The 138868-nt window shown below is 35.2% G+C and overlaps 1 protein-coding gene across 1 annotated transcript; it reads right to left on the bottom strand.

The window, feature by feature from the left end:
- Positions 1–85397: 85397 nt before the first annotated feature.
- On the bottom strand, positions 85398–129510 carry LOC145683234 (uncharacterized). The gene is made up of 2 exons (XM_081754603.1): positions 129339–129510; positions 85398–87973 (listed from the first exon to the last, which is right to left on the bottom strand). The coding sequence occupies exon 2, from the start codon at positions 87950–87952 to the stop codon at positions 86894–86896; it is 1059 nt and encodes a 352-aa protein (XP_081610729.1). The 5' UTR covers positions 87953–87973; positions 129339–129510; the 3' UTR covers positions 85398–86893.
- Positions 129511–138868: the final 9358 nt, after the last annotated feature.

Here is a 138868-nt window from a genome sequence, read left to right as displayed (position 1 = left end):
AGAAATTTTATAGTCAAGTGAAACAAGTAGAGTCGTTGGCTACTTTGTCATTTTTGTTTCCTTTTCTAAGGGGGAAAAAGAGAAGGAGTGTCAAAATTTTTCTAAAATAGAACTAAACGCTAGAAGGGTTTCAAGGAAGGAAAGAGAATGGGAGTCCTTTAATTTATGAATAATACTTGTCTGGATAGCGAATAAGTATTTTATAGTATATGTGTATTTCTGATATATATCTTGTCTTTTGTAAAGTGTAAAGTGTCTCAAAACTATGGCAACAAAAAAGGTTGTTGTGTCACAGGACGAGTGTGATGTCACGTGCACTCAATGCACATTAAACGAAAAAGAGAAAAGATCTCGCGCCCCGCGGAGACTTATAAGATGTACCGGTTGTGGACTAAAATGGATCCACTTTGCTTGCTCCAATTTGGACGATACTGCTGAAAATGCAGAAAAAGTTCAAACCGGCGAAATAATGAAATATTATGAGGAGTGTGAAAGGGACCGAGGCCAAATATCTCCAGCGGAGATATCTGACCTCGACGATGAGGAAAAGAGTGGAAATCAAAGTGATTCTCGGGATCAGACGGCAAACCCGAAGGAAGGAATGTCATCTGGAGGGTCTGACACGTCTGCATTAATTCGCCAGATGATGGAGATGATGAACGAAAGATTTACTAACATGGAACAAAATAATACAGAAATGAGACGTGAAATAAATGAAAAGTTTGATACCTCGAAACGAGAGACCGACGCTCGATTCGAGGTATTAAACAATAAAATTGACCAGATCTGTTTAGACTTTGCTTCTTCGATGAGCAAATTGAAAGAGCAAACATCTACTGAACTGGAGCAGGTTAGATACCGGGCCCAACAGTCTACTGAGCAGCTCAGAGACGAAACAAATAAAAAATTCAACGAAATAGATATAAGGTTTGAGAGTACAAACAAAAGATTTGGTGACATCGAACAAAAAGTTGAACAGCAGCAGGCTGAAATAAGTAGATTGAATGTTGTAATATCCGACCTATCAATAGAAACTAAACTAGAGTCGGTTGACCAAAAAATTAGTCGAATTCAAACCGAAGTAGACAGTATTAAGGGGAATATTACTAAATTGCAAATCGCCAAGTCTGATATCTCCTATCCTTTTCCTGATGGCGATTCTCCAGGGAAAATTCTCCCAGAAACAAGTAATGTCCTCCCGGGTAAGAGTCGAGTGTTGCCCGATGCACGGGACACAGCAATGTATTGCCCCCCGCATCAGCCAACCTCGAAATCATGGTTGAGTAATTTTGATGTACCGATGCAGTCGAGTGTTGTGACCACAACAGTCACTAGCGTAAATGCTCACTCTACTTTTGGAATGGTACAATCGTACAGCGTGCTGCCAGGAGGGGAAAGGAGATGTGCCGGACCGTCGGTTACTGCCGTGGTGGGTCCTAAGTTTGAACCTTACATGGTCAACACAAATTACAAAACCTCTCTTGGTCATATGGGAGCGTTCAGTTCAGTGACCACTCCGTCGGTGGCAAATCCGGTGACAACCCCAACTGCTCAGGATAACGCGTTGATTCCACTGGATTCTTTTCCTGCCCCGTATAGTATGAGCTCTAAAGTTTCCCTCCGGGATATTGAACGTTTTCCCACTTTCGATGGGAACATTACTAACGGGTTACCTCGAGTTTTCCTGCGGAGACTGCAGCAATATTTAGACATGTATAAACTTACTGATGGGGAACGCCTGCAGATAGTTGAAAAATGTTTGATCGCCGCTTCGGGCGCATGGTTTGCTTCGGTTAAATACCAAATCCGGACGTTTAGTGATTTTTTGATTCTTTTCAAAGAAGAATATTGTAATGAGCACATCGAACGGCTCCAAAAGAGAAACTTACAATCACTCCGGTATGATCGCTCCAAGTATGGGTCCCTCTTGGACTATGCTTGGAAAATTATCGAACTATATTATCAGATAGCTGAACATCCCTCTCAGGCTGAACTTGTAGATATTATAGTTAACGCTCTTCCACCCGATGAGTCCCGGGCCATAGCGTCCCACTTGTGCCAAACGGTGCGAGAAGTCACCTCACGTTTAGCTGCCTTGTGCGGCAAGGAAGTTGGTGGTCCACCAAAACGATACTTCGCCCGACAGGCGAAAATTCTAAAACCGACGAAGACGAAGGTAACGGCAAGTTGCCAGACAGATTTCCTGAGTTATACCCAAGCTGGATCTCGTTATCCTAGTGGGTATGGCTCAGAAAACAACAATAATGGCCGGCGACTATTTAGGAATCGGCCCATGTTCAACAATCGCCGGAGTTATCGTCCCTATGACCGTACCAACATGGAATCGAACCCGGGTAGGGGCGATAACACCAGGAGGAATTTTAACAGGGCGTACGGAAGAAGGGAGAACGGTAATAGTCAGAATAATAGTAACAATAATGTAAATCGACCCCAGAATTCAGTCCCTTCGCAAGTGCGTGGTAACGGTGAGCCAAGAGTAATATTAAATGGAAGGGATAGTCGGGAAACTGCATCCTAATGTCATCTGATATGCTAGTCGGTGGCGAGTGAAGCCTCACGAGTTGTCTCTGTTGATGTATCAGTTAGAACTTCTGTCCGTTCTATTGCTATGTGAACACTACTGGAAAAAAAAAAAAAAAAAAGAAGTATCGGAACTCACAATTTTCGAAATTTAAAGATTTTCAATTGTACAGAAGATAAATGTAGTGAATTACTTGCGCAATACCCCAAGTAGATATAATATACTGTCCTAGAGTGACTGGTAACGTTTGAATGGGATGAATGAGTGTGTTAACTTAACAAGCATCATTAGTTAGTATTCCCAATTAGCAAAATTTTGTTATCCTAACAAAATTTTGTTAATGGGCCGGGGAAAACTGTAATGTACCATTACAGTTGAAAGTAATGGCAATTTTTTTTTACGCACCCTGTACCTAGTAATTTTTTTTTTTCAATTTCGGTTTAGTTACACAATTTATTTACTCTCTTTACTTCGAATTAAATATAATGAACCCAAAGGTTTCGTTAGTAACCATATTCCCACTGTATAATATATTTATTTATATTTTGATTAAGTGTAAATCCCATTTACGGATATATAACTTGAATAGTTACAAGGTTTACCATTCTGACGTCATACCGAAACATAGTTCCGTTATTGGATATAAATTTCCTTAATTTCAGACCAATGTAGAATTTAGTCAGGTACCTAATCTTCCCTCACCCCCTCTCACTAGTCCATAGTCACTTTCAGATCCGGTTATATCTGGATTTGCCAAATTTCTATTTGCTTTGTAATTTCCGCGGCTAAAGTTTTCGTTCTGATTGGAGGAATTCTCCTACCTCTGGTTTTTTCGGCGCAATGTTATGAGAACAATCGAAGACACCTTGCAAGGAGCAGCTTGTGAATTTTGTGCTACATATTTTTCGGGAAGAATTCCAATTTCCAAGGACAACTAAGGTAACATATAATGTAATTCAATAGTTAAAGATTTACAATGGAATAGGAGCCCGAAAAATCCGCAAATTTTGGTAAAGAAGCTGCAATTCAGTGAAATAACAAATTCCAGTTCTGTTTACTAGGAAGCCATGTTTGCTGCCTATCGAGAATAGACAACAGTGAAAGAGTGACTTTAATTTTTTTATTTCAAATTCAAGTAGGGATTAGGGAAATTACGACCTGTTTGGTGCATGTTGTTCGTGTATTAAGTAAATGTGACTTTCTATTATTTATTCAGTAATCGCATGTACGTAGGTTTGATGGTTGTAAAGTGAATAATAATAATGGCAGCTTAAGTTAGCTTAAAAGGGCTCCTATCCCCTTTTCCAAATTGAACCAGTTCTAGCGGGGGAATGGGTTAGTTATTGTTCGTTTTTAGGGCCTTTTCCCCTTTCAGGGGAAGGGTCCCTCCATAAACCTCGTTAAGGTGCCCCCAGGGCATCAATCTTTAGCAATCATTATGTAAACAATTGGTCAGGTCAATTAGACCTAGTGTTTAACTTTCTCATTTTACCCCCTTTAAATTAAATAGAGCCGACTATGTATATATCGACAAGGGAGTACTGTATTTTAAATTTAATGTGTTAGGTTATTTTTGTCAACATGCATGTAACTAAATGGTGCATGTTTAGTTTAGTTAGTTGTCTTTATGTATAGTACTAACAGTGGTGTATGTAGTTAGTAGTTTTGTGTGAGTGTGTGAATTTTCGATTTGGACAGTGTATAAATATGCTATAATTTAGTACCATTTTCCTAACATAAATAAACCAGAGTAAATATTAAATTTCTGATTAATGAGTACAAGTATACATTTCAGTACACGGTAAATTATGCCTCCACTACAGCGCCATAGTGTCAGTTTTCGGTAGTCAATTGTTTGTTGACAGTACGACATCGCATGACTTAGTGAGTTAGATTGTTTGATTTTGGACAGTTATTCTCAAATTACTTCCCGTGGACATGGTTTTCGGTTCGGATGAGTATACCTTCGTATAAAATAGCATGAGATCTTACTGTACTGAAAACTTCAGCTTGCTAGGTCCAGTAGTTAATGAATAATCCGCTGAAATAAAGAACACCTATTTTCTTAATAGAAGTAAAGCCCATATGCTGTTACTGTTTGTTTAAAAATGTAGTATTAAATTCTTTTTTCCCGTGGCTGTCGAAAATTCCATTGTTGCTTCAGTTTTATCAACAAATCAGAAATAGATTAATCATTGATAATTTAACTTTCCGTAAATACATGTATGATTTTTTTTTTTTAAACCTGCAAGGTAAATACAATTTGGTTGCTTCGAAATAAAGAGTACGTGGTTCGATGAATGTGATCGTGTGGTGGTTTGAGCGTGATAGATTGTGATAGTTATATATATATATATATATTTATTACTGCGTAATGTAGATATGTGTATGGCCTGCGTGTAAAATGTACGAAATAGGGTGTTTATAAAATATTACTTCGTGCGAAAATTAGTAGATAATGAATGAATGTAATGATATGTTAATAATATGATATATAATATGAACGAGATGACGACCCCTATATTTAAACGGATAGGCCTAGTGAATTTTATATAGTGAAAATATGAAAATGTTTACGAAGAAAAAAAAAATCTCTCGCGTTTTGACTTCCACACCAGTGCATTCATCCAACCGAGTTTGCTACTTGAATGTAAATTATAGTTGGGAATTGTGTGTTACTTTGCATTTATGTACCTCATAATAACAGCCCCAGATCTTAAGCCTTTCAATAGATAGAGTAGTATCATGTGGGACTTACTTCTAAAGGATGACAGAAATGATAATTAAGAAAACCAACTGCTATATCCTGTGATCATCGACAAGTACAGGTTTTGGTCATTTGTACCTTTAGCATTCATAGCCTCTCCGAGATTTTTTTTTTGTTGCTTACCTTATTTATTTATTGTGCAGTGTTCATATAGCTCAGTTCGGACTATCCGATTAAATTAACTGCTACTAAATATCGCGTACCCGGATGTCGACCCCTAGTCCCTTTAAGTATTTTCATTTCTTTTCTTAGTTTAATTAGACGAGGGAAATTAACGACATCCCAGACTGTGGCGTGTCTGCGCAGGGTAGCTATCGGTGAAGTTTGGCAATAGAAATCACCGATCCAAAATTCAGTTTATTTAATTTTTTTTTATTTTGGCAAATCACTAATTAGGGATATCTTAGCTATTACTCTAGTTTCATTACTGTCCTCGAACCTCCTTAGTTCTTCTGAGGGGTCGAATGTTTTTTTTTTTCCTTACTTAGAGATTTCAAAATTGGGGACGAAGTTACCAGGTCCCTTTTCCCCCCTCTCCTTTTAACCTGCTGGTCTGGGCCGGATACGGGGATCGGATTTCAATCTTACAAACAAACTCTTGTGGGATTGGGATCTGATGGACACAGAACTTGCATCCTTGGCAGCAGGGCGCTCCTTGAGTCTACGTATTTGAGTAGACCACCCCTTTTGGCATTTTAATAATATTTTGGCTAAGGATTTGTGGAGAGTGAAATTCGACTTCTGTCTTTGTAGCGTTAGTTATTTCTCACTTAAGTCTTTGGCGCCCCTATTCTTCGTCTTCTTTCTTTTCTATCTCTATCTCTGTCTTTATTACTTAGAGATTTTTTTTTAAATTTTTCAACCTTGCCCCCCCCCCTCCGGTTTCTTAAACTCATAAAACATACAATATTCATTTCACTTATTTCGATCGTATGTACTAACTGAGACATCGAAGGATGCAATTCGTGGAGGTATTGCAGCACAACTCAGGACCATTTTCGCGATATTCAATCCACCACGGGAGAAATTGACGGGAAGGTACACTATGCTTTCAGATTCCTAGAAACCTTCGTTATTCATTGATCATACAACTTATATCAATTGATTACTGATTTCTGGTTTTTATTTCTATTGATCGGTCATATAGTGTGTATGTATTAATAGTTTGGGCCCACTAGTTTCGAATAACGTTGATTTTTTTTTTATACATATATATATATGTACTTACATAGTTTTAAGAGTTACGTGCCTGCTCTATTTGTTGCATTTTCCACCTTTTATATCAACACATTAAATAACACCAGCTATTTTTTTATATATATATACGCGGATCTTTAGTAAATTGAAAATGATTATTGATTATCGGGTTTATTCATATGAAATACAATGTTGCAACCTTATGAAGGAAAAAGGGTGAATTTTGATAGTCAGGGTTTTTGTTTTGTCTTTGAGCCAAATAAATATGAATATTTATAAAATATGAATACTTGTCGAATATGAACGGTTATGTAGAATTTAAACGTCGACGAAATATTAAAGTGAAGTTTATTGTATGGATTGATATGAATATATATATATGCGAGTATGTATGTAATGGGCTCGATATTTACCCTGATCTCGTTAGGTTGCCATAGATTTTTGACACCCGGTATAAATTAACTATTTGTGATATATAGTATTCCCGCATAAATTGTCATAAATTACTTTTGTTGAGTTGTTATTAATTTCTGTAACTATTAGAGTGGAATATAATGTTAACTACTGCATGTGAATAAAACAAGTAGCGGGTCGTAAGATAAATAAGAATAACCCTAATCCTTACCCAAATTTACTTTGCGAGTGAAATTAGCAACCTACGAAACAGTGCGCCCCTCCAACGACTTTTTCCATCGGTAAACATGAAACAAATCCTTCCCCTGCGATCGGAAACCAAACTATTCAATATTTAGAATCTTTTGACTACAAGATCTATACTAGGAAAAAATTAGTGACCTTAAATTCAACGAACTGAAATCTGTTTAATAAGTTAAAGTGAATACCGGAACATGGAAATAGGTTCCCAATATCTGTGACTGGATTTGATAATTTTTCTTTAATATTAACAAACTTTGAAATTTTAGATCAAGTGCGTCGAGTGACAAAGTGAAGAATATAAACATATATGTGATATGAAGTAGTTAGTTGTCTATAGTTAAAACAAAACCAATTGAATACTCTCATGGACACTAACCACAGTGCGTAAAGAGAGTTAAGAAAAAAAAGGGGAGCTATTATCGACGTAAAAACAAAGACTCATAAAACTGTCGATATGTCTCCTATTGAGACAAAAACTCAATAAGATATTACTAAAGTGTTTTTTTTTTTTTTTTTTTTTTGAATGATTAACCAATTATTTTTTCTCTTTTGCCTGCAACGATATGTATTCATTGCATTGAATTTTAAATATATCTTGACCCTTTAAGTTTTTTTTTCTCTTTCTTCTTTTTTCTTGTTTCGTCTTTGGTTTAATTCTTTTTCATGTAATTCAACTTTTAATATATATATATAAAAGGAGAAATGTGTTATTTGATCTTGTTGCAAGTAGCGAATTTCTGTGCATGTTTATGAAACATTCTTTTCATGTATTAAATTTTCTTGTTATGTCAAACTAAACCTTTTTCTATTGAAATGTAATAAATGTATATAGCAATGTAGTTAGGTTAGTTTAATTTAACTAAATACACCCGAAGTATACATTGTCCTGTATGAATGTGTGTGTGAGTGAAATGTAGGTTTAGTATTAAGTGCATCCATTATCTTGTCATACATGTGTAATTTATTATAATTATTGGTAGTTATCAATTGAACTCATTGAATGTTAATACTAACTTAAGTTGGCTCTATGAAGGAAGAAAAAAGGACTGAAGTAGCCTGAGCGAATGATCATCATGAGAGAACTGTGAAAGTCAAAATCTTCGACACATATGTGATACTCTGATTTTTTTTTTTTTCTTTTTCCCGTGGTCGTTTCTAACATGCCATCAACTTCGTCGTTCATTTTTCAAATATTGAATATTAGTCTAAACTTTCTGGAAATATTGAATAAACGGTAAAATTAAACTTTCTCATCTATCTCCGAGCTAGATTGGGATAATTCGGTAATTGGGGTCAAATGGATCTAGATCGGGGATGTATGGGTTAACATGTGTCTATCTTTGATCACCCTAATACCAGACATTCACCCAATAGCTATTGGAAATGATCCCAATTAGATAATTATTCACTTTCCTTTACCATATTCCTCAAAATATCCAGTAACAATTTCCTCTTTAGCACCTTCTTACTTTACCTCTTTCCTCTTCTATCTTCCTCTTCCTTTCTTCATCTTCTTCTTCTATTTTTTTTTAATAAAACTGAAAGGGGGGTCGTGACTGGGAATTCTATATGTAATATACACGGTCATGTATTTATTTATTTTATTTTATTTTCTTTAGAAGTCCGATAAAAAGTTTTCTCGTTTCGATCGAACCTAGTATGTTTCGAAATTAAGAAATGGAAACTATATTCCAATATAATTAGGCATAAGCTGATAGCTTCATGAACATCCCTACCGGGGATGAAGGGTTCCCACTCACGACTTATTCTGTGCATCACTTTTGTTGCAGATTTTTTTTTTTTTAATCAGTTTTAGATTAAAAGCGGTGACAGGATTCGTTGTTATGGCAACAGTGGTTTCTATGACAACGGCCCCCTTTAACCAGTTTTATGTTAATACTTTGGAAATAACAGATTTGCTCAAGGAAATATTTTACATGCATCTTGTCATGATCTGCTTTCATGCCAAGTTAGGTCCAGTTAAAATAAATTCTGTATATCGCGAGTAATATATGCTGTTGTTGAGATTGATATTTTCAAACAAATGAAATACATGAACAGTGATGCAACCAGCTATTAGCTCGGGAGGACCAGGCCACCTCCGAAATTAGCCTGGCCTATCATATATAGCAGCGCTGCAGACAAACTTTGGTGAAATTTCGAAGAAAAACATTACTGTTTGTCATTTATCCAGTTATCTTTAAACATATGGAAACTTACACACACATACGCACTCACCGCGTATGTGTGTTCTCTTAATCTGCATTGAGGCATGAAACATCATGTGCGAAATATCGTCTTGTTTTAGTTTCCTGCTGTCCTTTTCGAATAACTGCCTCAACTCTCTAGCCAACAACCCTCCACAGGCAAAGATCAATGTTTTCGTGTTTCTCATTTTGTGAATATTTTTCTGAGTTGCTACTAGTTTTGTGCTATAATCCGTCCCTCCATTCTAGATGTGGTCAAGCAAGTGGTAAGCAGTCAGAAACAAAAGTTCTTTGTGTTTGATAAAACTTACTTTGGGAATAACGCTGATATAGCTGTAACGTAGAGATAATTAATTCTTTTTTAATTTACTGAAAACTGTACTCAAATTGTCCTTCCATTCTGAAGTTATTTACGAAACTAATTTCATCAAACGAAAATAACTTTTGTCGCTGACTGTACCCATTTTGTCGCATTGATATTCTTATAAGTAGAGCAACCCACATTATGCTTTATTTTTTGTTTAATTATGCTTTATATTTTTCCAAATTATGCTTTATTATTAATTTCAATCATTGTTTTACATTAATCGTGTATAATGTATAACATTTAATGTGTATTAAATATTCTAAATATTAATCTAAATATTAATATTCTTGATCTATTTATTAATATTTTATGCAACCAGTTTTCTTTCATATTTCCTGAACTTTCTACTTAATGCACCGTAAAAAGATATGCTTTACTCGAGGCATTTTTTTAATCAATTGTGTGCGTCTTAGAGGTGCATATATACAGAAAGGTGTTATAACAAAATACTTTGGATAGATTAATAATTACCTGTACCTAGGGCAGAAAGTGCTAATACATGTGCACTATACTTAATAGAATGTTAATTTGATAATAACAAAAGAAGAATGTTTTTGAGATATGTAAATGATTATTATGGGATAGTTGTTACTATGAAAAATATATTATTATGGATACCTAGTCAGCAAGTTTGTGTGTGCTTGACAGTTTGAAGGAAAATATATTATAAAATATATCAGCTAATAAATCATTTTAGCAACGTTCATCGACGTTATCATTTTAACAGAAAAGGTGAGAATAATGCTATATAATTATTAAAGATAATTTTTACATGCAAATTAATACTACCACTCAATATTTGTATATCTTACTTAGACGGACCAGGTTGACGACTACCCTTGGTGAGTCGTTATAAAAATTTTGGTTTACCTCACCCGGGAATTTTCATAAATTCTATACCCCGAAGTAAAGTAAGGGTGAATTTACTTTTACAATTAATTTAATGAATACAAATTTGACCATATTGAGAAGTGGTAGAATAATCATAAGGAAAATGGACACTGAAATAATGGAGAATGAATCCACTAATAGTGACAACGGTGAACCTAGTGTAACATCAAGAATGACATCGGAAGACCGAATCTTGCTAGTTTTACAGCAGCAATTGAGTCAGATGTCTACCGAATTAAAGCAGACGATGAAGCATAACTCTGAAGAATTAAGTAGACGAATAGAACAGAAGTCTGATGAATCTAACAAGCAATACGAAGAATTAAGTAGACGAATAGAACAGAAGTCTGCTGAATCTAACAAGCAATACGAAGAATTAAAGCAGACGATAGAACAGAAGATGGAACAGAAGTCGGATGAAACGAAACAATTAATTATTCAGACGATGAGCGATATTACCTCGCAATTCGAGGAAAAGTTAAAAGGGATATCGGAGGAACGCCAAGGTAATCACAACCATCTGAGCCAAGGAATCAGTGATATAAAAAGGGATTTAGAAGTAACCGAATCTTCTGTTCAACAACAAAAAATCCAGGTCATCAATAATGCTAACAACATACGAGCAAATACGCAGTCGATAGCTACGTTACAGGAAGAAATTAGAATGCTACAGGTTAAGGACAACACATACCATAATAACATGTGTAGTGATCGCTTGGAGTTTCCCCACTCACCAGAGATGAACTCGCCTTCGCCGGTGTCTGATGATGATATTATATTGGAAGAAATACATCCAAAGAGTACAGATGGGCGAAACATAGATGGTGTAACGACACATCATGTTATGGATAAGAACTATCACCCAATAAGTACACGGAATGATAAAAGGAAGGTAAAATTAAGTGTTAAGATGAGTGAAATTCGAGCTATGAGCAAATTCAGTGGTAAGTGTAACGAGAATGCTACTTCTTTCTTAGAGAAATTTCAGGACGAATGCAATATTATGTGTATAGATAGATCACAATATATGAAATTAATTCCTCATGTATTACTCCCACCTTGTTCATTATGGTTTAAAGCTGTACGTGATCACATCAATACATATGATGAATTCAAAGCGGCACTAATCGCAAATTATGAAAATGACTTTTTGCTTGCGAATAGAGATGCCACCATTAGAAATCAACACTTCAATCCTCGAGTGCATAAATCTATTGTAGAATTTGTTGTAAATACATACAACGAATTAAAGGTCGTTAATCCATTGCAATCGGAATCGAGAATAATCGCATCGATTCGAAATTTGCTTCCATTTAAATTGCAACAGATCTTATTTTCCACACAGTGTATGAGTTTCAACCATTTGTTAATGCTTGTCCAATGCTATGAAACGCAATACCATGCCATGAATCAACAAGCAGGAATGGGTAAAAATAGGAATAATTCAGATCATTTGGTGCCTGTTCGGAATTTAAATATCCGAAGTGTGAATAATACGGAACATAACCTAAGCCGAGTACACTCTAGCAATCAAAATGAGCAAAATAGACAAAGTTATGTAGGGAATCCGCCTAACCCAATTAATCGTAGTAATCCATATGTTAGACCCTATAATCAAAATAGGTTTAAAAATAGACGTAACGGTAGGACAAGAGATGGCACTTCGCATCCGGATCCAGGTATCACATTAATTCCTGTACCGAATAATAATACGGGACATAATAATGATTGTGCAGTACAATGTACTTTATTAAATTCATATGCAAGTACGAACGTAACCTGATTACCGTTAATGAAATTAGGTTAAACATATATCACTTATAGACTCTTGTGAACTTTTATTTTCAATCTTATGAGTTAATGTTGATAATGAAAACGACTCTTATGAATACTTGAAGTGCTTAGATATAGTTTTAGATAGACTGGAAAGTTAATTTTCCAATGATTTTAATTCTCTCTTGTTAATGTAAAGAATTATAATTCGATTCATAAATGATTAAAAGCGAAGGTTATTTATATTAGATTGATTTTGTGTTGAAAATTTAACTGTCAAAGATTATGTTAAGAAGAAGATCTATTCTATAGAATTAATTATTCGACGACTGTTTTTATGAGCTATCCTATATATTATCCAAACAAGATTCTTCTTTATTATGACCTCTTAGTATCACGATGTATACATTAGAATGCAACATCTAACTTATTTGTTATTTAATGCGCCCTGAAAGATTAAACATTTATTTATAACTTCACTGTTTTAATAATAATCAAAACTATTAATCATAGTAATTTGTGTTTCACCCTCGTTAATTATATTAATAGGCGACGATGTTTTTGATAATAATAATATAATGAATGTAATTAAAAGATAAGTATTATTGAAGTGTACGATTTGTTATAAATATATCTATATATATATGAAATGTAATAAAGATATATACGAGGTGTGATCAAAATATGAGGAACACATATAAAGTAAGAGCACTATTGTAAACGGACCAGTGGTTCTTGAAGATAAAAGCCAAGCTCACTCATGACTTTTATATTCAGTCCAATTGTCGGGCGACATTTTATATAACAAAATACTTTGGATAGATTAATAATTACCTATACCTAGGGCAGAAAGTGCTAATACATGTGCACTATACTTAATAGAATGTTAATTTGATAATAACAAAAGAAGAATGTTTTTGAGATATGTAAATGATTATTATGGGATAGTTGTTACTATGAAAAATATATTATTATGGATACCTAGTCAGCAAGTTTGTGTGTGCTTGACAGTTTGAAGGAAAATATATTATAAAATATATCAGCTAATAAATCATTTTAGCAACGTTCATCGACGTTATCATTTTAACAGAAAAGGTGAGAATAATGCTATATAATTATTAAAGATAATTTTTACATGCAAATTAATACTACCACCCAATATTTGTATATCTTACTTAGACGGACCAGGTTGACGACTACCCTTGGTGAGTCGTTATAGTGTCCCGACAAAACGTACCAGCGACAAAACGTACCACTTGAATTTTCGCGACAAAACGTACCACTTTTGACGACCTGTCATAAATGACAACCTGTCATGGATTAATTAAAGCATTTCTGATATTTATTCCACGACAAAACGTACCACTTATATAAATTACAACCTGTCTTGGACTAATTAAAACATTTCGGATATTTAATCCGCGACAAAACGTACCACTTCAAGCATTTTTTTTTTCAGCGTGTTCACAAATTATTCTCCAGATCGAACAAACTTCTCTTAAAGGTTCTGTACGTGACAAACGTAACATTAAACACGTTTATCAGCGAGTAAGAGAACACGAGTCTTCCAAGATACATTAGACCATTGTGGGTGCTTACATATCTAACAAAAGAGAACATAATGTTAAGAAACTACTTCCTCATGAACAGGTAAAACAACGGCAGTATAAGGTTGAGAACAGACAGGTAATGTATCGAGTTGTCAAAGTGCAGAAACTCATTGGTAAAAGAGGGCTCATTTACAGAGGAAATGTAGCAGCCTATAAACTGAAAGACACAGCTATAGATCATGGAAACTTTTTGGGTATTATTCCTTTCTTAAGCAAATTTGATCTTCCGCTTAAAAGTAATTTAGATAAGGTCACCGAGAAGAGTCATATACAAGGAAGTAAGCAGGATAGTGGTCGCATAACTTTTACTAAACACGGTGAATTTTGTTTTGAATGCTATCAACACACTTATCAGAGAAGATATTTCCAAAGAAGTCTCTCAAGCTTCAATATTTTCTGTTTTATTAGACACTACTCAAGATATAGTAGTTTCAGGCCAGTGCTCTGTTGTTTTACGGTATGTTGTTAAAATGGTTGTTAAACAAAGTATTGTTGTCATTGTAAAATGCATATCTACCACAGGCCAGTGTCCTTGCGGTTTACTGCTGGAAATTCTGCAGAAGTTGAACCTTGATATTAAGAAGTATATTGGAAATTCAACCGATGGCTCAAGTAACATGCAAGGACAATATTAGGATTTTTTCAATTCACCTATGATCAGTTACACTGTGATTCAGTTGATTTTGGGTTTAACGGCCTTTTTAGCAGCGAGGCTATATGAGACGGGACATACTGATTTACGGGAAATCGAAAGCACATGAGCTCCCGCCAGGAATCGAACCCAGGTCTCCCACGACAAAGGCGCATACGCTAACCGCTTAACCACTAAGAAACTCAGTTATACGTGTGGTGTTACGCTCATATACTCAATCATGTCATGTGTGATCTGACAAAAAAATGCATGGATTCTGTGTCATTGTTCTGCTGAATGACTGTGCGATATTTATGCGTGAGTCTTATCAGCGAATGGACATTTGGAAGATCAAATGTTAACAAAGGCGTCTTACAGTTATTGCGGAAACAAGATGGTAGAAAACACACTGTTTTTCAGAAAAAGTTTGGTCATTTTTCGAACCCAGAAAGTGCTTTGTATATAGAGTTGACCATAATAATTAAGAAAATTGCTTCTACAGAAAATATCAAACCAAAAGCTAGGTGTAAAGCGAAAGGATATATAAAAGATCTTCTCAAGTTCAAAACAACTCGGACAGCACAAATGTTCCTTAAGATATTTCAAGTGACGACCTCTATGTCAAACTATCTCCAAATAGAGGGTGCTGCTAGTGTAGTCCTATCGGATGGTGCAGACTACTCTGTTCGAAGTGAAAGAGTAGAGAGATGATTTTGAATCCGTTAAGAATGCAGCATTAAGCTTTGCAGAATGGGCCAATAACAAATTTGAAGACTTAGAATGTGATTTCTTTTTTTTTCTCTCTCTCTCTTCTCTCTCTCTCTCTCTCTCTCTCTCTCTCTATTGACCTGTCGACAATTCGCCTTCAGAGGTGGACAAAAATTTTCCTGTGAATATGAATATGAAGCTGCTTCTATCCAATGACCAGGTACTGCATCGAAGCATTCAACACAATATTGGACATGGTAGTTTCGAGTATTTCTTCAAGATTCAAGAAGCAATGTACTTTATGGATTATTTGGACCCTAGACACTTCAACCAAGTAACAGAACTTCCAGACGTGCCTTCCGATAAACTTACATATTTTCTGAAAAACTTCAGTAAAGAAGTTTCCAAGGATAATATAAATGTATTCTCTTGGACTTTTGAAGGACGTGGATATGCTTGAAAGTCAGTCTTGATGACGAGCACAACAGAGAAAAAATGACTGTCCTGATGGTGCAAGTGATTCAAAATTAGGAGAAAATACATTTGTTTACAAGGAAAGCGAATGCAAAACGTGTTACAAAATTGTCCAATGTGCTGCTTTTTAATTTGGCAGAATTGTAAATTTTGCAGTAATACTTATCCAGGTTTCCAGCATACAAATTTTTATTGACTTTGCCCGTAACTCAGGTAACATGTAAAAGAAATTTTTCAAAACTTAAATAAACTGAAATACATTAAAAATAGGCTAACGAGTACCATGTCTCAGGAACATTTGAAAACATTTATGTTGATGTCTATTGAAAAAGATTTATTAAAAAATATTTCGAATGCAAAAGTGATAGATACAGTAGCATCAAAAACTAGTACACTAAAACATCTGCTAATTTTGTAATATAGTATGCGTTCTCCTTGAACTTCATATAATATTTTGAACAATTCAGAATAATATACTGATGAAAGAATATCATGTTTTAATTGTCAATTGTTAATACTATTGACTTACTGTAGAAAGAAAACTGTGCAACTTGATTTGTGACATTGAGATACTGGTGGTGGTGGGAGAAAGCGCCCGCGCCCCTCTAATAATACCTATCCGTCCCTGGTCCAAAGCCTGGATAAAGTGTGATGGAAATCAGCAAATATTAAAATATTGCATATGCAAGATTCTTGCTGGTATTGGTCTGACGAGAATCTTGCAGGTATGGTCTTGGTGTTGCGAGAATCTTGAAGGCATGGCCTTAGTCTTAGCCTTAGTCTTAGTCTTGGTCTTGCATCGGTACTTTTCTCAGCAGCAATCTGTTCAACTTTTAACCTTATTTTGGCCGATATATATATACTTATATACCGTCCTATCAAGTGGTACGTTTTGTCGCCTAACATTATTTGATGGCTGATTGGAAGACTCTTCGCAAGTAGCCCTCCAGGCAAGTGGTACGTTTTGTCGCTTGTCATTATTTAAAGTGTTTTTAGAAAACCCTTCACAAGCATCCCTCAGGGTAAGTGGTACGTTTTGTCGGTGGTTCGTTTTGTCGCTAGTACGTTTTGTCGCGTATTCATACAGAAAGGGAAAGTAAAAGATGGCACCATAAAAATACAGTAAGTGCTCAAGTTCAAGAGGTACACATAACAATTTTATGTGAAGTTCTTGTGCACTTTTTGTACATTTCGAATCATCATTCATAACTGCGCATACTTAGAAGAAAACTATTGTTTATTCATTATTGGCGGGAAGTTTTCTTCTTTTCATTTTTTTTCTTTTCTCCATTTCAAAGCATTACACCGAAAAGTTTACAGAAATAAAAATAAGCTTTTCATTGTTAGATTATTGTTAGGTTCTCAATGATTTTGCATTGTAAATATTGGTTTAAAAAATATTAATAGAATATGTTAAACTTGCAATTAAACAGAATTTTCCAAGAATTATGCTTCATGCTTTTTTTCTAAGATTATGCTTTAAAAATTAGTTTCTTCTGGACCCTTAGACAACCACAACCACATTCAAGGTACCAACCATATGTGTAAAATGCCATTATGCTTTTTATGCTTTTTATGCTTTTGGGTTGCCCTACTTATAAGGCTATAAAAATTTTAATACCGTATTACAAGTTATCCGTTTGCGAGCAGAATTTGTCAAGTCCGTCGTTATAAATTGTAAGGTGTATTTTTTGTACACATCATTCAAAAATTAGTAATGTATCAATAAACATAAAACAGATCAATGTATAAATGAATATTGAATTAAGTCAAAGCATTGTCAAAGGGGAAAAAAACAGTGAAAATTTTAAAAATTAATTTCTTAGAGTAATAAATGTTAGTAAATAGTGTGTAATTATATGCAAAAATAAAGATACACAAAATAATAATTACAGTACCAGTTTTAAAAATTGTAACAAGTTAATAATAGGGAATTTGTGAATTTGAATTTTTATTTTAAAGCTTTTTAGCATGTTAATAATAGATAACTAAATTTCTTGTAGTGAGGAGAATTCCAACTTTCGATTTTGTCCATGTCAGGTGACACATTACGTCGTTTGCAGACTAATGTACAGGTAGTCTTTGGCCCCTCCCGAAATAAAATACAAGTTGAGTGACTGTACATGAATGACTAAAAGGTTACAATTATTATTTAGAAGATTCTGAAGTACAGAATCATCGTCAAATAGAGTGTGGTGAAAATACTTTGGTGTAGGTTAAATAAACAGTTTATTCCAGAATGATAGGTTAATATCTAGCCCAAAATGGAAATAACTTACAGAATGTTAATATGCTTCACACATATAGAGTAAAGTTTTCATAAAATATTTCAGAGACATATATTGTAAATTTATTTTGGGGTTTCAAAAATAGTTGCTTATTATGTTATCTCCCTTGGAGTTTGCATTTCTTAAACCTCTATTCTACCATCAGCATCGGATACATGAAATATATCTTTAAAAACCCAAATGTTACACCTAATAGTTTGTTTAAAAGAACAAGAGTAACATTTTCAATACCCACTTTTACCCCTTTAGTGGTTCCTTGTCGTATAATTCCAACTTATTTGCAACTTTAGGTACAAGTGTAGTATTTCTGCAAAATTACAAAGTACTACCTTTAATAGTTTCAAAGATGTAGTGAAGACTGCCTTGGAAGATTTACCCACGAAGACCTGAAAGTTTAATCATAATCTTACTTCCTTCATTCAACGTTATCATGATTCGCAAAAAGCATTGCATACATCAACAGGCCCGTATATGAAGCAGGGAATACTAAGTTTCCAAGTTTATTAAGAGCAGCGTGGGTGTTGCTGTGTATGCTGAACGAGTTCAAACTGAGGTCAAACGCCGTTTCGGCGGGACGGAACATATGCCAGGGCTTTGGTGAGCTTGTCATGAATACGCGGATAGTACAACGGTGGTTTAACAAGTTTAAGGACGGAGGGAGATTCGAGTTCGATTCCCAGAGATTTCATGCGGTTCGGAATCCACGTTAATCATTAGTTCCACGTCTCATATAGCCTCGCTGCTGAAAGAGACGCTAAACTAAAATCAACTCAACTCAACTCAAGTTCAAGGACGGCGATTAAACACTCGACGACGCACCACATGCCGGAAGACCAACACATGTACAAAATGAAGATCTTCAGAAAGCAATTGAGACGAACAGTGGCCACCAGACATGGAAGGAACTGGGACTAAAGTGAGTGGAGAACCATTCAGCAGCATATTCATCAACTTCGAAAGCTCTACAAGATGGATCGATGGGTGCCACATCGATGATTTGACTACGGGCCAGAAAGCAACGCGAGCAGACACCTATGTTTCTTTGATATCTCGTCTGAGGAAGAAGTCATTTCTGGACAGAGTGTTGGCATGTGATGAGAAGTGGGTCCTGTACGAAGCTCGACGGCGCCGTCATCATTGGCTAGCATGCCATGAACCGGTTACAAAACAGCCAAAATCAGCATTTCACCAGAAGAAGGTCCTCCGGTGTGTTTGGTGGATCTGGCGGAATCGTGCATCTGGAACTGCTAGCAGTCGGTCAGAGCATCAATGCAACTGTGTGCTGTCAGTAGTTGAGTCGTATTGAAGAAAAACTCAAAACTCTGGAGCCAGCACTTCTGAATTGCAAAGGACTCCTCCTGTTACAGAGCAACGCTAAGTCTCACGTGACTAGGATTACCCGGGACACCATTCTACGCTTTGGGCGGGGAATATTATTGGATCCGGCATACTCCCCGGACATTTCACCGTCCGATTATCACCTGTTTCATACCTTGGACAGTCACCTTAGAGGGTGCCAGTTCAAATCCCTTGTAGAGGTGCAAAATTTACTTGATATCCTGTACGCCCACCAAGTTCTACCGCGATGGAATCCATGGCTTTCCAGAACTTTGGCAGAAGGTCGTCGATTCTGATGGGGACTATTTTTGATCTTCCAGGTACGTCATAGGCGACATATCGATATTCGAAGGTGGTGGGTGGAAAAGCGACAGAACTCTCCTGGGTGCCTTTATACATTCGGTAATTAAGTGTTTCTGGGAATTGTACAGTAGCATTCACAAGTGTACGAATTATACGCAAAAGTATAATGTAAACGGATTAAGTGATAATTTAGCGAAGTTTATATAAATTCGTAGCGAAGTAGTTACAACTTGTTTGAAAAGTATTTGAATAGAATTATTATTAATGTAATGTATTCAATAATAATTTAGTATAATAATCCACTTTTAATATTGAATCTGTTATAAAGTTAGAATTCAATAATTAAAGAGAACAAGTGGTATTACTTTACTAATAAAATAAACATGGATCAATGCTATAATTGACATAAGTAATTGTATATATATAGAGTTTATATAGAGATGAAATTTGATTTAATTATAAATATTTCCCATTTGTCTTATCGACAAAGTTTATTTTGAGAATTTGTAACAAACACGCTGCTCATTGTATGAAATATTTTTTTAAAAAATACGAATTTAAATACAAATTCTGAGAGAAAATAATAATAAAATGTCCTGACCTCAAATATGTGAGATTTCCCATCAAACGTTAAGGGCTGAGCCATGATGCTATTAAAAGGAAATATTTAATATCGTATCGTTGATAATTTTTTAATTTTCGTTTTCGTAATGATTGACAATGACATTTGTTGTGATGAAATGTCCAGTTTTTCAACTTGCGTATCGATAAAAAAAAAAAGTGTACTAAGTTCCTTAATTTTGACGTTAGAATCTTTTCCACCATTGACGCAATATACTCGTAAGACTTGGATATGTAGTTTATGAAGGACTCTCATCTATTGAAACGGATTCTAATTAAAAGTATGATTCTTAGAAAATTAAACTTGGGACCAAATACCACTAATGCAAAGGATTCCAGCAACACAGAAAGCTAATTATTTTAAATGTATTTTTTGAGCTATGCTGTTGAAACTTAATAAAATGTTATGTGTAATTGGCGTGTATTCCGGGAATTTATGGGTAGAAAACGTTGGATAATTTCTAATTAATTTATGTATAATAGTATACTTTAAAATTGTAGTCATGCAAGTTTCTAGTGAACAATATTCTGTACGTGGGTTCTAACGTTTCTTCTCTTATTTTCTCACATATTCTAATTCAATGAGTTACATCATAATAATTGTCGTTTATTAATTGCAAGCCATAATCTACATGGATTTAGCTTGGAACTAAAGTTTATTGTAGATTTCATTTAATTTTAAAATTACTTTTTAATTGTATTATATATGAAAATAGTCATGCATTTTTTTTCTACCATACGTCCTTGCACAAATCGAAACCTCTCAACTATTTCTTAGTGTCAAGTTTTTCAGGAGATATATTAGAAAATGAAATGCATAGATTCATAATCCATATTATTTATTAATTTTTAGATGTATGAATTCCAAAGTACTCATCTTCTTTTGGTGAGAACAAAACGCAACTATTAAATTGGTGAACAGCTGAAGCTATAAAAGTGTTAATTATTGAACAGGATATTCAAGTGTAAAAACTACAAGCATCAGAATAAGAATCATATTATATACTAGAAGCCAGCTAAGTAGTGAGAATTCTGTGACACTTTATGCTACGTAAGTATAAAATCATTTCTTACACGTGTATGGTCATTTTTCCTACTCTGTTGCAGTATCTAGCGAAAACTACAAATCAGTTATATAGCTTCGTTTGAAATGTCTGTGTACAAAGGGCGCCCATGTTGTGGTTTCCAAAGGGGGGTCAAGAAAAAGCGACATTTCAAATATAGTTTCAAATTTTGCTGTAAATATTCTAAAAATTCTATTGGATTTTCGATATTTCGAAGTAAAATTTCCTCTAGGGCGAGTGCCCCTCCTTGCCCACCTGATGGGCTCCCTTGTCGGTGTACCTAGAATTAATTCTATTGTTACAGTCACTACAACACATTTAGAAAAGAAATATATAAAATCTAAATCCGCTGAATGCCAAAGCAGTTAAAACTGAGATTTTTATATTTAAATAAGTTCTGAAATTTTGGCATAACTATGACTTGTTTTTATATTGTCAAACTAAACATAACAACACACTGAACAAGGCTCTGTGGTAATATATGTAAAACACAATCACTTTAGAGTTTCAACACAACAATTGTGTCTTCACCATACTTTCAGAAGGAGTGGAAGTGTGATTAAGACACAGTTATTGTATTGAAACTCTTACATGATTGTGTTATATATATATATATATATATATATATATATATATATATATATATATATATATATATATATATATATATATATATATATATTACCACACAGCCTTGCTCGTTGTACTCTTGTATTTAGTTTGACAAATTTTGACATTTGTTAATTGATCATTTCCGTTAAGTTTAAGCAAGGAACAGAACACCATACTCAAGTTCTTTTTCGGGGTAAAAAGTGTGTGATTGATCGTGTTTTCAGTACTTATTACATTAATTTTTGTCATTTATAGTGCTTCACGCTTGAAACCTTTAATCAGGTCATAGGTTCGGTTTTGTATGTAAAGAGCTTATTGGTATTATACAACATTTCCGCTCGTACCTATTAGGTCTATTAAAACAAAACTTGGTAAACTCATTTCTTATCCCCTATAGTACTCGTATTATTCAGGATACATTTGGATTGGGTGCTTTAACCCGGGGCCACTCCAGAGGGGGACATAGTTGATGGAAGGGATTTTTGGAGGGAATTTTCGAGACATTCTCCCAATTTTCCCTATTCAAATAAGTTATGGGCTCCAATAAATAGCACCTCTGAAAGGCTTGTTTTATGCTGAAGAGAATGAACTATAAACCATGACTTTAGAATGAACAGTGTTGATATAATAGGTTTTTCGCTGCGAGTCTACGATTTTCTTTATACTAACAGGATTAATGGGCCTCAGGGGCTTACTCCGTTGTTCTTGGCACCATATATACGGGGTGTCCCAGAAAATGTGTTACACAGCTTGTGGATAGATTCAGATTCCTTGGACCTAACTGATTTACTTTCCTTAATATGATCTGCAAGACTGCAATGTCGTTTTCAAGATATAGTTTTGCCGATGGCGATGTACTATTGACTTACGAAACTGGGTAAGAATAGTGATAATATATTGCAGCAAGGTGCTGTACATGCAATTAATGCATCGAATACATGAAACATCAGTGACATGGAGGTCACAGTGTTGTAAACCGTGAGTAGTATCCGTCAATTTATTGCATGTTTAGTATCCCTTAGTACTGATTAACAAAAAAAAAAAAAAAAAAAAAAATGAAAAAATAACTGTGTTGCCAACTATCAGAAATTAGGATGACATCATGGCTTTATCCTTACTCTGGAGTTTCGAAATATGTTATACTGGTCGCTTTCAACATTAAATATTGAGCTTCAGAAAGTAGCGTCAAAAGATAACAAATGGGGATTAAACCGTTCGAACATAAATAACAAAATACATGTATTCAAGGGTGGCAGCACTGTTAAGAAAATGCATTCATTTGAGAGTTCAAGAAATATTACAATGGAAGTAGACAGTATGTACGTCACTGATATGTGTAGAAATTGAGGAAAACAAATATGAAGAACACGATTTACACGTTGTGTTGAAATTGGGTATGAACATATAGAACACGAAGCAAAACGTTGAGAAAATTATAAATGAATGTCGAGAGGTAGACGAACTGAGAAAGCGAACATCAAAGCTGAGAAAATCTACAATTTTTAGCATTAAATTATTGTTTGTTGAGGTATATTAGAGCCTAGGTACAAAACGTACAATAAAATACGATTAGAATTTTAATCGTGTGCTATTAAAAACTGACATTTATTCTATAGTTTCGGTATTTCCAGTATACGTGCAGTAAACTATGAACTGTATTTTCAAACTTCTTCTCACATCTGCTCAATGAAACTTTTGCTCTTGAGCAGTTTGTGTTTTGACTGCTACGTCGTCGGTCTTGCAAACATTTATTAAAAAGTAAATTCCCGTCCATCTTTTCATGTGTAATCGTTTCTAAAAGCAAACTAGACTCTGCCAATTCGTTCGCTTTATGCACGGCCAAACCAGTCAGTAGTTGTGTCTATCTTAGTAGAACGCCCATTCATCATAGCCAGGTAATGTCATATCGGATGTGAAACATTGGTATTTAATTGTTCTGAGGGCAAACACCGCAGAAAAAGCAACACATTCGATTGAAAGCATGCGCGGGAAATACATTCTATAGAAAATTCCTTGTATATACATTGCACGTCAAGGAAATATGCAATTTTTGATTGCGTATGTATAACTTGTTTTACGCTAATATGGAATGCCATTCCTCAGTTTCTCAAATTCAAATCAGCGCGTGCTGAAATTTATCTTTCTGATGAATCTAGACAACCCCAGCTCTGAAAATACGCATTTTCACCACAGATCCATCTTATCTTTCTCTTTTATTTTGGAGGATCACCTCTTACAGTTTGTCAGTCAAGCTCATTAAAGCCTGTTTATCGGACATAAATGCAGAAAACCAAACTTCAGCCCTAGCCAAGTTTATCATCCTTTGTAAACTTAAGTTCTCACGATGAACCCAGCCTCAATAAGTTTCTCGTAACACTTGCGGATTCACAACACAACCTTAAAAATAAAAATTTGTTTGGAAACTCGAACCGGTGCCTGTTTTGTATTTTTTTTTTTTTTTTTTTTTTTAATTTTCGATTGCATATCTTTGAGGTAGTACCAGGTTTCTTTCACCGTGTCTTCACTTCTCTTACTTTTCCTTACGTTAACCAGTGTGAGTTCAGTTATGACACTGTATCTTCTGTATTATTCGATAAGAGAAAACGCGATTTAAAAGCTGCAAATTCAACCATTTTTAAATATGAGATGGACCATCGTAATTGCCCACTGACAAGAACGAGGTTTGTAGCCAAGCTGATGTTACAGACGGCGAGTCATTTATATCAAATATCCAACTGACTGGTTTTGAATCGGTCAACATTCTAAACTTTCGGTCGCACAATAGTTAATTTAATTTCTTGTTAGGTAGTATCACCTAACTATATGTGTAGAAGCGTCTGTCATAAGAACGACCTATTTTTCTTATCAAAAGGGTGCGAAATTTCTGCAATGTTTATCTCTTGTTTCATAAACTCAAACTCTTGAGCATGCTTATAGGTCCAGAACCACCTGCTGTTATTTGTAGCAATTTGAACAAAATACTGTTTCTATGAAAGCTGAGAAAAGGAATGTTTGATTAAAATTAATTAGTCCTAAACAAGATTTGCTTCTAATTTGAAGTTTGATGGCTCTGCTTCTAATAAAGGAATTATTTTGTCTTCCCTACGCGTTATACCTTGATTACTGATTAGATATTCGAAATATTTTATATGTAATCTTGATGAATGTGCTTTTCTCAAATTTGATTTTCACATTGTGGTTACGGAATTTATTTAAAGAAACTTGATACGGTTAATACATTGCTTCACCATCGCGTCTCTCCTCAAATGTCTATGTCATCCAGATATGCAGACGTAACTTCACAATTGACTAATGGAGTTAAATTAACTTATCAAAAATTATAGAAATGCAGTTAGGGCCAAAAGTGAACCACTTTTGCTTCCTCCGACGCCTTGTTACACACCAAATAATTTTGAGATATTCCCTCTACTTTTAGTTTGAAATAGGTTTGTTTTATAATTTTTGGTAAAAGGTAGAGCAACTTTTCAACGAACTATTTCAATGTTTGCTTAAAGTCGAAACAAAGACCAAACTTTCCTTTTGCTTTCTTAACTACTACCATAGTTTTGGCCCACTTGGAATTTTTCTATGCTCCCTATGTTGCACAACTTGCCTACATGATCTTTGACTTTATTTTGTAAGCAATAAGATAAAGTATAGACCTTCCCGATCAAGGGCACTGTCTCCTGCCAATGCTTTATTAATATTTTTTCTCAAACGCATTCTGACATTGATAATAGATTTGTTTGCTCTAATGATTATTTCCTCTTTACATACGTTTAATTGTGTGTCATCTGCATGGCAATGCTGTTGTGCTTAGATCCACTGCTTCCACTAGAATGTTAATATATTCATTCATTGGCTATCTAACAAGGAATAGGCCATCTTACACTCAATTATTATTAAGGGCAACATATGTTGGCTAAAATGGAATTATACAGTTAACTCCATCTGTTCTTTTACACATACTGTATGAATAAATCGTTTATGTTACTTACAATTCCTATGTACAGTATGTCCGCCAGTAGTTTTGTGGGAAACATTTAGCTGCATGTTCTCTACTCATCGCTGATAATCCACCTCCAGTGTTCCATAAGAATTTAACTAGTTTACCGTTACACATTACTTTTATAATCACTAGTTAGCAAATCTTTATATCCGACGCTATTATTACCTCCAATTCGAGCATAATTTCCTTTAACTGGACTGTGACATTTAATGGAATACACAACGATACCATACTCAATTAATAATGTAGCAAACGTACAGAAATATCTTTAATCGCAAGATTAGATCACAAATTTCTTTTCCTACTGCATTTAGCTATTAACAATCATAAAAATTGTTGTATTATTTTTCTTAAATAATAAATTACGCATGTGCCACATTATAATCATAATACTTCTCCCTAACAAGTGCCATTTGTGTTTAAGAAATTGCCACAATTTATATGCGTTTTGCCTGAGCAAAATTTCGCAATGAAGTTATTTTGCCAATGATGTTCAATAAGAAAAAAACTTTTAAAGAGGGTCTTTTTGCTTTTGTATGTTTCCTTATCATATAAATACCGTACCATTTAAAACAATCTCCTGAATCCCGGGGATAATGGTAGGGAATACATGGGATAAATAAAATTAAATATTCCATATTCTTACCTATCATTCAGAGTGGATTTTTCTTGAAGCTAATGTTACTTAAAATATAGGACGCGAAAGAAGGAAAACTATACATAATTCAACTTTTCAGCTGAAATCGTGGTGGAAATCTGGTTTGCGGTAGATCGTTGATAAATAGTAGAAAGAACAATAAATATTATAGAACTTTACTCCATGAACACTGCAGTTCACAAAATTTTATCTTCACCGAAAGGCTCAATGATAATATTTGTAGCGTATTTCAAATTTCTGTGTTCAAAAGTTTCAGAAATATAGTTAACAGCGATAGATGCTCAATCTCTTTTTCTCCATTAGGAAGTCGAATTTCTCGAATCATTTGTATCTACAGAATTATCGGAAGGAAAAGAAAACTGAATAACTAAAGGTTCAAATTTTTACCAGCAATAATGTTGTTGTTTGGAAAGAATTCCTGTTCCATTCCCTGTTAGATTTCTAACATTATTGTAAAATTCTTTCCTTTGTATAGCTAAGCAGAGCTTGATGGAGTAAATCAGACACCGGAATTGACTCCCACTACCGGTTTTTATTATAAAAATCTTCTAATAAAATACAACAGTATTTACAGAAATATTACAAAAAAACTTTTCCCTAATGTGAGGTAGAGAAAAGGTAGTCCAGCGCCTTTAGGGCAGGATCAGTACAGAGCTCAGAGCAAGCTAAGCAGGATGGAGTAGGAATCCTCAATGCTCCGAAGCAAGCAGTGAGGAGTTTAAAAGTCACAGACCTCGAAGCACGCTAAACGACTGAGGTTGAGATCTCGAGAGAGCTCCGAGCAAGCTAACGCGGGAGAAAGAATAGCCTAGAGATCAGCAGCAAACCAGAGGCTTTTAGGTTGGGTTTCTCCTAGAGCTCCAGGCAAGCTAGAAGAGGGGTGACCAATCGCAGACTGGTGACTGTTCGTTGAATCCTCTTCGTTATATAGGCTATCCCGGCGGCGGTGGCGCTGCTGCTCCTTTGTCGCCATGTGACTGTAGGTTATGCTGTGGTCCGTCGTCTTCTTCTTGCGGCAATCCAACCTGAGGTGTAGTACTCTATCGCAAACATATAGGTTGTTGTTTACTAGCAGAAGCACGTGTAATGTTCATAACCACAAGCACGTGGTATATTACAATGTTATGTCTAATTATAGAAATTCTTATATATGTCCTTCTATTTCGGACGGAAATTCATCTATGCCCGTCCTCCTATCTGTCTGATGATTGTTATCGAATTAAAAAATCAGATATAGACTGCATCCTGATATAATTCAATTTTGCTAGCATGTGCTCCACCTCTGTCAGTACCCTCAACTCCAAACGAGGGTGATCGAAATCAGATATTTCCGGTTTCAATCTTGATTGCCGTACAACAAAAGTGGTAAATCAACGCTAAAATAGTTTTCTCATCTTGATTCAAAATTTCTTTTAATACTTTCTTCTTTCGTCATTATAACTTTACTAAACAAGAAGTGGTTGAATTTAACCATAGCTTCCGGAGTTATTAGTTATTCCCATAAAACAAAACAATATTAGAAATCGCAAATATTTTTTTTGAAATTTGAATTTAATGTCGAAATAATAATTTGGAGTAATATTACGTCCTCATACCAACCGGAACTGGGCGCAAACTGCTGTTTTCAGTTCCACCGTTAGTCGTCATAGAGCGAAAACAGTAAGAAATTGCGAGAATCGTTATTTCTATATTTATTAACTTTTTAGGAAAGTATTCATATGCCCTTACTCTCCACTGAAACCGAAGGTTCTTAAAATTAGTTCTAATGTTTTGTTTGAATAATGATTTCCATAGAACAACACAGTATTATATCGCCAGAAATGTTTTTGTTATATATATATATATATATATATATGTCTGTGTGTGTGGGTGTGTATGTGTAACTTTAGTAACCCTGTCAAGATTGCATTTCAACCACTCTATACCGACTAAAAGTAGTCGAATGTTTAGCAACTTAGAGAGAAAACGATACAGCTAGGTAGTAAATCTTATTTTAATATTTGCTTAGCGGCTCAAGAATAGGCCTATTGATCATACATGAGTTAAAAATGGTTGAATTAAACTGAACATATGAAATCAGGAACAATTAAAGGGAAAAAGTTTTTAAATCTTTGTGTCCGTTCATAGTTCAACTTCCCGTCAATCCAACTTATATTTCGTTCTCTAAAGGAAACAAATCTTTCTCATCACGCTGAGCAGAAGAAATTACGGAAAGTATTTGCATGAATTAATTTAATTACGGAATTGAAGCATGTTGAAAAGTTCGGTATATAAGGGTTTGAGACCCAAACTCCTGTGTGAAAGTCAAATGCCATACAAACCTTCCTGTGTCAGTTCCTCGGGATTGCAAAAGAAATTTAGCTAGTTATAATACTCCTATAGAAATATCAACGAGAAAATAAGGCCTCATATAGAAATAATCATTAGTTTATTTAAATAATACTTTTCTTTACCTTAATTTGTTGTTCAGGTAGTTATTATTTCATTTCCATTATCGTTTTATTTCCATTATCGTTTTATTTCTATTATTCCAACTGATCCTACTTCACAGATTCAACCAGTTTTGCATCACTTATTGTGACCTAAAGAAAATGTCACTTGTGTGAAATACACTGAGTAGATGTAATTTTCAAATGTTCACCGTGAACTCAATTTTATCTGTCTGCATACAAAACCTAGTATGTAACGGAAACCAATTCACACAAAACAAATTCGATGTAGTGTAAGAAATATTCGAACGGTTTGAATAATCAGTATGTTAAGCATCTGTTTGTGTGTGAAAATTCTGAAGGAAATCAAGTTTTCTTGTTTCGTGTTTTACTAGATGCTCCTAACCAAACCTCCAAATTGAAAAATTTCTTAGGAAAACAATTTATGCAAAACGTTATTCTCCAATTAAATTAGGAAACAATTGTATATTAATAATAAATGTAAAATATCATGTGAAAAGAAATTATTAAATATCCTAACTATTCTATTATTACACTTTCGATCGCGAAATATCAGGACTTGATTCTTTGTTGGACCTTATGTGGTTTCGCTCCTATACTGAGTTCTGAGCCCACGTCTCATGTAGATTTGCTAATGAAAATAACGCTAAAGTCAAAACTATTATTTTTGTTACTACTAGTGTTCTTTTTTATTCTTAACATAAAATAATTTCTGAAATTGTACTTTAAGGTACTCTCTTATATAAAAAATAGTGCCGGAAAGGGACTTAAATAAATTCCAAATAATTAATCGCTCGATCATACCTGATACAACAAAAATATGAAACAGTGCGATGTAGAAAATTAAAGAGTAATATAAAATATACGTAAGTTAGAATTTTGATAATATGTGATTGTCCAAAAAGCAATTAACTATAAGGAGGCTAAAATTGAAAAAATAAATGTATTGTCATTTGAAAAATTGCATTATGAAATTAGTTATTCACAATTCTATTGGATAATCTTCTACCATTGTTTCGTGAACATCATAATTCAGTCGCTGTAGAACTTTTGCTGTTTCTGGTAATAAAAAAAAATAATGCGTCACGTAGTTTTTACCTAGATTCAAACTAACTTAACACCATTCAGAGCTTTCTGCAGAGACTGAATATTGGCTCTTTGCTCCATCTTTTTTCTGTGACAACGTGACATCAGATACATTCATCTTTCTTACTATAACTAGACACTCTGTTAATTAGTTATCATAATTGTGGTCTCGTTTTATTGAGCAGATATCCAGCTTTCCGATGATACGTTGTTCCAATAGATGGTACTAGTGGTTATCTATAAAGAAAAGAGTTCCATTACTTTTCCGACATACTCTGTATGTCAATACTATTCATCACTCGTGAGCAACCAATAGTAATAGCTCGAGTTTGTTACATTTCAGGAAGTTTGTAGATATTATTTAATCGAGTAAATGTTTTTGAATCAAATAATGTGGAATCCAAACATCGGATGTTTTAAAGCCATGTCCTTTTACGAATGCTTTTGAATGAATAGGAAGTATTTACAACGGTTTCAGTATGTGATATTTAAAAAAAAAATGTTTCGAAAAACGATTTTATAAGTACCACATCCAATTATGAGGATGGTTTTCAATATACCTAAATACTATAATGCTGTTTACAGCAATTTGGTATTTCAAAGGAGATATATGAGAAATATTTCTAAAAATTCCAGCACATTTTAAAATAATGTAATTGCGGCAATTTCATGCAATCCACCAAGCAAAATATGTTGCTGTAATATAAAAAGAAAAAAAATGAAAGCAAGATTTTTTAAAATACCACGAATACGCCGTTTTAAGCAGTAAAGCAATCTCCCACATCTTGCTCGTGGCTTACGAATAATTTGAGTTATCAAACTACCGTAAAAACATTATAATCTGAACGTCTTTTGAGAACAATCTACATGATTAGATATCATACTCCTCTAAGCACCTTTTCAGGATAAAGTATATCGAAACAATTCAAAATTTCTATTCCTTAAATAACTTTTTTCTTATTTGTTCAGCAAATCTTAGTATAATGATGGTACTATTGGATACCAATGTACGTAGCGTATGCATTGCCTGGTCCGGCCCACTATGTTATTATTGTTTCACAGGCGTCCAAAGTTCAATGTTTGTAATACCTTTAAGTATTAACTCTGCAATACTGAGTGGCGTGGGAGACCCGGGTTCGATTCCCGGCGGGAGCTTATGTGGTTCGGATTCCACGTTAATCAGTAGGTCCACGTCTCATATAGCATCGCTGCTGAACGGGACGCTAAACTAAAATCAACTCAACTCAACTCTGCAATACTGAGTAATAAATGTAGAATCCTAAACTGACTTTTAGCATCTGCGTTTGGCATATGCAATAATCTACGTAGTGCGATTTGAAAACTACAATTTTATGTTGGATTGGCAATGCTGTTCTGCTGAGGTAGGAAGGAGTATACGAAACAAAATCTCTCTAATTGTATTTCCCTGGTATAAAATTTCATCGTTTTTAGTCTATTAGTTGTAAAAATAGAGTGGTGTTTCAAAAATAAATGATCCACTTTACATATACGAGGTGTGTTCGAAAAGTATCGAACCTTTGATTGGCAAAAATTCATTTGTCGATTTGGAAATCCAAAACACTAAAAAGTATTCTCCTTGGTAATGCACACACTTCTCCCAGGGCTCTGGCCATTGTTGGAAACACTTCTGAAACGGTTTTTGGAATGGTAAGCAACCATGCATTCCGTATGATGTCTTCTCTTGACTAAAATCGGGCCTCTTTTAGTGGCATTTAGAGCTTGAGAAATAACCAAGTGTCACATGGAGCCATGTCGGGTGAATGGAGAGCCTAATGACACACATGAATCTTGTGTTTGCAATGAAATCCTGAATCAAATTTCCTGGACACTTTCCTCATGCCCAAATTCTCGGTTGGGTATAGCCAAGCTTTTGGCAACATTTGATGTAAATATCACTGCTCAAGTTTTCTGTTATTTTACAAAACAAACTAAAATCCGACGACTGCTCACTACACGTCTTCACTCGTTGGCCGACTGGCAGCTACTGACGCTTTGTATGGGCGGGAAAAAACTCACGGCTGCGCATGAGTGTCTCCTCTACATCTACACTGAAGGAAGTTTCCTGCGCTTCATTGGTTTACGAAAGAGAAAATAAGGTTTGATAGTTTCTGAACATACCTCATACAGATCGAGCTTTTCTTTTAACTTGACACAGCTATGCAACTTCTAAACAAGTACAGAAATAAAACTCTTACATTTTTATCACGAACTTACTATGAAGAGGGACAAATAGTTCGCCCTATCAACATTTGGACAATATTATTAACCCAATATAAAGTTATATTATTAAAAGAGCACTTCCACATGCCATTACATACTCCAGAGTTCCATGTGAAGCGAGAACAGACGTTACCAGTTTCATTATTCGTTGTTCCAAACTAACAATGAGACACTATCATAACTTTCAAATTTTGGAAGCTCTTACACAACTCACAGCATTACTCTTAATTTGCAACATTAAACAAAATATGTGGTATTGTTGCAGGTTTCATTTAATGTGTAGATTTGGAAATTGTAATAATCAGACATAGTTCTGTTCGAAAAATATAACTTTATACTGGGTTGGAAACATTGTTCCTTTCCTTGATACTGCAGAGAATGTTAACGGTTCACACCACAATATTGATGTTTCCTTTGTAAAATATCACACAGGGAGTCCGCAAATCCATGCAGAAATAGTGCATCTGATAGAGCATGATGAAACATGGAGATCACCAACGTTTAAGGTGCTATGGACGATAGGGAGAGGAGGTTGAGGTCCTGGAACTTGAAAAATCAAAAATAAGATATAACGGACAACTATGTGACTTCAAATTAAATATCTTGAAAATGGGTAGAGCAATCGGAATGAAACATTAGGAACGTAATAATTACAAAATGTAGTAACGAAATGTATAAACACTGTTGCCATCCGTAAAGCAGTATTACCAACTTACAATAAAACGTATTTTCTTGAAATTACACTATTTATTAAGTAATACAAAATGTGTATTGCTTGTGACGTAGTGTCATTTGAAATACTTCAACTTTATCATTGTCAACCAATGATATCGCATTTTGGCTTCAGATATTCATCTTCGTGACAAATAAATTCTTCCAGATCGAAAACCATTAATACTGTTGCTACCTCTGAAGCTGTGTTGCCAACTGATTACAAAAAATATTATTGTAAATAGAACTATATGTATCAGTTAATGTACATTGTAAACGTACTCGCAGGAAAAAACAAACTAGCACAGTCAGGCAGTGACGTGCTGCATACTTTCGGAGGTACATGTGCGGTCCATCGCTAACCTATGTAATGATATCACGACACAGCTCTACAAAGTGATACGCTGAATGCGCGACAGACCGAATCTATCAAGCAGTGATGCCAAGTACAAAACGACAGAGTACGCATCTGTTCTAGTAGACATGAAGATCGATGACTACAGAGTGGTCAACACAATAGCTTTTCTTACAGTGAGTACACCGTATGAAGACAAGCTGGAGACGGTAACACATTGCTTGCTCACTTTATGTGTTATCTTACGATATAATATTGTAAAACTTTGTCTCATATAGGTTGTAGGAAGAGCATTTAATAAATAGAATGTCCGGAATCGATCTCCTACTACCAATTTGATTATAAAATTTCTCTATAAAAGTATTTTCACTAAATACTGTACAAATTAATCTCTCTAGAATCAAAGGTTAGTTATAGGTGGTTTTTGGCCGTAAGGTCGCAGACAGGATCTCCAACAGAGCCCCGAAGCAGGCTAAGTGGCTGAGGTTGGGATTCCCAGTCAGAGCCCCGAGCAGGCTAAGCCAGGAGAAAGGATAGGCGTAGTCCCGAAGCAGTCTAGAGGCCCTGGGGTTAGGTTACTCCTAAAGTCCCGAAGCAGACTAGAGGAGGGTCACCAGAAAACTGGTACTGAATTGCCTTTGTCCATCCAATTTATAGGGTTCCTTGGGTGGAGGTGGCGCTGCTGCTCCGATGTCGTCTTCTGCTTCGTGGGAGGGGCCAGAAGCCGTCGTCTGCATGTGACTGTAGATCCATCTAGTGGGAGATCCTCTTGCCAAACCACGTGGTGGTGTTTGTAAACACTGATGCGTGGGATTGTTTGTTTACAACATCACATAGGATATTACAATATTTTTTCTTGAAAACTTTGAACTAACTTTGAGAAGCCTTAAACAATAAGATCTAGTTGAGGTTGAATATTTAGTGCCCAAATTCGTATCATTCTCTCATGGATAATGGTGTGTTGTCTTATTGCAATGAAATGACCACGCACTTCTTTATTAATTGTTTCTTGTAAGAACTTATTTTGTTTGCAAGGATTTTTTAGCCTCTTCTCAAATTTTCGCAAGACCGTTTTACTTTTAATATTTCTCTTGTATGCCATAATAATCGTGAATTTATATGAAATCATATGTCGATGGACAAGCCTGGGGAACATAACTAGGAGGGATCATCCCCTCTTGGCTGCTTTGTCTGGAGTGTGTATGCATGAGCCAAGTACTCATTAGAGAATGTTGGCGACTAATTTTTAGTGGTGATGGAACATATAAAGAACTACTGCTTTCATTACAATCCATTAAGGGTTGATTTAAATCTCGAGGTGATTCAGTTCCTGATTGTAACGTTGGATCATCGCCAAAATCAGTGTCTATTTCCTAATTATCTCTGCCCTCCTCGTCTACCGTCTATTTCCTCATTATCCGTGCCCTCCTCGTCTACCGTAAGTGTAGTAAACTCTTGAACTACAATCTTTTCTTCAATCAGCTGCTTTTTAATCTGTCCGAACACTATAAGTTTTTCCCTTTTCGGCGTTTTGTCTGACATGCCGACCACTAATAACTTAAGGATCCTAGTTTATCGCATTGTACATGACAACATAATCACTCTCACATGCGTTTACTTATACTCTACATACGTAACACGTTTCCTCGTGTCTTCTCTTTCTTCAGTTGACAATAATCCGCACACACTACTGCTCTCTACACCCTTCCAATATAAACACATCTTCGCAAGCCGTCATACATATGTGAGATTGCAGCACATTATCTTGTCTTCTGTTCTAATGCACAATTGTCTTTCTGTTCTTCAAATATCAACAAGAAAATGTAAAAGCACCAAACATGCATGTAACCATTTGCACTCACGATTACTATCAACTAACAGACTCGGTTCCTTCTCCTGTCCTTCCATGGTACTGCCCTATTCCTACATACACGCTCTTCTTATCTACTAGAGACAACAATACCTCATAAGACCAATTGTTCAGCATGTCTTCCCTTTTTCAAAAGCAATCACCTTGGTTTTGTTCAGTCATAAGCGAAAACCAACATATTGGTTGGTATTCATGTAGCTTTTCGAATTGGAGCACCACTGCTTTGTAGACAAATAGTACTATTGTTACACTATTAATATTACATTTGCGTTCTGTCTATTACGCATTTCATGCACGATTTTCTAGAGCTCTGCCTGCCTAGATATCATTACGTAGGCTGTAAATGGTCAGCACGTGTATATCCAAAAGGATACAGCACTTCACCGCAACATTGTGCTAGTGTGTTCTTTCGTACGAGTACGTTTATAGTTTAAATTAACTGATATACAGGTTGTTTCGGTGATATGTGTGTTATGGACCTCAATACAAGACAAACGTTTATCTGCAATTTTGGCCAGAAACGTGTAATTGGGCCAAGTGCCAAGGATAGGGCCAAGTAAAGGTAATCACAGGAATTGATCGTTAATCTAATTACCATTAATTAGCATTATATCCGTAATTATAAGATTTGAACCATCGTCGCATATCAACATGTTTTTAGTATTGAGATTCCGAACACGTATGTAAGGTTTGTTGGTTGTTTTATTCAGTGTAGCCATCCCATGAATAATTCCACTAATAACTCTTAATTAGCCTCTTGTATTGAGATCCTAAACACGTATGCGAAATTTGTAGGTTTATTCCCGGAACACAATGTATAGTTCTATTTATAGTAAATTTATTGTTATCAATTGGCAACATTGCTTCACGGTTGGCAATATTATTCATGGTTTTCATTTTGGAGAGATTTACTTGTCATGAAGATGAATACCTGAAGTCAAAATGTGATATCGCTCGTTGACACAGTTGTGAGTATATTATAAAGTTGAAGTATTTCAAATGGCTCTACGTCGATTTGTTAATATTTTGTAACCTCTAGTAATGGTGCACAACATGTGTACAGAACAGAGTGCAGTATTGCAAACCATAGAAAATATACAAGATTCAACCGGGAGAATGTCGGTTCTCTCCATTGAACCTAATATAGTAACCACAGTTACTATACAGGGCCCCAGACATTGCTAAAATTGTATTTTTTTACTAGTTCTTTTACATTTTGCATTACTTAATACATAGTGCCATTGGAAGAAAATATATTTTATTGTAAGTTGGCAACACTGTTCTGTAGATGGCAACAATGTTTATTCATTTCGTTACCACTTTTTGTGGTTATTAAGTTTCTAATGCTTTATTTCGAGTGCTTTACCCATTTTCGAGATATTCAATTGCAAGTTACGTATGTCCATTATTTGTTATTTTTGACTTTTCAAGTTTCAGGACTTCGAGCTCCTCTCCCTATTGTTCATAGCACGTTAAGGTGGATCACTACCCGGAAGTCAGTACATATTTTAGCTCATTCCCTTAACTACTGCGCAATGAAAATTTTCATATTATAAATACTGTACTATAAGATAGAGTAATGTTTCAGCTACAGCACAAGACACTGATTCCTTTGGTTGTATCTTCTGACAGTGTTGCCACAGTCCAATCTCTGGAGAGGGCTGAAAAATAGTACCAAATTGAAACAAAAAGGGCTGAATTAATTATTTTATACCAGTGTAATACATGGCTCTATAGTAACACGAAACTAAAAGAGGTGAAGCTTCTAGAACACTCCCCTCTCCAAAGAGTGCAAGTCGAGAAAGTACTGTTTTTTTTTAAAAGAATACTTTTTAAAAACATCCAAATAGGAGGAACCCGAACAAGATGAAACTTTTGTTGCGCATAGGAAGTATAACAGAGGCCGCAAATTAAAATGGAAAACAGTTGTCATCTTCGGTAGGTATTGTAACGAAACCAAACGCGCCTCTATTTCAAAGTGACCAATAAACCAAAACGGTACTATGGCCATATATGAACAAATATAAAACTAGGAACAAATCAATTATCTCCGAGTTCGAGTGTAAACAGTGTTATAAATAATAAAATTATAAAATATAAATTATTGCACTTTATTCTCGCCCATTTCACGACCGAAGGAGGATAATAGACTGTAAGAAGAATATAAGGTAAGTAAACTGACATTTGTAAAAAGATGTACAACCGGTCCAGGGTCCTAGAAGCTTCCTGGAAGACATCAAAAGAAAGAGATGTAGAAAAAGTCTTACTGACACTTTTGAATATGTGACAAGTATTTGTTAAATGGTGCTGAAATCGGTAGAATTGTACCAAATTTTTTACAAAAGGGGCTGAAAATGCCAGCGTGGTACCAACGGGCCGACGAATGACAAAAAGGGCCGAATTTGGTACAATTGTACCAAGTGTGGCATTCTGATATCAGAAAAGGTAGTAAATAAAAGAAAATATTTGATTCGTTTTACAATAAACACACAAGATGGCAGTTGCTGTTAGATTTTACGGTAGAAGTGCTCAGATTTATGCATTGTTTATTTTATGATAACAATCTTATCACGAAATAGATATATTGTTTGACCGTTCTTCGTGTTATGTTTCATATTTTATTTAAATATTAATTTATATTTAAAGAAATAGATTTTGAAACGAAATTTGCGTAGAACGCCATAATGTATTGTTGCCAAATTTATAGGTTTACTGTACAATAGTAGTCACAATAAGGAAATTCCTGGATTCTAGCATTCCAGTTCGAGAAGAGAAATCGCAGTAAGGGTCGAAAACTAAGTTCTCCAATAAGTATCTAAACAGAATTCCAAGATTACTCACTTTATTATCTGGCATCAGTAAACACTCGGCACTATCTGGCAATGCCGCACTATTCAAGCCGCGTTTAACATAGCACCGAGAACACCTAGTGTTCCACCTTAACGTTTGGTGATCTTTATATCTAATCATGCTCTATCACAGCGTTTCCCAACCTTTTTCAACTTGCGGCACACTACGGGTGTAACTTGAATTCTCGTAGCACACTCATAGATATTATTATTAGGTCTATTATTATTATTATTATTATTATTATTATTATTATTATTATTATTATTATTATTATTATTATTATTATTATTATTATTTGTAAATAGAAAATGCCGTCGTATTTTTTTCTGTTATTATTGACCTCCTTGTCACAGAGAATAAAGCTCGATCACTGGTTCCGCCCCCCCCCCCCCCCATCGTAAAGCACTATGCTTATTTTTCATTCAAATTCGAAAAAAGAAAACAATTACAATGAAATATAGGACTCAGGCTTTTAAAAAGGGGCCGCGGTGGCTCAGTGGTACAGCGTTCACCTCTGGTACATGGGATCCCGGGTTCAAACCCTGCTCCCGCCAAGTGAACTTTGTGGTGGACAAACACCAAGTGCGTGGGTTTCCTTGGGGTTGTCCCGTTTCCTCTTACTTTCTTCATTCCACCATTTCATTCATTTCTCATAATCACCGTCTCCTTTAGCCTAACCGGCATAATCGTGGGACGTATAGCTAAAAAAATCATTCAAAATTCATTCAGGCTTTTAAAAATACACTTTCTTTTTCGAAGACTGTATCGAACCTTTCAGTAAGGAAGATCACTAAATAACGAACGACAAACAAATCTCTCGTACTTTAAAACAGATGGCGGTAATTTGTATGAGTGTTTGCTTTGTCGAAAGGATAGAATGAGATTTTAAAATTTCAAGTTACGAAATAACCTGTAACAATAAAGAAGCAATAATGGTCATAACAATGAAAATAAATACTTTTTTTCAACATTAAAAATGCACAGACAAGTAACACAATGTGAAACTTATAATTTATTAACATGGTTAATATACGTCACAATTTTTAAACTTTAATAAAATTCTGTTTTCGAAATAGAATCTATGTTATAGTAATGTATGTACAATAATATATTAAAACTGCTGTATTTTTTTCCATTGTAAATTTTCATAGTAATCTGATACAGTACAACCCCTCCAATCCGAACCCCGGAAATCCGAAAACCCGGCAAATCCGAACATGTTCTCAGGAAAAAATTAACTACAGCTAGAAAATGAAAAAAATAGATTTAATCACACAAATTTAGTTTTTTTTTGTTTTTAAGATTTTAACATTTTTAGACTTAATGCTTATTCAAAACGTTATAAAATACAGTTAAGTTTAGATAAAATAGGAAATAGTTTACGTCTACTTAAGTGTTTCAAAAAAATCCAAAACAATGAAATCATTTTAGGTTAACTGGATTACAATTCACACGAAAAATTACAACACAAGATTAAACAAACACTGATTTTTCACTTGAAGTCAGTTATCTTTAAATGTCGAAGATTAGAAAATAAGTACGTAATATTATTTCCCGGGTAATCCGAACCCCCCGAAATCCGAACAGGCTTCAGCCCCAATTAGTTCGGATTTGAGGGGTTGTACTATATTCAAATACAAATGTTTCCTCTTGTAATTTCATAGCTATAGCCTATAATTAAGAATTTTGTTTTCATTTCCTCGCGGCACACCAGCGCCCAATTCGCGGCACACTGGTTGGGAAACGCTGCTCTATCAAATGTGCTATGTCTGCCATAGATTTATGCGACAACCACTCTGACCTTTCCTGTCAAAACGTTTTATCTATTGGCTTAGAAATAGCTCAGTTGTTACAACTTAAAAACTCAGATTCTATATTTATATTATATATATTAAATATTGCATCGACATGCTAATCTTTGAATAATTAACGTGAAATATGTACTGAATTTTATTATATTTATTACTTTCAGACTATTTCTCGCCTACTGCTCTGGAATATTCCTAGAAACAAAACATGAAATCTATCTTAAATACGTGTATTCTTCTTGTAATATTAAGGCTCATTACTGCATGTCCAGAGAAATGTAGCTGTCTAACAATTCAACTTAGGGAAATTGTAAATTGTTCCAAGAGAAATTTAACAACAATACCAAGTGAAACGATGGATATTTCAACAGAAATTCTGAAAGCGTCCGGAAATAATATAGCACATATATATAATGATGTGCTTAAAAAATTGATTAATTTGGAAGAAATTAATTTGTCAAAGAATGGACTTCAAAAAATCCATGAAGATGCATTTAACAAGTTATATAATTTGATGATGATAGATTTATCGTACAATTCAATTAAAAATATTCATCCAAACACATTTGTAGCAAACACAAAGCTTCGAACAATAATCCTTAGTAACAATCAGTTGCTACAAATATCTGAACCTTTTATTTACTCTCTTTCGGTTTATAAGTTAGCTTTAAGCTACTGTGAAATTACACATCTACCAAGTAGTGCATTCAATGGAATGACCAATCTTAATTACATATACTTGCGAGGAAACAAGATGAATAAACTAAATGTAACAACCTTGAAAGAACTAAATAACTTGAAGACAATAGATTTGTCTAGAAACCCTTGGAATTGCACAGATTGTAATTCATTGCACGAACTTCTTAAGTGGACAACTAGCAGACGAATTGATATGAGAGTACCAAGGTGCGATCAACCACCAGACTTAGTTACAGTTACTGTTGAATCAGCAGAAAAAATTATTTGTACAAATCGTACCGAAGAAAATCATCAAAGTCAAGTTTACAAGAGCACAATTACAATAGAAACTTTTGCTGATGAAATTCAAACTGTTTTTCTAATCGGTGCGTGTATAATTCTTGCTTTATTATTAGCAGTTGCCGTGTTGATTATTACATTAATTGTAAAAATAAACCAATTAAATAAACGTAATGTAGTTCGAATGATCACTGAAGAAACTATGCAATTTCTGAAAACTAATACCGAGAATGAAGTTCGGAAAAGAACAGGAATAACAGGATCAAACTCACATTAGGTAAGATGTTCCTTAGCTTAATGGCTCCTCTTACTTTTTTCATTTTTTAATGGCTTCAAAACTTATCACTATAAAGAGGGTAGATTTAGTACAACATATTTGAAATGTTTATACATCGTAGCTATATTTAACTTGTCTACTTCTTGAATTATGTTTAATGTTCAACCGCTTCCCGTATTTGTAAAATGTTATATGTGGATATATTTAAATTATATTGTAAGTTATGTCTGGATATCAATAAGAGACGTGTAATTGTTGCCAATGCGTAAAACGTGCTTAAATTGCACTTTGATTTATATATCTGGGGATCAATAAAGATACTAAAACACAACGCTAAAAGGTAAGTTTCTGGTTTTTCAATCCTTTTCAAGTTGCTGCAGCAGTAACTTGTAAACCGTTTCTCTCACAAAAAGTGTCATACACTCTTCTTTGTAGCTTAGTTTGAAAATACTCAAATTGTATATGAAAATATCATAATGAATCAGAAACAGGTTTCAAGACTTTTGATATTTTACTTCAAAATTGATGTTATCATATTCTACACATCTTACTTAGTCTACACACTAAATTTGAACTTGCACAAACGAATGTATCAAAAGTTATGGCGGAATCAAAATTTTCCCAAAAAATATAGAGGTTTTCAACATTTCTGACTTTTTAAATTCCAAATTGGTATTCGATTCTACACATCTACCTTAGACTTCACATTAAATTTCAACTTGTACAGATAGAGGGATCCAAAGTTGTGGGGGTCAAAATTTTGCCAAAAATATAGGGAGTTTAGGACTTTTGTTGACTTCCAAGTTGATGTTATTCGATTCTATACGTCTTACCTAGTCTACACACTAAATTTCAACTTGCGTAAAGGAAGCGATCCAAAAGTTACTGGGGGATCAAAATATTGTCAAAAAGATAGGGTTTCTACATGCTACATTATGTAGCGTCTGAAATAGAAAGAGAAACTATGTGATAGATTTTATAGATTATTTAAGCGATACTTTTCTGTATCGCTCATAACGCAAAAGATTATGGCACTTACTCTTTAACTCTATACAGTGGACGCCGAAAGTAATTATGAAAGACTGCATATGTTTAAAGTTTATTGGCAGCTTGAATTTCTTTTAAATGCCGTTGGCATTTGTTATAACAATCAAGTCTTATAATTAAGAAACGCGTTTCGTGACCCACATTATCATGGTTAACTAATGAGTTAACAGCATAGAGACATAAAGCAGTGTCTCGATACACAGCGCTTCGCCTATGAAATACTTGAAGTACTCAAAGTGTTAGGTGCTTTGAGGAACATAGCCAATAACGTAGATGCTCAAAACGATTTAAACTAATTTTTCTGTCAGAGTCAAATAATACAAGACTCCATGAAACGGTAAACATTAAAAAAATATTCTAGCTTCGGAAATTAACTCACTGTTGTCGTTTTCCCATATACAACTTTGCATATGTATTAAAAGCAATTCAAGAAACTAAATTTCAAGCCATTGGTACAGATGATATTTTAATAATCCTATTTAGGAGAATTCTATTACCGACATATTTAATTACTCTCTTTCTACAAATCATCCCACTTCCGAAAAGGAACAACGCTGACAATATTGCAAACTGCCGTCCTAACAGTAGTCTTCCCATCATAATACCTTATATTAACCTATATATATCTTTCTTTATATTCATTTTTTTATATCAAATTTCGCAGAAATATGTACAGCTAAAGGCTGCCGTTAACTGAATACATGGAAGTTCGTCGGGATTGTAATACAGCAAATTATGGGTGCGTTAAAACATCCAATAATACTTTTGATAAAGTGGATACTTTCAAATATCTGTTATCAATATTAACAGATGAAAACCATATGAACGAAGAAGTTAAATGTCAACTAAGAGCAGGGGAGCTCGTGTTATTATTCAGTTCAAAATCTTTTGTTGTCTCAAACACTGTCGAGAAATTTGAAGCTTAAAATATGTAAAACGATTATCATACCTGCTGTTCTGTATTGTTCCGAAACATGGTCGCTTACTTCGTGGGAAAGACGTAGACTGAAAGTATTTGCAAACAAGATCCTGAGACGAATATTCGGACGCAAGAGGAACGGGAATGGGGAATGGAGGAAACTTCATAACGAGAAACTACATAATATATACGGTTTACCGTACATGGTTAAGATAATCGAATCTAGGAGTTTCAGGTGGGCAGGTCATGTAGCCAGGATGGAAGAAAGTAGGAACCAGTGTGACCACTCAGCAAAAATATTTCGTACTAACCTATGCAGAAAAAAGGACTAGATCTGTGGGGAAACGTACTATAAGTTTATATGCTCCCGTTTCACCTTATTTCTGACATTTTACGATATTCATGTCTTGTTAGGTTTCCGGCAGCTCCCCTCCCCTGTGGGTGGGGGAGTGATATCCACATTATTGAAAGAACCCCAACTTTAAATTTGTTACAGTCAAAATTCGATACAAACCGTGTATACCACTTACAATCTCCTAATTTTGACTTTGCACTTTCAAACTAAAAATCCTGGAGAAATCCCTGCTTAATTGGCGTATTAGAACTCAATGTAAAAACACTAAAGTAACAGAAGTATGACAAATATAGAGGATGTCGAGAGAAAACAAGAAATATTATAAAATGGGCTTATTGGGAAAATCGAATTTTAATTCCTTAATAATCCCAGCTGTTTAAACGGATTACCAATTATGTAATATTGTTTACTGTGATCATTTTTTAGTTGGAAGAGGCACCTATGTCCCACTTCCGCTCTTGTAAATAGCACTGTTGAAAAACAGGCAGAAAAAAGTTACCAGAAACAGCGAAATTTTCGTACATTGCCAAACATTCGTGAGATTAATTTTTCTCTTCCAAATGTATTTACGAGCAAAGAAGAGGAGGAGAAAAGTATTAGATTTCTTGGTGAACCTACTAGAACACTAAAATATTATAAAAAGAATATTCTAGTTTAGATCTAGTACGAAAGTACTAGCGGTGGTCAAACTGGTAGGAACGCTTTCAAAAGTCTTAACTGGAAGACTAATCAGAAAACGACCATTAAGAAGACCTAGGCGCAGATGGGAGGACAATATTAAGATCACAGAAAGAGAAATAAAAAGTAGAAACTGGATCCAGTTGACTAAGGATAGAAATCGGTGAAGAGCTTTTGTGAAAGCGGCATTGAACCTCCAGATTCCATAGGCTATAGAGTTAGTTTGTTTAGATAAAGGCTGCCTTTAAGCTTATAATTACATTATAGTGCTTATTTTCTTATTCCCACCCAAGCTCTTCAAAATGTTTCTCGCCCGTTATTCACGTAGAGACTCGAAATTGTTTCGAATCCGGTATGCCATCTTCATTTATTAAATTAACACCTGTATTATCACATAGTATTTTAACCTTTAAAGCTATAAATTTCTTCCTTTTTATTTCCTTTATTATCAATTACATCTGTAGCAATTACAAGTGCCTGCGCATGATAACTACAATGCTACTACATGTTTTCATGTGTTCAGTTTTCTTTTATCCATTCCTCCCTATAGGCAACGCCATATGTTGGGGAATGCCAACACCTGGGGTTTGTAATCAGAATCACTAAACTGTTTACAAACGTAAATGTCATTCGAACTCTTTTTAAAACTCTAGTACTGCCAAAATTGGATTATGCGTCAGTGATCTGGGCAGCTAAATGTAAAACTCAAGAAAATCAGATAGAAGCAATACAAAAAAGATTCCTAATGTTGCATATCCAAATAAGCTGGGTTATTTGGATACCTATGATTGCCAGAGAGAGAGGATCGATCTCAAGACCAGCTGCCTGGGACACCTACGGTTATTACCCTTACCGAGGACATCGTCTCTCCATAGGACATTGTGCAGAATCTCGTCATCATCAGAAAGACATCATTCTTTATAAAAATTGTAGTCTCAAGCATCAGTTGATGCATAATTGTAAAATTCTTTAGAAAACAATAAACTTAGAGCGTCAGCGACTTCTTGCTTTGCCTTTAGTTTCTTGTACTTTCTCATCACTTTTCTGTTTACCTTCCGTCTTGATTTCTTGCTATTTATTTCTGCTATGTTAAGTGGTCCTGTATTTACTTCATGTCATCAAGTTCAATATTCTTGGTTTTCTGCGACATCGTCACAGCGTCGAGGACAGCGTCCTGCCAGTCGATGACCAACTTGGAAGAAGCCGTCGTTAGTGCACTTGCACTAAGCCCACTTTGTGCCGTCATCGAGCTGAATTTGGATTTTCACTAGGAAAATACCACGGAGTGAGGGCAACAACCAGTTGCACTCAAAAGCAATAAAAACTTGTCATTTTGAAAAATGTGGATCAGATCCAGTCAGACGGAGGAGAAGAGAGCGTCGCAGCACAAGTTGAACCTCATTCTGTCGTGGGGATAAGCCTTGACTTATCACTCACAAACAGGACAACTTAACGTTAATATCTTACTTATCTTAGACTCATAACTAGCTCTACTTTCATCCCCATGCTTTATTAGTCGCTCATGTCTCTTAAATTAAAATTGTGTTTGTTTTATTCCAGTTAACCTTATTGTTGGAGAACACATTGGTGTGTTAGATGCTCACAGTGAGCATGAGTAAGGTACAAGTACGGCATTCATCCCGTACTTCAGTATAAAAAGCATACATGCTAATTCGGACTAGACCAATGTTCTGTACTGTTACACTAAGGTACTTATATTATAAGAAAACAGGACAGTCTGCTCTGGTAAATAGAATATCTTACTCTAATTTGTTAAGTGAATTTAATTATATTAAACTTTCTGCTAGATGTATCATTGCACAAGAAATATGTCTACACAAAATAGTAAATGGCATATTTGATAATACTGAATTTTTACAATACATTAAATTTAATATCAGTGACAGAACGTTAAGAACAAGAAATCTGTTGTGGTATAAAACATCCAAAACAAATACATACAATAATTCACCATTGATCAGAATGTGTAAGCTGTATAATAATATAGCACAAAGTGTAGAAGAATTTGACCTTAATCTTAAGCAGCAAGTGTTTACAAAATTAATCAAAAATAAATTTTTACTGAATAATAGTTCAGGATAAAATAAATATAGGTGTAATTATGGACTTTATCTATGTATTGATGTCTTCTTGCTTGCAAGTATATGTGCGTGTACTTATATGTGTATGTATTCATATAAAACCTATATACCTGTAGGGTATGTACTTCAATATGTGTATCTGGAAATATTCAGAAGCATAAACCATAACTGTTGTTTATAGCGATATCTATTATCTAACTTTGTGTATCTGAGAAGAATGTTTCTTGCAATTTTTGTATTTTTGTGTTTTTATGTTTTTTGTATTTTTATTTTCATTTTTTTAATACTATATTTTTTTCTTTTTTAATTTCTATCACTTACTAATCTAGTAATTGTTCCTTTAATGTATGTAATAGATTGTAAGAGCCTTCTGTGAATGGAGATTTTTTCTCTGTTGAAGGTAAATAAATAAATAAATAAATAAATATAATGAAAATCAATAACCAACATATGTTACTGCATAAACACAACATTTAATTGCACTGCCTTTGCAATGCTAACCATATAAATCCCTCACTTCTGATAGTTGCAAAACGATCTGTTGGGATTATCCTGGTTGCAGAGAGTTAAAAACATCCTGCATTAAACTGTTTAATAATTGTGAAATTTTATTTCTTAGCTGTGTAATAGCTGGTGGAAGCATCAAATATCGTCTTGTATTTTTGTCATAGGACAAAAGGCTAGATTCAATGTGATCTCTGCTATATTAAATAAATCGTAGCCTTATGTGTTCTCTGCTGCTAGATGTCGTAGTTTAGGCTATGTATAATTTCTGCTATGTTAAATAGAAGTTGTGAAAATGTGCTTTTTATATTGAAACTCTGTATGTAAAGTATGAAATGCGCTATATGCCATGTTATGTTTATTTACAGTGGTTCATAATTGCGAAACTTAGGTCAAAGAAAAATGGTTCAAAGCCTTTTACAAAATGGGCTATTATGTGGGTTACGTCGAATACAGAAGCTTTCTTCGCATAAACTCTTCAATGTCCTCATTTCAAATGTGGAAACAGGACTTAACTGTGTTTCATTGTTTACAAACTACACCCGGTTGAATATTTGACCTTTGACCTCGAGGTACTTTTTACTGCCCTTGTACGAAACAGCAAACAGAATTTTAAGAAATTGTACAAATTACGAGTTATATTCGGTTAAATGTTTGAACTTTGACTTCGAGGTCACCGCTTTTTCACATAAATTATTTGTTGATCTTATAGCAAAACTGCCAATAGAATTTTGAAATCTTGTACCGGTTGCGAGTTATACGCGATCAATTGTGGTACATTGCAGTCAATATTCCATTGCTGAATGTGAAAACAGAATTTTAATACGTTGTACCGTTTACGAGTTATACATTGTTAAATATTTCACTTTGAGCTGAGCGCTTTTTTCACATAAACTATTGGTTGCCCTTATACCGAAACTGCAAAACAGAATTTCAATATGTTCTACGCTTTACGAGTTGTTCACGGTTAAATGTTTTACCTCTGTCCTCGAGGTCACAACTTCTGTGATATATAGTACTCGATGTTCCATTACTGAATGTGAAAATAGAATTTTAAAATGTTTGCCGTTCACGAGTTATGCATAGTTAAATATTTAACCTTTGACCTCGAGCTCATCGCTTTTCCACATAAACTATTTGTTGCCCTTATACCGAAACTGTAAACAGAATTTTATATATTGCACCGTTTACGAGTTACACAAGGTTAAGTATTTAACCTTTGATCTCGAGGTCACAACTTTTGTGGTATATAGTACATGATATTCCATTGCTAAATGTGAAAACAGAGTTTTAATAGTTGTGCCGTTTACGAGTTATACATGGTTATTTGTCTTTTGACCTCGAGGTACTATTCAATGCCCTTATACCAAATATGTTTCGCCGTTTATGAGCTACACACAGTGTTCATAATCTTTTTTAAGCCTTATCGAGCACAGGTCTACTGTGTGGCTTTAAATAGGGGTTGATTTTTAAAAGTGTTTATAAACTCCCTGCTATGTTAAATAGGGGTTAAAAACTATGCTTATATAGCCTTTTATAAAATTCCCTGTTGGTAACCTAATCTTTGCTATGTTAAATAGGATTTGAAAATGTGTTCGTAGCCTTTCATAAAAAAAGTAATATCTGTTATGGTAAATAGAGGGTTGCAAAAATGTGTTCGTATCCTCAATAGGGGTTGCGAAAATATGGCTCATACTCTAGCCTTAATTCCTGCTTGTAAGTAAGGGTTTGAAAATATGCTCGTATTCTCTTCAGCCTTTTATGTAGGTTAAATAGTCTAGACTCTATAATCTCTGTTATGTTAAAGAAGGGTTGGAATATATGTTCGTAGTCTTTAATAAAAACAAGAAAGAAACAGTAGGGAGAAACAGTAGGGAGAAAAGCCTATACTGAGTGTAATTTCTATGTTAAATAAGAGTTGTGAAGATGTGCTTATATTGAAATTCTGCGTGTAAGGGGTTGAAAGAGTAGTCATAGCGTTTCTTGTGTAAGTTCTACTAGTTAAATAAGGGTTTGAATATGTGTTCGTAGTCTTATGTATTCTCTGCAGCTAGATGCGTTAGCGTAGACTCTGTGTAATTTCTGCTATGTTAAATAGGAGTTATACAGAGATTCTTTATGTAAGGGGTTAAAATGTTCCTGTGTAATTTCTGCTGTATTAAAATACGGGTTTACAATATGCTCGTAGCCTTCCGTGTGTAAGCTCTACTATGCTACATAGGGGTTGAAAATGGGGCCGTATTATTTTATCAGCATATAAAAAAGAGTCGTAAAAGGGAACAACATGTTAGTAAATCTGGTTACAAAAATCGCTAAATCTGACTCCAAAACCAGGCCAAAGTGACCCCCTCTACTAATGTGTAGAATCGAATAACATCAATTTTGAAGCAAAAATATCAAAAGTCCTAAAACCCATCTCTGACTCATGTTATCCCTACAGTGTATGCTGTATATAAGACAGTAATTTGCAAAATGCTGTTACAGAGTGGAAGGCTTTGAATGATTTTCATGCTCACCACATCTTCTAAACTGTTAAATATAGAATATGAAAATCTTCTATAAATGTTTTCTTACGTTCTAGACTGTATATAATACATTGTTCTTCAATGTGTCCGTAAAAGGGGAAAAGGAGTCTCTAACAAGGTGTTTTCTTATCCACTTCTCATAAAACATTAGACGTAGAACCTATAAATTGCAAATGTAAGTATTTTCTATGTAAACTATCTACAGTGAGGAAGCAAGGCGGGTTATAGGTCAAAAACTGGAATTGAAACTTTTCTACGGATTGTACAAAATCTTCAAAACTCTTTGACAGAAGAATTTGAAATTTTACATAAATGTTTTCCTCTAACCTCAGATCGAGGGTTATGTAAAATATTATGAAAAGGAAAGCCTACAGGACGATAGAGGGTGTTAATTCTTCCTTTCACTTCCACCAGATCTTTTGAATTCTCGGTAGTAGACGTTACAATTTCGGACAAATTTGTTCATTAAATCCCAACCTAATGGTAGGATGTACCTTTACGGGTCCTTAAATTGAAATGAACATTCAGAAAAAAGTTGTGTCGTTTATTAGATTTACTTGGAATGTAACTCATTGGTAGTTAAGACACTAAAATTGGACGACACCTGTTTTAAAACAAAAGAAATAAAAATGATAAGTTTTAGAAAAATTGATGAGAGATTGTCGGGAAAGGGACTGGGGAGGAAGGTATTCTGAGATCACAGTACCTGTCAAATATTCATGGTCTCTGTTTGACTCCTCGTTGTCCTCTCCGGTCTTCTCTTTCTGCAAAGGCATGATGGTTCCAATGTATCTGATTTATTCTAAACTAAAGTTGGCTACTTCTCAGATTCGCGATGCAGCTCGTAATACGGGAGCTACGCTGACAGACCGGTTGCAAGATCGAAAGTCTGTTGTTCTGATCACAAACGAAATCTTTCTTTCTAGCCACTGCGCTAGAACCTGCCGAAGACTAAAATAGAAGGCCGTTAAACTATCGGAGGATTAACTGTCCACGACTAATCTCCTATACCACCAATTCAGTCCTGGTTGAACTGGGTTTTTAAAGATCCAATTCGCTCGTGTTGGTGATGAGTTGGGCTTAGTTTCAACAGGTACCGTGACGCCAGAGATAGGTTGGATAATCGGTAAAGGAACTCTCTCGGCTTTATTACATAAAAATACATATTGACATAATTCGCTACATAAGCGTAAACGAATACCTCTTCCATTCTGCAAGAAAATCATAAAAATACGGAAGAAAATATAACCTGAATTCTCAGACAGAGATTAATTCATTACTAAGAACTGTCCTTCCGTGTGTTTTGCAACCAAAACGGTTTAATGTAATTCGGGAAAGCTAATAGTATCACAACATTAATGGCAGTTTCTCATAATGGATAAAGTTTCTCGGTCCTCAATCAATCAATAGGTCGATGGGTGGAAATCAATACCAATCAATCATCAATAAGCATTGATCTTTATACAGTAGTTTTACAAGTAATCCTAGGGGAGGAAAGAAAACGGTTTTGCATTTTATTCCTATTTACCAGATATCCAAAACAGTTAGGAGTACGTATATAATTGAACATCTTTTCTTAAACGATTTTTTCAGACAGCTGATAAAATAGAAATTTCTGAAATTCAAGATTTAAGAGGGCAGAAAGTGGCGATAAACCTATCTTTCGACTACAATGTTGGAATTTTCTAACACGGAGCTATGCGATATTCTACTGAGGCGTACATTGGTTTATTGAAACTTTTTCCATTGTTATTACGAATTTCTTTTAAAGCATTCATCATTCAGACATTAAATTTGTATACAATTAATCTCACAAGAGAATTCTTGTGTGAGACACACGATACACGACATATACGATACAAAAATCTCACAGAAGAGATTTTTTGGCTGAGGAAATACTTAAGATTAATTTTTCATAAATTAGTTTGAGGAATATAAATTTTGAATAACAATTTCCAAGAAACTGAAAAAAAATCAAATTTCGGATATTAAAAAGCAATTTTACAGCATAACTTTGACACAATTTGTGCCTTTAAAACTGTGACAAAATTTACGCTTGTCATATTTCGAAACGACGGAAGTTGACGAAACATTACCTAATTGTTTCGAATGACTTCACTATTTCCGGATGCGAGTAACGCCTTGATTGTTTTGATGTAGTGAAAAATCATTTAAGATTAATTTATGGAACACTTGTGAACATCAATTCATTAAAACCCAACTTGCATTGAGAAGTATTTCAAACCGAATAGGCGTATCACCTTCAAATTTTGTTCAAATGTTTTCCTAGCACTTCAGCCTTTAGATAAGGCAATATTTTGCGAAATTTGGCCCCTAAAATGGGATAAAGCAGTTGAATTGTTGTAGTATGATAGACATCCGAAACTATTAGGCGTAGAACGGTAAAATTTTGTACGTAATAATGTTGCATCCTAACTTATACATAATATACAGTTGGTGAAATATGTCTCGAAAAAAGGAAATAAACGCTTGAATGTGTTTTTTTACCGTTCGCCAGATTTCTGAAACTATTCAGATGAAGTATCTTGCAATTTATGTATACATGTTTGCCTCACAGTCTCAGTTGTAGACACTGTTACGAGAATTTGTTGCAAACACAGTAGGAGAGGAAACGCAAGGGGACAGAAGTGTAAACAATATATAAGGTATTCAATTATAATATAACTTATGTAGTTACGAATAATGCTGTATTATGATATTACAAATTAGAAGTTGTGTGTTTCACTTGTATATGGAACGGAATCAGGAATATTACGGCATATATGATGATAGGGCTTATGGTATAAGTAAAATAAAGGAAACTATAAGAAGTTTGAATGTTGATTGTTCCCATGATTAATAGGCAAGCGGAATTAGATTAATTAAACTAGCTAGATATTGCTTCTGACTGAAACTCAGTATTAGTGGAGTTTAAACTGATTTTGATTGTGTATACTGTATATCGGATTCGTCTTTAATGAGTGGGGGCAAGTATATTCAAGGATCATGAAGGCTAAAGCAACAGCTGATGTTGATTCCAATATGCAAGGACTATGACAACAGGATAGAGCACACAATGCACTACAGCTGAACTTAGAAAAAGTGATATTGTAATCCGTTACTTACTGCAGGATTAATTCATTTGAAAGATATTTCGCAGAACAAGAAGATACAGTCACGTAAATAATACAGATCTAACAGAAAGTCATATATGAATTCAAGTCGGTGTACAAGCTGTCTACTAAGTCATATGCGAAAGGCTTGTCATGCTAAAAAAGAACATACTTCAGGCTTAAAGAACAAGGGTACTTTGCATGTGTTCGCTCGCCGTTTCTCTTATCTGCTGAGTTTCCGCCACAAGAGAGAAATACCACCTCTTTCATTGAACGCTACACTTTATATCAGGGAACGGAACATTCTGAAGAAGCAGAAAACACTGAGAACGTGTACAGAAATCACCATTACCGATGACAATACCAACCCGTCAATCTGGAAATGAAACGACGGCGAAGCCTAATTCAGAATCTCAATTAATTGGTCCAACATCTCCTTACTAAATGAACTAGAAGTAAATATGGAAAAAGTAGCTAGCAATAGTTTCAAAGAATGTAGAACAAGAAAACTGAAAACCAAATTAGAAACAACTTTTAGGTATGACACCAGTGGAGAAAGAGAGTAACAGTCACCTTCAACATTTACATAGAGAAAAGTGGATAACAGATAGTGAAAACAATGTGCTATTAGAAGCACTTTCTAAAATATTTAACACAGATGAAGAAATGAACTATAATGGAAACATAAAACCACGTTTAACAGAAGAAATACCCTTCAAGAGAAAAGTGGAAGAGACAATCGGAAAAGAAAATGAAACAGTTAGAGGAATAAGGATGAATGAAGAAAGTTACTTCAACAAATGAAGTTAGGAGCACTGAAACAAGAAAAAAAGTTAAAGAAAAGTTACAAATTTAAAGAATAGCAGAACCGAAAGAAGAAAATAGAAGTGTGTGTGATGAATGACAAAAAGAATAAAATAGGCAATGGCTTCATCAAAACGAAAAAGATGAACAAGAAAGTTAGAAAGTTCAAAAAGAGGTAAAACGGGGCAGAATGTTGTTGGTAGTAAGTGTTACAAGAATTTGTTGTGAACTCAGTAGGAGAAGAAACTGAAAGAGAGCAGAAGTGTAAACAATATGTATGGTATTCAATTGTAATACAATTCATGTAGTTACGACTAATGCAGTATTATGATATTAAAATTAGAAGTTGTATGTCTCATTTATATATGAAAAATGATCAGGGATATTACTGCATATCTGATGACAAGGCTATGGTATAATTAGACTAAAGGAAACTATAGGGAGTTGAATGTTGATTTTTTTTTCATAGTTAGTAGACAAACAGGATTAGACAAATATTGCTTCTGACAGTATTAGTGAAGTTATTGTATGTCGGTTTCATCTGGATGTCGGAACAGAAACAACAGTATTATGTAAAATAATGCGGCATTGGGGGAAGCTTGAGTTAATAACCCTAGGAACACCAAGGTATTTTTGGGTTACATGGAACACCAACGGGGGGGAGACCTCTGAGGCCCACAGCATAATGATCATTTTTTCTCACGGAAAATGATTTATCTTATCTCATATATACTTGGGATTCTAAGGCCAAGGGCGCCAACTCTGTGGGACCTGGACCCCCCAAAGCTCATGTGAGCCCTTCTAATTGTATTTATGAATATACAATATTTGGCATAATTTGAATGCAATTTGTCTTAAAATCCTCATATATGCATTCTGCATCTGAATGCCCCCAACCAAATTTACAAGGAGAAATCGGCGCCCTTGTCTAAGACATCATATATTTTTATTCTCTATTATTACTAGGTTTCTAAGTGCAGTGTTGCCAACTATATGTCTGTAATTGTTTAAGTTGCCATTTTCTATTTATGTCAGTAACGTTGACCTATTTATTTTACTTGTTTGTGTAGAAAAACTATCAAACAGATCAATAGAGACTTAGTACAGTGTAGTATGTGTACAAAGGCGGCTTCTAAAAGCATTTTGGTGGGATAGAATGGGAAAGAGTGGGGTATACTTCAGTATTCAAATGAATTCAGAATTAATCTTTTATAATTCCATCCTGGTTATCCTTGGAATGACAAAATTCTTTCAAATTTTGTTTCCGCGGAAAGATAGACAATGTAAGGGACGTTCATATTATGTGCAGAATCTCTCAAGGTATTAAGTATAGAATTTTGAAATTGTGTATAAAAGATCTTACACCTTATGCTGCAAATAAGGCCTTTGTTGTTTTTTTCTCTTTAAATTTGGTCGTATGGGGAAAACAGTGACTTGAATATGTTTTTCGCTATTATCCAGATATCAAAAACCATTACTCGTAAAGCCTATTAATTTTGTGTTTAAATTTTTTCCAAGTAAACTACTTAGAATGAAAAAGTAAAGGCAGCTTGCAGGTCAGTAGAGAGCCTTGAATATTTTCTGTGACTTTCATAAAATGTTCGGAACTCTTGGGCACAAGGACTTAATATTTGCCTTGAACTTCAGATTGACAATGATGTGAAGTATTACGAAATGCCACTCCTACAGAAAACAAAGGGGGCGTTAATTGTTTCCATTACTTCTACCAAGCGTTTGAAAGTCTTAGGTGTAGAACTTGAAATTTTAGAGAAAGTTATTAATTAAATCGCAGACCTAAACTTAGATGTAGTTTAAAGAGAAGTTAATTTAAGAGAGGCAGGGAAACCAGCATGGACCGATATTCGCTGTTAAGCAGATATCCGAAACGGTTGGACGTTAACGCTGACAATCATGTTTGATATAACTAACTTTCTTCAGAAATAAAAGTGGCGCATTCTTCGTGAAGGTATTCTAACATACCTTTCTTTTCGAGCCGGTCCTCATGTATGTATTAACTTTTTTTTTTTATCCGTGCATTGTTTCTGTTATTTCGTCCTGCACGTAGAGCTGTATCTGAATCGTAAGATTTATCATTTCCTTGTAATCATTGGAGGTCTACCTATTTCTAATTTTCCTCATCTTTCACCCTTAAGATTAAACCATGTGGATGGAGAATATTTGCTTGTGTATTCTGTTGGTAAGTTATTACAACTCTCAGTTATTAACACTATACATGGTTCCACTTTCAAATTAACAGATGACGGTTTATGTAACGAGTTCTTTGATATAGTTTAATTTCGAAACAATTACATTTTACTAATTCAATTGTTATTATAAATATGTCCGCGGAAAACCGTAATCATATTCTGGTTCGTCTTGGCGATTCTTCCAAATTTGTTTGGAGTTTAACTGCTAAGAATCTCTAGTGATTCCTATTCTCCTAGCTCGTGCTAGGAATCTCATCAAACACTAGTACTAGAACAAAAAATTCATATGATTAGTCAGTATCAGAATTTCTATAATTATATTTGGGGTAGTATTCGCTCAGTAAGTCGCCACTGATCGACTTTTAGTGTGTAGATTCCATTACCAAACAGAAACAGGATTCTGGAAACCAATCCCACAAAGATATCCACTATATCTGGCCATTACCCTATACCGACCCCAAGGCCATTTATCGCATTTGAGCAAAATGTAAGAGACAACGTTAATTTTGAACTTAATTGACCAAGCCTCGTATATGAAATAAAGCTCCTGAAGCCTTATCTAATCTGTTTGGTATGTTTTCGTATATGTGTTAGTGTGCATAACTCCTATCCTTTGAATATATATGGTTAAAAAAATGCGGACCTTAACCACGTGATCACTGCATTTGTGGTGACTGTTTCTTTGTGTCTGATTTTCTGGACTCTCACCTGTCGCCCACTCACTGTTATAGTTAAGAGTTGATTGGACAATGATTCTCTCTATATTTGATTTACGGGACTCTTATCTTCCACACACGCTGGGTTATATCTAAAAAAGCCATAGTTAGCTAAGGGAATCTCCAGTGGTATTTCTACTTGCGTCCACGCACAATCCGTGTTGATCGTTGCTCTGTAGGCCGCCCCTGAACTTAAGTCGGGTGTGCCGTCCTAAGTTAATTCGTGCGTTTGTGTTGTTGGAAGCCGAACTCTTGCAAAGTGCTTAATTTTTTAGAAGTGTATCAAGCGGGTTCCCCAGACGGGTCGAGCATCAAAATTAAGTTAACAATTAAAAATCAAGTTATGATCCCTATACATAAAGGGAACTGGAAATTAAAGAGAGCACAGTTGTCTTTTATTGGCACTGCTACGATTAGCAATACTTTACGTTATGTGACTCCTGTTTCGTAGGCTTGGCGAGTCGTCCATACCTCTCTGTGTTAAGTGATTGTCTGGTATTTGGACTTCCCACGATTGGAACTTTAAAATAGTCACGGTGTGACTGTAAGCAGACCAGCACGAACCAACTCGAATTATCATTTGTGGGACCTTTCCTGAGCCTTGCTATCCAGCAGGGATTCGACGCCAGGACCGCGATTACATTGGATTAATTGACCGGTCGAAGACCAGTGTGGCCCATACGACTCAGGGAATCATACGATTCAGGTTTATTCTAAAATGAAAGTTATTATTCTAATTATTTTCTTCTCTGATAACTCTTGCCGGAGTAGTCTCCACCAGAAGATTCGAATGGGGAACTGTTTTAACTCCGGGATGTTTTACCTCAGGAAGAACCGTCATTGTATTATTTATTCTCCTTCTTCGGCCCTCCTGGGAGAAAGATAATGTGGTAGTATTCCCATTTCCTTTTCACATCTGGTTACGGTGTCCACCTTATGATTCATCCGCTTTTTAGAACAGTTTCCCTCTCCTAAGGACAAGAAGGTGCCCTGACTTCTACCCGCTCATCAGCCCTTCTAGAAGGCCGTTGACACCTGGTAGAGGTTGACTCCTTATCCCGGGAATCAGTAAGTTCTGATCTACGTTGTTCTACGTTTTCTCCCGTGAGATGTAGATTGCGATTCGTTTAGGATAAGACTCGAAGACATTCCTCATACCTCTCCAGTATCATTAATATTTAAGTAGAGATATTTCTAAACGCACAAATGAAGTGGGCAAAATAAAACAAACAAGGAAACTAACAAAGTTGAGTCTGCATTGCTAAACATAAACAATTTAAAGACAAGACACAGGATGGAAGAACACTAAAAAATGTAATAAAAATACGTAATGGAATGTGTTTAATTCTATCGAACGATAACGTTGAATCCAAATGTGCTTTTATTGTTCACTACTCGTTTATATCACTTCAACTATATTGCATATTTCATTAAGTGCTAATACTTTGAGTTTACAATTTGAAGTTTGTAATATAGATTCATTAAGGATCCTCCGATGACAAGGAAATTTAAAATTGGAAATTAACGTGTTCTTGCATTACATTCTGTATAACAGCTAACATATTAGTAAATCTTACTGAAAAGCATATTTTTCTTAATTCCTAACTTATAATTGTTTTACAATATACCTAATCTTAATGCTGTATATATTTTTATTTAACAAATATAACTTCCGTAATTATCCCAGCTCTATACTGGTTTGAACTACTAGGTTCTCGATTCCTCTAACTTTCTAACTTCTGCACTTTCTAACAATTGAATATTTACAGGAACAACAGACATATTTCAATAAATGAACAACTTTTTTTCACTTCACTAGTCTCTAGACATCTTATTACTTTATCTTTCTTCTTCATCAGTATAAAATGTAACGATTCATACTAACATGCCGTGTAGAAAGATATACCCGTTATGACGTTTCTGCGTTTCTTCTGGCTTTCTTCACTTCTATGAATATTTCCCAGTAGTGTAGACATGAAATTGTACTTTCCCGCTACAGTAGTGTAGACATGAACTGCACCTGATAATATAGTTCAACTTACTATATAGGTTTGTTGTATCATGACTTTAACACGAAGGTCTACTCAGCAGTTACTTAGCTACGACGGTACTCCTTCTGATATCCTAATTTTTACTTTATTCCACATGGTTAAATGGTGGGAATTGCGGAACATAATCCACTAATAAGGACCTTATAATGATTGCCAAACTCAGGCTAAATAATGTTTTAGTACTAAGATCTCTTTCAGTGTGCTTCTGTTTAATTCCGTCCTTATTCTAATTTAGAGAATATACTTTAATTATATGTCAGTACACTTTATTAAATTGTGTTGGAATTTTAAATCTTAAGTTCGCTTATAACTGGTAAATGTAGCTCAGATTAGTTTCTGTTACTTTGGTTTAATTTAGTTTGGGTAATTGTAGCTAAGTTTAGATCCGAGTAATAAAGTTTGCCTTACTATGATAGGCGTAGATTTGATAAATATATCCGTTTTGATTCGGTCATTTCGGTTTACATTAGCTTTGTAAAGTGAATATAATGTTATATTAACATTCGTACTGTAGCTTCGATTGGTCAGATTTACCTTAGGTTTCTGTAGGTGTCCCGAATCAAGCAATGCCATGAAGTTACTCAAGTAGGACTTTGTAAATGTATTAAACGTATATTTCTCTCCAGAAATACAGTATTTATAGCTTACATTTATGTATTCATAAGGTTAATTTTCACAATTACTAAGTAACATATGAACTTCAAAACATTATTAAGTTTATATTTTTGTACATATAAACTTGATATTGAATATTATAATTTCAATTGTATTTTCTGCACAAACTTATTAAAGTTAGTAAAATAGGAGTTTATAATACGGATAGAGCAAGTAGTATCATTATTTCATCCACCCTAACGTTACTATGATATTTATTTTAGTTAAGCATTAAAGTGTCTTTTATCCTTCACTGAATAATCTAGCTACGTTTTTCGTTAGTTCTACATCTACATTTTGTGTAATTCTAAATGTTTATTCGTAATTACCTTCCATCTGCGTGATTATGAGTAAAATAGTTAATGAATTCTCTAAAAGTTTTTAGTTGATGTTCTTTCGGATGTAGATTTGTGTCGATAGCAATATAAGCTCATTTGTTGTATTTTCTGTCCATTCTGATTGCTGTTTGTTTTAATTTTGTTGATAATATTTTTTGTTCCTTTTTTTAGATTTTAAGAAGCCCTTGTTGATACAATGCAATATCTAATATACAGCATATATATGATTTATTTCATCATCGCATATCTTTCTCGGAGACTTGTTCTCTGTGAATATAAATTCAACTCTTCAAACAACTGCACATGTGAAAGGTTCTTCACCAATTCACGAGAACTAAGTGTGAGAGGAAAATGCAAACAAAGTTTCCAGAACGCATCACAAAACAGCATGAACACTTTGCTTGTTTTGAACACGCCAATAACCACTCTAGAAAAGAAAAGCTTCTCCACAATAAGTTGTGAGTCACTTCAACTGATGTACTGTAACATAGAAAACGTTAGACCCGATGCATTCAGGGATATGAGTCAATTAGTGCATCTAGACTTGTCTGATAATAATATTGTATGTATACCTGCTTACGTGTTTAGATTTAATACAAAACTGAAAAGTTTAAAACTTGATATGAATCCATTAAATCCATACTGTGGAGAATGCATTTATTCTAATTCCATAACACAATTAAGTATGAGAAAGTGTCAAATTGTAATGATACCACTTGGTTACTTTGATGAGCTTCCAAATTTGGAAACATTGGATTTAACATCTAATAGTTTACATTATGTAGGCTTAAATGTATTCCTTGCTCTTAAGAAACTTCAGGTTTTAAATTTAGAAGACAACCATTGGGAGTGTTCCTACAAACTCATGCCTCTAGTTAAATGGTACTTACGAAAATTTCCTGATATCTCTTCCTATCCTTACTGTGTGTCACATTGTTTTGTTACATGGAATCAAATTTCTCTTTGTGCAGATTATTCCTATGGCGTATCATCTAATACTGATATTGCTAGTGATATCTCTACAACCCAAGCAAACACGTTACTTGCAAAAACAAAATCAACAGGAGTAAGGTATAAAACCCTGAAAACTCAATATTTTATTTCACTTGACACTAAAACATCAACACATCACCCTCATACTTTAGTTACGAATATAAATTTGGCAAAAATCGACAACTTTAGCTTGAAGTCGCAAATTTTCAATTCATATGCTGGTGAAAAGCTAATAAATGAATCCGAAAGTTCAGTGAAAGAAAGGAAATCAGAAAATGTAGATAAATCAAGCTTAAAACATCAAAAGTTGAACTTTGTATTTAATAGTGCATCTACTGCTCAACCTAAAATTCCAATAACAGAAACATCTGGAACAGACAAAGAAGTTATTACAACTGTAACAAATTATGCTTCAACTACTGCGGCTACATTTCCAGCAAATGAACAAGTGATACTTATAGTTATTGGTGCGTCTAGTATTTTGATCTTAATAGGGATAATTGTCTATCTCAGATGTTCAATTCAAAATCGAAAGCAGCGAGACATAGAACTAATCGAACAAGTTACGACCACCCTCCTAAAGAAAGGGACGACAGATAGCTCCGTACCAATGCCTGGTCCTTCTAGAAGCTCAAACATAGAGTACAATTATTCTGAGAATATGCTAGTCCAAAGTTACCTTGATAATCTGAGAGCCCCAAGTTCACAAGAATCATACCTTGTCCCCATTACTTTTAATAGTATCTTGACAACAGGTCCTGGTAATCCTAGGTCACTAGTCTCTGAAGACTCATATCTTTTGCCACGTACTTTTAATACTGTTGTCCAAACGCATTTGGATAGTAACAGGCCCCCAAGTTCCCACGAATCGTATCTAACACCGAAATCTTTCAAAGGTGGCGTTACAGATAATCAACTAACAAAGGAAGCCATTTTTTCTCTTGAGTGTAGTGAAATAGAATTCCAAAGAAACTCCAGGCTGTATTTTAAAGACTATCATGTTTACGAAGAAGTTGAATGAAATAACTTTTTCTTATGAGTGTAGTAAAACAAACATTTCTGGAAAGACAATTATCAAACAAATTTTAACATCAACAGGGTAAATGACGTTCTCAATACACACCATGATATGTAAAATAAACAATGTCATATTTTCAGATATGGTAGTAAAATTTGAATGAAACTATATCTGCGTTACATCCACTCAGCAGTATACTGGGTGAAACTGAATGCTGGTTTTTATAGATGTATCTCATAATTTACACACATATTAACCTAAATTACGAAATAGTCTATCAAAAGAGACACAATCTGTATTACTAACTAGTTTATACCTTGTTCATTTGGGTATACATTCATTTATATTTGGGTATAATATTCATTTGGGTATACACAATTTTATGTAACATTTTGTACCAATTATACTGTAGATCAGCTTTAATGACAGTACTTCAACACATATGTATCTCAGTGATTCCAAAAGCAATATTGTAAAAGGACTCATAATTAACAATTACAAATACCAAAATTTTTACTGAAATAGGGAAGGCTAGAGGGACTGAACGTTCGAAGCCTGTGAAGACGGCGTCCAAGGTGACCCGAAAGTAAAACAAGGAAACGTTTTGAAATATGTTGTATAGTTTGTAACATTGCAAATTGCTAACGTCAAAAGAATCTGAACATAGCAGATTGTGATAATAGCGTAATGTAATTGTTCCATTCATAGTAAACACTTAAATTTTTAAAATTTAGAATGGCTGGAATGGAGTTCATATATATATATCATTGTAATAATGCGAACATCGTTGTGTCAACTAGTAAACTGTGAAGATTGAGTCAGTAGTAATTTTTATTACACTAACGTATGGTGGGGAAAAAATGCACAAAAACTACAATCCATTTGCCACAATGAACACCCTCAATTATACTGTGTTCTTTGATTGGTAACAAGAATGATATCTGAACTTTAATGTACAAACACATTTACGCCATATCTGCTTACCTTGCGACAATTGCGGTCAACTTTCTGCATAGATGACGTGAAACACGATGTATCAATTTCATTCAGGCGTCTGCAGCGAATCCGTCGATTAAGACCTACAGTGGATGTTTGCTGATAATTATCGACATAAATTTGTCTCTCTGCATTTGACCAAACATCCTCAATAGACCGAAGTTGAAAACATTAGGAAGATTTCGATCTTCGAGTATGTAGGGTATACCGTAGTGTGCTATGGCTGCAAGACTTGCTGTAGCGTAGTGACAGCTGGCTAATTTGGCCAAAACACCAAATTGTCTCCACGATGATACGTATTGATAAACTGTTCAACTTTTGGTAGACAGAACTTCACATACCCTTCAGTGTTTAGCGCATGACTGGTGGTGAAAAACTGAGGTTTATAGAGTCAATTTTCAATCATTGCAAGCCATAGCAATATCTTTTGTGGGTATTTGATTTCGCAGCAGAAAAGTGCACTGAATCAGGCACATCACATTTACACTCGTGTCCAAAATTATTGTCGCATATCTATAAATATGTTGTTGTAGGAATATAATTTGATAACGAGTTCGCCCGGTATTTCTTATAATGTTAGTATGTGTATAATCGGCAAAGACGTGTACGTAACAAGTTTCATGTCAAAAGAGCAGTAAATAAAAACAATAAAAAGAAAATAAAACTTTCTTGTCCATTTAGCAGCATTTTGTTTCACTCATTCTAATTTTCGTATTTATAATTCTTTTCCTATGAAATTTATCACAAATATATATTTCCCGATTATACACATAGTATCAGTATTAAAGGTACTCTGCAAAATCATTATCAAATTATATTCTTACAAAAAGACAGTTATAGATATGCGACAATCATTTTGGACATGAGTGTACCTAGATCGTAGTGTGTTTTAGGCTGCCACACTTGATCGTCTATTGTAAAATAGGTCTCATCATCAATGATGCATACTACATCATTTGTAGCACTGAACGTTTCGCTGACCAAAGTTCTTAAATGTTGCTTCTGAACCACATCTCCTGCCGTAACCTTCGGCATGGTTTTCCGTTTACGTCTGGAACACAGCCGCACACAAAAAACTTAACGTTCCGTGCATCGGGCACCAGGGTATGGATTCAATGTATTTTGTTACACAGAATCCAAATTCGAAACCCAAGGAAAATCGATCGTGTCACTTTTTTGTTATGGGAGAGAAACTTGATCGATTTTGGATAGAAAAGATACACGCAATACAGCTATGCAAGAAAAATGTTCTGTTCACTGGACCCCAGGATATAGATTCAATGTATTTTGTTGCACAGAATCCAAATTTCGATACGCTAGGACGATTGACAGTGTCAAGTTTGTTTTATGGGCTAAAACGTGTGTCCTGTCTATTCAAAATTGTTCAAGATTTTCGCACATAAGAAAAAATGACACGATTAATCGTCTCGGGTTTCGAACATACATCGAAAAGTAGTGTAACAACATACATCGAATTCATATACTGGGGGCCGTTGCACAGAACTTTTTTTTTTAATTTTATTTTATTTTGTTTTTGGCTGTGTAATTAATACGTCATTCAGTGTAATAGTAAACAGTACTGACGCAATTATTATTTCACTTTAAAGATATGTATGATTCAGTCAATCTTATACGATATTGTGCAGCTATAGCAGTATTAATTAAAATAAATTAAGAATACACTATAAAGTGAAAAAGATTTAAGGAAAATGATGGTTAACATTCTAGGTCTGGTTTTATAGTATTAAGATCGAAACCTAGGATGCGTAAAACGGAAAATCAGCAATTACAAGAGAGATAACACATGTGATAGTAAATGGCTTGTAAATGGGTAGAAACAAGGACAGCTTCCATCAATACAGCAAAGTATCTGGCTTGAACCAAATGATCTTTGTTGTGTGTATTCATTCCACACGGTAGGCTTGGTAATGTCAATAACTAGAGCTGAATGGTTCTGGTTGGTACAACAGTCAACGGCTACCTAATTAAACTCATATCGTTTATCACGTCCAGGATCTTAATAACTAGTACTTGGTAATAATCCTAATCAAACTTTTTGAATCAATAATTTTGCTTATTATAGAAGTGATAAATGGTGCTTGTAATTCCCATAAAGAATTACAAGCCTTAATGTCCCTATACAAATGTATCTCTTCGCACCACATTTATGGACTCAAAGTTGGGGGAATTCTACTTTCGGCAGATAGAACAAATAACAAAGATAACAAAACGTTTAAAAAAAGTAATAGTTTTTATTCAAGAAATCACATAGTCCAAAGGCATGGTGTAAATATACCTATAAAAAGTTTCCATATTATCTATATAGATACACTGTCAAGAAGCTTTTGATGCGAAAATGGCCTTGTAGATCAGCACCCAGATGGTATACTTTTCCGTTCCTAATTTTACACATCAAATCAGGAAAGCAGACTGTGTCATCCTTGAGACCTCTAAGGTGCAAAAACAGTGATTCTTCCGCACACACTGAAGATTGGAACTCCATATAAAATGCCGGATGAATGAACATTGAGAGTAAGGGAAGGAGAAAGGAAACAAAACATCAAAGAGCTACACAAATAAATGAAAGCAAAAAAGGTAAGACACTAAAGACATATTTAATGACGATTTACAGAAAATTCAATACACTACCTTTAGAAAAAAACTAAATCACTATGTTCCAATATAATGAAAAGATACTACCGCAATGAACGAAAATACAAGGTGTAATCAAAAAGTACGATGAATATAGTTGCACAACGCCACCTTTCAACATGTCATCTATTACACTTACTCAGAACGGAAGCCTGAACCTTTGGGATAGTTACTGTCGAGTTTGAACGAGTTGGGACATGTCACTTGGCTTGCAGAGGCACAACAGTGAGGACGTGTTAAGATTTATCTGTCGCCTAACATTGATTATGTATGAGCAACGCATCAAGATTGAGTTTCATTTTAAGCTGCAAAAAAGTGCCAAGGAAGCTGACGAAATGTTAAAATCAGTGTATGTCGATGAGAAAATAGAAAGAAGTGGTGTGAGCGATTCAAAAGCAGAAGTGAGTCGGTCGAAGCCAAGCAATAATCAGGACGTCCTTCGACGTCAAAAACAGATGAAAACGTGCAAAAAGTGGCACAAATGATTCGTTCAAATACCTAATGACTATTTGGAAGCTTTCCAAAGAACTACACACCTAGTACGGGTCCGTGCAAACATTTTAACCTCCGACTTGTAAACAAGAAGAGTGAGTGTGAAATTCGTTCTCAGACTTATGAACCTGTTTCCTAATATATCGCTTTTGATTCATGAGGTTTTGCCGAAAAAATATTCATGACTGTTCACATCCGTCATACTCTCCGAATACAGAGCCACGCGACTTTTGTCGCTTCTCCAAAATTAAAACCGTGCATAAAGGAAAATGTTTTGACCATTCCTGACATTAAAAGGGCGACGAGAGAACAGCTGAATGCTCTTCCAAAAGAATCCTTCCAAAAATGCTTCCAGTCATGGATTCAACGTTGGAATAAGTGCATTGCTACCTATGGACAATACTTTGAAGGAGATTAAATCCAATTCCATGCAAGCTTATTAGTTTGTTTCTAGTAAAATTATTCACTGTATTTTTGATCGTATCACCTAACAATTGAGTGAATACTTAAATAAATAAATAAATAAATAAAAGATGGATTCTTCGATATAACTTAACAGATAACGCAAATAAATGCACAAATGTTTAAGAAATAATAATATTAACAAAATGTCACGAATACAATGTCACTTCTCCAAGGTATTAAAAATAATATTCATATCGAAAGGAGAGTTCCTCCAAATTTCGAAGTTTCATTATTTAAGCACTATGATAAGAGAATACTTTTTTGATAACTTTCACTAAAATAGCTTTACTTTGATGCAATATGTCGTATCCTTTCTTTAAGGCTTCCCAATCGCCCCCGTACGTGAAGACAAAGAGGTTAGCTGAGGACCGTGAATCATGGAAGCTTCTCAGCTGCGGCAAGTGACCTGCTAATAAAGGCAGAATACCTATGATGATGATGATGTATAATTATAAGAATCTTTATTGTTACGCCGTTGGTGTCTTGCTATGATTTTTAACTAAGCTTTATGGAACTAACAAGGAAAAAATAAATTATATACCTAGGTATGCGAGATAGAGGCTTCAAGACTCTTCTTCAAAACCGAAATATTTACCCAATAACTACCAATAGTTTGGTAGCGATTATTTTCCAGGACCTACAAACTTGCTGGAAACTCATTTTATGTAGTTTCGGATACTTATCACTCTTTGCCATAACATAATATTTGTAATGTGATGAAACAACCTGGGACCAACCAAAACAAACACAAATATTTGCCTGCACACAGTTGCAAAACTTTCTTGCCCCTTTAAATGTCTAGATGTATTACTGGTTTATGGTTTCTTAATAATTCAAGAAAAGCAATTTTAGAATAAATCCCTTTACATTTCCTAGATTTGATATAATTATTTGCTATAATACTTTCAAATCAGGTTTGTGGTTTATAAGGAGAGGGCATTGTTAAGAATTGCAAGTCTATTTCGCGTATCACATCTCCTTTCTTGTGATTAATGCATTTTATGTTTCCCCTAGTTAATTCGTTTGGTATTTTAAATTTATCAGTATCTTTCCTTATTTTCCTTTCCGTTCGGTAGTTCGAGTTTCCGGTGTCATTCGATATTTCATTATTCTGGTGTTTCGCTAATGCTCAATATTTCGATATAATACTTAGTTTTCAGTTTATATTTTTGATATTTTTGTATTCTCTGTCTTGGTTATCGTTTGGTATTCCAGTATATTAGCTTTTACGGTATCCCAAACATAACAAAAGTGAGTACTGAGTCTGAATGCTGAATGTAGATACCTTAGCATCAACCAAATCTATTATACTTAACTAAAATATTGATAATTAGAATTAACTAAATATGTGATAACTTCCCTACTGGGCAGCCGAGAGTTTTATTAAAAGTTAATATTTTTTCAAATAACATTTACTCACTTATTAAAATGAGAATGTATCGAATGCCATGTAGTTACTTTATCTTGTAGTGACAAGATGATAAAATATCACGTGTGAGTGTTTATTTTCTTCTTCTGATATCCGTATATATACATTACAATTCTATATTCTTCTTTAAACAACCGCGCGCGTTGAATCATTCATCTATTTCTTATCATGTCTTAATAAGATATCAGAAACGTTGTTAAACTAGTTAAAATATTTAAATTTAACAACAGAAAACAGGAATCAAGGTATTCTGATATTTTTGGAATCCACTTGAAGTAACTGAGAAGCTTCCACGCTGTACAGTCTTCCTGTAACCTCTTCGTCTTCTCATGCGATTTCTCTTTTTTGATATCGTCCATTAATTGCAGTTTCCCTCACGTTTCTGCCACCATACTCTCTAGCACATCCCTCATGATACAGTTCCTTCTTAGCCAATGTCCCAAACAGTTTCTCTCCCTTTTTTTTTTTAATAGTATCAATTGTTCTTTTCTCCCCCACCATTTCTAACATCCTCTGAATAGTTTCCTGACTAATTACCTTCATTCTTCTCCACACCCACATTTTGAAAGCTTCCAGACGTTTTCCATCATTTTTGCGAAATATTCCATGATTCTAGCTCATACAACTCAATATTCCATATGAAGCATTTTATGACTATCTTAACTCTATTTCCAAGGTCCCACAAAACAGACTTTTTTCCTCCTATCGACTTCTTTCGCCATTACTATACTTGCTTTTATTTCACGTTCACACTTCACATTATCACTAATAATACTACCCAGGTATCGAAAAATAGTCACTGTTCTATTCCCCTCCCCCCTCTTATTTCCTTATTTCCATGATTGACACCGAAATCATGAGTTTTGTCTCTGTAACATTTAGTTTCATCCTATATTCTTCACAGCTTATCCTCAATTTTTCTAACATATAATTATCTTAAGATTCTTCAAGAAGCGTCATATCATCTGCAACCCGTACACATCTTATCATTCTATCTCCTATCGAAATGCCGTCCTGCTTATGTATGCTCTTTTTCACTATTTCTTTTGTATAGATATTAAATAATGTTGCTGAGAGAGCATCCCTGTCGAATGTATCTTCCAATTGCAATCAGGAAATCAAAAGAGAAAATAAAAATCTGGATTTAAACGAACGCATATTTATAAATTATATATAAAAAAAAGAGTAAATTTGCTAAAGAAATACAATTTGATGTAGAACTGAAAAGGTTTCGCTGAGAAAAACGAAAGATAACCATTTCTCCAGTTTAACATGCAAGATGAATCTTTATTGTTTAGAGTGTTTGTCTACTCTCTCTGAAACTAATAGTACCTATCATATATTTTACCCAAACAAGACTTTGTGCTATCTCGCGCTATATTCAGTCCTCTATATTTAGGTTTTGCCATAATCCCAATCACACAATAATAAACAAAAATATCATTTTATACTGTATATGTCTTTGAAGTAGCAATTATTAACATTCAGAAAATGTTTATATTTATTTTAGATAAAAAATTTCATCCATACTTACATTATTATGTATTTGTACAATACTAGCTGAACCTGCGCTCTCTACACAGCACCTCATTCACATATGAGCATGAATCTCCTTGTAATTCCTCACAACATCTGTACATGTCCCTTTACAGATACAAGTGATGGACGTATTGATAAAAATTGGCAAGGGATATCAGAAAGGGGAGATTTTTTTGATTATTTTTTCAATATTTCGCACCGTTTGCAAGATGTGAGTCTACTTGCGATTTGAGTTTTTAACTCATGTATGATCAATATTATCTTTCTTCTTGCATGCAGTATGTAATAAGCAAATACATTACATACACAACTAATTACAATGTCAGTGATATATGGTGTTCATTGGGCAAAATACTCCAAGCAATAAAGATTCCTCTTATATGTTAAACTGGAGAAATGGTTATCATCCGTTTTTGGTCACGAAATGAACGCCGGAGAGATATAGCAACCCCTATACAAACGTGTGATGTTGGAATGTATAACTCGTAGGATATAATAAGCATAAGCACTTTTATAAAATTTCAACACTTCCAGTGTACCCTTAACTAATGCAATAAAGAAATAACAGCCATATATTTTTTTAAAAAATATATTTAATTAGAACTGAAAAATCTACACAAAATTTGCAATCAATCAGTGAAGAGGAAAAGCGGCATTTTTCTATGGTTCCGTCTATGGTTCCCAAAAACTCACTGGCCATAATCATATAAACTTTTCTTGACCACAAACACATAAATGTAACATTTTAATATATATAATTATTATTTATTCCAATAATACTGTCGTCAGTGGCTATCAATAAGCCCTGAAGCATGAAGCTTTTATATTGAAACTTTGCTGACAAAACTCACTTGAAAAGTTTAAATAGGCCTACATTTAAAGATAAGTCGTAAACAATAAGGAACAGCTCACATAGTTCTGTTCGCTGCGTTATACAAAATTTCCCGTCTGACTTCATGCAATTTCCTTATTTACGTGAAAAGTTTCTTCCCAAATAAAATAGATATTTCTTTTGTCCAGGAGTTACAGAACGTTCACCTACGTACAGTAAATGCAAATCATATACAAGAAATATAAAGGTTCATTTCGCAACAGTTTGAATAAGAACATCACTAGATTTGCATTTTTAACATAAAAGTTGACACGATTCGCGGGAATGAACTGCATCTCTACATCACAACATTACATTTGCTTTTATGAAATGCAATGGAAAATTACTGTCTCAATGGAGTTTTGTCTTAATTATATCTTTATAAGCTATAAATAGAATGAAATAAGAATCTAATAAAACTCAAAATACTAACAAAATATTTTAAAAACTACTAACAAAGAATTGATCAGCAGTGTAGGATTCAGTTTTAACATGTTTGAGCCAACGGTCCAAGTTGGTTGAATGACATCATGGATCATATCGACATTTTAATTCAACGAAATAAATGTTGGCTTACTTAGCTTGAAACACGAAGCATTTTGTGAGAAAGTATGTGAATGATAAACAAATTCTCGAGCATTGAGTGAATTTACTGCCTCGAAATGTATTAATATGTACTTTCGAGTAAGGTGAAATGCATGTAAAGCTACGAACATACCCAGCGGCGTAATTTAAGGACATTGGCAGGCATGCCATGATGTTCTCCTCTTTAAAACGATAGGAATCAGCACATGTTCTCCTCTTTAAAACGATAGGAATCAGCAGATGTTCTCCTCTTTAAAACGATAGGAATCAGCACATGTTCTCCTCTTTAAAACGATAGGAATCAGCACATGTTCTCCTATTTAAAACGATAGGAATCAGCACATGTTCTTCTCTTTAAAACGATAGGAATCAGCAGATATTTTCCTCTTTAAAACGATAGGAATCAGCACATGTTCTCCTCTTTAAAACGATAGGAATCAGCAGATGTTCTCCTCTTTAAAACGATAGGAATCAGCAGATGTTTTCCTCTTTAAAACGATAGGAATCAGCACATGTTCTCCTCTTTAAAACGATAGGAATCAGCACATGTTCTCCTTTTTAAAACGATAAAGGTCAAGTTACGTATCGTGGCAGTTTTTACCTAACCTTTAATTTCATGCTGAGAAGTGACCCAAATGTTGTCTCCAGGACATGTTGTTGTGAGTAACACTACCACAACGCACTTTAACAGCTCTCTGACTGCATACACACTGTATCGTTCCTTTTATTCAACTGCTCCGTGTTAGGAGCATAGACCCATTTGGCACTAGGTCACGCTGACGTTAGGCCATACAACGCCTCGCTGCCTGTGCACGTATAGGAGACCTCTGGCAACATGCTGCTGGGTTTTCATTCATTCATGACAACTATTTTCTTCTCGAAAATGGTAACGAATAAAACAGTTCTGAAATATGCAAATGGAAGGTTAGTTCTTATGTGAACATTATATGTAGGGAGATGGATGATCACACACACCACCATAACGATATAGAACGAGAAAAAAGACGAAAAATTTTGTCGTTTCAAACGTGTTTTACTGTCGATTGCAATAGCACATAATAGTACATGGCAGGAACACGTACCTGTGACATCTTACACGGGATGTATTTGAACCTGAACCCACAAAGTGAGGGTGATGTATACATTTCCTGAAAGCTTGGATCAAGGTAAGATCAAAACCGGTTACCAAAATTGGGGAGGTCTCAAGCATTTTGCTTGAGGACAGCACGTTACCAATTTTTATTAACACCTTTAAGCGTGTCTCAAAGTCCGTTGCAATCCCGAAAAATCTGAAACGGTGAGACAGATATGAAAACAGAAAAACTTGCCTTTCGTCATTTCAAAAGTGCAACGTATCAAAGTAAAATAAAATGTCCCAGGGTCTTCCGCAGGGTCCCAGACAGGGTCCAACTGAAAATGTTTAAATGGAAAGGGGGGATCAACTTGCATATCGTATGAAAGTAACTTGCATATCGTGTTAAATAAAAGAAGATAAATCAAGTCCCGACTTTCTACAATAAGCATGTGCAAAATAGTGGTGGGTCAGAATATCAACACAATCTTCTTTGCAAAGTGTATGGCCACTCACATGAATCTGAAACGGTGGAATAGGTGTAGAAACAAAAACACGGATATGTCATTATTTCAAAAGTATAATGATTCAAAGTAAAAAAAAAAAATGTTCCAGGGTCCCAGATGGGGTCCCACTCAAAATTTTGAAATGGAAAGGGGTTCAAGTTGAGTATCGTATGAAAGCTTATATTAAGTGAAAGAAGAGAAGGCAAGTCTCGACTCTTGATGGAAAAGTCTATTGCCACTCCTATTAATCAGACAGGTGCAAAAACAAAACAAAAGAAAAACTAGAATGTATCAAAGGAAATGACTCGTGCCATTTTGCAATGCTCATCAACAGTCGAGACTTGTCCAATGTCCAATTCTGTATTATTTAACACGAGCTTTCATATGATGTGCTTATTTACCCACTTGGCACTTGCAACTTTTGAGTTGGACCCTGTCTGGGATAGTGTTGTAAAGGCCTGGGGAAAAAACCGGAAATTTTGGGTAAAAAAAACTGTTTTTTGTCGTTTTTTTCCTGAGCTTGGAAAAAAACGGAAAAATTGGGGAAAATTGAAATTTTCGAATATTTTACTGCGCTATGCTTTTAAAATGAAAACTATTTTATATTTACTAGTTTACAGTTAAGATCAGTGAATAGTTATATTTCTTGTATTAGAATAGGGAAATTTTGTGGCAACAAACATATATATACCACTCCTTTAAAGTAAGCACCGTGATAGAATGGAGTTATGGCTACAAAAGATACAAAATATAATCCTAGTTAGATTAATTAATATAGACGTATTTAAATTATCTTAAGTAATATTATAAAGTTTCCGTCTTACAGCAGGGAAGTGTTAAAATAACAGGACCAGAATCATTTTAGTTCTAACCAGTATGTTAAAATCAAATATATATTTTATGGAGATAAGTATCTTCCTTGTGCTGTGGAAAATTTCCGGAAATTTTGAACCCATTACAAAAAAAAAAAAAAATTTGTTCGGAAATATTGGCAAAAAATGGAAATTATAATTTAAAAACTATTTCTTCACCTGATGCTAATCTTATTTGCTGTAACGTGTCTGCAGAATATATACCTAGGTACAATGTACTTCGCTAGCAGGAAAAATACTTAAAGCAACAGCTTTTAATTTTACTTTTCAGTTTTCTGATTTCTGATAAAAATCCCTCTTCATTATTTGTATATTCTTCGAACAACTCAAAAAGAGAGATGATCTTATTTACATATACACACATAAGCCGTACAACTGCGTAAATTTGAGCAGCGACAAATATATTAATATTTAACATGTGTAACTTCCGTTCGTTATTATTAAAGATTAGCAGAATGCTCGTTCTTCACACGGGGAGAATAAGTTTCATTTTGGGCATAAGGGGCACCAAAACTGTCACCAATGAACTTAGGAATCCCAAAAACTATGAATTAGACACTAGTATCAGTCATTTTCAACTACTTTTAAATGTTACCCTTCCCATTTACTAGTACTAATGGGGCTGAATTCGGATTTAAACAGCTTCGGAAGTGTTAATGTTCATCTCAGAAACCCCAAAACCGACACTAATATCGAGCACCTCTGCTCGCCCCCAAGTTACAAGGATGAATTTTGATTTAAACGGCATCGGAAGTGTCATTATTCATTTCAGCGACCCTAAAAACTGTGGATTCGACACTAATATCGGCCACTTTCAGTTTTATATATATATATATATATATATATATATATATATATATATATATATATATATATATATATATATATATATATATCTTCCTACCGAAGTTGCAGGCCTGAATTTGGATTTAAATCGCATCGGAAGTGTTACTGTTCATCAAAGCAACCCCAAAAACTATGAATTCGATACTAATATCGGTCATTTTCGATCATTTGTATATAAAACTACCCTCTCCCCCACCTCCTGTTAAAATAAATGTTAGAAAGACAAAAGTCATGGTGATTGGAATGAAGGGGTCTGTGTCAAATATAAAAGTAGGAGGGGAGAAAATAGAACAAGTGAATAGTTGTCGATACCTGGGTAGTATTCTTAGTAATGACATGAAATGCGAACGTGAAATAAAAGCAAGGATAGGAATGGCGAAAGAAGCCTTTAGGAGGAAGAAAAGCCTGTTTTGTGGGACTTTGAATAAAGAGTTGAGAAAAAGACTCATAAAATGCTTCGTGTGGAGTGTTGTACTGTACGGGGCGGAAACGTGGACATTACATAAAGGTGACGAAAATCGAATAAAAGCCTTCGAAATGTGGGTGTGGAGAAGAATGGAAAGAATTAGTTGGGTCGAGCGGAAAACGAATGAGAGAGTGTTAGAAATGGTGGGTGAGAATAGAACACTTCTAGATATTATTAGGAAGAGGAAGAGAAACTGGTTGGGACATTGCCTAAGAAGAGATTGTATCATGAGGGACGTCCTAGAGGGTATGGTGGCGGGAAAGAGAGAGAGGGGGCGAAGGAGACTACAATTAATGGATGATATTAAAACAGAAAGATCATACGCGAAGACGAAAAGGTTAGTGGAGGACCGTGGAGCATGGAAGCTTCTCAGCTGCGGCAAGTGACCTGCCAATAAAGGCAGAATACCTATGATGATGATGATGGCCCCCACCTCCAGGTCACGGCGCTGAATTTGGATTTAAACGGCATTAGAAGTGTTACTGCTCATCTCAACGACCCCGAAAACTATGGATTCGACACTAGTATCAGTAGTTTTCGATCATTATATATATATATATATATATATATATATATATATATATATATATATATATATATATATATATATATATATATAAATATATCATTCCCTTCCCTTTCCCTAAAGTTTTGACGTTGAATTTTGATTTAAACTGCATCGGAAATATCACTGTTCATCTCAGAGGTCCTTAAAACCATGGATTCACACCAATATCGATAATTTTGCATCATTTTTATATAGTCTACCTCCTGCTCCCCCAATTTACGCGGATAAATTTGGATTTAAACGGCATCGAAAGTGTCACTGTTCACCTTAGCGTTCCCGAAAACTATGGATTCGATACTGATATTGGCTATTTTCCATCTTTTTTATATACCTTCTCTTCCCCTTCCCCAAGTTGCAGAACTGAATTTGAATTCAAGCTTCATCAGAAATATCACTGTTCATCTCAGCAACCCCGAAAACTCTGGGTTCTACACCAAGGTCGGTAATTTTCAATATATCTCCGCACTTCCTTCCTCCAAGTTGCACCTTCAAAGTGAAATGCTAAAATCCATCCCAGGCCCTAAATTCATCTATGTTGAAAATTTTTATTCAGATCAGTCGGTGGTTCAAGTGTTTTTAAATTACAAATATATTCACTTTCATTTGTATATATATAGATAACACTGTTCAACAACAAAAATGTAAATTGAACAAAATCAGCTAAATCTTATGGATTTTGTGGTGCTGATCACGAATTTGAAAGTTATTTTCGAATATTAGCTCTACTTTTCGTTTTACAGGCATGTCTAATAATAACGCTTTAAAAATAAATATATTCGCTTCGTTTGGGGTAAAATGTTACACTGATCCGGCAACACTGGAGAAACTATATGAACGCTTGGTTCCATTGTGTTCCTTATCTCAGTAGTGTTCTGCTATTGTTAGAAAAGACATGTTTAGTGCAGTTATCAGCGTTTTGGGTGTGACGTTTGTGTAGTGCAGGACATAAAAATACAACTACAAGTAAGTAAAAATACTGGTATTTCGAATGTATATTTTTAAATAGTTGTCGGAACTATTTCAAGTGACATTTTGAGGATTTCAATAAACAAAAATGCCACGAAATTGTGTAAACAGTGCGGATAGCTTCTGCTACGTGTGTGGGGAAGTGACATTTTCCTCACAAAAGCAGACTATAACACCACTAATAAGAAAAGCCTATCAATATTACTTTGGTTGTAAAATTGGAGACCAAGATAAATCTTGGGCACCCCACATTGTGTGTAACACTTGTGCCAGCAATCTAAGAAATTGGATTAATGGGAAGGGGCGCTCAATGCCTTTTGCAGTGCCCATGATTTGGAGGGAGCCAAGCGACCACATCAGAGACTGTTATTTTTGTATGGTTCCTTCCGTCAAGAAGGGAATTTCCAGGAATAAGAAGCGGGCCTTGATCTATCCTAACATTTCTTCTGCAATGCGCCCTGTTCCACATGGAGAAGGACTACCTGTTCCTGACCCACCTAAAGAATACGATCTTTTTTCTGATGATGATCAAGAAGTTGAAGCTCCTGAATCAAGTACTTCGAAGGACCCTGCGTTTGTTGTAGAAGAACCTCCATGTGAACCACATAGACTTACTCAAGAGGAACTAAGTGATCTAATCAGAGACTTGGACCTCTCGAAAAGCAAAGCCAAAATTTTAGCGTCACGCTTAAAGCAATGGAATTTATTGCAGAAAAAAGTAAATATTTCAGTGTATCGGAATAGGGAGAAGATGTTCACTTCATTTTTTACTATGGAAGACACACTTGTAGCATGTACAGATGTAAATGGTCTCATGAGGGCACTTAAAATTAATTACGAACCTACGGAGTGGAGGCTCTTTATAGATTCGTCCAAGGTGAGTTTAAAGGCAGTGCTTTTACATATTGGAAATGAACTTCCTTCAATTCCTGTAGGTTACGCAGTTCATATGAAGGAATCTTATGAAAACTTGAAACGTTTACTTCAAGCCATTAAATATTACGATTTTCAGTGGCTCATTTATGATGACCTTAAAGTAATAGCACTGTTGCTAGGTATGCAGTTAGGGTATACAAAGTATTGTTGCTTTATATGTAAATGGGACAGTAGAGATCGTGGATCTCATTACCGCAAAAGTGATTGGAGTACCAGAGAAACTCTTCAGCCGGAAGTGAAAAATGTGCAGCATGAACCACTGGTAGATCGTAACCGAATTTTGCTTCCCCCTCTACATATTAAATTAGGTCTTATGAAAAGTTTTGTTAAGAGCATGAACCAAGAGGATGAGGCCTATAAGTACCTAAGAGGACAATTCCCTCGATTAAGTGATGCCAAAGTTAAAGAAGATGTTTTCATAGGGCCACAGATTAGGCAACTATTCAAAGATCACAAGTTCGACGAAATTCTCCAAGGTGAGGAGAAAGCTGCGTGGGAAAGATTGAAGAGTGTTTGTTCACATTTCTTGTGAAGACACCGAGCAACAAATTACAAACAACTGGTAGCAAAGTTGTTATTGTGCTACGAAAATCTTGGTTGCAATATGTCTCTGAAACTCCACTTTCTTCATTCACATCTAGACTTCTTTCCCGAAGATTGTGAAGCAGTAAGTGACGAACATGGTGAGCGTTTCCATCAAGATATTGCAGCCATGGAGAAGAGATATGAGGGAAAGTGGAGTTCTAACATATTGGCCGACTACTGTTGGACTATTGCAAAGGGATGCGCCAGATGTAACCTACAAAAGGCAAGCCAAGCGAAGACGCTCAAAATAAAATAAACATAATCCTGTACAAGGGATCACTTGAAACTTTTGTCTACATTGCAGTGTACTTCTTGCACAAAAAGGTATTTGTACATATTTTTCATGTTTTGATGTTAATACTGATTTTTATTACGGAACTCTTAATGTTTAACTTGACCACGGTTACTTTATTTTCTGTACCACTGTGAAATTGGTATTTGCGCAACTTTGAAAAAGGAAGTACAAGGGTATAGAAAGCTATAGGTTAGGGCACTTCTTAACTTCCCAGCTTATCACATCACAGTGAAATAGATAAAAAAAAAAGTGAAATGTAGGTTTCTACAAGGATTTTGCTTAAATGTTCTATAAATATTAATACATTTGTATATATACAGCTACTGTTGTACAAGGGCGTTTTTTTCACAACCTGAGCTAAGAAAATTCTTCTATTATCATTTCCTTTCATATTATGCTTAAATGAACGTAAAAATCGCAATTTCAAAGAATTTACATCCATTCGATCAAAATTTGTTGAACAGTGTAATTTGTCGCACTAGAAAACAGGTATTTGTTTATTTACAAAATTTTGTACATAAAGTTTATACAGTAGAGCGTTGATTATCCGAACGTCGGTCAACCGAACGACCGCTTAACTGAACTGTGTACTCGCTCGCACCTGTTACTCTCCCATCCTACCGTCCATCATCCCCCTCACTCCCAAACCAAGTTTCCCACAGTAGTCGCCGCCTTGAGCCACCGCTGGCGGAACATTGCTCCTAATGGGGCCTTCATAAGGCGCTGCTGACCGGCCAAGCCGCCAGTCGCTGTGTTTCAACAATCAGCACACTTCTGTCGGTTTGCCACTGGCTGTAGAAATACAGTCCAGTACAGTGCAGTACAGTACAGTACAATACAGTACAGTACAGTTCGATTATCCGAACAAACCAGTTTTCCGAATACCCATGTCCCCCAATTATTTCGGATAATCGACGCTCTACTGTAGTAAATTCTGTATTTGAATATTAAATGATAGTCATTATATGTCTAAGTGCATGAGTAATAGGGAAATTTATCTACTGCTCTTTCTTTTAAGAAACAATTTGGTTAAAATTAACAAAATTTCACCAGATCAAAAGGCACATTAAGGACTCAGTTTCATTCAAGAGCCCTATTTGTTGCAAAACAGAAATGCTTCATGATGGTAGATGTGTATGCAATTGTAAAAGTTCTGTAATTAATGCACATCCAGGTGTAAACAACTAAAAGGCACATAAAGGAAATGTGTGCAAACTATTAATTTTCAAGAATAATTACAACAATTTTCTTTTCGAATACTTCTTTTCTTTTAATATTCGCTATATTGAAATTTCTCAACTTACATTTTTCAGGCATTCGAAAAAGAAGGTCCCATTACTAGTAAAACTAACCTAATAAAGATTTTTGTTATTTCCCCAATTTTTCCAATTTTTCTGGAAAGAAACCGGAAAAAACGGGTTTTTACCAGCAGGTTCAAAATTTCCAGAAATTTTACAACACTAGTCTGGGATACTGTACCGTAGTTGAAACTGGGATATTTCTTTTTTCCTTTAATACATTTTAGTTTTTGTTTTGTTTTTACACCTGTCTCACCGTTTCAGATTAATAGGAATGGCAACAGACTTTTTCATCAAGAGTCGAGACTTGTTTCCTCTTCTTTCACTTAACATAAGCTTTCATACGATACTCAATTTGAACCCCTTCCTATTTCAACATTTTGAGTTTGACCCCGTCTGGGACCCTGCGAGGGACCCTGGAACATTTTTTTTTTTACTTTGAATCATTATATTTTTGAAATAATGACATCCGTGTTTTTGTTTCTACACCTATTCCACCGTTTCAGATTCATGTGAGTGGCCATACACTTTGCAAAGAAGATTGTGTTGATATTTTGACCCACCACTATTTTGCACAGGCTTATCGTAGAGAGTCGCGACTTGATTTATCTTTTTTTATTTAACACCAACTTTCATACGATATGCAAGTTGATCCCCCTTTTCCATTTATTTAAACTACGGAGATTAATTTTTTAACCCTTAAACTTCGGATGTAGTTTTTTTAACCTTTAAACTACATTTAAAGCGTCTTTGTAAGGGTTTACAAAGAATTCCATGTTTTACTTCTATTTATTGAAGACACATGCAATAAAAAGTGTTACAAAAGTTACTGTAATACCATTTCGTAATCGAAATATCCGTAGTTAAGACAAGGAACAGGGTATTTCGAAAACAAAATATTCCGCGTATCTTAAAGTCCGTTGCAACTTCGAAAAATCTGAAACGGTGAGACAGATATAAAAACAGAAAAAACATGTCTTTTATCATTTCAAAAGTACAACGTGTCAAAGTAAAATAAATTGTTCCAGGATCCCCCGCAGAGTCCCAGACGGGGTCCAACTCAAAATTTTTAAAGGTGTTAATAAAAATTAGTAACGTGCTGCCCTCAAGCGGGATGCTTGAGACTTACCCAATTTTATTAACCGGTTTTGATCTTACCTTGACCCAAGTTTTCAGGAAATATATACATCACCCCCACTTTGTGGGATCAGGTTCAAGTACATCCCTAGATAGAGTCAGTGCCATTTTGTGAATTCTTGGGGAGACTCTTGATGCCATAGAATGCACGTAGTTTGTAATGTACTATTGCATGTACAGTAAAACACTTTTGAAACGACAATTTTTTTCCTCTTTTTTCTCGTGCTATACAGTTATGGTGGTGTGTGTATTCATCCATCTCCCTACATGTAATGTTTACATATAAACTAACCTTCCATTCGTATATTTCAGAATTATTTTATTTCTAATTATAAATCCTAATGATTTGTATGCCTCATTAATCAGTTTATGTATATGCTAATTAAAGGATAGTTTAGAATCTATAAGGAAGCCTAAATCATTTACATGTCTTACTTTTTGTATTATTACATTATTCATCAAGTAACTGCAATAAAGTTGGGTTACCTTTCTCGAGAACGTTATTATCGAACATTTGTTTATATTAAAAGATAACTGATTGTCAACACTCCATTTGTAGCAGCTATCTAAATTCATTTGTAACTTGATTACATCATCGTTGTTCTTTATTTCTTTGTAAAGTTTCACGTCGCCTGCATACAACAAACATTTGGAGTATTTTATAACTCGAGGTACATCGTTGATAAACAATAAAAAAAGTGAAGGTCCAAGATTTGAACCTTGTGGAACACCCGATAAGATCCTGTAATGTGACGAACTTCATTGATTATATGAAACATACTGTTCGCGATGTTTAAGATACGATACTACTAATGTCAATAATTTGTATGATAATCCAAAGGAAGATAATTTCTTTAGTAACATATCCACTAATTCGAACATGTCGTCAGACCGGCTTGTGCGAGGCCGAGATTGTCTTGGTTTGTTACCACACTACGGTCTGTCTTCTTTAAACTGTCACACCCACGAACGCACATTAGACACATCCATGACACCATCATCTCGTGTCTCACTCAACTAGCGATGAAGTTCAAGTGGTCACCACTCAAATGGAGAAAACGAATGATAGCACTTTGTTCTTGTAATGAAAAGGTTATCATTTTACGAATCATCACTTTTACCGTTGCCGCTAGAGTTCTGTGTGCCGTGCGGTGCTCCCATCTCTGTCACATATTCAGAACGAGTTCTCGCGTATGTCTAAACAAATAGCACGTTTTATCAGTTACCAATCCTGAGAACAAATGGAGGTGTTATAACTTGAATGCATTTGTTGTATGACATAGCGTTGCAGTTTAAACTAGAGATTCTATTCGTTCGTTCAAAATTAAACTCGAGCTTAGCTTAAAATAAATGGAATTAAAATACATTGAGAATTATGTAATCCATTTATTACAATAATTTTACAATTATACACAAATTTTGAAAAGTACAACAAACTCACAACAAAGTAAACAATCACATTTCATTACACAAAGAGCTCCTTCGTGGCTAGGCAGTTAGCGTACGCGCCTTTGGCGTGGAAGACCCGGGTTCGATTCCCGGCGGGAGCTCATGTGGTTCGGATTCCACGTTAATCAGTAGGTCCACATCTCATATAGCCTCGCTGCTGAACAGGACGCTAAACTAAAATCAACTCAACTCAATTTCATTACACAAAAAATGTATTAACAGAAATATTTTTTTTTAAATAAAAATAAAGTTTCTCACAAAAACTTAATTTTAAAAAAGGCTATTCAAAAATAAGTTAGAATCTACAAGTCTCAGCTAACAGTTCAATTTATGCGAGCACCAAGTTTGTTTTGTATTTGATTAAATTGACGTTAAAACATCTCCATTTAAAGCTTGAGCTAACGTGATCTTACATTTGATTATTGAGATAACACAAGCGTGTTGTGTCACTTTACATTATCAAAATAATAAATTTTATTAATAGTGTTGAGTGTGTTGTAACATCGCTCCAGTGATTGATTCAATCGTGTATGAAGTTGACCTTAACTACCATTTGCCAAGTTCTATTTTAAAAGTAAATTTCGAGACTAAACAACAAACTATTCACTATATTCAGTTTCAAATACAAATTGTTAAAATTTATTGGCTTTTAGATGTGAATTGGGAATGATTTGGCACCATTGGAAGGTTTACTACCCCATGGTAACATAACCAAAAATATCCTACAATTTAATATTTAGCAGTTTTCAAAATTTACTCTAACTAATTTTTTTTTTTTAAAAAAAAAAAAAAGACACATTTTCGTGCACTGAGTAACAATAACATAAACTTTAACAATTTACACACTCTGTACAGTTTAGAACGATATTTTCGTAATTCGTCCACATTCTGTGACATTAGCTTCTAAGTATTGGCTCTTAGTTTCTTGAAAGCATTTACACGTTATTTGTTAGTGAGGTAACATCAAAGTCCAGCCCTATATGACACTAAGATTATCATTCGTAGAAATTAGTATTACGTTAAATAATAATTACACCATATTTCATAATTAAAATTTCAAGGAAATAAATCTGAATTTGCCTGTTAGAAGTAGTAATTTAAACTGTCCTAATTATCTATATTCATTGATAACAAGAGCACTAAATACATTCTCAATGCACCTCACATTATAAAAATTACACTAAATATGAAATGTTTCCAAAAAAAATAAAATGAAATTAATTACACTACCATATTTTGTACAAAAATATAAAAGTTCTCTGGACCGGACCCCAGGGTATACATTCCATGTATATTGTTACACAGAATCCAAATCTCGAAACCCCAGGATGATTCACCGTGCCGATTCGTTTCTATGGGGCGAAAAGCTTGAACGACTTTGGATAGGAGAACACAACTTTTTCCTCATAAAACAAAATTGAAGCAGTCAATTGTCCTGGGGTTTTGAAATTTGGATTCTGTGTAACAAAATAAATAGAATCCACACTCTGGGGTCTGGTACACTTAACTTTTATTTTTTGACTGTGTAGCTGTGTTATTGTTCTAATGTTGAGTTTAGAAACGTCACTTTAGTGTTGATCTACAACTATAATCTCCAAAACATCTTTTTTTTTTATCCTGTCAAAATAACATTCCAAGATCTCTCATAATTCATCTGCCTGGAGTTTGGTACAGTGAACTGTAGAGGTAGCATAACATAAAGTAAAAACATTAACAAAAACGAAGATATGTGAACAACAGATATGTGATCAGAACAACTGATAATAGACATGTGAACAAACAAGAAGATAAGATTATTTAAGAATTAATTTTAACGATAAAATGTAAGAGACACTTCTAGAATCATTATATGCTATAATTATCATTAAAGTAGGACTAGTATCAAAATATCCTTAATTGAAAATATCAATTCATCACATAATCTTAGATTTATTATTTTTATAAAGTGCCCGTGCCACACAAAAATATAAAATTTTAGTTTTATTTTATTTTTGGCTATTTTCTATTGTTTTATTTTATTTTTATTATTTTTTTTGTTTTTTTTTATAAACTACGTGCCTTCTATTTTTCATGCGAATAGTTTTGCATTTCTAAGGCTATGAATATAAGATAAATACACAAAACCCACACTCACTTACACAGTACAGTGAAAAGTTTTTAAAAATTTTTGATTCTGCCAACAAATTTATTTATTTATGTGTATTTTTCCGGAAATCTCTTTGTTTTGACACAAAATTCAGTCATTCAATCTGTCTTAGGCTACAATAATTAGTAACAAAAGCTCTTAGGCTGCAGGAATCAATGAAGAAAGCTATTAGGCTGAAGAAGTAAATGACAAGAGCCCTTAGGCTGCAGGAAACTATGACAAAAGCTCTTAGGCTGCAGGAAATAATGAAAAAAACTCTTAGGCTGCAGAAGTTATTGACAAGAGCTCTTAGGCTGCAGAAGTAAATGACAAAGGCTCTTAGGTTGCAGGAAATTATGACAAAAGCTCTTAGGCTGCAGGGGTTAACGACAAAAGCTCTTAGGCTGCAGTAACTAATGACAAGAGCCCAGTAATCTCATAAGATTCTTGATTAAAATCTTAACAAAGGTGGAATATTATTGGAAACTACCACGTGCCATGAGGTTAATTAATGTTAGGAAAATTCATGTATAAGGATCACTAATTCAGGTAATGGTTGAGCGAATAAGTCAGATTACATGTTCTCAAGTATGAATCTAACAGGGAATTAGTTTTAGCGTCTTTATCGCTGCTTGAACTCTTTGGTCCTGAAATTATGTTTGATATTCGAAGCTTTATAAAGTCGAAGTTCTGCCCTCACCTTTATATCTGATACTTAAGTAAGAAAGAATAGAAACGCTATTCTGTTGAGGTTCAACAACGGATTGGAATCCATAGGAGGTTTGACGTCGACAGTCCAGAGAAATGTTGTCAGTTTATGGTTGAGTCTGAAAGTCAAGTAAGTCAGATAGGACGCTTAAGGAAAGGTCCAATGAGGGCATAAAATATGTAAAAATTAAGGATAATAAGGGTATAGAATGGTATAAAATGGTAAATAAGGGTATAAAATGCATAAAAATTGCGGATAAGAGTCCAATAAATGTATAAACCTGAGGATATGATTCATAATTAGAGTAAAAATGCATGTTTTGTTATAACAATGTATGTTATCCAATTTCGTATCTGGTTACGAGAATGTGAGTTCTGCATATATCCATTTTAACTGTTCGGAACTAAACTATCGCATTATAAGCTCGAAAATACATACAGGAAGTAAACCATATATCTTTATATTGTCTTGATTATTTGCTCACCCGTACAATCAAATTATACAATAATATCAATACTGTAAACATCACAAATATGAAAAATTAATTTTTGAAACATATTTAATATGATATCACATTAATATCAACATATACTTTCTTATACAATAATATCTAAAAGTAGTTACCGTGTGTGATATAAATTCCGGACTTTTTCTCTCGAGCAAAACGTTACATTAATTTCATTACTATCACTGTAGTACTGAATTAATCTTTTGACTAGTAGACACTAAGAGAATTTACACTTATTGTATAGCTGTGCTAAACTATATACATAGTGTTTACGTTGTATCCAACAGTTAATATACAAACCGAACATTATAAAATGTGTGCTTATTATAAAATGTTATTCTAAGTATACAATATTATAATTAGCACACCCACGTTTGGTGTAATACACCTTTGATTCGAAATTATTGTACACTCTTGTCCAAAATGATTGTCGCATATCTATAACTGTCTTCTTGTAAGAATATAATATGATAATAATTTTACAGAGTACTTTTAATATTGATACTACGTGTATAATCGGGAAATGTATATATATATATATATATATATATATATATATATATATATATATATATATATATATATTGGTAAATTTCATAAGAAAAGAATTATAAATACGAAAATTAGAAAGAATAAAACAAAATGTCGTTAAATGGACAAAAAAGTTTTATTTTCGTTTTATTGTTCTTATTTACTGCTCTTTTGACATGAAATTTGCCACATACATGTTTTTGCCGATTATACACATACTAACTTTATAAGAAATACCGGGTGAATTCTTTATCAAATTATATTCCTACAACAATACATTTATAGACATGCGACAATAATTTTGGACATGAGTGTACATTACATTCAGAATTGTTAGTACACGTCTTATATAGCTTCGGTGCTAAAAGGGAAGAATAAACTCCAAAAATCCTAACAATACATTTCAAGACTGCCGATATGAACATACGTGAGGTTCAGAACTGTGGATACCCGTCTCATATAGCCTCGATGTAAAAAAAGAAATGATAACTGTACATCAACCGAAAAGTAGAGATGAATGTACATGAGGTCCAGAACTGTAGGTATCCGTCTCATATAGCTTAAGGTATTAAAAAGGAATGATAAACTCTTAACAATCGTAAATTTTACATTAATCAGATTGTCTAGCTGCTTTGTGAACAAATAGTTAACGAAATCATCTCTCACGAGGCCAGGTTCGATTCTGGTGGAAGCTTACGTATATCAGACACTACAGTGCAACTGTATGAAGATGTCTCACAGCCTCGGTGCTGAAAAACAACGTTAAACTTAAATCAAGTGTTATAAAGCAACCCTTGGATCTTTCACTTACTAAATGGGTTAAGTTTCTGTCTTTCCTGCAGTAAACAAACGTTTATAGCCACTAATTCAGTCTTGCGTGATACAGAGTTCGATTCTCATGGAAGCTAATGTGATTTCAATCCCACATCAAAAGTGTAGATTTGCATCTCACACAACTTCGAGGCTAACAAGGAACGTTAAGTTGTAGGCATAAATGACAAATTTTCACTATATAATAATTACCTTTTTAGGCTCCCTTGTAGATAGCGCTCTCATCTTTGACGCGTAAAACTGGGTTCGATTCCAGTGGGTGCTCATGTAGTTTGGTCACTACGATAATACTGAGCACACACCTCATATAGCCCCGTTGTTGTAAAGATATATTACACTTTAAACAAGTCAATTAAGATCGATAAGGATATCCAATTCCTTTTATGTCAATTTAATTTCTACTAATTTCGTTTGCAAATTATAATGGATCTGAAGTGCAAAAATAGCGCAAGGAATAAGTAATTTGAAGTACAAAACAGATAATAAAATAAAACTAGACATGCTTTCTCGATTCAACGAACTTCAATATTAATCATCTTACCTAGCTGTGCATCAGTCTAACTCAATCCGAAATTCCATCTCGCTGAACTTAATCCTTACACTACGTCATGAATTCTCGAATTCACTCACCTTCGCCTTTATGCTCTTACTTTCCATAATTTTAGGCAGCCTTTATAGATTCTCAGCATTAGGGATTGCCTATAACAGTGAGTTTAGAATTTATGAAAATGTCCACCTCTGTTCTCAACTTTTGAGTAAATTTATATCACACACAGCTTACATTTCTCCAAAATATCTTAAATCGACAGCATCATTTGCTTTAACTTTTTCTGTCGAGAATCCTTAACATGATTTCTCATTAATAAGAAGATTACAATCAAAGTCAGTACAACACTAGTTACAATCCACGGAATTGGATTCGTGTAAAATTTAGAACTGGATGAGCTTTTGGAAATCGGTTCTGGCGTTTGGTGCACAACGTGTAGTGCGCTGATCGAACAGTTTTCTCTGGGTTCATAATCAGATGGAGGAACGATTGGTTGACTTTTCACTACGTCATCAGCAATAACTACATTATTATCTCTTGACTTTAATGTTGTGGCACTGCGAGTCGTCGTCGTACTAGTTACATGAATCCGATTATTACTCAATCCAACACAAATTTGTCTCCCGTTCAGGTAGCCATTCTGACATTGTTGTTGACCTACACCAGGCTTTCCAGTGACAAAGTTCCGCATCCAGGACTTGTACTGAAGATGTGGATTTCGTTGTAGTAATAAATATTTCAGATCGGGGAGATGATGTATAACTTCCAAATGGAATACTTTCAGTTTATTACCTTGCAAGGACAGTTTCCTCAGTTTGGGAATACCCACAAAGTCATCTACAACAACTTGAATAATGTGGTTATTGCTTAAATCAAGAACTTCAAGCATTGACAGTCGAAGATGAGGAACTTTCACAAAAGAATTGCTGCTCAAATTAAGCACTTTCAGTATCGAGTCGAGGGAAAATACTCCATGGTTCATGTGCACCAAATTATTTGATGAAAGGTCCACTTCTATTAAGTTCGGAACACCAAAGAATGCTTTCTTTTGAATTGTTGTTAAACCGTTATCTGTTAACCTAATACATACCAATGACTGAAGGCTGCGGGCATAGAATGCCTTCTTCGGAAGTTCATTAATATAGTTGTCATTAAGACTTAAGCACTTAGTCTGGGGTCGAATGTTCTCAGGTATGAGAAATAAGTCTTTATCGTCGAACACTTCTGTGTCTTTTTCGTTGCAAGGACAACGTGATGTCAAAGCACTTTCTAGCTGGAAAAGTAGCACAATTAAAGCGGTAACAGACATCTTGGCAGTCACTCGTGTCGCCTGGAAAAGAAATAATATATAGTTCAGTAATGATACAAATACTACCGAACATGTTTTCAAAAGAGGAAAATTTTGCTTAAAATATTTTAAATGAAAGAAGACAACACCTAAAAGAGGAATATTAGATGAACAATGGCCAATGGCAGATATATATATATATATATATATATATATATATATATATATATATATATATATATATATGAGTAAATGACAAGAAAAGTGAACCATTCTGAAGAATTTCCGGAAATGAAATAAGTAAGCTTGTTTCACATGTAAAACTATGATAGACTTCCAAACTTGTGCATTCAAAACAGTAATCAGAAATAATAAATCTGTAACTTCGTAATAGTACAAAGAGAGCATATGATAGAACCTAATCTCATATCAAAAAAGACATTACTTACTACCTATATCTCGGTCTATTGAAAAAACAATATTAAAACAGAAAGTGGTGATGGATTTCTAGCACTTCTGGTTTTGGGAAATATAAAGGGTAAATGATATCTACTCTTGAAATGCTGAATCGTTTCGAGAAAACCATTTCTTGTTACCTCTTATTTATTTTGCTCTGTTACCAGTTGACGGACGAAGTGGCGGTTGTAATATCAAATCAAATGGAAAATACAGCTGGCAGTGCAAGTGTACTGCTGATTCCATGTCAGTAGAAATAACAGAGCCCTCCTATAAGGCTTCTCATGATTATAAAAAGCATGGTTTGGAAGTATAATAAAACTGAATGTGTGAGGTAACATACCCTCATATCATTAGAGGTAACATACCCTCATGTCTGTAGAGATAACATACCCTCAATCATAGAGGTAACATCATAAGTAAGTGGGAGGCAAATGACCTACACTACCCTAAAATTCGCCTTTTTATTAGGGCCTCCTGATAGCAAGGACTCAATTTTCTAGTGTCGCACATACGTGATGCCATTTATATCGCACAGCTATGGAAAATCAAACAAACCGAAAACTCGTTCTCTTTTACGACCCCTTTTTCAAGCCCCTATTTTAACATAGCAGAAATTACATAGACTAAGAACACCTATTTTCGCAACTAACATAAAAGAGAATAATGTGGGTGTACTCGTTCTCTTTTCCAATCCCTTTTATCAACTCCTATATACGAGTAACATAGCAGAAAGACTATAAGCATTTCTTTAACCTTTTTCGCCTTTCTTATTTTAGTACAAAACTAAATAGACCAGTCAAATTGATTCCTTCATTTAATTCAATAGTACAAAAAGGTACAGAAATTTATTCCTTTGTTTGGTTGAATAGGCCAAAAAAGTATAAAATGCTGAGTTAGTTAAAATGAACGTTCTTCACCTTTTTCTGCTTGGTACAAAATTAAATAGGCCACTCAAATTTGTTCCTTCGTTTATTTGAATAGCCTAAAAAGGTATAAAACACTGAACTAGTTAAAATGGTCCTTCTTTGCTTTTCTCCTTGCTATAAAAAATAGGACATCCAAATTTATTCTTTCGTTTGAATAGTACAAAAGGTACATAAATTCTGAGCTAGTTAAAATGATTCTTTTTCGCTTTTTCTGGTTAGTAAAAATTTATTCCTTTGTTTATTTAAATAGTACAAAATGATATAAAATACTCAGCTAGTTAAAATGGACCTTCTTTACTTAATCCACTAAAATTTATTTTCCTTAGTTTGTTTGAATAGTACAAAAGTTATAAAATTCTCAGTTAGTTAAAATGGCATTTGTTTGCTTTTTCCTGTTTGGTATAAAAAGTAGGACTACCTAATTTATTCATTCTTCACTTTTCTTTCTGCTTGGTACAAAACTGAATAGGTCACACAAATTCATCCGTCTCTCCGTTTAGAAGTTAAGACATTTGACCACGATGGTCAGTACTTTCGGAACGTGTAGTACTTGATGACCTATTGTTAAATGCCACAACGGCATCTCAATAGGTTGCTACGTTTACAAGTTATTCAGCCATATTGACTTTTGACCTTTGAATATTTGATCTTTGACTTCGATAGTCAATATCTGTAGGACATGTAGCACTTGATGACTTGTTACTAAATGTGGAAACAGCACCTCAATATGTCCCTCCGTTTACGAGTTATTCGGGTTTAAATTTTTTACATTTGATCTCGATGGTCAATACTTTTGTGGCACGTAGTACTTGATGACCCATTACTAAATGTGGAAATTCCACCTCAATACGTTGCTCCGTTTACAAGTTGTTCGAGTTTAAATCTTTGACTTTTGACCTCAATGGTCAGTACTTTGAGGACATGTAGTGATTGATGGCCCATTACTAAGTGTGAAAACAGTACCTCAATACGTTGCTCTGTTTACGAGTTATTCGAGTTTAAATATTTTATCTTTGACCGCGGTCAATACTTCTGGAACGTAAAGTGCTTGATGACATATTACTAAATGTGGAAAGAGCACCTCAATACGTTGCTCCGTTCGAGTTATTCGTGTTTAAATATTTGACTTTTGACCTCGATGGTAGGTACTTTTGGGACATCTTGTACTTAATGACCTATCACTAAATGTGGAAACAGCACCTTAATACGTTGCTCCGTGTACAAGTTTTTCAGGTTTAAATATTTGACCTTGGACCTAGATGGTCAGTTCTTTTAGGACATGTAGTACTTGATGACCTATTACTAAATGTGTAAACAGCGTCTCAATACGTTGCTCTGTTTACAAGTTATTCGGGTTTAAATATTTGACTTTTAACCTGATTATCAGTATCTTCGGGACTTGTAGTACTTGATGAATGCTTGTGTAATTTCTGCTATGTTACATAGGGGTTGATAAAATGTACCATAAATGGGAACGACTACGCCCTTGCTATTTGTTTAAAGTCTTATGTATTCTCTGCTGTGTTAAAAAGGAGTTGGAAAATAAGTTAGTCATACTCTCTTATTAGCTTTGCTATGTTCATACTCTCATGTAATCTCTGTTGTTAATTAGGGGTTAGAAAATGTGCTCATAGTCTAACATATTCTGTTCTATGCTACATAGGGGTTGATAATAGGTACCCCTGCTATTGGTTCATAGTCCTATGTATTCTCTGTTGTGTTAAAAGGGGGTTGAACAATAAGTCATACTCTTTTATACATAGAGGTTTCGAAAATATGTCATAGTCTAATGTGTGTACTCTTTCCTGTGTAATCTCTGCTATGTTAAAATAGGGGTTCAAGAAAATGATCATAAAGGAGAACGAATACACCTCTAAAAATGTGCCATAAAAAGATTACTATACCTAGTCAAATCTCTGCTATGTTAAATAGTGGTTAAAGAAATGCTTATAGTCTTTCTGCTATGTTATATAGGAGTTGATAAAAGAGATTGGAAAAGAGAACGAGCACATCCCCATTATTCTCTTTTATGTTAGTTACGAAAATAGGTGTTCTTAGTCGTATATAATTTCTGCTATGTTAAAATAGGGGCTGGAAAAAGGGGTCGTAAAAGAGAACGAGTTCTCGGTTTGTTTGATTTTCCATAGCTGTGCGATATGAGTGGCATCACGTATTGTGCGACACTGGAAAATTGAGTACTTGCTATCAGGAGGCCCTGAAAAAAAAGGCGATTTTTAGAGTAATGTAGGTCAGGTGCCTCCCACCTACTATCATACCCTCAGGCCTAAATACATTTTCAGATTTTAATTCGAAAGCAAACCGATCGTTGTATTCTTGTCTGTGTCAAAAGCAGCTAATAGCTATTGTAACTAGCATTAAAGTCATGCAGATCAACAGCAGTTGGAAGTTAACACCCGACTTTATCCCTCACATTTTTTTATCGGAGACCTGGCTGGCCACAAAAGTACTTCAACAGAACACAGGCACTTTATAGACACGAGTTCTGTATAAGAACCAGGATTTCCTTTCTGAACGACTATTCCAGTGGATGTTGGATGTGAGATACCACATGCGAGCACAGGATATCAGTAATGTATCACTCTGTCGTCAGGGATCCCTTATTCACTACTAGGGGTGAACTGAAGTCATTCCCTAGGCCATCTCAATCCTGATTCCAGAAATATTGCTACTGTGTCTCTCCATCATATTAACAAAATTCTCTTCCCCTCTTTGCCACCACGCATGTACAAAGATAGTATTCATTATAGTGGCATCTCTTAAGGAAGTCACATCGACAAAAAAAAAAAATAAACATTTATCGCTTCAATCTAAAGAAAGAAAGCTTACAAAATAATCTAAGTCTTGAATATAAGAACTGGAAGATGAGGTAATTTTTCTTCCCTTAGAAACAATAAAAGATAAATTTTTATCAATGTGGCTTTTTCTTCAAGACACACCATTGATTCGTTATCATACAAAACCGAGATTAATTACTGAATATAATGAGAATACTTGTAGAAAATATTTTTCATGTTACCATTATCAGTAAAAATTACTTAACATTACATCTTTATTAATTTTTAATGTGCCTTTCTGTTTCAAATTTCTTTGAAATGTCGCAGAATTTTAATGCACAACGGTCATATCAAGGGCATTATGTGACAACCATTATCAAGGAGACGGAAAGGAATATGAACATTACTTGATATAAGATTACATTTAAAAGGTAAGTGCCACCGTACTAAACTTTATCTCTCCAAATCCTTAAACTAAATCGGATTATGCGGCCGCTATTAATGAAACATTTGCTTGCAGTGTTTCTTCCAGACATGTTTTTGGGAGCATTGTTTCCCCCCAAAGCTCTGAGAGTGCCTCCCGGAGGAGGCCAAAATAATATATCTATAAAACAGAATAGTACTAAGAGGACTAACAGAATAGTAAACAGAATAGAACTAGCAGTGCCCCCCGGAACCCTTTTTCTGAAAGAAAGACTGTTTGCTTGTGAAATACCGAAAAAATTATAAGATCTTTTTGAAAAAAAAATATCCAAAGGAAACATCCCCGTATTGTAAACCGTTTATAGATTTTTTTCCAAAGAAAACTACTTACGACGTATGTTAGAATTATTAATGAAATATTTGTTTATAAGATATCAACAAAATCGTGTGAGTGATATTTCACAAAACTAAAAAAAATATCCCTAGGAGGGAAGTAATCCTTGTGATTTCTTTCATAAAAAGTAATATACGCAACATTATAGAATTATAATGAAATATTCGACTCATCGCAATTTCTTTTCAGGACAAATGAGCTATGTCATATTGTTAATTTATTAATCAAATATTTATGAAATATAAACAAAATGGCTTGAGTCGATTTTTAGAAAATCATCCGAAAAAAATCAACAAGAGTAAAACACCATTTCTCGATTTTTCCAGAGAATTGATTCATACCATAGCGAGGGGTTGTTAATGAACGTTGGCTCAGTGAAAGAACGAGGGGTAGTTAACATGGATGTAATATTGAAGGTGCAGGGACGGGCATCGTAAGCTGATGCAGGTAGTAGGGCATGCAGCTGGTACACCGGAAGCAGAATGGAATGCGCAAGAATACCTCTGCTCTAAATAATAAAAACAAAAGCAGGGAGAAAGTCTTATTTGGCATATCTTCACGACGATTCTTTCCCTAGAAATATGACTTCTTACAGCTCGAGAAATCGAATTTACACACTATAGCCTTTAACTTGTTAGCATGAAGTATACAGCTCTAGTATGTTATGGGAAGGTCCAGCGCTGATATAAATAAATATCTGACATATCACTCTTCCATGTGCAATCACTAATTCTCACCGTAAAATTGACATTTCTATGCCGACAGCTAGTAAACCTGCACCAAAAATAATATAGCCATGCCTAAAATTGATATGCACTCTACTCCTGAACTAGCATGTGTATTTTAGCGTAGGAAGATACATTTAAAAACAAGGAAAACAATTGCTTGTTCTCAGTATATTTTAAGGACATTATAAAATTGAGGATCCCCAATTTAATCGTATTAACCCAGTGAAGCCAAAAAACAACCTAGCATCGGCACGTCTACTCTCGTTGATTGGCTACTCTCGCTTCCGCCATGAATGTTGGCTCAAAATATTGCGATTTGATTGGGCGGAGCGGGTGGAGTGAGGGTGGAGAAACTGTGACGTATAGATTCACGATTTTGTTATGTAGGAAGAGCCTGCATTTTATAACATCCTTGGTATATTTATTGAATGCTAATTACGGCTACTTTAGAACTAATTAAATGAATGCATTTGTATTTTGCAGAAATTTAGGATGTAAAGGTATTATACGGAGTGCAATAAAGAAAATCAACTTTAATTGTACTATTATTTCTAGAAACTTATACTACTTCAACATTAGTTTCTTTTTCGTTTTCCATTAATTTTATTTTTCTATTATTTTGGCTACTGTTTATCAAACTTCAAACACAAGATAACACACGATAACAAAATACCCAAGCGAATGATTCGTGTGGTTGCAAGTTACAGCACACGATGATTAAACATATATTCCTATCGAATCAGCACCAACAAGTTTGAACTAAATTGTTAAACAAAATCACTGTACAGGATGAATATATTCAAAAAACAAAACCTTGAACCAAATTTCAGTCATCAATACATATAAATATTACTCTTTCAGAAAGTATAACGTTTATTCTTTTGAGAAGGGTAGGATTGACATAACTCCGTATCTTCGAGTGAAGAGAGGGATATTACTTGCTTAAACGTAATAACAAGTCGGAGAACCGATTTAACTTTCAACTATTAGGTCGAAACTGCTTTCGCATTGCAGCCAGTTCCGTTCCCATGATATTTTCGAGGGAGCATAAGTGACCTTTATGTATTAATTGCAAATGAATCATTGTGATATTAATACGGTTGTTATCATCAGCCGCAACACTTCCGCTATTATCAAGCAAGAAGAAATGTCCTAAAATTCACTTTTGACAGTAAACACATCAGTTAGAGGTGAATGATAGCCATTAATCCTAAAGTCCAAAAAGTATTTCAAGATTCTGATAAAATTGACAATTCACAGGTTATTATTATTATTATTATTATTATTATTATTATTATTATTATTATTATTATTATTATTAAAATATATACTTTTCCTAAAAATGACCGCCATTTCTGAAGAGTAGTGAGTCTTGTAAAAAAATCTAAAAACTCTATTTCATACAAAATGTTTTTTTTCTTACAAATGGATCCAGCTCATATTCTTTCTATACTTAGCTATTTTCGTCAAATTATCAAAAAAAAAAAAAATGAATGAAGTTGCCACTTCGTATGCCATTTGTCGACAATTCTGGCTTTAGCACGAGATGAATTAGTGGAGACGTTCAGCATGTCAGTGAAGTAGACAGCTACAACAACACTATAATATTATGAACAAAAGTAATTCATTTCTGATTATATTCACTATCAGTATTTAATTCGACTGACCCAAACAGTTACCTTTTTTGTATTTTTCTTGGGATTGAAGACAGAGACAGGCTTTTTGAAGCAGTGTAAAAAACTGGAATATTTTTAGCGCTTTAGAGATAACTAAACGTAGGAAAGAAAAATGGTTCCAAAACAGGGTCCATAAAAACTTGACCCATGACCAACAGACCCAGCATCCACCGTGACTCAAGGCCCACTGAACCCATTACCACAGTGACTCACTCTGAACCACGACTTACCAAGATCCAATACTCACCTTGACCCATCACCCATCAAAATTTATCGTCATGAACTCTGACCCATGATACGTGCCCTCCTCTCCACTGACTAAAGAGTTTACACTCGTAGTAAAACAAGGCTGTGAAATTATCACTAATCGGAGTTTGAATTTCTACTGTCAATCGCTTAAGCATCACCCTGTTACAATACCACTGGATCTTACCTTTACGGGACGGGCCATATTCCGATACATTTCAATTTAATTTTCATATATAATTATTTACTTATTGTATCACAGTGCTTTTCTGTGGAAAATAGGATAAAATTTCAGTCTCAAATCAAGAAAAAGTAGACGAACGTAAAAAAGGAAAACAGTGTGAAATTTGACCAAAGTGGGTCAGAGTTGGTCACAGTGGATGATAGGTCGCAGTGGGTCACGTCCGTTGACCCACTCACAAAACTTGACTCACTTGACCTACGACTCTGTAGAAACGGAACAATCTGGTAACTCTACCTGTGTCCAAGGGCGCCGATTTCTCTGTAAATTTGGGGGACTCATTCAGACGCAGAAGGTATATATTGTCATGGTACGCCAAAATTCAGGAATATTTTAATATCTCAATTCATTCAATTTTATTAATTGGTTTCAAAAAGGAAACAGTAAAGTATTGTTTATAATTTAACTTGTTGTAAGAAATTAATTAGGTTGCAGACAGACAGATTATAACATCAGGTTACGTACTGCTGATGATAGACACGAGTAATAGACACGAGTTTGCAAGTGTCACAAGAACATAAACAAATACTAAAACAACAAGAAAATGTAAAACGTTGTATAAATTTGTGTTAACAATTACACATTTTCAAAATTAGGTAAAATTGTGAAAATCGCAGACGTAAACTGTCTGGAGAATTTGGTCAATGAGAGAAAAAGCAGAAACTGTGATTTCAGCACAGTTTCGGCACAGAGATGTAAGAGCTGCAGAATTTGTAATAGAACAACAACAAAATTCGTCATCATGGACATTAACATAAAAAGGTTATGTTAGACTGAATAAGGATCAGTCACAGGAGGTCTGTTAATGATTAGTCATAGGAGATCCATGAGTAGATCTGTCGGAGGAGATCCGTTATTGGTTCAGTCAGGAAGGATCATTCTCAGTAGAGCAGCTATTGGGAACCAACTGTAGACAACAGCATTTCCAGTGGACATCCATCCACTGAGTGGAACTTAGACGACGAACTCCGTGTCCAGGAGTTCGACTCCAGTTTACGACGAGGTATGTAATAATGCTTCTTTGTTACTCTCGAGTTGACTGATTCACCAACAGCTTTATTAAATGTGATTTAGCTATTTTACTTAATACTTACATCACAACATCTGACTCCAAACTCTACTTGAAAGATAATCCAATAAATGAATAATTTAAAGTTAAACGCTCATATTCTAATTTATTCAATCTCCTTCGCATATTAAGTATTGATAAGGTTGATATACGCTCCCGCAAGGAGGTTGAAAATATATATATGGAGATTTTAAGAAAATTGCACTCAAATTATACCAAATATTGTATATTCATATATACAATAGGAGGGCCCACGTGAGCTTTGGGGGACACGTACCCCCTCGTCCCTCAGGATCGGCGCCCTTACCTATGTCCATCTCTGCACAATACGCATTAACACCCACTCCATATTATAGAGTCTTAGATAATAATAAAAATGTTAGAACTAATATTTGGTAACTTTTGATGATACACTCTGTAAAGAAAAAATAGCGACACTCGCTCAGATATGGTTTTCACAACATACACTAACCAATATGAGTTTTTACATGAATTGCTGATGATATTACAATGCATATTCTTAATGAGCAGCTCATTCTTAATACTTGCGCCGCAGCTTCAGGTTTCTTATATGCATATAATGAATTTATATGCATATATTAGTAGCCATGTGTGTTTTCAGCAAAAACGACTGTGGGAAGAATTATACATAAAAGTATGAAAAATCAACAATAATAGCACAAAACAAAAAACGTAATTTCTTAAAAGTAAGACATATTGTGTACGAACATTGAGAGGTACAATACATCAAACTAGATTTCGTATGTGAACCATGGGCTTTAGGACTTGCAGGGTAATCGTCGAGGCCTTTTGGTGACAAGGCTATTGTAAAATGCAACCTTGATTTCATTGAATCACTCCCGGATTATCTGTTCCGAAAGTTCTATTCTATCCGAGATAGTTGTCTATTGAGTCTTCTGCTCATATCGACCCAAACTTTACAATTGGATGCATGTCAGGTGAGTTTGGAGGCCACATGAGTTTTTGAATAGTCATATTCTTACACCGTATTAACGATTTTCGTTCATTGACATGAAACATTTACGTCCTGGAAAATGAAGTAGTCCATATCTTCTTCAGGAAAGTTATCTTTAGCTGTTCGAAGAATTTTACGTACCAGAATTTGAAGACATTTTTGTACATCAAATGACTCTTCACATATATCAATTGTTCTGAGTCTTTGACACTGAAGCAAGCCCACACCATCACTCAGTAACTGAATATTTGCATCTCTTAAACAAAATCCGTATCAAGTTTCTCGCTCATTCGTATCCACAACTTCACACCACTATCGTTTCCAACTATTCTAAACATTTTAACGGAGAAAACAACATGCTTCCATTTGTCATAAGTCCAAGTAGCATATTGCCTCACAAACGTACGTGTTGAAGTCTTCAGTATTTTTGTTAGTTTCGACTACCCAGACGGTTTTTTCTTCGTAATATCCTCCTCATACAGTTAAGACAATACAGTCGTACGACTGACTGCAGTTCCAAGATCAAAACGATTTTTTGGGGAAGTCATTCCTTAATTCTGCAGTGCCATTGATTTTATTTGGCGATCAGCTCTGGGTGATGTTTTCTTTTTTTCTATTACACTGTTGACGAAGGGATGATTTCTTATACTATTTTTGCTTGTGAATTACTCTTTCTGCCGTCGAATGGTAAATTCTGAGTATTCCAGGCATCTCCCTTAACTTAGCTGTGCAAAGCAAGAAGTATGTCTTGTTCACGTGACTTCTTACCAATCATACTTGTTTACAGTTCACATGTAGCAACAATTTCATACAAAAACAACACTGCACAACAACAATATTGCTACTTGACACTGTTCAAACAATTACAAAGCATAGAGCAATCACAAAATGCTAATTACCTGGGCTTACACATCACAAATGCAATGCAGAATTCTCACCCCAATAATTTACGAGACGCTCTCAGGTGCCATCTGGAGAGAATATTACTGATACATAAATAATTAGTAAGCGCCATTGTACACCATAGGTGTCACAGATAATGGAAATGAATTATCACACTCATAATTTCCTTCTATTCCTCTTCTAGCCGGCTGCAACTATGGTTTTCTGTGTAAGTTTCCTTGAGAATTGAGGTGTCGCTATTTTTTCTTTACAGAGTGTATAAATAAAAGTTACATAGCAATACTTACGTATCATGCAGCTTGCAACAAATATCCAATACAACGTGCGTATGATAGCTTAAGCTCCACAGTGGCACGGAGATCTAACGTACACCACTTCTGATGATGAATGAATAAGAAAAAGCTCTTTGTCATAAGATTTTCTTTTGATAAGAGTAGTGATGGTCTAGAACATTCCAGAGAAATATAGAAACTTCTTTCTTTTGAATTTACTTGATAACAATAAATCTGTAATACGGAATTGAAGATAAGATAAAAAAATGAATAAGGTTTCTTTCTTGTATTTGGCGTAGCAAAGAACTAACGAGCATTTTGTTAGTAAGAAACGCCCACGCTTAGATAAAGTTCTGATTGCGCATTTTATTCTAATTTGAGGATGCTTAATCCAAGGATACTATTTTTAAAGATACCCGTTAATTGAGTCAGGAATAAAAACTATTTCGAAGCTCAGATATTTATTTACGGACCAGCTTTCGCTCTCAGAACAGTTCTGACGGTGGGTGAAATGGATTCATGAAGATTGTCAACAGTAGAAAGCGGGAAATCACAGCATTCTGCGTGCAGTCTATCACTCAGTTCCATGAGAGAGAACGAAGCGGAAATCTTTGTTGGATACATGTCTTTAAAATCGACCACTAATGTTCAATTATATTCAGGTCCGGAGATTGAGTGGGCCAAGTGAAGCATTCAACTTCCCCCAGATGAATCTTAAACCACGCCGCGACAGCTCCAGCTGTATGATTGGGCACATTGTCATTGTAGAAAATAAATATATATCTATAAATAACATCTGAAACATAAAATGCACATGGTTCCCTCAAATACTGACATAATTAGGGGAATAAGGCGACTGAAAATAGTCAGTACAGAACACGTTGAAAACCAGATTATTGATGACCATACCATCATAGAGCAACCCAATTAGCCTATCATACGCTTATTTGGCATCTGTCACACATAAGCACGGTCTGTGGTTTCAAACAAAGTGTACGATGACTCGTCCAACCATATCTCACGTTTCCAGCGATCAGCGATCTATGTTGCATGTCCACTGCATCATTTGCCGTAATGCTAAAGGTTATGGCCTCTTATTAAGATTTCGACGGTCTAACCCAATCCCATATACCCATGTGATGTAACTCGCGACAGACTGTGATTTTCGATACAGACAATGGAAGGCACTGCTCGAATTCAGCCGCAATAGCACGGTTTTGAGTAACAATAGGCTTTATGCTCGGCAGGACCTATCATTAAGACCTATTGTTTTTCGCTAAGTTTTGTAGACCGACATCACCTTTGATATTCTTCCTCACAACATACCCAAAAGACTTTCCACTTGCGTCACACTCGCACCATATAACCGATCGACAATAATTTGTCGTCTCTTTGCAAATCGAACAGGTTGTCCAAACACTATTACCCCTTGCTTAGTTCAATGTACATTCCTGTTCTACTGCTTCTCGCGTAGAACAGAGTTGTCATAACACTGCACTTCCCAGAGGCAAGAGATGGGTTCGTTGCTTGACAATTGCCAACCGAGACATCTCATGTGTTTCCAACTGCAGGCGTTCCTATTACTTTGATAATCATCTGTAGATCGTCTTTCTAAACCATTCGCTTCAAAAAAAAATTCTGTGACGTCGTTGTTGGCTGCTTCAATTCTCAAACACAGATGACAAGAATCATAAAGGAAACCTAGCGTTGAAAAAAGCAATGGTGCCAGGTAAAACAATAACATACATGGTTTTGCAGGTAAGCTATTAGTGAATCTATTAGTGCGATTTCACTGTCAACCTTCTTTTGTTCATTCTCCTCTCTCGCTCTACCCTACTCAGCGTCTTCTATTTCTCTGCCACTACACTGGGTAGTTCCTACATAGGTTACATGAAGGTTAGTGTCTTGAAGAGATGTCAAATCGTTGACTGGCGCAAGCAGTTCGTCGATAAGTACCTTTACTCTTTTGACCTTACCGCCACTCATTACTTATGCATCCTACATTTCTTCACAGTGAAATTCTACCACTGAGAGACGAGATGGTTGAGCAGAATATGCCTGATTCGCGGAAGAACCGAACTCCCCTTACAAGTCAAAATCATTCGTGACACCGATCCGCAGTAGAAATTTACCAGAAATCACTCCGCAAACCTCCCGCCAAACAGGCGGTAGTGTACAACCATAGTCACAACTATGGTAGAGTAAGCCGGGGCGTCATTTAGGGAGGACAGGAAGGGGCATTTGCCCCCCTCCTGACACGGGAGAGTCTCACAAGTTGTAGCTAAAATCTGATTGCCGTATAGCACATCTGATAGAGCATGATGAGAAATGAAAATGAGAAAAAATTAGGGTGCTATGGACCAGAAAGATAGGAGCTAGGGGGCTTCAAAATTTGAATATCCAAAGAATTATATTATGGAATTATGTGCGTTTAAAATAAATATCTTGAAAACCGTTAAAGTAATCAACACAAAAGCTGCACAATACGTGTAGTGAGAACAAAATGCCATATGGAAAACTACAAACAGTGTTGCCATAAGTGAAGCAGTGTTGCAAACTCTGCATAAAATATTTTGTTTAAAAATAGCACCATATACAAGTGTGCACAGATTTAAAATGCACTATTATCACTAAACATAACAGTGATATAAAGGGTGTATAGTGGTACAGTGTTTCCCACAATTGGAGTTACAATGTATAACGGAGAAGTCCGATACTATAAGTTTAGTTCAAATGCATAACACAGATAGTATAACATAGCAAAATGTCAGCAGTATAACAAATCATTGATGCATTATTGAGAAACGAAATTGAGTGATGTCATTTCTACGTCCTGTGTCAGCTCCGAATCTATATAGGAGTGTAACGTGGGATCCGAATCACTATGAAAGAGAATGATTGAAATGAAATGTAAGGTGAAAAGTACAACAAAAACATGTCCGAGGAGGGGTTGGAACCCGCGATGCCTAATATGTCGGTTTTCTAGCCTTCAAAACCACACGGCTATCCTGGCCGACTGAAAACGAAATGAGGTAGTAATAAAATAAATATATTTCCAATGTGAATATGGTAATATTACAGTGTACAAACATAATCATATGGTATGTAGGAGATGAAGTAAAAGAATGTCACTTAACACGAAAGGCAGAAACGAAGAAACTACTCCTCCAAATACTGAGAAGATGCTCGAGAACCAGTTTACAGAAATAGAAAACACATGTTTCTTTCCTCGCGTGTATCATTTTGCTTTCGCGAGTTGTCTGTTTATTCATCGTGGCTATAGAAGTGTAATGCAAAATCCTCACTTGCTTCTAGTGCATTCCTTTATTACCCCCTATTACATGATCTTTTCTTGTTATTTAAAATAGTTACAGAGAATGATGAGTTTTACAATATGCGTTTACAATTAAATAAATTCGTTTTGAATTTTCGCCCGTAATAGTTTGAATATTCTAACACTAGGAATTTCATTAAAGGGAATAAAATAATCGGATTGCAAGGGCGCCCATCAGGAGGGGCAAGGTGGGGCAATCGCCCCCCCCCTAGAGGAAATTGTACTTCAGAATATCGAAAATCCAATAGAATTTTTACATTAGTTATAGCAAAATTTGAAACTATTTTTGAAACGTCGCTTATACTGCTCCTCCCCACACAGCAAGGAATATTTTCTCAATCAAAAGAAAATATTTTCCTTGGTTTCCAAAAGGTTTTCCTTCTCTGGAGATTTCCATCCTGGTTCCCCCAATGTATTCCGAACATTTCCCGAAAATATTTTTCCCAAAATGTTTGTAAAACATTTCAGAAATTACCGGGAGTACATTTTGAGAATGCTTGCCGGAAAGTAAATCCAGGAAAATATTCACAAAATATATTAGAAATATTGTTTTGGATCTAATTTAATATGTTTTCACTGTTGAAAAGGGAAATATTTTTGAAATGATACTAAAAATGTTTTCCATATGTGATACGGAAAACAATGAAACGAAATATACTCCACATATTTAAAAAATGTTTTCTAATACGTTATTTGCAACATTTTCTATTTTTACGAGAAAACGTATTAAATGTATATTATAAAAAACACTTAGAATATTTTAAAAATAAATTATTTCATAATATAAGAAATATTTTTTAGTAATGTTTTAAAAAGGTTTACTTAATTTTTACAAAAATATTTTGGTAATCTTCTCCTATAACTTAAATGAAATATTTTCGTATGATATTTTAGTATTATTTCCAGAATATTTTATCAAATTTTGAATATAAAACTTTAAAACAGATAAAAGGAAACATTAAAAATGAATAGAAAAATGTTTTCCATTCTGTTTTGGAAAATATTTTGTGTCTTTAGTGAACAACATTTTCTGATATAGGTCTATTATAGAAACATTTTTACATTGTTTCCAGAATATACTCTTCCGTTACTGGAGAAAACACATTCCTTGTTAGATCTGAGAAGTATCCCAAATATTTGCCGGAAATATTTTTTAAAATGTGTTTGGAGAACATTTAATGAAGTACAGGAAGCAGTGGCGTTAAATAAGCTTTCCGGGCTTAAGCCCCACCGAAATTTGTTTTACTATATTAACGTAAATGAAATATCCTGCACAATTTTCACATTTCCAGGAATAAAGTTAGCAAAAATTCCCTCCACGAAACAAAATCGTAAATACGCCACTGACAGGATGTGCATTTTTAGAACGGTAGTAGGAAAATAACGTAAGGAAAATTTTCACAAATTGTAATAGAAATATTGTGTTGAATGTAATGTAATATGTTTTCAATGTTGAGAGCAGTGGTAAAAGTGGATCTGAAAAGGTGGGGGGAGGGTAGGTAGCGGATGACGTCACGCCGTTGCCCCTGACTATCTTTGACCATTGTATTTTTTTAGGAACTGGGGAGACGCCGTACATATTTTTTCCAGGTGGGGGCGGCTTCCCCCCGCACATTTTACCCCTAGTTGAGAGAGAAAATGTTTTCGAAGTAACACTAAAAATGTTTTACATAGGGTCTACATGATAAAGAAAACAGAATAGGCCTGTGAACACAATAAAATGTTTTCCAACATGTCATATGCAATCTTTTCTATTCTTACAAGAAAACATATGAAATATAATTTTTAAAATATTTCGAATATTTTAAAAATAAATTCGTTCGTAATATGAGAAATATTTTTAAAACGCCTATTAATTTTGTATGGAAATGTTTTTGTTACCTTGTCCTGTAACTTAAATGAAATATTCTCATGCAATATTTTAGAATTATTTCCAGAATATTTTATCGAATGTTGAATAAATTCTCTCACAAGAGTATTGTAGTAGCATTATTACCAATCACTAGCAGCATCAAATAAATATATTTGTTAAAGTTTTTAATTTATAATATCTTGTGTGACAAGCCATTTATTTGAGATTGCAAAATAGCATCGCTACATCAACCGTCATTTGTTTATCACAAGTACCAGCATTCCTGGCGCGATATGTTGAATTTGAATGTTGATCTGTCTCTGTCACCTTATCCCCACCTGTTCTTACTGCTTATTATCTTTATTTACAAAGATCTACGTTATTTAGCATCTTATAAGCATCTCTAAAGATTCATTTCAATTCCTCATCTTTTTCTTTTGATCATAAAGTCTATAATTGCCGGGAGAGCGATCTTCGCTAAGGCAAGTTGCAACCACAGAAAAAGAAGAAGCTGTCTCTGTGAAGTTGTGACAACAAGAACTTACAAGAAAGGTCGGTAAGTAGAACGATTACATAAAATAATTTAGCTTTATTGTCTGTAAAAGTTATGACAAATGGTAATAGTTAAGAACAGCTACTTCTCATCTCCCGTGCGCGAGGATACATCTTACTGTTGCACTACCTAAACACCCTAAGTACAAGGGCAAGAACTCAGTCTATTACCTACTTTTTAACATCCTAGATAGTCAATGAATAATTCCTGAAAGTATGGCATTTCTCGTCCTTCCCTAAATGGGAAGTACGGCTCCTTAACTATAACCTTACAAATTTATGTTTACAAATTAATAAAGGTCGTGGGAGACTAGATTTCTACTTTTTATGTTTATACATAAAATACCGTGCAGGTTTCTTTTGGCTCACCATTCGAAATAATTGCTAAAAAATGGATTATTTTTATAATTTTCTTTTTATTGTCTCCTAAGTGATTTTCGATAGGCGATTTGAAATACGTCACATGGCATAGATGAAATTCAAAGGGAGCGTCACAAGTAATTTTCAAGAAATTACAGTTTTTATTTTATGATTTGCGTATATATATACGGGGCCGGATGTATGACGTAAAAACTACAGTGCAAAAAATACAAATCAGCCTGTACTACGTGGCCACTAAAAAGCACCAATAGGCAGGGCTCTAGAACACAGGTCTCTCTTCCCATTTATCTGTAATGTAGACAGAAATCAACGTGCCCTGCGGGGCTCTAACCCGCTTTCACTTGCTAACGCTCGCTCGGCAATACTATGTGAATTAAATATTTTACTTTGGTACAGAAAAAAAATCTATTAACCTATATGGGGACCTGTGTTCTAGAACCTTCCCGCACCAATACTATCTGAATCAGAGCAGGGCGAAGGTGGAGGACAGCAGGAGCAAGTGGATGCTTTCCAAAGGGAAAAGATGTGGGCAAGTGTACTTTAGGCAAGGCAGTGGCAATGACCAATTCATCTGAACCTGTTCCTGCACTTAGTTACAGTTCCCAAGAAGGAAAGACAGAAAACAACGTGCACTGCCGGGGATCTAACCCGCCTTCACTCGCTAACGCTCGCTCGGATATTTGTACTTTATAATGTTACTGCCTTGCCCAAAGTAAAGAGTTACCAGGTGTATATTACCATTTTAATGACAGTTTTACTTCTGGCGTGCCACTGGCGTGTTTCTTTCAGGAGTAATGTTCCGGGTGCATTGCTAATACTATTCTAGTTATTATTATAAACGTATTGTTTTGGATGCTCCGGGGGGGGGCACTGCCCTCCCAAAAACAGGTCTGGAAGAAACACTGCTCGAAATACTTAGTGAGATATAATTCTTTCACCACTTTCTTTCTTGTGTATTCAATAGTTTTCGCCAAGCGAAGTATAAATTTTTCACTTGGCATAGATAAAATTCAAGGGGACCGTCAGAATTAATTGTCGAAAAGTTACAATTCTTTTACGATTTGCGTATTTATACTGAGTCCTGATGTGTGGATAAGAAGTACAGTGCAAAAAATAGAAATCAATCTCTGTTAGGGGGCTACTAAAAAGCACGAATGCCATCTAACCAAGTCATGGAGGGTGAAGGTGGGGCCCAAGGGGGTGCTTCCGAAGGGAGCAGGCCCGTACTCTTCTATTTTGATGACGGGATAATGGCGCGTATATTACCATTTTAATGACGTGTTCACGATTTTTTTTAGGGGAGAGGAGCTTGGCTAACTTTGTTCCTGGAGATGAGAAAATTCTGCAAGATGATTTATTTACTTTAATATCGTAAGTACAATTTCAATGGGCTTAAACCCGGAAGCCCCCCCTTAAATACACCACTGGGTTATAATAATTGTGGGGTTCACTCGAGCAGACGTTTACACCGAGAACAAAATTTATAGGTAAAATGTGAAATATTTTTCGTGAAGGAATAAGAGTGTGAATGTAAGTTATTTCTGTCATTGCACAGCTTATTGAAATGGATTTTGAATGCAAATAGAGTAGAAGTAAGCGGCGGGAATTTCCGGTTCATACGTCAGTTGTGAACATCTGCGATGGCCGTAATGTGATTTTTTTTTTAAATTGTGTAATAGAGAGAGAAGGATTATAAAGTTTCTGCAGAGTCATGGTATGGTGAAGCGCGTAAAATCAATTGCGCAAAGTGTGGAAAAGATGTATTCACAAGGAAAAATTCAGAAGAGGCATAGCATTACATACACTATTTTCAGTCGTAAAGGTGAGAAAGAAAGGGGGTGTAACACACGTGTATTAGCTGTGAAAGGTATTTTTTTAAAGCATCGAAATTAAGTGTTTTTGAAGATAAGAATAATTACAAATATTGTAAATGACCATTATCTTTTATGCGTACCCCTACCCCCTGTCGCTGACGTGCCTGCTCCCTACGCTGTCACTCGGGCCCCTTGCTGTGCTTCTGCCCTGACTTGGTGAAATAGCGTTCTTGTTTTTTACTGGCCACCTAGCACAAGTTGTTTCGCTTTTTCTTTTAGAGCTCCTCATTTAGTGCATAGGGGGGCGCGGTTGCTTAGTGGTAGAGCGTTCACCTCCGGTGCTTGGAGTCCCTAGTTCGATGCCAGCTCGCGCCGTGTCGACTTTGTGGTGAACAAACATCGTGCTCGTGGGTTTTCTCGGGGTTGTCCCGTTTCCCCCCACTTTCTTCATTTCAGTCATTTCTCATTATCACCGTCTTCTTTTAGCCTAAGCGGCATAATCGTGGGACGTTAAACTTAAGGATTTTTCATTTAGTGCATGTTCTGCAAAAAGAAACCGGAAGATGCAAGAAATGCGTCAAAATTTGGTAGAACAGCCTGCTCGAGTATTGCCTAATTCTGTGTGCAGGTTTACTATTGGCGTGCCGCTCGAAATATTTGTTGAAAAATTATAATTCTTTCGCTAATTTTATTATTGTCTCTTAAATGATTTGCGGCAGGCGAATGTAAATATTTCACCTAGCATATATAAAATTCAAGGGGGCCATCAGACTAGATTTGCCGAAAAATTACAATTATTCTAGTATTTTATTGTATTCAGGGTTTGCCCAAGTGGGCCCAGCCCGGAAAAAACCACCGGTTTTTTTCGGGTTGGACCCACCTGGATTTTTGAGATTTTCGTTAGTATATTATTGGTGCAATTAAGGTGATCACATTGGAAGTGATTCGTATCAGATTTTGGACTTTCCTTGGGTAAATTAGGTGCTTTCACGTTAAGGTATACAACATTCAAAGTAAGGCCTTTATAAAGTTCTGAATGCACTGAATGCATTTTAAAAAGCCGTACCTTAGATTGAGATAATTATAGAACAAATTAATGTATGAAATGTGCTTATATCCTATTTGAAGTAAAATATGCAATTTTATATTTTAGAAAATACTTTCCGTGAATAGTGTGCTCGCTTACTCGGCGACGCCGAAGGACATTATCCTTCATACATCTTATGGGTTTAGGGCCATAGGTGCTGGTAGTACTAGTAAATATGTAGTGTATTAATAAAACTATTAGTATTATTTTTTATAATCTTTGATGGTAACACTGGTATTCTTCAGTAGAGTTTGTTTTCCAACAACAGTTTAGTTATTTGTTGCTACTTTTCAAATAAGCTTTCTGTAGAATCAACACCAGCAATAGCGTAAAAATTCGTGTCAAATTTAAGAATCTTAATGCTCGGAGTTTTGAAGAGTGCGTAACGCTTACTATTTCAAGTGCTGCATTCAAACTTTGTACTAGTGGAAGTTTCGATGTACAGTAAAGAAAGCTTGCATTTTCGGAAAATAATAATAAACCTTCGTCGCGAAAGAAGTGCTCGGGAAATTCCCGCAATTAAACGCACAAAGCATCGGAACTGAATACTTCAACAATAAAACTATTTGAAAAAAATGAAATGAAATCTTTCAGTTTTACGTCCCACAATTATGCCTGTTAGGCTAAAGGAAACCGTGATTATGAGAAATGAATGAAATGGTGGAATGAACCAAGTGAAAGGAAACGGAAGAACCCGAGAAAACTCACGAGCACGGTGTTTATCCACCAAGAAGTCGACACGGCGCGAGCTGGAAACGAACCAGGGACCCCAAGCACCGGAGGTGAACGCTCTATCACTGAGCCACCGCGTCCCTAATAAAACTGTTTATTTTACGCTGTAAGATATTTAGTTTCATTTAAGACATATTGAAACATTTACTTTATGAAGTAGAATTATACAGGGTGTTTCAAAACAACACCGACAACGTTTTTGAGATGATTCCTGACACCAAGATAAGACAAAAAGTATAGACCAACCTGGGTGCACAATTGCTTCCTTTCGGGCTTGTAGGCTGCCGAAAATATGAAAAGATGAATTTTAAAGGTCTATAGCGCCAAAACTATGGGACCTACCGTAGTCATGTCGAGACTTCACTTAAAAACTGAGATGTGCACTCTCCAAAAATACACGTTTCAGAATCCTGCGGTACTCACGCAACAATTTTTATAGAGTTAGCCTTGCTAGTGGCATATTATTTGGAGTACTGGCCAACTACCTTTTGTTCATGTTTTCGGCAGCTTATAACTCCGAAAGGAAGCATTTGTTCACCTAGGTTGATCTATACTTTTTGTCTTACGTTGGTGTCAGGTATCACCTCCCAAAGCGGTGTCGGTGTTGTTTTGAAACACACTGCATATATGTTAATTGTTTTAAATTAATTTTCTGGGAGAACGGTCTTGCAACAAGTGCTCGGGAAATTCCCGTAATTGAACGCACAAAGTATCGGAAGTGGACTTCAACAATAGAACCATTTATTTTACGCTAGAAAATATTTAATTTTATTTAAGACATTTTGAAACATTTATTTTATAAAACATGAGTTATAGATTGATTTGTTCTAAATTAAATTAATATATTTGTTTTCCATTAATATATTTGGTGTTCATATTTGGCGAATGTCAGTGAGGGTATTAGGCTGATTCGTTCTATATTTGTTCGTTCGTCTGCCTGTACCACACGTACAGCAGGGTACCACTTTCCGTCTTTTAAGTTTAAATTTTCAGGGTACAAGTACGAGACAAACTAAATTTCATGTTCAGATTTTGGCGGCATACCAACCTAAAATTTCAAAATGGCGGATATCCACGCCGCAGTTTTCAGTTTTTCAAGTTGAAATTTTCAGAGTAGAAGCACAAGACACTCTAAATTAACTGTATATATTTTGGCGGCGATCCAACGTAAAATTTCAAAATGACAGTCATTTTTCAAAACAGCATTGAATAGAAAATTGTTGCAAGTTGTGACAATCATAATCTTGAAATATAAATCACATTCTAACACTTTTACCCTAACGACATTGGAATATTTTTAAAAAAAACTCAATTAAACCCGAAAATACCCGAAAAACCCCATATGGGTCCAGGTATGTTGGGCTTTTTCAAAAAAGTCAGGGTTTTTCAAACCCTGATTGTATTGTATTTATTTTCACACGTTTTCATACAAATTTTTCACAACGTGAACGTATGAGTTGGACACGTCACAAGAACATTGAATGTGTACATATTTATACATTTAAATCTACATCCAATAGTAAAATAGCGTCAATTTAAGTAAAAGAGGTACAATTTTTCATTATTCTAATTTACATACAACGATATAAAACAATATAACAATTAATAAAGCATTACATTATACATATGCAAAAATATATATACACTTTAATCCTTATTTACTACAGACATTTTTAATATAAGTGATTATAGATTTGCGAGATATTCTCCTACAGAATAGAAGCAGTGCTCGAATAGTTAGTACTTGATTGCTTTATTGAAGCCGGATGTTTTGTTTTTTAAAGTGGAAGGAAGCTTGTTATAAATATTCACTGCCATAGGAAATGTACTATTCTTATGCACTTTTAAACGTGAAGACTACATTAAGATCCGACGCTTGTTTTGTATTATGCATATGAATATCTGAGTTCAACCAGAAATTGCTTGTTATACCTATCTATATATCTTTTTTTACAAATTTTAGAAGTTCATATATATATAAAGATGGAAGAGATAAGATTTCAAGAAATTTAAATAGAGGTTTAAAAAAAGTTCGAGAAGAACTACAGTGCCAAGAATAAAAAACAACCAAAAGTCATACTAGTAGTGCTTCTCTTGTAAATATAAAATACAGCTTCTGTACAATGTGTAGGAATACGGCGCCGGTGGAAAATAGTATCTTATACAGTTGTCTTTCATATGCACTTACGTATTTTATCCATCGTAAAGCATTTATAATTGTTTTACACTTGTAACGCTTCACTTATAAACCTAAAATACATGTATATTACTTTGAATTTAATTCTATCGCCTGCAGAAATTTATTTTTTATAAATGTGTCTTTTCATGCATAGTTTTGAATTTTACCTGCATATCTTCCAAAATGTGGTGCGCCGAAAGTAATCCAGCACCTAAAATTTAAAGGTCTGAGTGACGACTGACTGATCCTCGCACAAGACAAGCCGATTAATTTAAAAACTTGAAATTTCGACAGTACATAGGATTTGTGACGTATGGTACCACTAAGGAAGATTTTTTGGAAATTCTACGTGAAAGGGGCGGGAAGTACTTTAATAAAGTGGGTATATCTCTGAATGTCTTAGGCTTAGATGCTTGAAGTTTTATTTGGACTTCTCATTTAAAATAATTTGATACGTTTTTAAGGGTTTTTTGATATTTTAGTAAAAATGGGAAGATAAGAGGGGAAAATGAAATACAGGGGATGGGTTTGCAATTATTATAATCAAATGTCGATATCCCGGAAGATTTGAAGGTTAGGAACATGGAGTTTGGAATTCGGACTCATCATTTAACATAATTAGACACGTATTTCAGTTTTTAATTATTATTATTATTTTGACACAACTTGTGGGTTCCTGTCACCACGGCATGGCGCGTCCTCAGGTTGCGGATCGAGGAGAAGGCCTCTAGATATAGAGGTTAGCTGCGAATATACTGAATAAGCAGTCGCGGACAGACGACTAGGAGTGGTCCTCCAGCTTGGGGGTTTGGGTAAGGCTAACACCCTCATCCTGTAAAAAAAGATACTTGTTCAGAAACATACACAAAAGCCTCGGACAAGGACTGATAATTTGGCACGACATCAGCAAAAGAAAATGGACATGAGATTTGGAACATGGAATATTAGAAGTCTTTATAGGACAGGCGCGTTAAAATCTGTAACGAGTGAGTTAGAGAAATACAGGATGGACTTAGTAGGAGTTCAGGAAGTTAGGTGGGAAGGAAATGGATCTGAGAATTCCGGAAATTTTACGTTCTTTTACGGGGAAGGAAATAAAAATCACCAGTTAGGAACAGGGTTTTTCGTTCACAAACGAATATTACCAGCAATTAAACGGGTTGAATTTGTTACTGACAGACTTTCTTTTATTACTCTGAAGGGACGGTGGTGTGACATTATTGTTTTAAATATATATGCTCCAACTGAAGATAAGGGTGACGATATAAAAGACAGTTTTTACGAAGAAGTGGAACGGATATTTGACCAACTCCCGCGATACCATATGAAGATTCTATTAGGGGATTTCAATGCGAAGGTAGGACGAGAGGATATTTTTAAACCGATTATAGGGAACGAAAGTTTGCATAAGGAAAGTAATGACAACGGTGTTAGACTCGTGAACTTTGCAACATCCAAAAGCCTAATCGTGAAGAGTACAAAATTCCCACATCGCGACGTTCATAAATACACTTGGACATCACCAGACGGAAAAACACATAACCAAATTGATCACGTTTTAGTAGATAGAAGAAGACAATCTAGCATAATTGACGTTTGGTCGTTTAGAGGGGCATATTGTGACACTGGTCACTACCTGGTAGTAGCGATAATACGGGAGAGATTATCGTTGAATAAAGGTAATATTCAATGTCCAAAAACGGAGAGATTTAATTTAAAGAAATTAGAAGAGAGCCAGGTAAGAGAGGAATACCAGATTGAAGTTTCGAATAGATTCTCGGTTTTAGAAGACTCGGAGTGCACTAGTGTTGAGGATACTTGGATTGAAATTAGAGATAGCATTAAAAGTTCAGCAATAGAAAAATTGGGACACGCGGAAATACGTAGGAACAAACCATGGTTCGACCAAGAATGCATTAAACTAGCAGAGAAGAGAAAACAGGCAAAATTACGGTGGCTGCAAAAACCGAATGAAACAACTACACAAAATTTCGCAGATATCAGGCGGGAAACTTCCAAAACTTTTAGAACAAAGAAACGCGATTTTTTGAAAGCTAAAATTAAGGAACTTGAAGATAATAGTAAAAATAAAAATATTCGGGACATGTATAAGGGGATCAGCGAATTTAAGAAAGGCTATCAACCTCGTGCTTATATATTAAAGAAATCTGACGGAACAGTTCTCACCGATACGGATAGCCTCTTAAATAGATGGAAAGATTTCTTTGACGATTTGCTGAACACGCAGCCAAAAACAAATGTGCATGGAGAAAAGGAGATACACACCGCAGAACCGTATATTCAAGAACCCAATCGAATAGAAGTGGAAGCCGCTATAAAGAAATTGAAGAAACACAAATCTCCGGGTGTAGATGAAATTCCGGCTGAGTTAATTTTAGCTGGAGGCGAAAAATTGTGGAACAAGATACACAAACTCATTCTCCTTATCTGGAACAAGGAAGAATTGCCACAAGAGTGGAAAGAATCAATCATTGTTCCAATTCACAAGAAAGGCGACAAAACTGACTGTAATAATTATCGAGGCATTTCTCTTCTGTCAACATCCTATAAAATCCTTTCAAATATTCTGTTAGCAAGATTGACCCCATATGCAGATGAAATTATTGGAGATTATCAGTGCGGATTTAGACGAAATCGATCAACTATCGACCAAATATTTACCATTCGCCAAATACTCGAAAAGAAGTGGGAATACAATACCCCGGTACATCAACTATTTATTGATTTTAGAAAGGCTTACGACTCGGTTAGGAGAGAAACATTATACAACGTTCTTACAGAACTTGGAATACCGAGAAAGCTAATTAGATTAATTAAGATATGTTTAAGTGAATCCCAAAGTAAAGTCCGGGTAGGAAAATTTTTGTCCACGAGCTTCCACGTCGAAAATGGCCTGAAACAAGGAGATGCGTTGTCTCCATTATTATTTAACTTTGTGCTGGAATACGCCGTAAGGAAAATCAAAGATAGCAACCAGGGCCTAGAGTTGAACGGCATTCACCAGGTTATGGCATATCCTGATGATGTAAATTTAATAGGGGATGATAGGAGAACAGTAGAAATAAATGCAGAGATCTTATTAAACGCTTGCAGGGACATGGGTTTGGAAGTAAATGCAGAGAAAACTAAATACATGGAAGTGCGTCGGGACCGTAATACGGCAAATTGTGGAGGCGTTAAAATATTAAATAATGCTTTTGATAAAGTGGATAGTTTCAAATATTTAGGATCAATATTAACAGACGAAAATCATATTCACGAAGAAATTAAATGTCGACTAAAAGCAGGGAATTCGTGTTACTATTCGGTTCAAAATCTCTTGTCGTCGCGAATTCTGTCGAGGAATTTGAAGCTTAAAATATATAAAACGATAATCATGCCTGTTGTTCTGTATGGGTGTGAAACATGGTCGCTTACTCTGAGGGAAGAACATAGACTGAAAGTATTTGAGAACAGGATCCTGAGAAGAATATTCGGACCCAAGAGGAACGAGAATGGGTAATGGCGGAAGCTTCATAACGAGGAACTACATAGTTTATACGGTTTACCCAACATTGTTAGGGTCGTCAAGTCTAGGAGGCTTAGGTGGGCAGGTCATGTAGCTAGAATGGAAGAAAGTAGAAACGCTTTCAAAGTCTTGACTGGTAGACCCATAGGAAAACGACCATTAGGAAGACCTAGGCGCAGATGGGAGGACAATATTAAGATGGATCTCGCAGAGATAGGAATACAAAGTAGAAACTGGATGCAATTAGCTAAGGATAGAAGTCAGTGGAGAGCTTTTGTGAACGCGGCACTGAACCTCCGGGTTCCATAGGCCATAGAGTTAGTTAGTTAGTTTTTGACACAACTTAGAATGGAAGAAATAGGGCGGATACGCGGAAAGGGGTGAAAAGCATTTTAATAAGATGGCCACATCTCCGAATCCCTTAAGCTTAGAAACTTGATGCTTTGTATTTAGGCTCCTCATTCAAAATAATTTGCACGTGTTTCACTGATTTTTGATATTTTAGTAAAAATTTGAAGAAAAGAGGGGCAAAGGAAAAAAAGTTTTGGTTTGAAGGTTAGAAACATGAACTTTTAATTTAAAATAATTAGATAAATAGTTAAGCTTACTTATTTAAATATATGTCCTAGAAGGGAAGAAGAAGGGTGCTGACGGCGATGGAGGGAGAATGGAGGTGGTAAAAATTATGAATTGAAATGAAAATGAAATCTTTCAGTTTAACGTCCCACGATTATGTTTATAAGGCTAAGGGAGATCGGTGGTAAAAGTTAGTAGACACGTGTCCGAGAGTTTTTGAAAATTCCGTATATTAGAGTCAAAGAGGCTCAATTGTTGGTCTGACAGTGAAGCGAGTACGTTTAGAACTAGTTGAAACGTTTAGAAAGTACGTAGTTCATCTCTGCTGCATGGGGTCCTTGGTTCGATCCCAGCTATCGCCAAGCGGGCTTTGTGGTAGACAAACCGTGTGCATGTGTTTTCTCGGGGCTGTCCCGTTTCCTCCCACTTACTTTATTCCACTATTTCATTCATTTTTCATCATCAGCGTCTTCTCACCCTGGATGGATAAACGTGGGACGTTAAACTAAATGTTTCATTTCATCTTAATTTCCATGTACAAGTACCTGCTTCTTGAGTTATACATAATATTTTCAATCTGTGAACAATGCTAAACTAGTGTATTAATATAGGTTGCTGACGTTATAGTGCCTACAATTCTCCGCAGAATTTGATATTTATGAATTCTGATAGAACAACTTCGTGTAGGCTTTGCTTTGGAAGTAATTGGGAAATACGTGACTTGTTAAACAATGCATGCTGGAAAGTATCTCTCATCCATGTTCGCGAATAGTTTGTTTTCTGCATTACTACTCCCTGAATACAGCGTGGGTGTAAAGTCAGTTCTTATTTGTAACAATGAATATTTCTAAAACTAAACAAACTATCACAGTTTTATTTTCATCGAATACATTATTAGAGTGCACCATTTGGTTATTAAGTTACATTTCAACCTATGCACCCGCATTTTCCACAACTTCTAAAATGTTAACAGTATCACACGCCAGCTAAGCTGATGCTAGTTTCTAGGATAATCTAGGTTAAAAATAGGTATTGACTTTACAACCACCGTGTATATTCTGAAACTGTTAAATTATTCCTCGTCTTCCTGCTATTTTTTATAGATACATTGCTTTCATCAATTTCTAATTTACAACGGCAGGGTTGGCTGCTTTAAACAGCTGTTTTTTTTTTTTTTTCAAAAAACCAACAGGTTTAAATCAAAAAAGAAAAAAGAACGAAAAATGCTTTAAATCGTGTGAACTTCATGGTAACGTCTCCACATATCACACCATCTGCATTACGTTTATCTACTTCTCACCTTTTAATCAAGGGGTCCCGTGTTCAATTCTCGGTCGAACCACAACCCATCTTTCAAGTGTAAACCAAGTAGCGATTCGAGGTGTCCCTTTAAGCGAAAGTCTTCTCCGTGATAACTTTGTTATTTCATAAGGATAAGCCTAAACATACGAAACGAAACCAAATTGTATATTTCTACTTGCCTGAATGCCTGTTGTTTTATAAAGAAGCCAAGGTTGCTTAAATATATTGATAGAAATTGGCAAAATGTATCAACTGCCTACGTAGCTTCCAACATCAGCTTGGATTACACTTTGTTTTAATTTTGTTGAATGTTATCTACATAACAAATTTGTCATTTAATATGATACGTTGACCTTAAAATTTTACATACAAATACATTTAAACTAATAATAGGATTTTCCCAATGGCTAAGGCGGAAGTTTCACGATTTATATGTAATTCTGTAATGTTTTTACTTCTGTAACTACTTATCTTTTTGTCCTTCTGAAATGACTCTTGACAATTATATGAACAACTAGGCCTATGTAAAGATCAGTATAACGTATTTTTATCAGGAGTCCTTCGTGAGTGAGTCGACAATCTCACTTCTGACCAATTAGTCCCGGTTTCGTGTCGAAATGGACAATTTCTCTTGGATGTAAGCCGAGATGCGGTTTGGATTCCCTTTCAGCATAATAACACCAAGACGGAACAAATTAATTTCTGTCCATATTTAATACAAATACATAGAGTAAATTATTCAAACAAAAAAACTGTTTTTTTCAATAAAAACCATGGTTTTTGCCAACCCTGTACAACTGCTTGAAAATTAGTATGCAACTTTTCTTTTATTGGAAAAATAAAACGTCAGTGCAAATATTAATTTTTGAGGATGCGCCAATTGCAACTGACTCTGTGACACTGTCGTCTAAAATCAATGTAATTAGTTTAAGGGCATCAATTGTATGCTCTAAATTTCCATTACTATTACTTGAGTGCTTAATGTGTATTTCATTACAGGTCTAAGAAATGAAAAACTGGGAGGTCACAGGTTAGAAGCCATCACAAGAAACATCATGAAAAAGACAAGTGCAATAGCTGAGCAATTTAGTTGGCACGGTGCAAAAGGAAAGAGCTTTCCTCGTTAATCACCAACGCAATAATAGGTAAGAAACTCTCCCCACTGTTCTTTAATCTCATTTTCAGAGTGGAAAAGAATATAGAAGTTGTCATTTGAAGAGGGATACACTATGTTTAAAATATTGTTTAAAAAAAAAGAAAACATTCTGGTGCCCTTTTTATTTTCTTCGCTTTAAATACTTACTATTGTGCCATGAATACTTCTCAGAATCATCTTCCTGTAAACTTTATTTCCCAAAAGCATATACTGCAACCGCTGTTATAACATTTAAAAGGCTTTGGAAATCCTTATTTTAGCAAAATGTGCAATTTTCCTGTCCTCAAGTGACACGTTACATTTAAGTGTCCGTAGAAGAGAGAGCTGAATATGTATAAAATATAGTTCATCCTTTTACTGAATTGTTCTGTCATGTTGGTAGTTTTCTTGAGCATTTCACGATTAATTCGTACATTATCAAAATTATTCATTTGTATAAGGCAAAGTAATATGCATGGCCTGCTCCGTGGCAAAGAAATCGAGCAAGGTAGCGGTCATCAAAGCCTTAGTAACCATCTCGGCATTCATCTGGTGCGACTGAGGGAAAAAGAATGATCGGACCCAGATTTGAGATCGGAGCCTTCGGAATGAGACGCTAGTTCTTCATCAACTCAAATGCTGCCACATGTTTTCAAATTATTATTATTTTTAATATTAGGTTTAATATTTATAAAATGCTATACTTTTAAAAATAAAAGTGCGACAACTTCAACATGTTACAACGTCCGTAATTAAGCTACAGTCTGAGGTATGTCACTTTCAGCTGTAGCTGTTGTCTTCCTTGCCCTTTACACTTTCTTCAGGATGTTACTTTTGTAACACATTATTGTGTTCACAAGCTGCTGTAGGTCCTACACAAACATTTTAAATATTTTTGTAAGTTTAAGATGTAATAATTGATCTCTAATCATTCCCTGCTGTTATTATGTTATTAAACACTGCCTATTATTTTTATTTTCAGAAACTGCAACACGAGAGAAACGTAACTAACGATGAGATCGCGTAGATTATTGGGATTTAGCTTCAACATGCCATGCAGAGACGAACCAGAAAATCAGTTAAGAATTCAGCTGCAGTTCCACAGAACTTGAACTGACAATTCGCAGCGTCGAAATTAGAGTTAGTTGTAGTAGTAGGGGTCCCGTTATGCGCGAATGACTCATCCTCACTCTCTTTTATGACCGGGGTCAAAGGTCAATGACCTGGCCCGGGGTCAATGACCTAGGGGTACCTAGGACCACCCCCTCTAAATTTTGGCAGGGGTACCTTGGCCCACTCCCTAAATTTTGGCACAAGTACATAGGACCACCCCCTTAAATTTTGGAAATTGCCAAATCTAAAAATTTAGTATGGTAGCCTAGGACCCTAGTATGTACCTCTATTAGTATTGGGTGTCTATGTCGTTCCCTTTCATGGGTAAAAAATTGCCAAAAATTCAAATTTCGGGGTTTTTGACCTAATTTATCCCCTTTGATGAGGTATTATTACCCTATATAGTTATATGGGCGTATACAGGGGTCCATTACCTTTCATAAGATATGGGAACATTAATGCAACCCTTTAAATTTTTGGGAGGGGTACCTTGGCCCACCTCTTAAATTTTAGAAATTGATCAATTTAAACATTGGGTATTATAGTACTGGACCCTAATATGTATTATGATAAATTTGGGTGGTCCACCTCGTTCCCTTTTAGGGGTACAAAATTGCCAAAATATAAACGTAAGCAATACGTTGTACCACGTGTTTGGTTTTTGGTCGATTTTATCCCTTTTGATGAGGTCCTATTACCTTATATGGTTATGTACATTGTTTATTTCCTATCATAAGACATAGGTACATTTGTGCACCCCTTTAAAAATTTGGGAGGGGTACCTTGGCCCACCCCTTAAATTTTAGAAATTGCCCATTTTACACATTTGGTATAATAGTATAGGACCCTAATATATATTACTATAAATTTGGGTGGTCCACCTCGTTCCCTTTCATGGGTACGAAATTGCCAAATTTTTAGTACAACCACCTGTTTCGTTTTTGACCTAATTTATTCCCTTGGATGAGGTCCTATTACCTTATATGGTTATATGGTCATGTATAGGGGTCAATTTCCTATCATAAGACATAGGTACATTTGTGCATCCCCGGGAGGGGTACCTTGGCCCACCCCTTTAATTTTGGAAATTGCCCAGTTTAAACATTTGGTATAATAGTATAGGACCTAATATAAATTTGGGTGGTTCACCTCGTTTCGTTTTAGGGGTACGAAATTGCCAAATTTTAGTACAACCACGTGTTTCGTTTTTGACCTAATTTATTCCCTTGGGTGAGGTCCTATTACCTTATATGGTTATGGCAAATATTATGTTCACGAATCGACCAAATGAACGATTATTTTCATGATGAGCTAAATGTGACCATAGTCAAATCATTAGGCTCAAATCATGAAGTGGTGATGCGTACAGTCCTCGAAGAGTAGATGGTGCTGTTACGTAAAAAGAGTACATTCCATGTTCCTCGCAACATGGTGTATCTAACGCAAACGGAATGGAACAAATTCATCAGCGTATTTCAGTGTGTTAAACATGCAGTGGAAGTGTGCAACAAAACAAGTATATTACGGAAAAAGTACTATTTTGAAAAATGTGTGATGCATATTGTACAACATGTATCTAGATATTGTGATGGTTGTCAACATCGTTCGTGGGGGCATACCTGTATTGATAAACAGTTTATTTGTGATCAAATGGACATTGAGTTTCCACCAATTGATATTGCAATATACCTTAAAAGACTTCAATTGGAATTAAAATTATATGCTAAAGACAAACTAGTGCAACAAGTTCAAAAATACATTGTATCGACAATATCCAGAACCACTATCTGGTATGGATGTATGTGGAGTGTAATAAAATGATTCATTTCAATGAATTGTGTTTTTTTCATTTCAAGTACAACCCCATGTTCTGACGTGTACTATTGCACCACAATGTTGCCAGAGGTTTTAGTTCTAAACAGTTTCGGTTCTTTACTAATGAGTGCACAAACTTTTAAAAATGTCAAACCAAAATTTTGAAACAAACATTTCAAAAAAAATTCAAACGAAAAAATTTCAAACCAAATTTTCTTCTAAGCAGTTCCGGTTCTTCACTAATGAGTGCACAAACTTAAAACTTTGAAACCAAAATTTTTCCAAACAAAAATTTCGAAACAAAAATGTTCAAACAAAAAATTTTAAGCAGAAAAAAATTCGAACAAAAAATTTCAAACAAAATTTTTTTGTTTTGAAACGAAAAAATTTTAAACAAAAAATTTCAAACAAAAAAATTTTGAAACAAAAATTTCAAAACAAAAAAATTCAAACAAAATTTTCAAACAAAAAAATTTTGAAACAAAAATTTCAAACAAAAAATTTTCAAACTAAAAAATTTTACGTTTCACGGTTAACCGTCAAACTTTATCCGGTTTTTAACTATTCGATTAACAAATAAACGGTTTTGATCATATTTATCAGTGAGTGCAAAATGTTAAACGAAACCAAGATTTTTAAATGTTAAACAAAACTTAAAACTGAATGCAGCAAAGATTTGAAAATCAGCAACCAATCAGATTGCACGAAAGATAGTAATCAGCCAATCAGATTGCACGAAAGATAGTGATCAACCAATCAAATTGCATCAACAATAACTTTGCCAGTGTTGTAGCATGTATTCCCTTAAGACTATGAGTCATAAGATTCAATAAGGTTAGCTATGTATCCCTGTACACTACCTCATCAAGGTCAACCACGTGGTACATCGTATTGCTTACGTTTATATTTGGCTGTAATAATCAATACCAATGACGCATTCTCAAATTATCCTACAAAGTTTAAATGTACCAATGTCCTGGAGTCCTAATCCCATCATAGGTCAATAACTGATCATGTGATCATACTAATATTTCACAATGATTTACCCAATGAACAATTACCAATTATTGATTTGACAATAAGAAATGTACCCTCCCAAAATTTAAGATTGGTACACAAACACACCTGTGTCTTATGAAAAAAGTAATAAATCCTGTACTTATTCAATAATAAAGCCGGTCAATAACCTTTAAATTTTGAATATTTGGCCATAAGAGGAATACCAATGGGTCCTAGAAAACGTTTACCGAATTTTGTTATTTGATAATTCCCAAATTTAAAAGGGAACATAAACATATAAAGGTAATAAACCATATAACGTGTTAAATAGGTGTCAATAACCTCCGAAATTTGATTTTTGGTAGTTCTTTACCCATAAAAGGGAACGAGGTGGATCATCCAAATTTATAGTGGTACATATTGAAGACCTGTACGAAGATACCAAATGCTTATATTAAACAATTTCTAAAACTGAGTGCATGAGCCAAGATACCCCTCCCAAATTTTTAAAGGGTGTATCAATGTACCCATGTCTTATGATAGGAAATGAACCTATATACATGACCATATAACCATATAAGGTAATAAAACCTCATCAAACTGGAGAAATTGGGCCAAAAACCAAATACATGGTACAACATATTGCTTATGTTTATATTTTGGCATTTTTTTTACCCATGAAAGGGAATAAGGTGGACCACCCAAATTTATCATGATACATATTGAGGTCATGTACAATAATACCGAATGCTTAAATTGGAAAATTTCCAAAATTTAAGGGATTGGCTATGGACCCCTATACATGACCATATAATCATATAAGGTAATAGGACCTCATCCAAGGGAATAAATTAGGTCAAAAACGAAACACGTGGTTGTACTAAAATTTGGCAATTTCGTACCCCTAAAACGAAACGAGGTGGACCACCCAAATTTATATTAGGGTCCTATACTATTATACCAAATGTTTAAACTGGACAATTTCCAAAATTAAAGGGGTGGGCCAAGGTACCCCTCCCGGGGGTGCACAAATGTACCTATGTCTTATGATAGGTAATTGGCCCCTATACATGACCATATAACCATATAAGGTAATAGGACCTCATCCAAGGGAATAAATTAGGTCAAAAACGAAACAGGTGGTTGTACTAAAAATTTGGCAATTTCGTACCCATGAAAGGGAACGAGGTGGACCACCCAAATTTATAGTAATATATATTAGGGTCCTATACTATTATACCAAATGTGTAAAATGGGCAATTTCTAAAATTTAAGGGGTGGGCCAAGGTACCCCTCCCAAATTTTTAAAGGGGTGCACAAATGTACCTATGTCTTATGATAGGAAATAAACCCTGTACATAACCATATAAGGTAATAGGACCTCATCAAAGGGGATAAAATCGACCAAAAACCAAACACGTGGTACAACGTATTGCTTACGTTTATATTTTGGCAATTTTGTACCCCTAGCAGGGAACGAGGTGAACCACCCAAATTTATCATAATACATATTAGGGTCCAGTACTATAATACCCAATGTTTAAATTGGGCAATTTCCAAAATTTAAGGGGTGGGCCAAGGTACCCCTCCCGGGGTGCACAAATGTACCTATGTCTTATGATCGGAAATAAACCCCTGTACATAACCATATAACCATATAAGGTAATAGGACCTCATCAAAGGGGATAAAATCGACCAAAAACCAAACACGTGGTACAACGTATTGCTTACGTTTATATTTTGGCAATTTTGTACCCCTAAAAGGGAACAAGGTGGACCACCCAAATTTATCATAATACATATTAGGGTCCAGTACTATAATACCAAATGTTTAAATTGGGCAATTTCTAAAATTTAAGGGGTGGGCCAAGGTACCCCTCCCAAACTTTTAAAGGGGTGCACAAATATACCCATATCTTATGAAAGGGAATGGACCCCTATACATGACCATATAACTATATAGGATAATAACACCTCATCAAAGGGGATAAAATCGACCAAAAACCAAACACGTGGTATAACGTATTGCTTACGTTTATATTTTTGGCAATTTTGCACCCCTAGAAGGGAACGAGGTGGACCATCCAAATTTATCATAATACATATTAGGGTCCTGTACTATAATACCCAATGTTTAAATTGGTCAATTTCTAAAATTTAAGGGGTGGGCCAAGGTACCCCTCCCAAAAATTTAAAGGGTTGCATTAATGTACCCATATCTTATGAAAGGTAATGGACCCCTGTATACGCCCATATAACTATATAGGGTAATAATACCTCATCAAAGGGGATATTTAGGTCAAAAACCCCGAAATTTGAATTTTTGGCAATTTTTTACCCATGAAAGGGAACGACATAGACACCCAATACTAATAGAGGTACATACTAGGGTCCTAGGCTACCATACTAAATTTTTGATTTGGCAATTTCCAAAATTTAAGGGGGGTGGTCCTATGTACCCCTGCCAAAATTTAGGGGGTGGGCCAAGGTACCCCTGCCAAAATTTAGAGGGGGTGGTCCTAGGTACCCCTAGGTCATTGACCCCGGGCCAGGTCATTGACCTTTGACCCCAGTCATAAAAGAGAGTGAGGATGAGTCATTCGCGCATAACGGGACCCCTACTACTGTTGTGGTAATCAAAAGTGAGATTATACAGAAGCAAATAAGTATTAGCGTGTCAGTGACATAATTTTCTAGAACAAGTTTATCAAGTTAAAATGTGAATTTCTGATATTTGAGAAGATTGTTCTTAATGTATAGAAACAAATAATACGAGCAGCATGAAGATGCTGCAGAAGAGAATTTAAATAAATAAAGCCAGAATAGTGTACATTTATATTTTTATTTAACTACTAACCGATATATATGTATATTTATTATAGTGGACAGTGTAAATTATAACTACATAATGTTAGCTTGCTCTCATAATTTTAACTTTTTTTCCCTTAAAATCTTATTTATGCACAGAATGTTTCTGGGTGTTCCACTGCTACTACTGGTATGTGGCCACGCCGTGTATGTATGTTGGGGTGTCTTATGTCATATTGCGAGGTTCAGACTGCAAATTAGTCTTCACAATCATCGCGTGCCAGTTTTCAAAGCGGCTATATTGGATTTATTATTTTTAAGATGGGAAAAGGATTGCCAACAATTGTTTCTTGAATTGGATGTCTAAACCTCAATCTTTTTTTTTTTTTTTTTTTTTTTTATGGATCCAATACAGCCGCTTTCAAAACTGGCAGGCGACGATTGTGAACACACTGATATCCAGTTGAATCTCGTAAGCCACATAAGGCACCCCAACATATATGCACGGCGTGGCCACATACCAGTAGCACCAGTGGCCACATACCAGTAACACCCAGAAACCATTTGTGTAAATAAGATTTTGAGTTAAAAAAATCTTAAAGTTATGAGAACAAGCTAACATTATGTAGTTACAATTTACACTTTTTTTTTGTCTGAGTCTGTGGGCCGCAATGGTTTCTCGTCATGAAGACAGAGTGAGGCAAAGGCGTCTAAGCAGGTAAAATTGGACAGAAGAATATTGTTTTCTTCCAGCTGCTATGTCACAGTTTGGCCGCCTTGTTTTCGACCCGCTATTTGTTCCCAGGAAGAAGCCATTAGATATATATAGAGTGACGCAAAAGGCCGGAGCCCATAGGCCAACTCGGTTACTATTGCAGATATGAAAACAAGGTAAGATATGTAAGGACATTTTTAAATTCCAGCAACACTTTTGTTTTTGTACTAGTGTACCGCTCAATAAAGAAAATGCGTTACCATACATCATGTTGGGCTACACGAATAAAAGTATGTGTGGTTTAAAATTAGCTACACCGAGAAGAATTGAAAGGAGACACTGTGAAGGATAAACATCCAAATGCAATATCTACGCCAGTGGCGTAGCAACCACGGTGTTGGGGGGGGGGGGGCGAGCAGATACAAAGGAAGCGAAATTGGGTCTTGCACTATATTTTTCATTGTGTCTTTCCGTTCCCTTTGGTCCAAATAATTTCAAACCACACTTTCTTTCATTCAGTGTTATCCAACAGTGGCAGCGTTGTACTTCTCGTTACTATTGGGCGATATACTAATATAAATACAAAACTTGCTGCATTTTAAAATTTCCTTCTATATCTTACCTTGTTTCCGTATCTGCAATAGTAACCGAGTTGGCCTATGGGCTTCGGGTTCTATCATGTACAGAAAATATTCCCTAAATATTTTGTCATGTACAGAAAATATTCCCTAAATATTTTGTCATGCACAGAAACTATTCTCTAAATATTTTCTGAGATGTAAAAAAAAATATTCACTAAATATATTTTGGCATATGTAGGAAAATATTGTCTGTCTTACTGGTAAATAATTTTAAAATATTCCATGAGAAACATTTTAAAAACCATTCCGTTAACATTGTATAAAACGTTTCAAATACATTTTCAGTAATGTTTGGAAATCGTACAGGAAATATTTTTTGGAAAACTTCTCTAACGGCGTATAAAATATTTCTAAAACGTTTTTGAGTATATTCAGAGAATGTTTACAGTATTATGTGGAAAATGTTTTCAACAACATATGGAATATATTTCCTTAAGGGAAGTAGGATACATTTTCTGAAGGAAAATGATGGCACGTTTTAGAAACGTTTTGAAAATATTTCATTGCTGTGTGGGTCCTTGTAAACCACAACATGGGCGCCCTTGTCGAATTGTTGAACTTTGTCTAGATTTATATTGTGACAAGTTGTTGAGGAGCACATGCACAGAGGGTTGCGAGGGAAGTGCAGTACACCATAATTACCCGCCTCTTTGCTACTATCTACTGCAAGTAGAACGTTAAAATTCTATTTAGCTTCGACGACCAATGATTAACGACAATAGACTTGCTAAATCAATTATTATTTGGAGACTGTTTGACTTCTGTTATTATTATTATTATTATTATTATTATTATTATTATTATTATTATTATTATTATTATTATTATTATTAATATTAATAATAATAATAATAATAATAATAATAATACTTTTCACATTTCTTCGTCTTGCTAATTAAATTTTCATTCAAAGTGCTCCCCTCAAAACGTAGTGCCTCTAGACTCAGGCCTAGTGGTAAATCAAACTCTGCCTAGTCGTCTATTATGTTTTGTTCTTTGGGTATTAGTCATTTATATTAATAACCAGATTAGCAGCCATTCCTTATGCCAAACGAATCATTTCCGGATACGTTTATAACTATAATTATTATCGCGTAACGGGACTTATAATATTGTATTCTTAGTCCGTCCGTCCGTTACTCCTACGATAACTCTTGGACAAATGCCAAATTGTTATATTCTGTTTTTGCAATAGATGTGTGGAGCGATTATGGTATCTCGTCCGAGTTCGTTAACGGAGACGATTAATCAACCGGACATGGTAAAAATCAACCATTTCCGGTTTTAACGTTGCCATTATAGAGCGAAACCCATAATAGATAGGGAGAATGGGTTTTCTCAAATCGATTAATTGTTCCAATATCTTCCATGCCCATCCTTAATACTGTATTAAAACCGGAAGTGGTAGAAATCCAGTACGACTTCCGGTTTCAATATTAATCTATATAAAGAAAACCGATAAGAGAGTAAGTTCGATTTCCTTGGAATCGACTTAGCGTTTTAAGAATAGTTCGCATTTTCTCTTTTAACACTTTATTCAAATCGGTAGTGGCAGAAATCAACCATTTCCGCTTTCAGTGTTGATCGCCATAGAATAAAAACGATAATAGATAGCGAAAAGTGTTTTTGTAATCAATTTAGCATTTCAAATATATGTACTATCTCCCCTCTTAACCCTCTATTTAAACCAGAAATGGCATAAATTAACTACTTCCGGTTTAAGCGTTGATTACTATAAGGTAAAAGGGTAATAGGTAGGGAGAAGCGGTTTTCTGTAATCAATTGTGTCCCAAGAATAATATTCCATCTCGACTCTAATCTGTTTACTAAAACCAAACCTGGTACACATGTACCATTTTTGGTTTCCAGACTAATTTGAAGAAAATATTGGCAAGCTCCACTTATTGTCTTTACAGAATTATTATTATTATTATTATTATTATTATTATTATTATTATTATTATTATTATTATTATTATTATTATTATTATTATTATATCTTAAGGAAAGAAGTAAAGGACGGAAATATGTTGTTGACAAAACCAAATATATATTGATGGGATTCTTTGTGGCTAAGTGGTTAGAACTTTGCTGCCCTTGCAGGAGTCGGGTTCGATTTCCGGTGGCAGGTACTGTGGTTTGTAGATCTACGTCCCATGTAGCCTAGTAGCGTAGGTGTTGAAATGAAGTTGAACTCTAAGTAATAAAAATGAAAAATAAAATGAAATCTTTAAGTTTTACGTCCCACGGTTATGCCGGTTAGGCTAAAGGAGACAGTGATGATGAGAAATGAATGAAATGGTGGAATGAAGAAAGTGGGAGGAAATGGGAGAACCCCGAGAAAACCCACGAGCACGGTGTTTGTCCACCACAAAGTCCACACGGAGCGAGGTGGGATCGAACTAGGGACCACAAGTACCGGTGTAAGTAATAAAAATATATAAACAAAAATATTGGTAAGTGGAAGAGTATTACTTGCGTCTAACAAAAGAATATAAATTGAGAAATTAATGATACAGGCCAGTTTGCAATCTCATTGATAGCATAGGATGATAGGACATTCGTTCTTTCCCTCTACGTTTCTTCTTTTTGAGCAGCAAAATAAGAAGAAGTGCTTGCTTACTATTAACAGCCATTTCTCAAATTGGAATAATTTGAGATGGTGGAAATGCTTCTACGAACTATACGAACCGGATAGTCGCCGAATGGACACTGAAATCTCGAAGTATGAACGGTTGTATGTGTGTTTCTGCGTGTTCCATGTATTTCTGTGTGTCCTGGCAACACCACTCATAACTTGGAAATAAAAGGAGGGGACAGAAAATAACAAGAAGCCTTGGTACCTGCTGTCGGTTGCTCGTGTTTTCACAAGCAGTGGCACAACTCAGTGTTTCCACTCAGTGGCCGCGAACGAAGGGGACCTAAGAGGTTCACCGGTAGCCACGAACAAAAATAGTGAGACGCTTTATTGCCCTTGCAAACTAGGGGCTCGTCCTATCGCCCTCGCACGCTACAATTGTGACGCGAAGGTGGAAGCAGCAGTACCGCATGTTGTCGCCAACAGCCATCAAAATTCTTTGCCGACTGCACAAAAGCCTTGTTTCGCTTTGGCGCACGTGTATTGCCCGTAATGGGAACTAGCCTACATTGAAAATTGATGCCACCATTTGTACCTGCCATTATAAGTTTTACATAGTACAGTAATGATACCTGTATCGGTGCTATCTGTCAAACACAAATAAAATTATCACCTTGGAGGCATTACTTCCTGAATCACCCTCGTACATCATTAGCTCTACAATTAGGTTTGGTTCAATGTTCGCAAACAGATGGAAAGCCGTTGATTTTCATTCCGTATCGTTAGTACCTGTATAATTATCCTCAACGTTTAATTTTGATCAGATTCGGAGTTCACTCATTAATCGAAGTTCTCAGGACTACATTTAAAAGTTTTGACCCAATGGACCATTTACAAAATGCCATAACTTCGAAATCAATAAATATCAGCGTAGAAAATTTGAGATAGCGAAGTCAGTAATCAGTATTTAGATAGAAGTGAAAAATAAAACGAATATGATAGAATGGTATATAACTTTCAGTTTTAGTTAATACAATTTGGTTGATTTTATATTTTAAAAATGCCCCTGCAGGCACATGTAATGAAATATAAAGAGTTGTTCAATTTGCCCGTGGAACTATGGTAATTAACTTTAAAATAAATAAATAATGCCTTACCTCTGTATATTGTAATGTATTAATTCTTCAGTTACAACTTTCAGTGACTGTGGGTGCGGAGAGCAACTTAGTCATTGACATTGCGCTCTAAACATCGTGTAGCCTGAGTTATAGCAGTTATACTTGTACAGACATGTCTTAACCAACTTGAGATATCATTACCCTTCAGACCATCACACAACGGAGCTTAGAACTGAATTCAAACTCACTGTCTTGCATCATATCACTGTCTGTTTCATCATATCGCCTGCTAAAATCACCTGACATTTACCCACTTACACGCCTCATTTCTAACTAATCACATAGCTATCTTTTATCAAACGCCGCAATAAGCAGATATATTTCTGTATCATCAGATAAGATTACAAGCTGTAACAAAAGTTATATTAAAAATTCAATTCGTGACGTTATATTTGGCCTAGACATTACTACACGCAAAGTGTATTAATAGCGTTTGCAAGTATATTGTCTGTGTAAAAAAAAAAAAAAAAAAAAAAAAAAACTATAATTACTTAGTTCCTGCATACGAGTTATCTCTAATCCTGATTCTGTACTTTATGTATTCCTCCAGATAGACGTCTGCTAAATTTCTAATTCTTCGTATAAACCTATGAACCATAGAAGGAAGAATCTACAGCTCCCTCATAGCTATCTATATAGGTATATGATTAGCGTACACTTCAAAGGTGCGGGAAATCTGGGTTCAATTCCTGGTGGGAGATTATGTGGATTGGATTCCACATTAATCTGTAGGTCTACGTCTCTGAACTCTATCAACCAACCAAGAAAAAATCTGTCGTAGACTACTTGGCCTAGTCTTACTTAGGTAAATTAGTGATGGGTTGATCTATCTACAAAGCCTATAGCAGCAAGACTAGATACGATGAAACAAATGTAGGAAAACTTTTTTGCAAAATATGACCACAAAAAAATAATCCTTAGCTCAGCCTACAGAAAAAGAAAACACCGTGAACCCAGCTTGCTAAATCAACAACAACTTGGTTTCTGGACGGTAACTTCACCTGCGGAAATTCTTGCAATTCTGGTACTCTTCTAACAAGTAAGAGATCTTTTTTTCAACTCGCGGTACGCATACTACCAATAGTACGTGAGCCGCTGCTAGGAGGTCGTATTAGTACTTAAGGTGGTATTAATAAGTAATACGCGCGTAGAAAGCATTCAGAACCTAGAGGTGGATCTAGCCCGGGAACGGCAGGGGCCTAGTCCCCCCCCCCCCAGTTTTTTGAGTGACAAAAATATTTGAACCTATCATTTATATATTTTTGAAACTTTAGAGTGAAGTCATGATATGTTTATCATAGTCTTGATTGTAGGTGCGCCCCCTTCAGTTTTAACCTTCTAGGTCCACCTCTGTCGGAATCATTGCTCAAGAGAAATTGACAATGACTGCAGTGTACCTAGGTATGCGTTGAATAAAAAAAAAAAAAAAAAAAAAATCAGGGAAATCACGGTTCAGTGTTTCCGCTGGGAATTGTGAAGAATACATTGTCATTTTCCCTAATGTGGATGAAGTAGTGTCGGATTTTGAATTGTAGCTGGAATGCAAGCAGGAAAAATTGCTTTTTTTTGGGGGGGGAGAAGAGCCTTATCCTGCAGGGACGTTTCTACATCCTAATGTAATTATTTGTGCTCTTTTGTGGGTAAGGGGCACAGTGGCTCAGTGGTAAAGCGTGGGATCCTGATTCGATTCCCGGCCACGTAAGTTTGTGGTAGACAACATCGTGTTTCTTGATTTTCTTGGGGTACTCCAATTTTCTCTCATATTCTCATTCCACCAATTCTTCCATCATCATTCACTTGCCTTACTCATAGTCTCCCTTAGCCTAAAAAGCATAACCATGGGATGTTAAACTGAAAGATTACATTTCATTTTTTTCTTTTGTTAATATATTTTACACATTATTTTCTATTTTACATAATATTTACACGAATATATACTTCAGCGTTATTTCCTCCGGGAAATTTTCTCCGGGGACCAATTTTGTCACTGATTAGCAAAATCAAGACCCATTTTCAGTGGCATATTTTTTTCCGAGAATATTTTTCCTGGGACATTCTTTTCGGAACGGCAGCCGATCAGGCCGGTAGCCAGCCCAAAAATGTAGGGAGGCCCGGCTGAAGTTAGGGAGGGCCCGATCCAACCATTTATAGTTTATCACCATATTATAGTGCATTTACAAGCCTACCGTGAAAATTTTAGGGGGGGCAGCGAAAATTTAGAGGGTCCAGCGTAAATTTAGGGGGCCCGGCCCCCCCTAGACCCCTCTGGATACGAGCCTGCAGCCGATACATATTTTAAAATGGGATCTGAATTGCTGTGGTGTGTTCAATGATTCCTCACCGGGAATCAAATCCTGGGTAGCAGCGAAGACTCACACACTAGGCAGGAGATTAGCGACCAGGCTGTAGGTAACAGCCTCAGAACCGATGTGTGCCAGATCCTGGGTTCAATTTTTGATGCTGGAACATCTAGTTCACTACAGCAGAACAAATCTCACTTTAAACTGTAAATCTTGTCCTGAATAACCTCGCTGTTTACAGAAGACGTTAATATAAATTAGTCAGTCAACCTAAGCTGCAGCAACTCGCATATACAAGACATTATATTGTCATACAGGATCTTTTGACACACTTGTGTCCCTCCACCTCCCGGTACAAACGATTTTCGTACATCATTAAAAAGGAATACTTAGTTTGCACAGGAGAAATTAAGAAAACAAAGTGCAGGGCCAGATTTATATAGCCCCCACCACGTCATATTATCGATTTAATTGGTCCACTTGAAAAAATTTTGTTTGTAGCGGATTGTACCGTAAATTGTTTCGTTTGTACCGCCCTAATTTATGAGAAATAAAGAGTACAAAATGGGTCCCAGCTCAAGCAGACCCTCAAATCAGGTGTTGATACATCGGATACACGTTACTTTTGTGTATGATATGAAAGTACTTGCTTTGTACCAGATTGTACCGCAATTAATTTTATTTGAACCATACCAGATTATGAAAAAATTAGAAAACAAAATTGGGGACTGCATTAACTTGACAATCCCACTACGTCATAAAAACAACTTAATTGGCTCATTTGGAAGAGTTTTGTTTGTACCGAATAGTCCCATAATTCGTTTCGTTTGTACCGTCTTGAAGTATGAAAAATTAACATAAACTGGGGGCCCAATTCAAGAAGACCCTCAAATTGGGTGTCAATACAATTGACACACTTTACTTTTGTATATCACATGTAAGTACATCACTTGTATCGGATTACATTGTATTTGAATCGTACTGGATTATGATTTCAACCTGGGGGGCGCGAACAGAGGCGAAAGACATAGATGTAATTAGTATGTTGCATAAAAATAATTAGGATAAATAGGGAAAAAATAGTATCTTTTGATAGATTATTTTCAGTTTCTTATTTTAATAGACATAATTTTATGACCATGCTTATTGTCAAAACATATTAAACAAAATTTTAAACCATTAAGAGGGCAGACTACTAAAAATGATACAAAAGCTAACCATTTTTCTTTTGCCCGTTTTTCGTAAGTGAAAAGATGTTTTGGTACTGTTTATTACAAAATAAGTACAAATATGATTTAAAAAGTAGTTTACAAGGAACCAAGACAACATGAAAACTCATCAATTACCGTTGAGTTCATTTTTCTGGTCTCTACCTTAACCTAGATTTTTGGGTAATTTCATATTTTGGCCACACTGTAATTTCTATGGATGGAAACACTGAAAATTATTTTGAATTGAATCTTCGAATATAGAATAACATTATCTACTATTATGATAAGTTATATTCTATTATATTTTTCTTATTTACGGAAAACGGGCAAAAGAAAAATGATTAGCTTCTGTATCATTTTTAGTAGTCTGCCTCCTTAAGGAATCGTTTGTAAAAAAAAAAAAAAAAAAAAAAAAAAAAAAAAAAAAAAAAAAAGGGCAAGCAACTGCTGAAATACAGAATAATACAAATACAACAAAAACTGCATATTACAATGCTACTCAAACTGAAAGCTACACTCACATAGATCTGTAAGCGATAAGCAGCAATAATAATAAGAATCTTATTACTTATAGATTTCGCTGGCAAGAGAATATGATAAAAGAGGTCGCCATATGAAACAGTTTGAAAATCTTCTCATACGGAAAGTGTGAGACAAACTTGATGGTATGTGGAGGCAACGCTACGAATTTCCTTTAAACACTGTTACCAAATGAGAGGGAAGCAATGTCGCCAGCTCTTTGTATACTCATGTCAATCTATCTGCCGCCTACTTACTAGGGATGGCCGGATCCGGATCTGATTGGGTCCGGATCCTTTGGATCCGGATCTCGGATCTGGATCCGGATCTCGGATTTCGGATCTGGATCCGGATCTCGGATCTGGGTCCGGATCTCGGATCTGGGTCCGGATCTCGGATCTGGGTCCGGATCACGGATCTGGGTCCGGATCTCGGATTTCGGAACTGGATCCGGATTTCGGATTTCGGATCTGGATCCGGATCTCGGATCTGGGTCCGGATCTCGGATTTCGGATCTGGATCCGGATCTCGAATCTGGATCCGGATCTCGAATCTGGATCCGGATCTCGAATCTCGGATCTGGATTCGGATCTCGGATCTTGATTCTTATCCAAACCCACATCCCATCCAAATTATGATAAACTTGAATATCTAAAATTCGCCGAAAGTAATTTCACGAAGTCCTGACAGTGAAGAAGAGAACAGAAAATTAAGACGAATATTGACAAGTCTATTTGTTTCCTTCATTCTACTCTAAAGATCAAAGTAAGTTCTCTTAAGTAAGTTTTCTTAAGTAAGTTTGGCTTACTTAAGAAAAAAAATGATCCGGATGAGAGTTCGAATGTCGAATCTAGTTCCACTCGGTTGCAGGACCGAGATGAATATTTAAAATTCCTCAAGAATTAGATTAGAAGGGTCTTATCTAAAAGATATTTCATTTGTATATGAGAAAATAAGAAAGTTTATATAAGAAAGTAAATATTGCAAGGTTAAAATAACATAAAGAACAAAGGTAGCACAAACGTGTTATGGAAACATTTAAAAGCACAGCATCCTACTATATTAGTGAATCCGAAAAAAGTTTTGACGAATTTTAGATATTCAATTTTATCATCACAATTTCAGATGTAGGTTTGGATACGAATCAATATCTGAGATTCGGATCCAGATCCGAGATCCGGACCCAGATCCGAGATCCGAATTTCGGATCCAGATCCGAGATCCGAGTTTCGGACCCAGATCCGAGATCCGAGTTCCGGATCCAGATCCGAGATCCGGACCCAGATCCGAGATCCGAGTTCCGGATCCAGATCCGAGATCCGAATTTCGGATCCGGATCCGAGATCCGGATCTGAGGTTCGGATCCGAGATCCGGATCTGAGATTCGGATCCGAGATCCGGATCTGAGATTCGGATCCGAGATCCGGATCTAGGTCCGGATCCGGCAAGATCCGGATCCGGATCTCACTGGATCCGGGATATCCGGATCCGAAAATTTTTGGCCATCCCTACTATTTACCTGCTTGCGCTGTAGTGCGTCTGTTTAGCAATTTTACCATAAAGCAAAGCCGCGTTCCACCCTTGTCTTCATTCGCTTAAACCAAATTCAAGTTTGTTCTACTCTTTAGTAAAGTCAACCCTGGGGGCGCGGCAGGGGCGGATCCAGGGGGGAGCGATCGGGGCAATTGCCCCCCCTAGAAGAGGAAAACTTTCTGATTTTATATATATAAATAAAACCCATTCCAAAGTTTGATGCCCTTTAAAGTAGCAGTATGACAACCGACCGCCCCCCCCCAAAAGACTGTCCTGGATCCGCCCCTGGGGCGCGGTGGCTCAGTGGTAGAGCGTTCACTTCCAGTGCTTGGTGCCCCTGGTTCGATCCCAGCTCGCGACTTGTGGACTTGTGGACTTTGTGGTGGACAAACACTGTGCTCGTGGGTTTTCTCGGGGTTCTTCAGTTTTCCTACCGCTGTCTTCACTCCACCATTTCATACATCTCTTATCATCACCGTCTCCTTTAGCCTAACCGACCTAACCGTGGGACGTAAAACTCAAAGATTTCATTTCATTTTAAAGTCAACTCAGGCTTGCCAACCATACGATAATTTTTCGCGATATGCGATTATTTAAGTCTTAATGCTATATACGAAACGTTAAGCTATAGACCATGTCTCGTATGATATCGGATCTGTAAAGAGTCGCTAAACTCCAAAATGAAAAATGAAATGAAATCTTTGAGTTTTACGTCCCACGGTTATTCCGGTTAGGCTAAAGGAGACGGTGATGATGAGTGATGAATGAAGATGGTGGAATGAAGAAAGTGGGAGGAAACGGGAGAACCCCGAGAAAACCACGTACACGGTGTTTGTCCACCACAAAGTTCACTTGGGGGGCTGGGATCGAACCCGGGACCCCAAGCACCAGAGGTGAACGCTCTACCACTGAGCCACCGCTGACCCCCGCTAAGCTCCAAGTCAACTAAATAAGAAACTTACACCAGAACGCTGTATATATGAACTCCGATCTTGGAGAGCTTTAGAATGTCCAGGCCTTCCTTAAATTTTCATCGACCTATTTATTTAAATTTAAATTCTCACAGATGTCTTGTTATAAATGATATCCGACAAACCTAAATAGAGCTCCCAAAAATTATACAGAAATCGACGCCACTGTTTGTGTGGCTGTTTGTTTCATTACATTGTTATTTAAGATAGTAATTAGATTTTTGGGCTTTCGGCATCAATGGCCATGGCAGCCTGTCACAGATAAGAGATAACGTGCTTCAGCGATCACATTCTCTGAGGAAAAAGAAGGAAGAAAGAAAGGATTAAGGGAGTAAGGAAGTGACCTGGGTTCTATATATTAGGTACCATCCCGGCATTTGCCTGCTGTGAATGAGGAAACCCAGGAATAGCTCACTTAGAAGAGTTGGCTTGAAAAAGCTTTTAACACTTTTTCGACCGAAGAGTCCCCATCGGGAATCGAATCCGGAACCGGTCGCACAAAAGGCGAGAATACATGGTTATTGACTTGAAGCATAAAATAATATTCCTCCAATGTAAAGGCAATGTGAAGGTATATATCTGTGGATTACATGATACCAAGATCATTATATTCCGAGGGGGGTAACTCGTGATATATTAGCTGATATGGGAAAATATGTAAAATTTTGATTTTTCGTTTTAATTGATTAATTAATTAGTGATAAACTGAAAGCCGCTTCAACAAGACGATAATATAGATATGAAGGTATATATCTGTAGATTACAAGATACCAAGATCATTATATTCCGAGGGGGGTAACTCGTGATATATGAGCTGATATTGGAAAATATGTAAAATTTTGACTTTTCGTTTTAATTGATTAATGAATTAGTGATAAACTAAGAGCCGCTTCAACAAGACGATAATATAGATATGAAGGTATATATCTGTAGATTACATGATACCAAGATCATTATATTCCGAGGGGGGAAACTCGTGATATATTAGCTGATATGGGAAAATATGTAAATATTGACTGTTCGTTTTAATTTATTAATTAATTAGTGATAAACTGAAAGCCGCTTCAACAAGACGATAATATAGATATGAAGGTATATATCTGTAGATTACATGATACCAAGATCATTATATTCCGAGGGGGGTAACTCGTGATATATGAGCTGATATGGGAAAATATGTAAAATTTTGACTGTTCGTTTTAATTTATTAATTAATTAGTGATAAACTGAAAGCCGCTTCAACAAGACGATAATATAGATATGAAGGTATATATCTGTAGATTACATGATACCAAGATCATTATATTCCGAGGGGGGAAACTCGTGATATATTAGCTGATATGGGAAAATATGTAAATATTGACTTTTCGTTTTAATTGATTAATTAATTAGTGATAAACTGAAAGCCGCTTCAACAACACGATAATATAGATATGAAGGTATATATCTGTAGATTACATGATACCAAGATCATTATATTCCGAGGGGGGTAACTCGTGATATATGAGCTGATATGGGAAAATATGTAAATATTGACTTTTCGTTTTAATTTATTAATTAATTAGTGATAAACTGAAAGCCGCTTCAACAAGACGATAATATAGATATGAAGGTATATATCTGTAGATTACATGATACCAAGATCATTATATTCCGAGGGGGGTAACTCGTGATATATGAGCTGATATGGGAAAATATGTAAAATTTTGACTGTTCGTTTTAATTTATTAATTAATTAGTGATAAACTGAAAGCCGCTTCAACAAGACGATAATATAGATATGAAGGTATATATCTGTAGATTACATGATACCAAGATCATTATATTCCGAGGGGGGAAACTCGTGATATATTAGCTGATATGGGAAAATATGTAAATATTGACTTTTCGTTTTAATTGATTAATTAATTAGTGATAAACTGAAAGCCGCTTCAACAACACGATAATATAGATATGAAGGTATATATCTGTAGATTACATGATACCAAGATCATTATATTCCGAGGGGGGTAACTCGTGATATATGAGCTGATATGGGAAAATATGTAAATATTGACTTTTCGTTTTAATTTATTAATTAATTAGTGATAAACTGAAAGCCGCTTCAACAAGACGATAATATAGATATGAAGGTATATATCTGTAGATTACATGATACCAATATCATTATATTCCGAGGGGGGTAACTCGTGATATATGAGCTGATATGGAAAAATATGTAAAATTTTTACTTTTCGTTTTAATTGATTAATTAATTAGTGATAAACTGAAAGCCGCTTCAACAAGACGATAATATAGATATGAAGGTATATATCTGTAGATTACATGATACCAAGATCATTATATTCCGACGGGGGTAACTCATTATATATGAGCTGATATGGGAAAATATGTAAAATTTTGACTTTTCGTTTTAATTTATTAATTAATTAGTGATAAACTGAAAGCCGCTTCAACAAGACGATAATATAGATATAAAGGTATATATATGTAGATTACATGATACCAAGATCATTATATTCCGAGGGGGGTAACTCGTGATATATGAGCTGGTATTGGAAAATATGTAAAATTTTGACTTTTCGTTTTAACACTTAAAGACCCATGGACAACTATAGTTGCCCTCTTGTTACGAGGCGTTCAGTCCCGGAGACAACTTTAGTTGCCGTGCACCCATCAAGGCCAGCTCCCGCACTTCAGCACGCAGTTCACGAAAGAAGCCAACAGCTTCATACAGCTAGTCCCTTCTCTTTTCTTTTCACTAATATTTATCACCTTCATGCCTACAGGTCACGTACTGCGTAGATTTATATGAAATGCTGTGTCAAATGTGTATACCCCAAAAAGATATGCGCACTCAGAAGGAAAAAAAACATGTAGTTATTTTTTTCTCCTGTTTTATAAGCCAGTGGAAGTGTGTATGGTTGTTTCGACATCCTACTTGTAATGTGCTTAGGCTTCACTTCCTCTTTTTA

Source organism: Thermobia domestica, chromosome 4, assembly GCF_964235325.1.
Source record: "Thermobia domestica chromosome 4, izTheDome1.hap1.1, whole genome shotgun sequence".
Lineage (NCBI taxonomy): Eukaryota > Metazoa > Arthropoda > Insecta > Zygentoma > Lepismatidae > Thermobia > Thermobia domestica.
Note: the sequence above shows the minus strand (reverse complement) of the source record. Positions and strands in the feature narration are given on the sequence as shown.

Excerpts from the sequence above, each read along its gene's own strand:
- LOC145683234 (XM_081754603.1), bottom strand. The coding sequence starts at position 87,952 with ATGTCTGTTACCGCTTTAATTGTGCTACTTTTCCAGCTAGAAAGTGCT.